Below are 124,248 nucleotides of genomic sequence, written 5' to 3'. Positions count from 1 at the left end.
GTCAACATACAAGCTTCATACATGACCCAATTCTATACACACTTTCTATTTCTTTAAATTGAAGTGTAGTTGATTTACAACATTGTGTTAGTTTCTGGTGTACAACATACTGATTCAGTTATACGTACATACGTATATACTCTTCTCATACTTTTTATCATTATAGGTTTTACAAGATATTGAATACAGTTCCCTGTGCTACACAGTAGGACCTTGTTGTTTATCTATTTTATAGGTAGTTGTTAGTGTCTATAAATCTCAAACTCCCAGTTTATCCCTCTCCCCTCGATAATTATAAACTTGCTTTCTGTGTCCATGAGTCTGTCTCTGCTTTGCAAATAAGTTCATTTGTGCCATTTTTTTTCATTCAACATGTAAGTGATATCATATGAAATTTGTCTTTGCCATATGGTCCCATAATTTCACATCTGGGTATATACTCAAAGCAGGGTCTGGAAAAGATACTGTACACCTGTGTTCATAACAGCATTATTCACAGTAGCCAAAAAAGTGAAAGCAACCCAAGGGTCTATCCACTGATGGATGGATGGCGAAACAAAACATGGTATGTACATACAATGGAATAGTATTCAGCCTTAAGGAAGAAGAAAATCATGCAATATACTACGAGATGGATGAATCTTTTTTGGGGGTGGTGGGGGGAGAGATATTCATTTATTTATTTTAATTTCTTTTTTTTTTTTGTAAATGGAGGTACTGGAGATTGAACCCAGGACCTTGTGCACGCTGAGCCTGTGCTCTACCCCGGAGCTATATCCACCCTCCCTGAGATGGGTGAATCTTGAGCTCAGTATGTTAAGTGAAATAAGCCAGTAACAACAAGAAAATACTGTATGATTCCATTTATATAAGGTACTTAGAGTAGTCAAATTCACAGAGACAGAGAGTAGAATGGTGGCTTCCAGAGACTGTGGGAGGGGAGAATGGGAAATCCATGTTTAATGGTACAGAATTTCAGTTTTACAAGATGATAAGGGTTAAGAGTATAGATGGTGGTGATGGTTGCACAAAAATGTGAATGTATTTAATACCACTGAACCGTACACTTAAAAATGGATGAGACAGTAAATTTTATGTTACGTGTATTTAATGAACACAAAATACGTATGCACAAAGAGCCATGGTTTTTAGCAGTATGAGTTTGGTGAGAGGGAAGAATGAACAGGTGGAGCACAGGGTATTTTTAGGCAGGGAAATTATTCTGCATAATATTATGATGGTGGAGACATGTCATTACCTATTTGTCAAATCCCGTAGAAGGTACAACACCCAGAGTGAACTCCAATGTGAACTATGGACTTTTGGGAATAATTACATGTCAATATTGGCTCATCGATTGCAATAAATGAGCCAGACTGAAACAAGATGCTGATAATAGATGACACTGTTGGGAGGATAAAGGGTTCTGTGGGAACTCTATAGCTTCTCAGTTTTTCTGTAAACATAAGACTGCTCAAAATTTTGTGTTTCTTTTTTTTTTGAAGAAGACTTCACATTGGCCAGAACAGGATCACAGGGCCACTGCTAGCTGCAAAGGAGGCTGGGAGAGCAGGGAGCAACGTCTCTCGCCTGGACTGTGGACACATCGCTTCACCAAATAGAATTAGGTTCTGATGGCAAGGAAAATGAAAGGTGCCTCTAGGTGACGAAACCCTAAGTCTCAATCTGGAGGCTGGTCACCCCAGTGAACTGGAATTACCGTAGACTGTTCGCATCCCTGCTGGTCAGAGCATTGCACACACACGCCTAGCCAAGTGCCACAGCCTGGGCCAGTGACGACTGGAGCATCACTGCCTTACCCTGACCTCAGCCCAGACTGCAAACTCTGTAGGCTCCCGGGGAGCCGAGCAGCAAGCCAGTGAGGGGTCCTCAGTCTGCCACGCACCCACCCGATCTGACCCCAGGAGGCTTCTAAGCTGGCAGCTGGCCTCTCCTCACCGCCTCCTGAGCTCAGTGACAGCATTCAGCTCCAGTTCCCTCTCGGGGACTGCTCAGGCAGATTCAGTCTCAGTAGTAATAAAGGAAAATCGAAAACAAAGCATCCTTTTCCAGTTACTAAATTTGTAAAGTCTGACAACGGACATAACACACAGTGATGGCCAGGCTGGTGACTTGGCACTTTTGGTTATTGCTGGTATCGTGAAAAGAGTCACAAGCCTTGGGGAATCCATGCTTGTCCACTATTTGCACACTTCGCCAGACACGGATCAGCAAGAATCTGATAATTACTCAGTACAGCCTAGATTAGATTAGCCCAAAGGAAGAGCTGATGAACTGTGCACTTAGGGTCATAAACGTGATACTCTTTACCACTCCGGTCGCATCTCTAGAATCCTGGATTAAGGAAGATAAACACAGAATAGAGGAAATGTAGTTAGGCACAAAGACATTAACCAGAAATTTACAATAATGAAATATTGGAACCAGCCCCACCTTTGTCACTAGGACAGTAATGATCAATCTCTCTGTGGGACACAGCCCAGTGACAGGCATGCTAGTCAGAGAGTGAAGGAAGTATTGAGTCTGTGTTAAAAGTCAGGAGATAAAGTGCGATACCTGAGTGGACGTAGCAGCCCCTCCCGGGGAGCTCCCCAGTATTTTACAGCTGCTGATCATTGTTTGGAAGGCATTTCTATAAAAGCTGGTGATTTTTTAAAAAGTTACTAAACATGAAAACAGCAGCTCTTATAAGTGTTTTCCACTGTCATGCCGGAATATTAATTCTAAGTTAAGTTCGATTGATCATCCTCGGTCTCGTGATCGGAGAACAACACTAGATGAACCGTAACATAAACATTTCCTTGGAGGAGCACTTGTGCCTTTCTGCCCCTGCTCAGCGCCTTCACGGGGTGGCTCCACGGTGGGTGGTCTAAGCACGGAACCCCCGCGTTCCTCCCACAGGGATCGAGGTCAGCGTGGGCATTCCACGGTGGGAAGCCATCTAAGGGCATCTCTCCATGGGTCTTCAGTTTTGGAAAACTGCTTTTGGCTGAAGGGTTTTGATACACGTTTCAAGTGGCACCTTGTACGTGCGATGAGGTGTAGAATTCAGGAACTCAGAGCGCGGGCAGAGCCCTCCTAGGTCAGCACCAAGTCTCCCAGGGTGTCTTTCCAACCCCTTCCTTCCTGCGGGAGGGGAGGCAGAACGTGCATTAGACGACTTTTTTGGCTGTTTTCCTGTAGAAGTTATTTTTAAAAATAAACTTCCTTTTCCCCTCCTCTTCAAATCAACAGCTTTCTTATTTGACAAATTCGAAAATTAAAAAAAAAAGAGTGTATGTATATTGCACTTACAGCTGAAGTCTGTGCCTGGGGCGTGGCCTTGGAGACCCCAAAAGCAAAGGGAGCCAGATAATGAGACCGTGGCTGAGAGTTTTCCTCTTTCACCCCGAGTTGGATGTTGCTGCTCTCATCCGGTGCGTGTTTCATGGAAGACCCCAGAAACCCCACATCTTGGCTCCATCTCTGTGCGCCTCCCCTGGGGACAGACTAGGTCAGAGTGGTGTCCCTGGGGGCCCTGCAGCAGGGCCCCGGCTCCACACGTCCCAGGGGGCTTGGGGCTGAAGCTGCAGGCAGTGTCCTCAACCAGCGACCGAAAGAGATGATGGGTAAGCACGCTGCACCCCAGTTCCCTGTAAGGGACCCTCTGGGACTCATTCCCCCTTCTCCTGGAGGTTCCCTGTGAGCCTGCAGGTGCCCCAGCCGGAGCCCACTCTTCAGTGTGCTCTGGTTGCTTCCATCCCCTGGCTCATCCCTGCTGCCTTCCAGTGCCATCTGGGGTCACTTTCCAAATGAACGATTTGCACTGGAATTCCTGCTTAGGGTCTGCTTCTAGGGGAAGACATCCGGAGATGGGGCAGAGACCCTAAGTGTGGGCTGGAGTCTTAGCGTGTGCCGGCCAGGGCGTACGGGGGCGGGGCTGGAAGGTGCCCAGTGGGGGTCACTGCACACAGGCAGGCCCTGGGCGGCTGACTCTCCTCTTGAACACGGCTGACTCAGGGCCCAGGGGTCCGCCTGAGCCTGCCCTGGCATCCCCCACTGGCGTCTGGCTCCCCTCCTCTCGGATTCTCTCTTCCCCCACATGTGTTAGGTGACTCCTTCTGAGTCAGGCCAGGGTCCATGAAACAAACACCACACCAGGGAGATAGCAGTTGCCTTCCTGTAGCTGCCTCTGGCAGGTGGCCACATGAGAGATATTCCCTGTGGGCTGCCCTTATCAGCTCAGCCTTGGCATGGGGGCCAAGGTCTGGCCCATTCTGGTGGTAGGGAGAGCCCAAGGGAGGCCTCGGAGATTCCTATCTGGACGGAGCAGAAGGTGAGTGCAGTGCACCTGGGCCATGGGGAGGCGGGGCTGCTCGCCTGGGACTCCCAGACATGCAGCCCTTAACTGGTTGGTGGGGACAGACCCTGGCAGGGACATAAGGGATTGGTGAAGAGTGAGGCTGAGGTTCTCACATCCGGAGTCTCTGCACTGTCAGACCCCAGGGAGCTGGTTCCCCCCTCCACCCAGAGGAGGAGACTGCTGTCCCTGCTGCGTCACTCCACCTCTAACTGTCCCCTCTGTTATCAGGTTGTTAATATTAATTAACAACTGTTGCTAAGGATGACAGAGCAAAGGTGTGTCCCAGCCAGAGCTGGCCTGGACCCAAGAGGGGGGTGGGGAGAGCAGAGGTCTGAGGCTGGGGGTCATGGGGAGGGGGCAAGTTGAGGTCCGGAGGGCCAGCGCCCAGGCCCACCCATGTCTGCCTGTCTCCCAAGTCTCCCCGGGCTGGTACTTCCTGCCGCAGAGGCCATGTGGGGAGCTCACTGTCGATCTCTGGCTCACTCAGCTCTCTGGGGTTAGTCACATTGGGAAGTGGATAAAGGGGAGACCCCTGGAGGCTCATCTGAGAAGGTGGGGCCAAAGGTGGGAGGGACAAGGGAAGTGGATCATTAACCAGCTTGGAGCCCCGGGAGGTGCAGGGCTCAGCCCCATTGGTCCTCGAAACAATCAGGTGATGCTGTACCTGGTAGGGAGGCTGCCTGGCAGTGTGTCCCCAGTTTTAGTATATGTACTGCCTAGGTGAGCTCTGTGTGTTGCCAGGAGCCAGCCCTTGGTTGTCCCCAAGACCTGGCCTCACTTACCCTCTGACCCCGTCCCAGTGCCAGGATGGTAGTGGCCGGCCTGAAGGACTGGCTGCTCTGGGCCCTGCTCCTGCACTCGGTGAGTCCCAGTGCCTCTGTCAACTCCCCTGCTGTCCCTCATCGAGGGTGCCGGGCAGCGAGCTGTTTGGCAGCAGTGAGGGAGGGCCTGGGGTCTGGGGGATTGTCTTCGGACAGATGAGGGACCCCGGGCTCCCTAGAGGGGGGTGGGGGTCGAGGGTCCTGGGCTGCCCAAGTCTCCAGGTCACGGGGTTAGAGGGACATGGGGTTGGGGAGGGGCAGCTGGACCGGGTGTGACCAAGGCCTCCCATCCCTGGTCTGCTGGGGACGTCCTGGCCTGAGATGGCTGGCTGGTGGGAGGTTGAAGGGGGATCCAGCCCTGAGTGCGGTGGGGTGGATTCCAGGGGAGAATCACCTAATGAGGATTTAGCATCTAGGGTTGGGAGGAGGTTGGGGCTCTTGCCCCTTGCGTTTCTTGATCATTTGCACATCTGGGGAGGTGGATGAAGGCTTTGGCCCCCAGAAGGTGAGGGCAGGGGAAGCTTTGCCCAGGGAAGAGGGGCCCTGGGTCCCTAGGTGTGACCTGCAGCTTGGGCACGGTGGCAGCCGACTGCCACGGTGTGCAGCAGAGCCTGGCATCCACACGGCCCCGCGGTTGGCCCTTGACCCATCCGGGGGCCGTTGTTTCTCAGCAGGACCACACAGTGGCCTCTGGGGTCTCCTAGGCGGCCCTGTTCTCACCAATTGTTCCCTTACCCTCCGGTGTGACCCTGCTAAATATGGATCTGTTGGGTCCCCTCTTGTCAGTGACCCTGTCACCCAGGGTGAAGGCTTGGCTGCAACCATCCATCCATCACTCGCAGACTCCTCCAGGAGCCCCATGTGCTCCTCCGGCACCCCATCTCCCCCGGTGCTCTCCCCGGGCCCCCTGGCATCATGGAGCTGCCTGGCCTGTCCACCTCCCCCGCCCCTCCTCCATGTCCTTCCTGACCCTGCACCTTCCCTGGCTGCCTGCTGCCTCGTCAGTTACTGGGAGGTGCCGGCGCGCACTGGGGCGCGTGGTGACGCTGTCCTGCTCCGCAGGCCCAGAGCGAGCTGTACACGCCCATACACCAGGCCCACTACTGCGCCTTCTATGACGAGTGCGGGAAGAACCCGGAGCTGTCCGGGAGCCTGGCTTCACTGTCCAATGTGTCCTGCCTGTCCAACACGCCTGCTCGCCATGTCACGGGGGACCACCTGGTCCTCCTACAGAGCATCTGTCCCCGCCTGTACACCGGCCCCAACACCACCTACGCCTGCTGCTCCCCCAAGCAGCTGATGTCCCTGGACTCGAGCCTGAGCATCACCAAGGCCCTCCTCACCCGCTGCCCCGCCTGCTCTGACAACTTCGTGAGCCTGCATTGCCACAACACCTGCAGCCCCAACCAGAGCCTCTTCATCAACGTGACCCGCGTGGTGGAGCAGGGGGACAGCCAGCTCCGGGCGGTGGTGGCCTACGAGGCCTTCTACCAGCGCAGCTTCGCCGAGCAGACCTACGACTCCTGCAGCCGGGTGCGCATCCCCGCAGCCGCCGCGCTGGCCGTGGGCTCCATGTGCGGCGTCTACGGCTCTGCCCTCTGCAATGCCCAGCGCTGGCTCAATTTCCAGGGGGACACGGGGAACGGCCTGGCACCCCTGGACATCGCCTTCCGCCTGTGGGAGCCTAGCCAGGCCGTAGGGAGTGTGATACAGCCTCTGAATGGGGAGGTTGTGCCCTGCAACCAGTCCCAGGCGGATGGCACATCGGCCTGTTCCTGCCAGGACTGCGCCGCCTCCTGTCCCGTCATCGCCCAGCCCAAGGCCCTGGACTCCACCTTCTACCTGGGCCGGATGGCAGGTAGCCTGGTCCTCATCATCATCCTCTGCTCCGCCCTCGCCTTGCTCACTGTCTTCCTCGTGCGGCCTCACTTGGCCTCCTACAGGGGCAAGGGCCAGGGCAAGGACAAGGGCAAGGGCAAGACGCCAGACCACAAGGCAGACATCAGCTTCGCCAACAGGCTCAGCCTCTCCACCCACACCTTCCTTAGCCAGTGCTTCCAGCGCTGGGGCACATGGGTGGCCTCGTGGCCACTGACCATCCTGGTGGTGTCCATCGTCGTGGTAGTGTGTCTGGCAGGGGGACTGGCTTTTATAGAACTGACCACGGACCCTGTGGAGCTGTGGTCGGCCCCCAACAGCCAAGCCCGGAAGGAGAAGGCATTCCACGACAAGTATTTCGGGCCCTTCTTTCGAACCAACCAGGTGTTTCTGACGGCACCTAACCGGCCCGGCTACAGGTACAACTCCCTGCTGCTGGGGCCCAAGAACTTCAGTGGGATCCTGTCCACCGACCTGCTGCTGGAGCTGCTGGATCTCCAGGAGAAGCTGCGGCACCTCCAGGTGTGGGCGCCGGAGGAGCAGCGCAACATCTCCCTGCAGGACATCTGCTACGCCCCCCTCAACCCGCACAACACCAGTCTCTCCGACTGCTGCATCAACAGTCTCGTGCAGTATTTCCAGAGCAACCACACGCGCCTGCTGCTCACGGCCAACCAGACGCTGTCGGGGCAGACCGCGCAGGTGGACTGGAGGGACCACTTTCTCTACTGCGCCAAGTGAGTGCTCGAGGGTGCAGGGCTGGGGGGGCGGCGTGGGCCTCCTGGAGCCCAGGCCTGGTACACAGCCCAGCCTGAGGGCCCCTGTGTGGCACCGCGTCTCGATCACAGGGGCTGTGATGTGTCATTTCTCCCCACGTTCCTTCTCGGGCCCCCACTCCCTCAATGGGGTGCATGCTCGCTCACTGTAGCCGATTTGCACAGGACCGTGACAGTCTCCACGTGCTCTTCTAGCAGCGCTCCTGACATAGCTGGGCTCATCCTTGTGTGTTCTTGGTTTAAGTGTTACAGAGCAATCTGATGGCCCTGCTCACGGGTCTGCTGCGTTGTTTTGCTTTTTGCTTCTGTTCTGGCCTGGGTGCACGTCAGCAGGGCCATAGGTAGTCCATGAGGTGCCCTGGGCCAAGGCAGGGGCTGAGCCTGGTCTCAGATCCTGCTCGCCTGGGCCAGGTGCCCTGTGCAGGCCTCAGCCACACACCCTCATGCTCTTTGGGGTTCGGTCCCTGGCTGCATCCACTTTGCTGTGGTGCAAACAGGATGCCAATGAAGCTGCTGTGCTTTGGGGCCGAGAGGGAAGGTCCAAGAGCTTCTGAGTTTGGAGCGGGGCAGGTTCACAGGCGTCAAGGCTCTCTGAGGTCCTCCAATGCCTGGTTTCAGGGCCTCTTCACACTCTGAGAAAAGACCAAGGAACCCAGAGAGCTCTTGTTTGGATAGAGGTTATATCTACCGACATTGACGTGAGAAAGAAAACCTGAGAAATGCCAAAATATTTATTAATTCTTAAAAAAAAAAAGCCCATTATATGTTGACACAAATAGCATATTTTTGGGGAAAATAACTGTATTTCCAAACAAAAAATAAGTGATAAGAGTAGCATTGTTTTGCATCTTTGCAAATCTCTTTAGCATCTTGCTTAGAAGAGATGCTGGATTCGGGCATCTGGTTCTGCATTTGGCCTGTTAGTTGAACCGCAGTGAAAATGCTTGGCCGCACACAAGTAGCCAGAAGAGGGAGGAGCTTTGTAATAGCGTTTCCAAATAATTGTGGGTTTTCTTTGATACTTCACCAAAACACAGCAAGATTAAGATCTTTTCTTAAATGTTAGCTGCAATATGGAATTTGAAGCCATGGCAGTGAACTTTCTGTACTCAGCCTGGAAGGAGGGTGAAAACGGCAAACAGCATCTTAGTGTTATTATGGAAATAGTTTTGACCTTGCAGGCCCTTGAGAGGATCTCCAGGGTTCCCGAGGCCCCCAGGCCACAGTGAGAACCCCTGGATTAGATGAGAGAGCCAGGGCTCCCACCCTTCCGATGAGCCAAGTCTGGGCTGCCTCCTTGTCTGTGCCTTGGCTCCAGAGCTGGCCTTCAGAACTAGTAGGTCAGGGCAGAAGCTCTGACCCCAGGTTTCCAGGCCTCAAGTTGGCTTTATTTTGATTTTGGATGCTCACAACAACTCTTGGGTGGCCCGATTATCGCCATTTCAGAGACAGGAAAACTGAGGCTCAGCAGGGTATGGTGAGCTGCTCAAGGTCACACGCCAATCAGCACTCCCAGACAGCTGGTGACTGACGGATGCGCTCACTCAGGATGATGCGTTTGCAGGAAGGGCTCAGTTGAGGGCCTGGAGACTTGTCCAAGGTTGCAGGGCTGGTAAGCTGTCCACAGCAAAGAAAGACTTCCAAGTTCAAGGCCTGGAGGATTCTGGGCTGGAGGGAGGAGGAGGAGGCGGAGGGCAGCACGAGGCCTGCGAGGCTCTGTTGGCGGTTGGTGGTTAGGACTTGGGGGCTTGTGCCAGACTCTGGCCCCCACCCCGGGGAAGCACGTGCGATGCTCACCCACCTGCCCTCTCTGGGACGAGATGATGGTGGAGCTGGGAGGGTCAGTCTGGAGTGAGCAGAAAGACAGAGCTCCTTGGCTCTGGTCAGGAAGCTCCAGTTCACGCTGGATTGGGCCGAGTGAGATTTGGTCAGGAGAAATGATCTGACTACGTACGTGGTCAGGCAATGGGGCTGGGGCCCTGGGGTGGGCGCTGGGACCGTGGTGATGGGAGTGGGCTCAGGAAAGTTCCTTTCCTCTTCCTCCAGCGCCCCACTCACCTTCAAAGATGGCACAGCCCTGGCCCTGAGCTGCATGGCTGACTACGGTGCACCCATCTTCCCTTTCCTTGCCGTGGGGGGCTACAAAGGTAAGCCAGGTGGCCCCTGGGAAGCCAAAGAGGGGAAATATGAGGCAGGAGTAATGGGCAGGAGGGGAGGAGTGGTGATTGGCTTTCCCACTGCCTGGGGGTAGCTAGGCTGGTGGGGGACTCCTGGGAGTCCACGGACCTGCCCATCCTAGCTTCTTTCTCTGCCACCTCCTTCACCTTCTCCCAGCCCAGCTCAGATTCTCTGTTTTTGTGCCTGGGCCCACCGGCTTTGCCTTTGGCTGAGAGAGGGAAGTGGGATGTAGCATGAGACAAGGACTTGGAGGAGGAGGGTGGGGGAGGACAGGCAGGGGTCTGGCTGGAGGCAGGAGGGGAAACAGGGGTGAGGCTGGAGTCTGCGGAGGGAAGCAGAGGTGCTGTTGGAGGGTAGCTGAGCCATTCTCCTTCCAGGAAAGGACTATTCTGAGGCAGAGGCCCTGATCATGACCTTCTCCATCAACAATTACCCTTCTGGGGACCCTCGACTGGCCCAGGCTAAGCTCTGGGAGAAGGGCTTCTTGGAGGAGATGCGAGCCTTCCAGCGTCGGACGGCTGGTGTGTTCCAGGTCACGTTCATGGCCGAGGTAGGTGCTGCAGGATCTTGGGCTCTGGGGAGACAGTTCAGGTGGCTTTGGGTGGGGTCCTGTGTCCCCATCCTGCCCTCGCCCCTTCTGAGTGACCCTGGGCCAGCGGCCGCCTGCCCAGGAGAAGGGGGTGAGGTGACAGCCATTCTTGCAGCCTTGCCGGGGTCCACAGTAAGTCGCTCTTGGGTCAGTGGGGCTGGTCTGTGTGTGTCCACAGCGCTCCCTGGAGGATGAGATCAACAGCACCACAGCCGAGGACCTGCCCATCTTCGCGGTCAGCTACCTTGTCATCTTTCTGTACATCTCTCTTGCCCTGGGCAGCTACTCCAGCTGGCGCCGAGTACCGGTGAGATGCAGGAGGGGCACAGCGAGGGTGCACTGACCCATCACGGCTTCTAGAACCTTCCCAACCTGCCTTCCATGGACCCCGCTCAGAGTGGCTTCCCCAAAGGGTGATGCTGCCTGAAGTGTTCTCATTCAAAAGATTACGCGAGTTTTCCTTACGGTCCCTGACCACGCCCCTACTTATGCAAATGCAAGGCTAATATTTAAATTGTCTTACAATGTGCTCTCGAGGAAGAAGGGGCAGGCTCATGGGGGCCTCTTGGGAGGACTACTCTGCAGAGCTACCAAAATGCAGAGGCAGGGAGCAAGCCTGCCTGCCCCCTCCTCTGACTCGGGCTGGGGGCGCGTCGGGCAGCCCTGCAGCCCGGGGTGGGGGGCGCTGAGCCTGGTCCCATCGCAGGTGGACTCCAAGGCCACGCTGGGCCTGGGCGGCGTGGCCGTGGTGCTGGGAGCAGTCGTGGCCTCCATGGGCTTCTTCTCCTACCTGGGAATCCCCTCCTCACTGGTGATCCTGCAAGTGGTGCCTTTCCTGGTGCTGGCCGTGGGGGCCGACAACATCTTCATCTTTGTTCTCGAGTACCAGGTGAGACGGCAGGAGCTTTGCGGGCCCCCAACCCCCCCTCCACGCCCGGGCGCAGCCCTGCGTGGGTCTGCTGGGCTTCCCGCAGCCTCTTCCTCCGCACTAACGTCCGTGTGTGCAATTCCTGTAGCAAACAGTGCTTCGGCTTTATTTATCTGCACACATACTGCGTTTATCACCTGAACTTGCTCCCAACCTGCCCCACATGCTATCTCGTAAGACCGTCACACACACAGAACATAGAGCCACCTCTGTCTTTGTTCTACTAAGTAACATTCCACGGAAGCACAAGTCAGAATCTATTTAGCCTCTCCTGTTCCAGCGATGTGTCAGAGTAAGGATGGTATAAACATTCCAAAACATGCTGAGCATTTCTCTGGGCCGTATCTTCAGAAGTGGAAGATGTGGCAGAGCAGACTGTTAGCAGGATCTGCTCCCAAGTGGGGAAGGTGGGGCCAGTTTTTCAGCCCTGGCTAGGTGTCCAGGTGATGGCTGTGCCTAGGGGAGCAAGAGGAGCTCCCTGCTGGCCTGCGAGGGACAGAGCCCTTGGCCAGATCTCGACCTTGTCCCTGGCGTCCGCACACAGAGGCTGCCTCGGAGGCCCGGAGAGGAGCGGGAGGCCCACATCGGCAGAGCCCTGGGCAGAGTGGCCCCCAGCATGCTGCTCTGCAGCCTCTCTGAGGCCGTCTGCTTCTTCCTAGGTGAGCCTGGGCAGCCCGTCCCCACCCGGCACTGGGAGTCCTTGGGGGCAGTGGGTGCAGGCAGCCCCCTTCCCTCTGCACCCATCTGAGCAGACACCAGGCCCTGAGGTTCACCCCTGCCACCCCCCACGCCTCCAGGAGCCCTGACCCCCATGCCAGCTGTGCGGACCTTCGCCCTGACCTCCGGCTTTGCGGTGCTTCTGGACTTCCTGCTGCAGATGTCGGCCTTCGTGGCCCTGCTCTCCCTCGACAGCAGGAGGCAGGAGGTAGGGGCAGTGGAGCATCTGTGGACCTGCCCTTGGCTCCCACCTTGGCCAGGGATAGTGTGACCTTGACGCAGGAAAAACGGATGTGGGGCATGAAGAGGGCCGTGTCTTAGGTCTTGGTTGAGCCCCTGGGACGTGTCCCGCCAAGAGTGGGTCCTTGGCTTCGCGCAGGAAAGAATTCAAGAGCAAGCCACAGCTGAGTGAAGGTAGATTTATTTAGAGGGATACATCAAAAGGCAACAGAAAGGCCATGAGGTGTGGGGGTTGGGTGCACAGATTAGAGTAAAAGAAGGTACACACTCCACAGACAGAGTGCGGGCCGTCTCCGAAGAGGGAGACAGAAAGGGTGGTGAGGGGCAGTGTTGCCAGTTGTTATGGGCTTCGTAGCTTCATATGCTAATACGTGGAAGGACCAGTCTAACTACCCTGGGGAAGGCGCTGGGATTCCCAGGAAGTTGACCATTTCCCACTCTTTGGCCTTTTGTGGCTAGCCTTGGGACTGCCATGGCGCCTGTGGGCGTGTTATTCACCACATTAATATCTTACAATGGGCGTATAATGAAGCTCAAGGAAGTCAAATCTCCCACTGTCTTGAGCCTCAAGGCCTCCTGGGGGTTGAATTCTCAGCCATCCTGATGTTAATTGCTGTGTTGTTCCTTGAATGGCTGTGGCCTGCCCCTTCCCTGTCTCGACCTCACTTTGCAGAGAAGGCTTAGAGCATGGGGATGAGCGCAGGAATCGTGTGCTGGAATGTCCCCGATGTCCCGTAGAAAAGTAATCTCATTTTGGTAACTGGGGAGAATATGATCAAACCTCCTAAAGTACATGAAGTCACGAAATAAAATACAGATGAGAGACTGACAGGGAGGGAGCTATTGTTTCTACGATGGTGCAAAATTCAAAGGTATTTTAATCAAGGTAGCAACAAAGACAAAGAAAACAGCACATTGGCCTGTCTCCACTGCGCGGTGGTGGCACAGGCCACCTGCAGAAGGTGGCACTCCCACAGGAGGGAGGTAGTCCCCGGGATCGGTTTTGGGTCTACCTCGTATTGTTGGTCTTTTGAGGGGCAGGTAATTAGGTTTCTTCATTTATTTCAGCTTGGAGGAGGTACCGAGGATTGAACCTGGGGCCTCTTGTGTGTTGAGCACGCACTCTACCACTTGAGCTATATACCCTTTCCCCTGTTTTGGGGCCACTTTGAGTGCCTGTCTCCTTCCAGGCCTCCCGAATGGACATCTGCTGCTGCAAACGTGCCCGGGAGCTGCCCCCGCCCAGCCAGAACGAGGGGCTTCTGCTCCGATTCTTCCGCAAGGTCTACGCCCCGCTCCTGTTGCACCGGGTCACCCGTGTGGTCGTGGTGAGTGGGGCGAGAGGGGCAGCTGGGGGACCTCGCACCACCTGGGGTCAGGGGGCAGGAGGATCTGGTCAGCTTTGACCCTCACCTTGCCCGTCGTTGGAGGGGTCTCGAGCTTGCCCAGGTCCAGCTGCCGAAGCACAGCGGGCGGCTGAGATTGCAGTCTGTCCAACTCCAGAATGTGTCCCATGGACCGCAGCCAGATCCAGACTGGGAGATGGCGGGGAGCTGTTGCGCAGGGAGACTCACACGGTGGTGTCCTCCCCAGGTGCTGCTCTTCCTGGCCCTGTTTGGAGCAAGTCTCTATTTAATGTGCAACATCAGCGTGGGATTGGACCAGGAGCTGGCCCTGCCCAAGGTGAGCTGGGGGGGTCCAGTGTGTGCCCTCCTTTCCCTGCCCTCTGTCCCCTGGGGTGTGGGGAAGGCCAGCAGCATACAGCAGGTGGGGCGGCATGGACCAGGGGCTTGGTGGGGGACCGCTCACTGCCTGGAGCTGGGAGGAGAAGCCGCATCACGGAAGGGTCAGGAGCTCTGTGCAGCACCCCCTCCCCACCGCCCCAGGCTGCATGAGGGAGGCCACCGGGCATCCAAGAGGCTGGCCATGGGAGATGATCATCTGGGCAGGATCGCTGAGGGCCTGCCTTCTGCTGGGCACTGCGCATCCTCAGTCCCAGGCTCCGCAGCTGCCCACGTCACTGCACTGTCCTCTGAAAGGCAGTGAGGGTCGGGGGCTCTGGGGAAGGAGAGACCTCTGTGGCTCAAGGGGTCTGAGAGAGCCCTGGGAAGAGGAGAGGTTCAGGGGCATCTGAGCACGAGTAGGATTGTGGAGGAAAGCAGCGAGGGTGACAGCTCTGTCCCGTGGGAGGCTGGGGCGCGCCAACGTGCATTTCCTGGGTGTGGGAGTGACTGCAGGTGTTAGGAGGAGTGGGGGTTGAGCCCAAGAGCTGGAAGCCAGGAGTTGGGGGGGTGGGGATTGCCAGGTCGGGGCCAGCAAGCTTGTCGGGTTGACAGGTTGTGTTCCCTGGCCTCACAACCACGCGAGGCCAGGAACCCATGGCTCTGGATGGGCCTCCTGGGAAAAGAGAGCATCATGGGAGTTTGGACATCCAGGACCACTCTGGGGGTGGTGACAGGAGTCCGGGGGCTGGCAGGAGCCCTGGAATGAGTAGTCTGCGTAGCGATCTGCAGGTGGGGCTGATCTTGGAAGCAAGATGAGGAGGGAGGAGAGCAGACAGCCAGGACAGCACCTTTGAGCTACCAAAGGGAGCAAGATGAGGTGGCAAAATCAGCGAGGGTCCAGAATGACCCTGCCACCCATAGCGGCCCTGGGGGCTGCTCACAGAGCTGTGGAGAAGGGGGTCCCTAGTGCCCCCAGAATGGGTATCAGGGGTCTGGTGGGCCAAGCCAGTGAGCAAGAAAGAAGGTGGTAATGGGCTACAAGACCAGGCTGAGACCCAGTTTAGGCTCTCTCTTTATTTTTTTCTAGAGATTTATTTGTTTCTTCCAACTTTATAAAATTTGTTTTTTTTTCAGGTAAAATACACATAATATAAAATTTGCCATTTTAACCATTTTTAAGTGGCATTAAATATATTTACCTTGTGGTGCAACCGTCACCATCTCCATAGCTCTATCCTCCTGCGAAATTGAGGCTCTGTCCCTGTGAAACGCTAACTCCTCATTCCTCCTCCCCCAGCCCCTGCACCCACCATTCTACTTTGTCTCTGAATTTGACTCTTCTAGGCACCTCATGTAAGTGAAAATGGCTGTTATTTGTCCTTTTGTGATGAGCTTATTTCACTTACCATTATGTCCGCGAGTTTCAGCCAGATTGTAACGCTAAATCATATGGCAATTCTATTTTTAATTTCTTTTGCTTTTGCTTTTATTTTATTTTTTATTGAAGTATAGTTGATTTACATACTTTAAATTTTTTGAGGAGCCTCCATACTGTTTTCCATAGTAGCTGTACCATTTTACATTTCTATCCAACAATGAATAAGGGTTCCGGTTTCTCCACATCTTCACCAACACTTGTTGTTTTCTGTTTGTTTGTTTGTTTCTTTCTTGGTAATAGCCATCCTAAGGAGTGTGAGGTGGTATCTCATTGTGGTTTTGATTTGCATTTCCCTAATGATTAGTGATGCTAAGAATCTTTTCATGTATTTATTGGCCACTTGTATATCTCCTTTGGAGAAATGTCTTGATTCAGGTCTTTTGCCCATTTCTGAATCAGGTTGAATTTTGTGGTTATGAGTTTTAAGAGTTCTCTAGCTATTCTGGATATTAATTCCTTATCAGATATGTGACGTGAATATTTTCTTCATTTGTTGGTTGCTTTTTCACTCTATTGGCAGTGTCCTTTGATGCACAAAGTTTTTAATTTTCATGAAGTCTAATTTGTCTATTTTTCTTTATGTTGACCGTGCCTTGGTGTCATATTCAAGACTAAATTATTGTCAAATCCAATGTCTTGAAGGTTTTTTCCCCATATTTTCTTTCAAGAATTTTATAGTTTTAACTCTTAAGTTTAGGTTTTGGATCCATTTTTGGGTTAATTTTTATATATAATTATGTATATTTTGAGGATCCAACTCCATCCTTTTTAATGTAGGCATTCAGTTTTCCTAGCACCATCTGTTGGTGGGCATGGTCTTGCCTTCCTTGTCAAAAATTATTTGACCATATGTGTGAGGGTCTATTTCTGGGCTGTCTATTCTATTCCATTGGTCTATGTGTCTGTATTTATGCCAGTACCACACTGCTTTGATTACTGTATCTTCGTGGTAAATTTTGAAATTAGGAAGTGTGAGCCCTTCACCTTTGCTCTTCTTTGCCAAGATTGTTGAGTTCTTTAGGGTCCCTTTGAGACTTCAATATGAATTTTGGGATGGATTTTTTTTTAATTTTTCTTTTTCTTTTTTGCTTTTCTGAACCATTTTATTTATTTATTTATTGTCAATATTATTATTTTTCCAGGGGGAAGTAATTTAAGTTTATTTATTTATTTGTTTATTTTTGATGGAGGTACTGGGGATTGAACCCAGGACCTCATGCATACAAGGAATGCACTCTTCCACTTGAGCTACACCCTCCCCCCCAAGATTTTTCTATTTATGCAAAAAACATCACTGGGATTTCGCAAGGGATTTTACTGAATCTACAGATTGCTTTGGGCATCACTGACATCTTAACAATATTGTCTTCCGACTCATGAACACTGGATCTTTCCATTTATTTATGTTTTCTTTCATTTGTTTCAGCAATGTTTTATAGTTTTCAGTGTATAAGTCTTTCATCTCCTTGGTGAAGTTAACGCCTAAGTATTATATGATGCTATAGTAAATGAAATTATTTTCTTAATTCCCTTTTTGGATTACTCATTGCTCATGTATTGAAATACAACTGATTTCTGTGTGTTGATTTTGTAACCTGCAACTTTGCTGAATTTTTAAAATTAATTCTAACAGGTTTTTTTGTGGAGTTTTAAAGCCATATACATATATATATATACACACACATACACACACGTATATATACACACATACATATATATACACACATACGCATACATAGTCATGTATTTTATGAACCAATATCATTTGACTTCTCCTTTCCAGTTTAGATGCCTTTAATGTCTTTTTGCTGTCTAACTGCTGTGGCAACAACTTCCAGCCTATGCTGAATAGAAGTGTTGAAAGCAGGCATCCTCATATTGCTCTCAATCTCAGAGGAAATGCTTTCAGTCTTGCATCATTGAATATGATATTAGTTGTAGAATTTTCACATATGGCTTTTATCATGTCGAGGAACTTTCCTGTATTCCTGCTTTTCTGAGTTTTTTTTTTTAATTATAAAAGGATGTGAGATTTTGTCAAATGTTTTCTCTATATCAGTTGAGAAGATCATGTGATTTTCTCCCCATTCTATTAATGTGGTGTATTACATTGACTGATTTTCATGTGTTAAAACATTCTCGCATTCTGGAAATAAATCCCACTTGGTCATATTGTATAATCCGTTTAATATATTGTTGAATTCAATTTGCTAGTATTTCGTTGAGGATTTGTTGCATCAGTATTTATAAGGGATATTTGTCTGTGGTTTTTCTTTTCCTGTAGTGTCTTTCTCTGGCTGTGGTACGAGGGCAATGTTGGCCTTATAGAATGAGCTAAAAGTGTTTCCTCTTCTTCAGTTACTTGGAAGAGTTTGAAGAATATTGTTGTTTGTTCTTCTCAAAGTGTTTGGTGGAATTCACAGTGAAGCCATCAGGCTCAAGGCTTTTCTCTGACGAATTGCTTTTTGAAAACAGATTCAGTCTCCTTACTTGTTTTGTTTCTGTTCAGATTTTCTGTTTCTTCTTGATTTGGTCTTGGTGGGCTTTGTGTTTCTCAGAATTTGTCCATTTCATCCAGGTTATCCAATTTGTTGGCATATGATTGTTCATAGTCCCCTCGTATAATTCCTTTTATTTTTGTAGAATCAGTAGTTACATTACTACTTTCAATTTGTATTTAGTAATTTGAGTCTTTTCTTTTTTTCTTAGTCAACATAAGTCAAGGTTTATCAATTTTGTTGATCTTTTTGAAGAACCCACCCTTGGTTTTATTGGTTTTTCTATATTGTTTTCCTATCCTCTATTTTATTTATCTCTGCTCCAATCTTTATTGTTTCTTTCCTCCTGCTAGCTTTGTGTTTAGTTTGTTCTTTTTTTTTTCCTGGTTCCTTAAGTTGTATAGTTAGGATGATGATTTAAGATCTTTCTTCTTTTTAATGTAAACATTTATAGCTAAAATGTTCTCCTTAGCGCTGCTTTCATGGCATTCCATAAGCTGTGGTATGTGCTTTTCCATTTTTAGTCATCTCTAAATATTTTATAGTTTCCTCTGTGATTTGTTCTTTGATCCGCTGGTTGTGGAAGAGTGTGATAGATAATTTCTACAAGTTTGTGAATTTTTCAGTTTTACTTCTGTTATTGATATCTAATCTCATCCAGCCGTGGTCAGAGAATATACAGCATACGATGTTCATCTTTTCAAATTTTGAGACTTAAGATATGACCAAACACTTGCTTTATCCTGGAGAATATTCCATGCGTATTTGAGAAGAATGTGTATTTCGCTGTTGTTGGGCGGTGTTCTGCATATGTCTGTTAGATCTAGTTGGTTTATTATGCTGTTCAAGTCCTCTATTTCCTTACTTACGTTCTGTCTGGGTGTCCTACTCATTACTGAGAATGGAGATTAATCTCTTCTACTATTATTGTATAACTGTCTTCAATTCTGTCAAGTTTTGCTTCATAGATTTTGATGGTCATTCATTAGGTTAGTACCTTTACATACACTTTTGCTGTATTGAGTCTTTTATGAATACATAATGTCCTTCTTTGTCTTTTGTAATCTCTTCTTATTTAAAGTCTATTTTACCTGATAGTAGCATAGCCGCCTCTCTTTTGGTTACTATTTGCATGGAATATCTTTTTTCATACTTTCACTTTCAACCTGTGGGTGTCTCTGGATCTCTAGTGAGTCTCTTATGGACATCGTATAATCAGATCGTGTTTTTAAAATCTATTCTGTCAATTTCTGACTTCTTACTGAAGAGAGTAATCTATTTACACTCAAAGTGATGACTGATAAGGAGAGACTCACTTTTGTCATTGTGCTATTTGTTTTCTATACGCCTTATAGCTGTTCTGCCTCTCATTTCCTCTATTTGACTTCTGTTATCTTTAGTTGACTTTTATTAGGGAAACATGAAAATTCCCTTATCATTTCCTTTTGTGTATAGTCTATTTCATTTGTGGTTACCAGGGAGAGTACATTAAATATCCTAAAATTATAATACTCTAATTTGAATTTATACTAGCTTAACAGGAATCGCATCCAGAAACTCTGCTCCTGTACAGCTCTGTTCCGTCTCCATTCAGTTACTGCTGTCACAAAATTACGTCTTTGTGCCTTGCATATCCAAAAACATAGACTAAAAACTTTTTTATGTAGTAATATCTTAAGTTATGTAGAAATAGAAAATGGAGTTACAAACCAAAGTTATAACAGAACTAGCTTTTATAATTTTCCATATATTTACCTTTACCAGTGATCATTATTTCTCCATATGGCCTTGAGTTATATCCTATTATTGTATCATTTCAACTTGAAGGACTTCCTTTAGCATTTCTTGCAGGACCGGTCTTGTGGCCACAAACTCCTTCTGCACTTGTTTATCTGGGAGTGCCTTAGTTTCTTCCTCATTTTGGAAGGACATTTTTGTCAGAAATAGGATTCTTGGCTGACAGCTTTTTCCTCTTCAGCACTTTGAATAGACAAACCCATTGCCTTCTGGCCTCCAAGATTTCTCATAAGAATTATGCTTATAATTGTACTGGGGATCCTTTGTATGTGATGTCTCTTCTCTCTTATTGCTCTCAAAATTCTCTCTTTGTCTTTGACTTTCAACAGTTGAATTGTAACATGCCTTGGTGTGGGTCTTTTTGAGTTTATCCTACTCGGAGTTTGTTAAGCTTCTGGATGTTTATATTCACACCTGTCATCAAATTTATAAAATTTTGGCCATTATTTCTTCAAATAATCTCTCTTCCTCTTTCTTTCTCTCTCTTCCCTTTCTGGGATTCCCATGATATGTATGTTGGTTTGTTTGATGATGTCCCACAGGTCCCTTAGGCATTTTTCTTTATTCTTTTTTCTTTCTGTTCTTCACTTAATAATTTCAACTGTCCTGCCTTCATGTTTGGAAGTTCTTCTTCTGACCATGCTAATAGCCGTTTGAATCCCTATAGTGAATTATTTATTTAGTTATTGTACTTTTCAGCCCCAGAATTTCGTATATAATCATCTTTATCATAATTCATGAATACATTAGAGACTGACATAGATTTTCTTTACTAAGACAACTGGGTTCTCTTGGGCATCTGTTTTCCACTCATTGTTAGAAAATCCAGTTTACTTCAGAATGGTAAAAAAAAAAAAAGGCCAAGTAATATCTTAGTGTTATTATGACAAGTTTCCAGTTTATAGGAAACCTGGAGGGTTTCTGGACCTCCCAGGTCAAGAAACCATATAGACCTGCCCTCATTCAAGTGTCTTCTGGAATTCCTTAAAAATTTCAGCTGTCCCCTGGGCAGCAGGCTATTCTATTACTCTGCTGGTTTTTAAGGTGCAGTTCTAGGGTTAAACTCCGTGCCTATTTTCAAACTGTCCAGGCTTATCTTCCAAGACTAGTGTATTATTCACTTTACCAACTCTCCCTGCCAAACAAATACTTAATGGGTTGGAGGTCCTTTCTTTGGTAAACTGCATATGTGTTAACTGAAAAGTTAGGTGAGGCTTCTCTTCTCTCCCCAAATCAAGTTATTTGGAATCTCGAATGAACACTCATTCTAAATAGTATGAGTCCCAGGGAAAAGGCTGGTTGGTGGACACAGAGTACCAGACTTAGAGCTGACGAAGCAGGTGGTTAGGAACATTCACCAAGAACTGCAAACCTAGGGCAGTGGTCTTTTCCGGAAAACCAGAATTTCTTTTTGGTTCTGTTTTATTTTTTCACTTTACTGATCATTCCATCATGTTCATACATTGTGTTCTCGACTTTGTCCACATCTTATTTTAGTTATTTGAGCATCTCTAAGTCAGTTGTTTTAAAGCGTTTGTCTAATACATCCATTGTCTGGTCTTCCTCAGGGACAGGGTCTGTTGATTAATTTTTGTTGCCAGGTGTGGGCTGTATCCTTCTGATTCATTGTATGTTTTGTGATTTTCATTGTTGTTGTTGTTGAAAAATGGACATTTGAGTCCACAGTAACTCCAGAGATCAGATTCTCTCCCTTCCCCAGGGTTTCCCTATTTATTTATTTTTTGTTAGAGAATTTGATTGTTGATGGTGTCTCTGTTCTGGGGATCAGCCTGAGGTGTAAAGTTAAAGCCTTACAGATCTTTTCTGAGCCTGCATCTTTCTCTGGGCGTGTGTGATAACTGACTAAATTCCCCTGTATTTGTGGTTGTATTTGAATGTCCCATTTCTTAAATATCTGGCTCTCAAAAGGAGAAACAGGGAAATATGAAGGGGAAAAACCATTAATCAGGCATTTGCCCTTTAGATATCTTGGAAATCGCTTAAGCTTAAGGTGGTGAAGTTTACAAGGACGTCTGACGCTGTGTCTGCACTACAGATATGAGACGCAGCAATGACTAATCAGAACACAAATACCTGAATTTAAGGGTTGGGGTCCTTATAGCCTACCCTGGGCCCTGCAAGCTGTGTGTAAGCTGTTCCTGGGAGTCATACGTGGCTGCCTGCCACAGGGCTGGGAGGATAAGCTATGGATAGCCCTTGCCAGGCTAAGAGCTGAAATTGATCTGAATTAACCACAGTTTCCCATCCAAGTCTTTCTCCGGAAGCTTCAACCCTCTATAGAACCCAAAGTTCCAAAGTAATTACATCAGACAGATTCTGCCAGTGTGGTTGTTTTCTAGGTGGGGAGATGGAATCCTGGTGCTTCCTACCTCACCATCTTCCCTGATGTCACTTGCAGGTTTTCTGTTAGAGGAGAAGGGCTCAGGCCATGGAGATGCCCTGCACGTGGCTTCGAGGGTGTGCATTTAGAGATTCACATGTGCACGTCCATGTGGGCTGCGGTCACACTCCCGCTTGTTAGACTGTGGCTGTGCCAAACTGGGGATGATAGGAAGGGGTAAAATTATGTGTGCGTACATGTCTCTGTGTTTGTGTGTGTGAGTGTGTGTGAGTGTATTCAGGTAGGTGGCATGTGATGCTCTGTGCTTGTCCCTCCATGGGTGTGTTCTGTGCACGTACCTGTGATTACACCCTGATGCGTGTACCTTGGAGAGTGTACCTCTGGAGGGTACGCCTCCAGCCATAGGTGTGTGTAATGGAACTGTACGTGTAACTCTGTGAGCCTGTCCCCCTGTACCTCCGTGTGTGTATCTCTCGAGCATGAGCTGGAGCGAGGCCCTTGGGGTGCGTCTGGCTCTGGCCTCACTGACTGTCCTCCATTCCAGGACTCGTACCTGCTGGACTATTTCCTGTTTCTGAACCGCTACTTTGAGGTGGGGGCCCCGGTCTACTTTATCACCACTGGGGGCTACAACTTCTCCAGTGTGGAAGGTATGAACGCCATCTGCTCCAGCGCAGGCTGCAACAACTTCTCCTTAACCCAGAAGATCCAGTACGCCACTGAGTTCCCTGACGAGTGAGTGCCCCGGCCCACCCATCTGCTCCCCACTCCCCTCCAGTTCCCGCTTCCTGCCTCCCTGCCCCTGCCCTGCTGCCCACCTGCTGCCTTGTGCCTGGGGGGACCCAGAGTAGGGGCTGGACCATAAGAAGGCTCTCTGCCACTGCCTGCCTGTCTGGTCCTGTTCCCTGACCTCCTCTCCCCGGCCCCCTAGGTCTTACCTAGCCATCCCTGCCTCCTCCTGGCTGGATGACTTCATTGACTGGCTGTCTTCATCCACCTGCTGCCGCCTTTATCTCTACGGTCCCAATAAGGATGAGTTCTGCCCCTCGACCGTCAGTGAGTGTGTGGCCTCTATGGGCTCAGGGGAAACTGAGGCGAGAGAAAGGAGAGGACTGGCAGAGGATCTCTTAGCCCCTCTCGCCCTCCTGCAGGGTCAGTCAGGGTGGGGACCAGTCTTGGAGCACACGTGTAGGGGACTGCACATATGTGTGGACGCCCAGCTGGCCTGCTGGGCAATCACACACTCACGCCCCTCCTGACTTGTGCCCATGCTCACGGGGCATGCTGGGGTTGGCACACGGCCCCGCCCTTGAGCAGCTGTGTTTGTAGGTGGAGAGTGGAAGCCTCGCGGGGGCTGTTTCTCTGCCCCAAACTTCCCTTTCTTGCCTGCCTGTAGGTGCAGAGGTTTCCATAACTGCGAGGGGAACTCCTCCCATAGTTAGACACAAATGCAAATCCCTCTAGAGCACACACACCTGTTACAGCAGTGAGCGTGCCGGGACATCGGGATGGGAAAGGAGCAGAAGAGGGTGGAGCAGCGGCTGCCTGGCCCTGGGGGTGCCGCTGGCTGGAGCCCCCGCTCTGTTTGCAGGCTCCCTGGCCTGCCTGAAGTCCTGCGTGAGCCTCACATCAGGGCCTGTCCGGCCATCAGTGGAGCAGTTCCACAAATATCTTCCCTTGTTCCTGGACGACCCGCCCAACATCAAATGTCCCAAAGGGTAGGCCAGGATGGGGGGGGGTCCGCTGGGGAGGATGGTCGTGTAGAGGGGCAGGAGGCAGTGTGGGGGCCCCTGGAGGCGGCTATGGGCCAGGCAGACGGAGGGGTCCCGATCCTTGGCTAAGCCTGCTCTGGGTTCCTCCCTGCAGAGGCCTGGCAGCATACAGCACCTCCGTGAATCTGAGTTCAGATGGTGAGGTTTTAGGTAAGCATGGCCTTGACTGGAGGGGAAGACCAGAGTCAGCTGCCCTGGAGGCCCCATGGGTCCCAGGGAGCAGCTTCTCAATCTCAAATCTTCTCTCCTTCCTCCTTCATGGGGTGGGGGTGGGGGGTTCCTAACCGCCCTGGCCCTGTCCTCTTAGTTCACGTTACCCAGCTCCACATCCTCAGACTTCACACCGTGCCCGCCCTGCTTCCTTCTCCCCACCCCCAAATCCATGGTCAGCACCACATTCATGGAATCTGGGAGCCATCCATGCCCTTTCCTCTCCAGCACAAGTGACACCCAGACGTGAGCAGTGGACAGTTGGTTAAATGAATGACTATTAAACTTAGTTATGCAGTGGTTGCCCCAAAGCACAGCTCTGTTAAGGCAACTGTTTCTGTTTTTCTGTCTCCCTTTCTGGTCCTTTCCTCCAGGAATATGTACATTAGGAAAGCAAATTACTTTTAAGAAATCAATGCCTATTTTGAGACCATACAGAGCAGCATTTGGGTTCATCCGGGAGGTGTCTTTAATTTCCATCCATCGGGAGGGCAGGGCCGGGACACAGCGTTGGGACCAGCTGCAGAGTATGCAGGGCTGGGGCAAAAGCAAAATGCACGGCTGCTGGCTCAAAATATATTAAAATTCCCCAATGGTGGCGGCAGAGCCCCAAACCCAGCCAGGCGCCATCCGTCGGGGGTTCTGAGGGTGCCTGGCACGGGCTCTGACCTTGGCAGCCTCGCGGTTCATGGCCTACCAGAAGCCGCTGAAGAACTCGCAGGACTTCACGGAGGCGCTGCGGGCAGCTCGGGCGCTGGCGGCCAGCATCACTGCTGATTTGCGGAAGGTGCCAGGCACGGATCCGGACTTCGAGGTCTTCCCCTACACGTGAGGCTCTGGGCGCCGGGCAGCGGGGACGTGGGCCCGGATGAGGGCGCTGGGCTGGTGGTAGGCTGGGGATGGACTCCAGCCGGGAGGCACCTGCTGCCCCTGGGCCAGGGTGCCCCCATGCCCTCCCCGAGCTGAGGTCTCACCCCGAAGTGGGCGTTGGGGGTCTCGGAGCAGTGACTGTGCTCTGCTCCCCCCGGCAGGATCACCAACGTGTTCTACGAGCAGTACCTGACTGTGATCCCCGAGGGGCTCTTCATGCTCAGCCTCTGCCTGGTGCCCACCTTCGTTGTCTGCTGCCTTCTGCTGGGCATGGACATCCGCTCTGGCTTCATCAACCTGTTCTCCATCATCATGATCCTGGTGGACACCGTGGGCTTCATGGCCCTGTGGGACATCAGCTACAATGCCGTGTCCCTCATCAACCTGGTCACGGTAACCCGCTGCCACAGGGCGGGGACTCCAGGGCAGGAGGGGTGCCGGCCTCAGGACCCCTCTCAGTTCTCTCTAGAGTCTAGGTGCTGCCCTCTGGCCTGGGCGGAGACCCCTGCCCTGGCCCCTTTATGGCTGAATTGCCCTCTCTCCCCACAGGCGGTGGGCATCTCTGTGGAGTTTGTGTCCCACATCACCCGCACCTTTGCCATCAGCACCAAGCCCACCCGGCTGGAGAGGGCCAAGGAGGCCACCATCTCCATGGGCAGCGCGGTGAGTGGATGGGCTGCCTCATGTAGCCCTCGGCAGGCTGCCCTGTGCTCGGCCTGACACCCACCTGTGACCCCTAGGTGTTCGCAGGAGTGGCCATGACCAACCTGCCCGGCATCCTCATCCTGGGCTTGGCCAAGGCGCAGCTCATCCAGATCTTCTTCTTCCGTCTCAACCTCCTCATCACTTTGCTGGGCATGCTGCACGGACTGGTCTTCCTGCCGGTCATCCTCAGCTTCCTGGGTGAGTGCCCAGGCCCCTCTGACACCGCCAGGCCCCTCTGACACCGCCAGGCCCCTCCTGCAGGACTCCAAGCTGCAGGCAGAATGCAAGAAACCCTCACAGCCCCGCTCACCTGGGGCGGCCACTGCCCACATTGTGAGCACACGGTTCTTCCTGATTGGAAGCTGCAGTTTTTTCACTTAGCATGTGAAACATCTTTCTTTGTCAGATGTGTGTTTCAGACACTTCCAGTGGCCATATGGCTCTCCATTGCATGCTCTTGAACTTTTAATCATGACCTTCAGCCAGAAATACATTCCACACTGAGAGGTGACGTGTACAGGCACAGACATGGACATGCAGAACAGAACAAGCCTTTCACAAAACAACACTGCCTGAGAAGCCTCTGATGCTTTCAGTTCTATCATTGATTTTTTTTTTAAATGCCAGTGTTATCTACGAAACTGATTTCATGACTCATTAATGGGTAACAAGTTGTAGTTGGAAAATATATCCTTTCCTATGGGTCAGCCACGATCCCTTTAAACAGCTCCCAGGTTCTGGACATTAGATTATTTCTGACTTTCCACTGTTACTGCCGGCGCCGGTGTGACGACCTTCCTTGTGGCTGAGTCTTTGACCTCATCCCCCAATATTTCCCAGAGCAAGTCCAGTCCATGAATGTTGATTGTTCATGCCAAGTGTTTACCCCCTCCGGAAAGTTTCACTATTTAAACCTCTACCAGCAACATGTACATTTCTGCTTCCTCATTATTGAGCACAGTCATTTACACACCTCCTACCCTCACAGAAATTTAGACTGGGCGCCCAGGGTTAAGTGTCCTCTGGCCCTCAGGGTGGGCAAGCTGAGAGCAGTTTTTGCATTTCTCCCCGACACCCAGAACAAGCATAATGGTAGTCTTAGAGAAAACATTTGTAGAAGGGTGTGTTTGTGCTCAATATATGTGCAGTAATCTTCCTATCAGCCCTGGAGGTAGGTGATGCTTTCATTCTCATTTTACAGATGAGGAAACTGAGACTCTTGCCAGGGGTTAGATGTAGATGGTGGCTGAAATGGCTACTGGCTTTTGGGGGTAGGATGGATCCAGGGCTGGGGTGAGGAGGTGAGGGGCTTAAGATTTAGCTCCCTCTCCTGAACTGCCTTTTTCAGTTGCAACAAACGCCTGCGCCCCGCACCCAGCATGCCGCCTCCCTGACCGTGGTCCTCTGTATCTGTCCCTCTGCAGGGCCTGATGTCAACCCAGCTCTGGTGCTGGAGCAGAAGCGGGAGGAGGAGGTGGTCACGGTCAAGGAGGCCCCCTGCTCAAAGCACCCTGACACGATGAGCACTGGCGGCGGCGTCTATGTCAACCATGGCTTTGAACATCCTGACAGGAGTGCGGAAGGCCTCGAGAGCTCTTGGCCACACAACAGGCAGAAGCTCTGATGGAGCCTGAGCTCCTGTCCAAGCTCACTGGTCCTGACCTGAGAAGCCATGAGGGTTCTCCCATGGGGGCTCCCTTGCCACATCCGCCCCCTCAGGGCCTGAGACAGGCTGTCCTCACAGGAGTGCCCATGATAGGATACCCTCTGGCCACCAGTTCTCACCCATAAGACACATGACTGTGATGGAGGTGGCACATGATGGCATGGGTGTGATCTGTTCCTGGTCTGTCTCTTGAATTTGACATGTGTCCTCCTTAAGCAAGTTTTGAAACTTTAGTTCTGTATATGTAAACAATATATAATATTATTTCACATCGAAAATTTTTTCTTAATTGATATCATACTTGACTAATCCTTTTGCAATGAGGGTTTTTTTTTTCATGCAACATACATTTTTTTAGATTTATTCATGTTGATACGTGGAGATCTAGTCCAATCATTTGAACTGCCACACAGCATTCCATTGTGTTAATGAACATGGGGTTTTTATCCCTTCCCCTGCTAGTGGGCAATCAGATTGTCCTCAACTATTTTTCTTCTATAGGACCACAGTCACTTGTGTGGAATTCAGAATCCCCAAAGCTCTAAAAACCTAGTGTGTTTGTCTTATTTTTTCATTTGTAAGTTTGGGACAAACACATTTGGTGGCAAAAACTAATCAGACAAGACGTGCCTATTTATACTCTTTATAAATAGAATATTTATACTCGGTGTGAATGGTCATTATATTTTAGTGCATTGAATGAGTCTGATGCTGTGATACTGCCCCAGATCCTGAGGAGGGGTCTAATATTGTGTAAGCATTAAATTGCCTTTCTTAACAATGTTCTAAATTCTGAAAGTCAGCCCACCTATGGGATTTCAGGTATGGAACCATGAGCGTGTGTTTGCCCGCCTCCTGTCTATGTGTGGGAGAGTTACCAGCTCTGGACCGACACAGACACATGCCTCCCACAGCGGCTGCCCTATTCACGCTCTCACCAGCAGCGGACGAGGGCTGCCTCTCTCCCTTTACCAGTACCAACTCCATGCTTCCGCTTCCTTTTGGTGGGAGTGGGTACGAGGATGAATGATTATCCCTTTTTAAAAATATATTTAAAAAAAGAAAACGTTTTTATTTTAGACTAGTTTTAAAGAAAAATTACAAAGATAGTACAGAGAGATTCTATATGCCCCACAGCCAGTTCACCCTACTAACATACTACATTCGTATGATACGTTCGTCAAGGTATAATTAATGAACCAGTAGTGATAATTAGGACTAATTTGAGTCCATACTTCGTTTAGATTTCCTTAGTTTTTATCTAGTGTCTATCCTTTATTCCTTTATCTGTGTGGGGGTCCCATCCAGGACACAGCATTCAATCGTTATGTCTACTTAGGCTCCTCTGGGCTGTGACAGTCTGTCAGACTTTTCTTTGCCTTGTTTTTGATGACCTGGCTAGTTTTGAGGACTGGTCAGGCATTTTGCAGACTGTCCTTCCAATGGGGTTTGTCTGGCACTTTTCTTCTGGTTAGACTAGGGCGATGGGTTTTGGGCAGGGCCACCAGAGGTGGAGCACCGTTCTCAGCACATCACGTCAGGGGCGTGTGCTATCGCCGTGACTCATCGCTGTGAGGTTGACCCTGATCACCTGGCTGAGGTTGTGTCTGTCCGGCGTCTCCTCTGTACAGTTACCTCGCACCTGTTTCCATGCTGCGCTCTTTGGAGGGAAGTTGTTAGGCACGGCTCACACTTAGGCAGTGCGGAGTTATGCTCTACTTCCTGGAGGGTGGAGTGTATACTTATGTTACTTGGAATTCTGAACAGGAAAATTGTCTATTCCCCTCCATTTATTTATTTATTTGGTATTATGTGTATGTATATATGTATCAGTATCAACTCATGAATATTCATTTTGTAATTTGGGTTCTAATATAACACTACTTTATTTTGTGGATTAAATTGTTCCATTTTGGCCACTGGGAGCTCTTTCAATTGGCTCCTATGTCTTTTTGTCGTACTCCCATCATTGTGGGGTTTTTCCGTTTTTGAGCACTTCCTTCTTGCTGGCACCCCAAGATGTCCCAGGCTCAACTTGTATATTTCTGCCCTGGTCCTAGAGTCAGCCATTTCTTCAAGAACTTCTAGCCCTTTTATTCTAGGTAGGATGAGAAAGCAGGATCTGGGTGCTCAATGTGTGTGTTGCTGCTGGAGCATTGTTGCTTCTAGGTCCTCTCAGCTGAGAGAGTAAGCAAATATATGCATGTATATATGTGTGTATACCGACCCATGTATATACACATTTGTATAAATATTTCTATATGTAGCCATCTGTATCTATATTAAACTAAACAAGAGTTTATGCTGATACCTCCAGCTCTAACCCATAACCACACAAGTCACTCTAGACTCCTCTCTTGCTTATTGGTAACCTCCCAGGCCAACAATGAGAAGCCTGGCTCTACCACCCTCACTGTTTACTTAATTATTCCTTTCCACTATACATATGTAGTATTCTCAGAAATAATAACCCATACCACTGTGAAAAACAACTTTAGATTTAATGTCTATGTGCAGTTCCTTTTGCCTTTCGTCTTTCCAATGCCATTCATTTCCAAATTACTTAGGTCAGCATTTTTTTCTACCATCCCTTTCAGAGTCTGTTTTGTACATTTGTAATACTGTTAGATTCTTGTGCCACATTCTTCATTCTATTCTGGTGTTACAATATCATGCATGTTAAAGATTTTTGGGGGAGGCAAGAGAACACGACCCTGGGTCATGAGCTGGACTCAGGCAATGGGAGACTTGTCACCACTTCCCCTGTCCATGGAATGTAAGCTCTGCCTAAATTCCTACAGTGGGAACTGTTTTTAGGGATACAGCCTTGAGAGAATAAGGTGTTGTTGAGATCATCTGCTGGTGCACATGACTGAACCCAGTTTGGGGTTCTATATAAACTTCTAAGATTCTGGCAGGTGAGCAAGGAGATCTACTGGTCTGTGGCTGCCCGGGACAACCTCTTATGTAACTTCCCTTGCTTACTTACATAGCAGCAACCCTGCTACCTACCAATATGAAGTGGTCTGTCTCTTTCTTCGGACTTTCCTTGCCCTGTGTGCGTGGGCGCTAGTTTGTGAACCAACAAAGATCTATTCAAAGTATAGGACAGACCAATGGCTATTAATGTGACAAAGTAGGAAATGTTCATTGGTATGGTTCCAGATTCCATATTGCAACTAACCTTTGAGAAACTACAACCTGCCAAATTTTGGTATAGCTTCAAATAATACTCACATTTATTTGAAAAGACAATTGAACTACTATTTGTGTGAGACTGAGTTTCTTCATATACTTCAATCAAAAGAATATATTGTGGGGGAGGATATAGCTCAAGTGGTAGAGTGCATGCTTAGCATGCACAGGTCCTGGATTCAATCCCCAGTACCTTCTCTAGAAATAAACCTAATTACCTCCCCCACCCCCACCAAAATAAAATAATGAATAAATAAAATATTTTCTAAAAAGAACATACTGCAATGCACTGAATGCAGCAGATGTGAGAATCTTGCTGTCTTCAATTAAACTACACAGTAGAGATTTGCAAAAATTTAAAAGGATGCTATGCTTCTCATAAACTTTTATTGCTTTGAAGAACACTATTCATAAAAATATGTTAACATGTAATATGTTTTTATGGTTATTAAAATGCATAAGTAAAGATTTTAAAAATTGTTTTAATTTCTAATATGGTAACTATTGATAAATCAAATCCACATAAAATATTGAAGACTCTGAAATCTTCAACAAATTTTAAGGATGTAAATAGGTCTTAAGCTCAAAAAGTTTCAAAACCACTGCTCTAGGGAAATTTATCTGAGTTTACAATTCATTACAGCCCACATACTATGAAGTTATATGTTAACTTGTAGCTATTAGGCCAGTAGAGATGCAAATATTTCTAACCACTAGAAAAGATAATCTATATCATTTTGTAGGACACCAGCCAGCTTTATATAAAGCCTAGCAATCTTATTCTGTTTTCTCATAATGTTTATAAATACCCACTTCCTCCAAAAGCTTCTCTGAAGTAGCTTCATCACCGGTTACTTTGTTAATTAAATTATATAAATCTTTGACTTGTGTTCATTATATATTTGTATGAGTGTTATGTTTTTAGCTTCTGTAAGATTATACTTTCACAGATACTTGGGACACTTATACATGCTGTGTGTATGTATGTATATATATATATATATTGCATACACATGTATATACTACACACACATACGTGTATTTCACGGGCTGGGATACCACGTTCTCTATTCTGCACTTAGCTCTTTCCATTTAATATTCGCGCATGCACTCACTTGACATTGTTTTCTTCTTTTATTTATGCACGTGCCCTTGCCTTTCACCCACAGCTCCTTTATTAACAGGACACAAACGACTCGCATGCTCGCATTATCCTCTGCTGACGCACTAGCAAAAGGCTCTCGCTGTCCCGCCGGTAACCTGAGGCTCGGGACACCCATTCGGGAACGCCGCCTACCGATCACGTGACCGCACCGGGGATCACGTGACGCTGCCCGCGCTGCACCTCTTCCGCCCGTCTCCAACAGGGCCACTAGGCGCTCTCAGCCCTGTAGCCCCGGGTCCTCTTGCACCTAGTAGCCCATTTTGGGGCCCACGTTGGCTACTTAGTGAGACTGCTCCGGGAAGCCAGAGGGGCGGTGGGGACCGGGCCGGGGCCGGGGCCGGGGCAAGTCCGCTCAAGCGCAGTGGGACCCAGCCCCACCGCGGGGCCGAACGACCGCGGACCGGAAGTTCACGGGCGCGCTAGAGGCCGGAGCCGTTAGTACAGCGCGCCGGAAGTGGCCGTAGGCCGGCGTCCGGGCCGCGCCCGCAGTGATTGAGCTTCTCTCCGGCCGGCGACGCCATGGAGCCCGGGGCAGCGGAGCTGTACGACCAGGCCCTGCTGGGCATCCTGCAGCACGTGGGCAACGTCCAGGACTTTCTGCGCGTGCTGTTTGGCTTCCTCTACCGCAAGACGGACTTCTACCGCCTGCTGCGCCACCCGTCGGACCGCATGGGCTTCCCGCCGGGGGCTGCGCAGGCGCTGGTGCTGCAGGTAACGCGCGGCGGGCGGGGGGTGGTCTCAGAGTGGGATGTGGGGAGGCTGTGGGAGCCCCGGCCCCCGTAAGCCTACCCCGCTAGCCCCCGACTCCCGCGAGCCCCTCACTCCCTCCGCTCCCGGCCACCAGTTCATCCTCTGCAGCTTCCCCGGACCCGCCTCCTGGGGCCGCAGCTTCAGCCAAGACGCTGGTCGCATATCAGGTTACCCTCCTGCGGGAGAGGGACCAATTCTCAAGCAGCCGGATTCGGCAAAGGGTGCATTTGGGTATCAGAAGTAGTACATCGACACTCAGGGCCCCGGTCAGCGCTCGGCAGTGCAGGTGTCAGGACCTGCCGGTCAGGGAATGACAGCAGTGCAGGCTGGACGGGAGAAGGCGGCGGCAGCAATGAAGGCCTGCACACCCCAGAACTAGGAAGACTGGACGGTGATTGATGGGTGTGGCCCCCTTGTTTGAAATGTGACTTCTCAGGTCAAAGACAGTCATAGTAGTACTTACTAAGTTTACATTTGAGCATATATCTGCACATCCTAGCTTAAGTTTATTGTACGTTTGAGATGCTGTTAACACTTATTCACTGAAGTCGGTTGGGTGCTTGGAATGTAATAAGCAAAAAATACTGAATGTATTTACACTCTCAACTGCCACAGGCGTTGGAGATGCACTGGTAATGTGAATGGTTAAATAATCGTCTCACTCCTTGGGACGCTTATGTTCTAGTTAAAGGGATAAAACAGAGTAACAGAGAATTGTGCAAGGTCAATTATGTGACAGCCCATTGGAAGGAGAGGAGTACAAATGATGGTTTGGAAATCAAGAAAAGTTTTGTAGGCGAGGTGGGACTTTGATGGAGTGAAGGTAGGTACTCAGTCAAGCTTTGGGGAATCTGAGAAATTAAAAATGCCTGTAATACCTCCCACGGTTCTGTAGCACTTTACAGTATGTAAAGTGATTTCAGGTGTTAATCTTAGGAAGTCTTGCTACAAGCTTCAGGTTGGTCAGATATTTTCCTCAGTGCCTGTGTGAAAAAACAAAAGCTTAGGGTGTTTGAGTAACTCCTGAAGATAATATGGTAAAATGAGGGGTGGACTTGGTATTTAATTTAAAAACTTAAGGCTCTTTCTCATCCTTTCAGTGGTGAACTGCCATTTGAGTGATCAGAGAACTGCATGTCAGAGATGGGCTTTAGCTGGCCTTTGTGGCAGTGTAATGTTTTCATGGAAGACTCCGTGAAATAGATAAGGTTGAATTTTTATGTGGCAGATGAAAGTGACAGTTCAGCAAGGTTAGATGATTTGATGAAACGTAGTCATAGAGCTTGAACTCAAAACTTCACTTTTCTGAGATTCCAGGTCTTTCTGTTCTGTTATTTAACCAGTCCAGTGTAGGGTGGGAACTCTTTTGTCCAGGGTGATCTTTTGCAGAAAAGATGAGGAGAAAGGAACATTTACTAGTTGTGTTAGGTATTTTACATTCTAGGCTGTTATACTCCTAATACAACCTGAAAGTTAGATCTCTTCTCTTGTTCTACAGATGAGCTGACAGAGGTAATTCATTTATCTGATAATAGTGTATAAGACACCTACTATGTTCCAGACTCTTAAAGGTTAAGACTTGGTGGAGGGTTTAGTAAAGTGGAAATGGGAGAGCAGGGCAGAGGGAGGGTTGAGACAAGCCACAGGTGATCCAACCTGGGGTGACTAGAAAAATGATACTGCATTCACTAAACTGTCACCTGAGTTTAGGGGAGGAAACTTAATTTTAGACAAGTTGAATTTGATATTGCAGGTAGAAGTCCCTGCCCACGAGCTGTTGAATTGTGGAACTGGATCTTGTGGGAGGTAGAGGAATCTGAGTAGTTTGAAGGAGAGAGGGGAGCCGAAGGTGGAGTATAGCCCTTTGGGGAAGGATCCCAGTGAAAGGATGGGAGAAACAAGTGACTGTGAGTGGAATGGATGGAGGGCAGTGAGTAGGGCAGTATGTTTCACAGAAGCCAAGGGGGACAGTTTCTAGCAGATGGTTAAAAAGGTGGGGTTTTCTGGAAGTGGTTTGCAATCGCTAGCATTGCCTGAGGAACTTTAGAAGAGCACGTATTTTGGTTGGTTTGGTCAGGGTAAATCCTGGGGAGCTGTTCGTTTATTTACAGAGGCATTTGGCAGGAGGCTTGTAAAGGTGAGTTTAGAATTGGGCAGGAGGTTTGTTGGTGAGACGTTAAGATAGTGAGTCAGATTGAGTGACTTGGGGCAGCACAGTGTTACTTCTCAGTGGTGGTGTGTGGTCTCCTGACATCCACCCCTGCTTGTCTGCCTTTTAGGGGTTTTCTTCTCCACCCTGACTTGCTGACATAAGACCTCAAGTCGAGTGCTTGAGGTCTCTTCAGAACTCAGGGAAAGGGGGTTTGGATGGGAGTGTTGGGGTGCTCCATATGAAATTTCTCCCCTGATACTTTGGGGTGTGGGCTGTTGGTGAGGTTTAAGCCTCACACTTTTTCCTCCTTATTCTAAGGGCTTGCATGGCCTGCATGTACAGCTTTCAGGGTCCTCAGCAGGAAAGATGCATGTGAAGATTGCATTTCACTCCATGATATATTAGTATGTCTTAAGAAAACAGTAAATCTAGAGTGACGTTTTGTTTATTTCAGTTACTCTGTGTTTATCCTGGAGTCCAGTTTAAGAAGCCGGCTTAGTAGAAGTCCTGCCACGAGAATCAGGAAAGCTGGCTCTGTTCCTCACTGAGCTGGCTGTGAAACCTTGGGAGAATGACTCTCCTCTCTGTCAGTTGAGAAGGTTGATTGAAGGTCATGGGCATCTCTTCCAGCTCCACAATCCAGGATTCTAGATTGAGTGCTGAGGTCAGTGGTGATATGAGAGGTAAAACAGGTGACAGGTTAATTGCGACGGGAGCACTGAGTAAGCCAAGGCCGAGGGTGCCACACAGCGGTGAGGAATATGAGACCCAGGGGCCAAGGGAGGTCCAGGTGTTTGGAGACAGCCCTTGCTGTTGCTTTTTTTCTGGAGTTAAGATGAAGATCTGGGACATCAGGGGGATGAACGGTTTTGAGGCAGGGAGGGCGTGGTGTCCAGGCTGCTAGACACGGAGTCAGGGGCTCAGGTTCTCTGAACAGGTAGACTTGGGGATGGTTCCAGTTTTCAGCCTTAGAGTTTTACTTACCTTCCACTGCCTCCCTCTCCTTTCAGTGTTCAGTGCTTCCTGTATACGTTTTTATTTTCTTCTTTCCCTGGCAGGACCTTGGGCAAGCTGTCCTCTCTGAGCTTAGTTTTCCCTTAGCTCTGAAATTGGGTGCTTTCTTCCTCACAGCATTTTCATGGGGGGTTTGAGAGAATGTAGAAACATTTGGCATAATAGCTCAGTAAGTCAGCGTTCTCCTTTTGTTCTGTCTTCCGGCTCAGTGCACACTGTATTTTATTTAGCCCTTTGGAAACTGACTCCTACACACTTCAAAACATTTTTATTTTTTATTTTATTAAGAGTATTTTTTAGAGCAGTTTTAGGTTCAGGGCAAAATTGACAGGAAGATACAGAGATTTCCCATATCCCCCCTGCCCTTCCACCCCCACCGCCTCCCCATTAAAACATCCCCCACCGGAGTGGCACATTTGTTACAGTTGGTGAAGTTACATTGACACATCATAGTCAGCTAAACCCATAGTTTACTTTAGGGTTTGTTTATTTGTTTTTAGTGGAGGTAGTGAGGATTGAACCCAGGACCTCCTGCATGCTAAACACACACTACCATTGAGCTACACCCTCCCTGCTAGGGTTCACTTAGAGTTGTTCATTTCATGGGGTTTGGACAAATATATAATGACATGTATCCATCATTATGGTATCACAAGAATATTTTCACTGCCCTTAGAAGTGCTGTGTGCTCCACCTGTTCATTCTTCCCATCCCACAACCCTCAAGCAAGTCTTTTTATTGTCTAAAATTCTGCCTTTTCCAGAATGTCATGTCGTATCGTTAGAATCATACACTATGTAGCCTTTTCACGTTGGCTAATTTTACTTAGTAATCTGCGTTTGAAGTTCTTCCATGTCTTTTCATGGCTTGATAGCTCATTTCTTTTTATTGCTGAATAATACTCTGTTGTCTGGATGTACCACAGTTTGTTTATCCATTCACTTACTGAGGGATGTCTCGGTTGCCTCCATGGTTTGGCAGTTATGAACAAAGTTGCTGTAAACATCTATGTACAGGTTTTTTGTGTGGACATATGTTTTTCAACTCCTTTGGGTAAATACCAAGGAGTATGGTTGCTGGATTCAGTGTAAGGGTCTGTCTACTCCCAGCTTCCCTGTCTCCAGCAACTTTTGGAGGTGTTCTTGGTGACCCTGCCTCTTGGAGCCATGACATTTCGTCCTGTAGTTCCCTCTGGAAGATGTGCCTTTCATTCAAGGTCTGATTCAGAGCCCCTGCTTCTAAGAAACTTCCTTAGCTTTCTTGCACCAAAAATGCTCATTTGCACCGTCATGCTGACGGCATCACACGTATTTATCATAGCCTCTCCTGTCAGTTGTCACGTGGGGGTCTGCCCTGACAGCTTCAGGGTTATGTGTACCCTTGAATGATGCGTATGAAATGCCATTTTCTTGTGCACTCTTCAGATAGAGCGTCTCAGCGATTTAATGGGTGCAGCTGTGTCCCAAGAAAGATGAGTGGCTGATCCACGCACCAGAATTTTGAGTTCTTCAAGGGTGGGAGCTGTCACTTGGGTTTTTTGTGTTCTGTGCACATTGTAGGCACATCGTGGATGTTTGTTCAATTCCCAAGCTTTCTAAGACCCACACCTTCCCTCAGCCCACGCAGTGTGGGAAGGTAGCAGTAGTCCAGTAAGCTGGCTTGTATTTTGTGGGTTGAAATTCAGCTAATTCACATCTTCCCTCTTGCATCTGAGTTGCTGGTGTCTTCACAGCTCTCAGTACCAGGACAGTATGTTCTTTGTGTTTCGGACAAGACTGTCTGAGGCTGTAAAAGTAATGACAGGTGAGACCGTTTCGTGATGCATCCTTTAGACTTGAACGTTGGGCTCCTAGGCGTGTAAATACCATGAGCCTTGGCTTGTAAAGGTTTCACTTTTGTAGATTTTGGAACTCCCCTGTTAAAGATTGTTTTCATAGCAGCTCTTGGTGAAGTTGAAGTACATTTCCGTTTTGCTAATGGGAACCTTTTTTTTAAACTACTGCCTTTCCATTCTCTACTTACCAGATTGTGCTGTGTTTCAACAGAACATGTGGTCCTGTACTGGGCAGACGAACTCATCGCTGGGTTGCTGTTTGATTTTAGGTATTCAAAACCTTTGACCACATGGCCCGTCAGGATGATGAGAAGAGGAGAAAAGAGCTGGAGGAGAAAATCAGGAGAAGGGAAGAAGAGGCCGCGGCTGTGGCAGCTGCCACGGCTGAGCAGGAGCCGGTCCCGGCCCCGGTTCAGGAGGTGGAGATCAACTCCGCTGCAGACACGGGCGGGCCGCAGGAGCCTCCAGGCCCACGGGGCTCTGCGCGGGAGGAAGCCCGCGGCGCAGAGGAGGCCGAGCCGCCGGGAGCAGACGCTGGTGCTGCTGAAGCCCCGAGGGAAGTGCCAGCTCTTCCCAAGTAAGAATTTCTACTTTGCAGCTTCCTTCTTGCCTGACATCTGGTGGTTGGGTTTGTCCATGAGTGGTCCTCTCTTGGGAGCGCCCTGACTCTGTCCCAGCGCTCCTGCAGCGCTTCCTGTCTGCAGATGCCCTTGCAGTACTTTGGGAGGTCGGTTGGCTTCAGCCTTCCTTTTTCTCTCTGCGAGGTCAGCTGATACTCCGCCTACGGTCAGTCAGCCAGTAAAGCGCTGAAGCCAGAGTTAGGGGCCTGGGCTCATGGGGCTCTGCTTGCTCCTGAGACCACCTGTCTGTGTGCAGGCTTCACCTCGGGGTCCTGACTCTGTTGTTTCCCTGCTGGGACAGCGGCCCTCGGTCCCTTGGCCTAATGTGCGCCTGAAGAGGTTGTCTGGATAGGGGACTGTGGACCCGGAGTCTCCTGAGAGCCTGCCACTTAGTCAGTGTGTTACCTTGGGCAAGCAGTGTCACCCTTCCGGGGCTCAGTTTTCTTGTAATGCGAAGGTGGTAACAGCAGCGCCGTCCTCGGAGGCTATTGATTGATTATCGAATGAGCCAGGGGTCACGCAGCTCATGAGTGGCAGGGCTTGAGTCGAGCCCTGTGTCATCCTTGTCCTCGTTCCTCAGGAGTTAAGCTTCCTGGTGCTGCCCTGCCTGCTCCCAGATGAGGAGAGCTGCTGCCTTCCTGTGTATGAGCCGTGGCACCATCTGAGGGGCAGCACTGTGCACCTGGCCGGTGCTGGCTTCAGGCAGATCTGCCGTCTCCCCTCTCTGATGGGCCCGTTCCCTGCCCTCTTCTGCGTCACCTCTCCCCCCTTGTCCCTTGTCTGCCTGAGCCTCCCTTCTGTTCTTCCCTTGCCTCATGCTCTCCCTCTGACCTGTTTTGGAAGCTCTTTGAATGTAATTCCTAGTTAATTGAAGGAAAGTGAACTCGGAGTGACATAAAATGTGGAGTAGGGGAAAGTAAATTTTATGAAGATGGGTTGGGGCAAGACTGCGGAGTCTTAAAGTCCAAGCTCGACTGTGTGGAGGGCGGGTGCCCCAACCGCACCACGTTGTTCAAGGGAGGGGGATAACCGCATGTGGAGAGGAAGAGCCTGGAAGGAATTGCGCTATTAACAGTGGTTATCCCAGAGTGGCGAAATTGTGCTTTTCATTGTCATCATTGCCTCTTACTATATTTCCTGATTTTTCTACAAGGAGCAAATATTTTGTTTTACTAATTTTTTTGTATTTTTTCTCTTTTTTTAATTGAAGTATAGTTGATTTACAGTGTTCTGTTAGTATAGCATGGTGATTCAGTAATACATATATATGTTCTTTTTCATATTCTTTTTCATTATAGATTATTACAAGCTATTGAATATAGTTTCCTAATTTTTTGTGTGTTCATTCTGTAATTTCTAAAAACTTTATTAAAATAGGGGATTTGTTTTTGATCCCTGAGTCATAGATTAGAATAGCTGCCTTGTTGTCTGTGTAAGAGACTCCGTTTTCTATTCTTGGACCGGTGAGTTGTGTTCTGGGTTAGCATCAACATTAGTTTCGCTAACCTGGTGTAAGTATAGACTGAAGATGGGTTCCAGGAAACCTTAGGCTGCTGCTGCAGGATCAACACTTCGAAGAACTGAACCTTCTCGGCCGTCAGATACTTAACTGGTTTTCCATGAACAAAACAGGAAGTTGTGACCCAGATCTGTTTAGTTCCATCTGAAATGCAGTGCCTTCATGGTACCCCAGGTCCCTCCAGTCAGTGCTCAGAATCGTTCATCCTGTAAACTGTAGCTCTGTGGTTCTGTTAATTAAATAACTTAAGATAATTATCCTTTAGGTGACCACACAGAAGCATTTTTTGCACGTGCAAAAACCAGTTTCCTAGAATCCAGTCTGAGATGGTTAATTTCTGATACTCCTGCTTGTTACCCGTTTGCTGGTGGTTCTGCCCAGTATTAGGTAGTGGTGATGGCTACCTTCTCTCATTCTACAGGCAAGTTACATGCCTGTTTAATTTAAATGCATTCAACATAGGCACTGGGAAAAAAATGAAACAAGATACTACACACTTATGCATATATTTTACATATGTATTCTTGTTGTAAGTTATTCCTTGTATACAGTTCAGTTTTTTTTTTATCTGATGTGTAGTTTGTGTAACAATACAATTCACTCTTTTAGGAATAGTCTATGACTTTGACAAGTGCAGTCTTGTAAGCGCTATCACAGTCAAGACAGCAAGCTCCTTCAGCCCAGTTTCCACATGCTTCTTTTTTTTTTTATATTATTTTTTATTGAAGTATAGTTAGTTACAATATGTCAGTTTCTGGTGTACAGTACAAAGTTTCAGTCATCCATATACATATGTATATTTCTTTTCATATTCTTTTTCATTATAGATTACTATAAGATATTGAATATAGTTCTCTGTACTATATAGTAGAAACTTGATGTTTATCTATTCTATATATAGTGGGTAGAATCTGCAGATCTCAAATTCCGAATTTATCCCTTCCCACCCCCCTTTCCTCTGTGGTAACTATACGTTTGTTTTCTGTGTCTGTGAGTCTATTTCTATTTTGTAAATAAGTTCATTTGGTGTCTTTTTTTTTAGATTCCAGATATAAGTGATATCATATGGTATTTTTCTTTCTCTTTCTGGCTTACTTCACTTAGGATATCAAAGCATATGTTTTGGTTTTTTTTTTTATGAGGGGTGTTAATTAGATTTATTCATTTATTTCTATTTGGACAAGGTACTGGGGATTGAACCTGGGACCTCGTGCAGGTCAAGCATGTGCTCCACCACTTGAGCTATACCCTCCCCTCCACAACTTCTTTATCCAGTCATCTGTCCACGGACATTTAGGTTGTTTCCATGTCTTGACTATTGTAAACCCCACTTGCCTTTTTGGAGTCAACTCCCTGTCTCCAACCTAGGCCCTGCCAACCACAAGTTGAAGTTTTTGCAGTGTACATTTTCATCTATACATAAAAAGACAATTTTTTTACACAGAAAGCCACATGCCCCCACCCCAGTGCTTAAAGTGCCGAGGTTTAGTCCTTAGAGGAGAGAGAGAATTTGGGCACACAAAAATTTCCCTGTTCATACAAGATAGCTTTGAGAATATGCCTACCTTCTGTGAAGACACCTGACAGTTTATGAGTTGTCCGTAGTAAAGATACTGTAAAACATGCTGCCTGGAGTCCCAGTGTTTATATTGTACTTGACCTGTTGACCTGTGCCCAGAGGACTTCTGGGGTGCTGGGCATCTTTCGGAAATGCTGACATTACTAGTGCCTTGGAAGAAGAAAGGGATGCAAAACCAACAGCGGCAAGGATCTGGTCCCTAAGTCAGTCACCTCAGAACTGCCAGGGGGCTTTGCCTCTTGGCTTCCATCTCTGGGTCTGGTCCCGTGTGAGTGGCCATAAATCCTGCAGTTCCCCTCTGGATCGGCAGGTGTCGCTGTAGGCAACACAGCGATACCGCATTTGCTGGTACTGGGATGCTGGCAAAAATCTACAAATGGTTGTGCCACCTCTGGCTTTTGCGTTTATTAATCACAAACAGAATTCTTTAAAAAGGAAGAAAAAGGAAAGAAAATAGCACTGAAAGTAAATTACAGTTGATCCTTGAACAACACAGCCGCGGCCTTCGCAGATCCATGTATACATGGGTTTTTTCAGTAGTAAATGCTGCAGTACTGCACTGTCTGGTTGGTTGCATCTGTGGCTGTGGAACCGTGGATGTGGAGGAAGCGCGTACAGGGAAGGTGACTGTAAGCTGTAGGTGGGTTGTGGGCTATGTGGAGAGTCGGGGCCCCTGGCCCCTGAGGTTCAAGGGTCAGCTGTTTTCCCTGGACACTGTGTCTCTGCCTGGGAGCTCGGCCTGGATGAGGGACAGGGCACTCCTGCGCTGTCAGTGTTGCATGGTGTCACACGCCCTGAGTCTACCCCTGAGCCATCCCTCCCTCCTGCACAGCGAAGCAGCCAGCAGAGCCTTGTGAGAAGGGGGTGTCATGGAGCTACTTGACGTGCTGACCTGTCTGGGGAAAGCCTGGTAGGACAAGGGTGTGTTAGACTGCTGCTTGGAGCTTTGTCTCGTTTCGGGTGGCATGGCCTTTGTGTCCAGCTGTTACAGGGATCCAGCAGCTTCTTGGGAAGGGATGGTATAGTTTGGAAGAGAAGTTTCAGTCTTCCTAATAGTATCCTCAGTAGGTGCTTTGTCTTCATCACACTGGTTCCTGATTCGTCCACCCCAAGTGCAGCACTGTTCACGTTCTCAGTGCTCTTGTCCACGCAGCAGGCCTTCCAGCTCTGCCGTCCCTCTGCTGTCCCCCACAGGTAGCTGTCTCCTCTGAGCATGTGTTTGATCTCACCATCCGTTTATGGCTGGTGGTTCCCACATCTTTCACTGTTGGGACGGAGACTTCCTCAGCCCCTCTCAGCTCCTAGCTCTGTGTAAGGTGAGCATCCGATGCATGTTGAGTTCGTTCTTCAGTGCCTCTCCTTGGGTTCTGCCTGCCCACCTCTCGTGACGTCGGTGCCCTGAATGTCCCTTAGATGGGCTGTCCTGAGAGCAGGAAGGTGCTGCTCTGCCAGGGCGTCCGCTCGGCGTGCAGTCCCACTGCCCGAGAGCTGGCGTCCTGGGTTTGTCTCTGAACGGGTCCCTCCTTTGTTGGTCCCAGCTTTTTCAGGTGCCCATTGCAGGAGGCCCTTTGGTAGAGTCACGTGGACATGCCAGAATGCCACCCCACATACCCACCCTGTCGGCTTATGGTGAAGATTGGCTGAGGTCAGTGTGTAAGACCTGCGAGCGGGATTCCTGGCACATAGTGAGCCCCCAAGTAGGTACAAGCTGCTGTTATCGGTATTGCATTTCTTTACTTAAACTGTTTTTCTTCCTAATTATGCTCAATGTAGAATATTTGGAAAATAAATATAAGGGTGTTTAAAGGGCGGGAAACATCCTACCACTCCCTGTTAATTTTCTAGAATATTTCTGCAGTTTTTTCCATGCATATAAATGTGTGTGCATCCGTGTGCTTAAATACACACACAAACACACACACACACACAGTATGTTTATAAAGTTGCCTTGCACCATGGCTTCTGTTTTCCTGAGCATTTCCTGCACCTCTTTGGCTGATTTTGATTTCATGTTGTACGCTGTTCAGTGTTGGGTGCCTGAAGAGGTTGTCGTGCTCACGTGAGGGTGTTGGCTGTAATCATGCACTCAGAGAAGAGTAAACAGAGGGCCAGAGGGCCAGGGATGTCTGCCATCTTTCCCCTTAGATGCAGTGCTCTCAGACCCCACCTGAGGCTGTGCCTGGGCCTCAGGGGCATCTGGTGGAGTAGCTGCTCTCACCCAAGATTTACCCTGAAACTGCCCTTTCTCCGAGGAACCTCAGTCAGGCACAAGAGGCCTTCAAAGGATTTGATTTACATCACAAGCCAGGAAAACCGGATATAGGTTGTTAGAAGTATTGTTTTTTCCCCTCTAGAAACACTGCATTTCTGTTTTCATTTTGCAGTTCACTTATAGCCTGTAGGCTTCGTTTGTAGACACGGTCGTCTTGAATAGCTTACAGCAATGACTTACATTGAGTTTGTTGGATACTGAAGCCGAATCAGAGGAATGGCCTGGCTGATGTCCTAGCCGGTGAGAGCGAGCATGTGTGTGAGGGGAGGAAGAGGCGAGTGAGACTCCCTCAGGGAGCTCTTCCCCCGGGAAATGTGTCCTTCAAGATGCGGGAGCACGATCTGCTTCCTTTTTACAGATGGAGGAGTGGAGATTACAGTGGTGGAGTGCTTTGCTTAAAATCGTACGGTTAGAAGGAGGGGCCAGAGTTACAGGGAATGGAAGCAGTACTCAGTGTGCCTAGAGGCCCAGACTTGAATATGTTCGCTTTACTGGGTTAAGAAAAAAAACAAACTGTTCCCAGAACTAACAGATTCTTTTCCAAACTAAAACAACCAGCTTCTGTTTGAATATTTTTCTGTGACACTAAAGAAGTATAACTTTTTATGCTAGCTTGTTTTTTCCTGTTGAAAGGAAGGTATATGCACCTTCTGAAAAATGTATGAGGTCAGATTTAAATATAAAGGAGAGCAGACAGAAGAATGCATTGCATCCGCATGTATGTATTCACTTTCTGCTCCAACACCACCCGACCTTTTCTCTTCCCCGTTATTTAGAAGCAAATTTTACTGCATCATTTCATCTGTGAATACTTTCAGCCAGTGTTTAAACCTACAGTTTTGTCAAAATGTCCTAATTTTAAAAACTCATGTTTGTTTAAATGTGTAAGTAAGGCTCCAGCCGCACATCACTTGTAGCTAAATCCCTATTTCTTTCACTTTTATTTTCTTGCAATTTGCTGAAAAAGATCAGACTGTTGGTATGTTGAGTTTCCTGCTCTCTGATTGTTACGTGGTGGAGTAAAAATTGGCAGTTGGATTTAGGGTAAACATTTTTGAAAGTTACAGGAGTGTGTCATGAAAAGGAGTTCTCCCTAAAAGCAACTGTTGTCCGTACTTTTGTAAAATTTTTGTTTTATAAAATTTTTATTTTTCATGTTCATTTATATATATTTCCCTGTTATATACCATACGCTGTGTTTGTGAACTTTTTGCTACATCCCTGAGCAGCTGATAAGGCCCCAGTCTTCTGTTGTCAGGTGTCCTTTTCCCAGTGTGCATAGTTTGTCCCTGACCCCACAGCTCTGTGGGTCCGGACTGTGTGTGTGTTTTCTGTGTTGCAGTTAAGGAACTGGCCCAGGCCTGTTTTGGAGATGCGTAGCAGAACCTGGATTTGCCTTTGGGAGATCCGCCTGGTGCCCCTGACCCCCCACCCCTCCATCCCCACCCCTCCATCCCCACCCTTGTGGCTGTTCTTGCAATCCTGGGGCTTTAAAATGCTGATTCCTGGGCTCAGCTGGGTGCAACCACGTGTCAGGATTTTCAGAAGCATTCCAGGTGACTCTGTTCCCAAGAGTCAGCCTCGGCCGTAGTCTTTCTCTTGACTACCTCAAAATATTCCATCCTGTCGATGTAGTGTCATTATTTAGTGAGTCTCCACAGGGAGTGTAATTAGGTTGTTTCCAATCTACTGCTGTCACAAATGATGCTGGAGTGAATGTGCTGTGCGTGTTTCTTGGAACACGTTTATGAGTATCTCTTGGATGAATTCCCAGAACAGGAATTACTGGGTCAAAGGGTATGAAGTGTGTAATTTTGATGGATGTTGCTAAAGTGGCCCCAGAGAGATTGTTCTCTCACCGCCAGGCTGTCTGACGGTGGGTACCTGACCCACCCCAGGTGCCAGCCTGCAGCCTGACCACATTTCTTGGCTACTCTTTGCTTCATTGGTTTTATTTGAAATGCCATTCACTGTGGCATATATTGGCTTCTGATTGGCTTTGCATATATTTCTGTGTTTTCTCCTTTTCTGTTACATTTATTCATAGATACTAAACCATTTGTTCAATTTGTTTGCTGGTAGCAAGCTATTTTATTTACCATAGTTTCATTATGATACCGTTCAATTTTTGATGGGACTAGGATATCATCCCCTGCCCCCAAATATTTCTGAAAAATTTTTCCGTGTGAAAATTCTGTTGAAATTTTCATTGAGAGTACATTAAATTCATGTTTTGAATTAGAAAAGACATCATTACCTTATTGAGTCTTTCTGTGAGAGAACAGGGTACATTTTAAGTCTTTCATGTTTTTCTGTAGAATTTTAATATTTTTATTCAATAGGTTCTGTACACCAATACTAGTTTGTAATAGTTGATTTCCTTGGATTTTCAAGGTTTATGGACTATTTAGTATTTATTGTAGAATATTAGTAACAACTATAGTTAATAATAAATTCTATACCTTTTTTAATATTTAGGATTTTAAATGTAGCTTCATTTTATTCCCCCTCAAAATTTGTTGCCCTGAGCAACTGGAAGGATGGAGCGGACATTAGCTGCGGAGGGAAGGTCGGTGGGTGGTGGCTGGTTCTGAGGGTGACAGGTTTGGCTTTGGCTTCAGTGGTCTGAGAAGCTGTGAGCTGTGTATGTGGAGTCCCCAGAAGGCAGCTGATATGAGGGTCTGGAACTCAGGCAGTGGGACAGGAGGTGGGAATTTGAAAAGCATTGGCATTAAATGTATTTAAAGCCACAGACTGGATGAGATCCCTGAGGCGGTGAGTGTAGATGGAAGAGAGGTCCAAGGATTGAGGACTGGGGTGTTGTTCATGAAATGAGAGGGCATCTGCCTAGGGGGCCAGGAGAAGGAAGTGTGTGAGCGAGGGGTGCAGACCAGAGTGAGGCAGCCAGGACCGTCCTGTCATCAGGGAGGGTGGGAGGCCAGTTGTGACACGCACTGCACCATCACATGTCACGTGTGCTGCTGCTACACCCTGCAGCTTGCTCCCTGCAGCTGTCTAGCCCTGAAACCCTCGGCATGCTCTCGTCGGTCTTTGTCACCCCTTTCCTTCAAGATGCACACCTGACCTCTCCCCTGCTCTGTTTCTGTGGTTGGCCCACGTTGTGGCAGGCGCTTCTCTGGCCTCTGGGTTGTGGCTTGTATGTGTGTCCCTGTGTAAATGGTCCCTTTTGTGTCTCTAGCCCTCCTTGCTAGTTCTCTTACCACAGAAATCAGGAGGAGGACACTTGACAGAAAGCCATGGAGGGACAGAGCCCAGCTTTTCTGTGACTGTGTGCACCTTGGCTCTGTTTATCTTGTCCACTGTGTGTCCAGGGCCTGGAATGTCCCTGGCGCATAGTTGGCAGTTAGTAACCAGCTGAATAATGAATGATTCAAATTAAAAGTCATGTTCAAAAATGATAAACCTTTGAATTTGAACGTATCTAATGAATTCCATTATCCAGTAACATTCAGTTTTTCTTGACTTTTCATGGAGTGAGGGCTTTCCCGTTGTGTGTGTTCTGTCCATCCGTCTTCTTTTATGGCAACTCAGCGTTCTGTAAACTCCCTAGTCGAGTCCTGCGTGGTGATAGAGCCTCTGCCATTTCCCTGTCTCTGTGCTGAGAGGCCAGTCACTCAGCTTCCCTGGTGGCAAAGGACCCCCCCTGAGGAACAGAGCCCAGGACTGTGAGTCAGGAGCCCCGGTCTGAGCAGGCCCTGGGCTCTGTGGGTTATACTGCATGGGAGCTGGAGCAGTCCTGAGTTTTTTGGTTCTTTTTCTTAAGCCAGGGAACATACCTTTCTGTGGGTCAGCAGAATCCTTCTGGGAAGGCCACTGTGTACGACAGGTGGAGGCCAAGCAATGGGGTGATGTGGGCCTGGGGTGCACTGGTGGCTTTATCTCCAAGTTTGCTTTGAGAACCCCTGGAATAGGTCACCTTGGACTGCTCAGCTCTGAATCCTGTGTGTCTGGTTGGTTGTAAGCTGAGGAATCAGTTACGGAGAGAAGCCTGGGTTCTGAGTATCTGTCGAGGGTCAGGTCTGTGGCTTCGATGAGGTGATGGAACAGGGCTAATCCTTTCTTAGCTGAGCAAGAGCCAGCATGTACTCTCTCATAGAACTATCAGTGTCTGTTTATTTTGTGGTCTTTAAAGAAAACTTTCATTTTTAGGTAATTAAGATCTGCCCAAAAAAAAGGTTGCAAAAATCATACGAAGGATCTCGTACATCCTCCTCCTAGCATGCCCAGATCGTTGTGCCCTCTGTAACCAGGGGCTGCTGTGAGCTCATCTGAAGACCTTGTTCCATTTTCACCCATTGTTCCAGCAGTGTCCTTTCTCCCCGACCACGGTTCCATCCATTGTCATCACTGCATTAGGGGCACGTCTCCTCAGTCTCCTCTGCCTGGCACAGTTTCTTAATCTTGTCTCTCATGACCTTGACACTTTTAAAAAGAATACTCCTGACTCCTTTTCTTTTCTTGGTAGGCTTTCTCTCCACGTGATTTTGTCTGATGTTTCCTTGTGACCAGTTAGGGCAATAGCTGTCTTGCTTCTCTGCAGTTACTGGTTTCCCCTTTGTAATTAATAAATGTCTTGCGGGGAGATACTTTGAGACTCTGTAAATATCTTGTTTCTCCTCATACTTGGCCCACTAATCTTAGCAACCATTGATTATTCTTTCCTGAAACAATTACTACTGTGGTGTCTGCCAGATTGCAATTTTCTGTTTGTATCCTTCTTTCTACATTTATTATTTGGGATTATAACTGTCAGGGATGGCTTTTCTATCTCCTCCAGTCCCTCATTCATTCGAGCTCTTGTTGTGTGTGTGTCAGTGTGTCCTTATGGATGTTTACTCCACAGTTATGACCTCACTGTCCTTGTTCTGTTGCTCAGGGTGCCCTATTCATGGGCTTGTCTATTTGACACGTTTGCATCATCTTCTGAGCGTTTCTCCATGTTCTTTAGACCGCAGGACATTTCAGGTCATCCCGCCGTAAAGTTGACTTTTTCTCCAAGCGGCTGTGGCTTTTGATTGGAAAATGGTCTGAAATCAAGGGTCTGCGCGCTTGGTGTGCTGTTGTTACTGGTGTCCTGGCTTCTAGGCCTGTTTTATGCCTGTTTCCTGGTTTCTTTACTCTCTGAAGCCATTGTGCCCAAATTTTCACTTCTAGTTTTTTCCCCCCTTTTAAAAAATTAATGGTAAGGATTAAGAGTATGAATCTTGGAGTCAAAAACCCTGCATTCAAATGCCAGCTCTGACATTGCTAAGCTGTCTGTCCTTCAGGCCTTAGTTTTCTCATCTGTAAAGTAGGGGTGAAGATTCTTAGCTTAAAGGGTAGTTGTGAGGGTTCAATGAGACAATAAAATGAGAGTGTCCGGTGCAGGCTGAGTGCCTAGTTTGTTCTTTCATTCAGCAGATATTTATGGAATGAATACATGTGTAGGTTTGTTTCAGGGTCTGGGGCAGGTGGGGTTCAAGAGTGTCAGCCCAGCGGGGTCTCTGGCCGGCTGGTTCAGGGGCAGCGCTTCCGATCCTCCTGGTTCGCGAGCTGCTCTGCAGCTGGAGGGAGGGGGGGGGAGAAGGGAGTGGGCGCTCTGCTGTCCCCAATTAAATGAGCAGCCCTGGTTCTGTCAGTACATTATGCTTCCGACAGCGAGCCCCACGCTGATCTGTGGGTGGCATTGTCATGTGTGGAGTTGGAAGGAACTTCTCCTCCTTCTGGCGTAACCTTTCTGCCTTTACTGGCCGATTCTGCCGTGGGGTGGGGTGTGGCTCACTGTAAGAGCAGCCTAGGGGCTGGTGGTAGGAGGGGGCAGTCAGAAGGAAACCAGCCAGCACCCCTCAGGTTTCCGCAGTGGTGGCCACGAGCCCTCGGATGCTTAGACAGAAGCTTCTCTGCAGGGGAATTGGCAGGAGGGGAAGAAGAACGGTCTGGGCTGATCCCCCCATGAAGCCCTGTGCCTCGGGCAGCCGTCCCGCCCCCGCCAGTGTCCCCGGGCAGGCAGGCAGGCAGGCAGGCAGGCTCCCCAAGAGCTTTCTGTTCTGCTGCTGCTGGAGCGTCGCAGTAAGTGGGTAGGTAGGACTAGCTGTGACCTAAAAACACTCGAGCATTTTCTGGGTGTCCCTGGGGAAAGCTGAATAAAGTAGGAGGAATGTCATTTCAGATGCTCATGTTCTCCCAGGAGAACAAACTTCCAGGTCTTTTCTTTCCGCTTGTTTCTAAAGGCTGTGCTGCTGACTCCATGACCCTGGTGCCCACAGGTTGACCCTCTGACCTTGGTACCTACGGGATAGTCCTGTGAGCCCAGTACCTATGGGCCGACCGCATGGTGCTGATGCGCCTGGCAGGAATGGGTGCTGTGCCGATGGGTGTAGTGATGACTGGTTTCCTAACTTGATTTGTGTGACCGCCCACCCCTGCCCACTCTGTTGGGTCCTAAATGAGAGAACAGAAAGAAGTGTGTTCTCCATCCCAAGAGAAACAATTCCCAAACTCTCCAAACAACAAAAGCATCAGAACCCACGTAAGTAACTCCCAGAGCTCAGAGTCAGGAAGGAGGGGGATGGTTGCCCACATAGCGAGGGTCACGGATGTGGGGTGTGGTCCCTGTCCTCCATCAGGTTGGCAGTGCCCTCTTTGTGACACGGAGCAGATCTCACTGTGAACAGCAGTTCTCAGGTTTGGGCTGAAATCTGTTTGATGAGAAGAATGCTGGGGAGAGCTCTGCCAAGGATGGCCCTGGGGACTGGAGTCTTAGTTGGTCTGGTTGGCAGTTGAGTTGGCTGAGGGCAGTGTCTGTGCTGCTGGGTCCAGTGGTCATTTTTGTAGACTCTGCCTCTTTGTGCCAGAGTTTCTTCCTAAGTTTGTGTTTGTGTGGCTGAGCGCCTTTGATTTTGCTGCTGCAGCCTTTACTTAGATCTGTTTCCCTTGTACCCCTCCAGCCCTAGAACTTCCTTTTTCCTTAAAACTATTTTTTTTACCGGTGTTTTGAAAAATGCCGCATGCAGGTATTTAAAGAGATCGCAATAGCAGAAAAGGGAGATCCTGGAACTTTGGTCTTCCTCTCCCCATGACCCCGGCCTCCTGGAGCGAGCCAGTCACCACAGGGACACCACAGGGGAAGTCTGTGAGATTACGAGGATGCTTATTTATGCCTCTCCCCTACTTTAAAAGAAATAGACTATTTTTTGGAGCAATTTTAGGTTCACAGCAAAAGTGAGCAGAGTACAGAGTTCCCACGCACCCCTCTGCTCCCACATGCACAGCCTCCCACATCACCAGCCTGCATTTCAGATGTAATTATTACAGGGCTGGTGCTGTGCTGTGTATGTTGCTCATCCCTTGCTTTTTTCACACCGTGAATCTTACAGATTCGTCTCCATCAGTGCTGTGTGTTCGTTAGAACAGCTGCCCAGCACGTTCTGTGAGAACTGTGCTTAGTCTGCTCTGCCGGCCTCATTTCTCATGGAGTTAGAGAACTAACAGAGGTGACTGTGAGATTTCTAAAAGTCCTAAAAATGTCTTCACAAGTAATGTGTATTCCTTGAGGAAAATGAGAAGACACATTAAAAAAAAAAAGGTTAAAAATGTCCCTCAATGATCTTAATGGGGCCCTGCTGAGGTGTCAGTGGGGCGTAGCTCTCCCAGGCCTCCGGTGCCCCCTGCCTGGCCAGGCCCACCTGCTCCAGGCCTGTGGCGGCTCTGTTTCTGTGAGTCTTTGCCATTCTGCAGATACTGGATTGAAATTGAATTTTCGAAATAAATGACATGAGTTAGTGAGCAAGAGCTGCTGCAGCACCGGGTGTCACACTGTAGGAAGGGTTCACACCCTGCGGCCAGAAAGCAGACAGCGGGAGACCAGCCGCCTGATGTCAGTGTGGGGTGGCCAAGGGTTGCCCTCTTTCCAAAAGGCTGCTGGTCCACAGAGTGAAAAAGAATGAAAGCCGATACACAGATTGGGGGGTCTCCAGTCAAGGTGCATGTTTCTGTGGCCAGTGTTCTCAGAGCGCCAGCGAGTCCTTGGTCTGCCGCATCGCTGTACCCGGCGATCCTGGAAGAGAGAAGCGTGTGATTTAACCCAGCATGTACCAAATTAACTAGACCCCAGGGCCTTTTCCTATCTGGTTGGCCTGCCGTCACCTCAAGGGACTGTTTTTTTGGAAGAGCCTGAAAAGTTGTAGGAGTACTAAATTCTCCTGATTTGTTTCATCCAGAAAACATGTTTCTTTGAAATTTTTCATTAATTTTTATTTACCGTAATAAAAGAGTACACTCACTTAGAAACAGAGGTAAACCTCAAGCCCCCTTTGACCTCCCCATCCACACTGTGATCCCAGGGGCAACTACTCATCTGGAGTTCATCTTTTATGCTTCGTGTTTTTACCTTCGTTGATCACAGGTTTTAGTTTTTCAGACGGCTGGTGGATGGGGAGAGGTGAGTGCAGTGTCCCTCCCGTCTCGCGGCAGAGGCGATGGGGTCTGTGTGGGTCCCAGCGCTCTGTTCCCTCCGTGTCTTGCAGCAGCACTTCTTTCCCTGTAGAATTTGGTGCCCTCCCTCCTGGGAGGCTGGCTTTTCTCAGGGTTTGGTGATTCCTGACTGCATGTTCATTTTTGTGCTTGAGATTCCTGTTAGCCTGTCTGTGAGTGCTGTCACCTTTCCCAGCTGGTCTTTAGATTTTTGGAGGGCGCCTGGGGTATATTGTGCGGGCCACTGACCTGCAGGGATGGAGCCCGGCTTCCCCAGTGTCATCAGTCATTTCCCTACACTGTCTGTGGTGAGTGCTACTTGGTTCAGTTGAATGGGATTTCTTATGTGTTAGGAAGAGGGCAGGAGGAGGACTCACGGCCCTTCTCTTGTCCTGCCCTAACCATGCTGGCCCTTGATATTGGGCAGAGACTGGAGCTGAGTCTGTCTCTGAACCCCTGACTCCTCCACTCAGGCGTGCCTCTTTCCACTCCCCATAGTCTCACGTACACACGCGCACGTGGTAGAATACTTCCCCGGAGACCCTTCCCTCACTCCCCAGCCTCCCAGTCTCTCAGCCCCGCCTCTGTGCTTTCTCTCTGGTCCCTCTCCTGTGAGCCTCACACTCTTCACCCGTTTACTTCAGACGTCTCCCCAGGGCGGTGCCTCCTGCTGCTCCCCCTCCATCCTCCATTCCTGGCTCCTTCCCTGATCTCTTGGTGGACCTTTCTTCTCCTGTGCGGGTGGATGCTCCTTCCCGTGCCCCTGGCTCCTTTTTTGTTTGGCCTCCCGCCCTGGCCTGTGCACGTTCATTCCTGTGCTGTCCGGGCCGGGCCTTCCTGCGGTCTCTCAGATGCCTTTTCCCAGCAGGCGTGACTTTCTGCATCTCAGACTTCATCTGTGTGCATGAATACGACTTAGGCTTGGGGTGTGTGCCCTGCAGCTCGTTATCCAGAAAGGTGTTGCAAACTAGAAGCTGAAAATGGCATCCTGCCTGAACTGCCGCCTCCTCGTGCAGCCCTGCCTGCTCTCCTGCTTCTGAGGAGGAAAGAGCTCTCGGACATAAGCGCGGCCTCTGTCCGCCTGCTCAGCGAGGTGCCGTCTCAGCACAGGGCTTGCCCCATCTCTGCCCTGCCCGCTGCTGAGGGCACTCTGACCCCACCATCTTCCAACTGTCCCTAGTCACCAGCTCACCTGGGCCCAGACCTGGAGGGCCTCTGGAATACTGGGTAGATTTAGCCACATACTGCTTATTAGGGGTTCCTGCAGGCCTGACAGTGGTCTGTTCAGCCACCAGCTGGGGGACTAGTTAGCTGTAAGTCATGGCGTTGAGCTGGAACCCACCAGGCACCCCGGGCCTGTCTCATAGTTGAGGCTGCTGCCCCCTTGAGCCTTTCACTTCCATCTGCGAGCAGCTCTGGCTGACTTTAATTCCCAGCCTCCTGGGGAAGAGGGTTCTGGACGGCAGGCCCCCTTAGCCAGGGTGACATACCACACACATCTGTTATGGGAGTAGTTTTCAAGTACAGTCTGATATATTTTTGTAAGTGAGTATTGCCATGAATCACCACCCAGAACAAGACATTCCCAAACAGGAAATAGCTGGCAGCATCCCCACGTGCTCTCCCGTTGTGCCACCCCCTCTCCCTTACAGTTGCCACATATGTGTGTCCATAGTTTTGCTAGATATGCCAGCCACAGTCCCCGGTGGAAGGCTGTGCCGTTTGCATTCCTGCTGCAGGTGTTTGAGAGCTTGTCCCCACAGCTGGGCCGATGAAGTGTGTGCTGAGCTCTTGAATTTTTACTCTTCCAGAAAGATGAGATACACTCACATTTTAATATTTATTCCTTTTGTCCTTGTAAAGTTGTGCATAGTGTCATGCATTTAAGGGCCAATTGTACATCTTTTTGCTGAGAATACTCTGTTTATGTCTTGTTCATTTTTTTTCTCTTAGGGTTTGGTATTTTTTACTTTGATTTTTAAGAGTTCGCTCTCTGTTGGAGAAATCAGACCTTTATTTGTTACATATTATAAATATTTTCTGCCACTTTGTCTTTTGACTTTGTTTATGGTAGTTTTTCTCCAAGCAAAAGTGTTTAAAATGTTTATGTTGTAAAATTTACCAGTGTATATATATTTTTGCATCTGGATTTTGAGTTAGAAGGGTTAGAAGGCTTTCCCTGTGCTGAGTTTAGGAAGGATTTCAGCCATTTTTCTGCAGTACTTGTATACTTTCACCCCCCTATAATTCTGTGTCAGAACCCTTTGTGTGGTGTCATTTTTTTATACTTATGCCTCTGATTCATTTGCTCTTTGTATGTGTGAGGTGTGAATGCTGTGACACCATTTCTGAAACGGCTCTCCTGGTGTCCTAGTGACATCTGTTATAAAATGCAGAACTGCATTTTGCAGGACGACTTTGACAGTTCTAAGCCCCAGGGGGTGCGAGTCTTTGGCTCAGATGGCCCTACTCGAGGCCAGGCGGGGCTCAGGTGTGCGCCTCCATGTGTGACACTTGGAGGGGGCAGTGGAGGGACAGCACATTGTCTGGAAGGAGCGCCCCCTGGCTGCAGAGTGCCTGTTGAGCGGTGCTCCTGCTGGGGGAAGAGCTCCCTCCCTTCCCTCTTGTAGGGTGTCTCTGAGGTACCGCTTCGGCACCTACTCCCCAAAAGGACCTGAGTGGGCTTGGCCGCTGAGCCTGTGTGCCGTGTGCTTGTGGACAAGTCACAGTTCTCTCCTACATAAATGAGAAGATTGTGCTGGGTGATCTCTGATGTCCTTTCAGCCCTTCGTTCTGTGATGCTGTGAAAATGGTATTTGCACTGTTTGTCCCGCATCGAGCTGCGGGGTTCTCTGAGCGGGGCCAGAGCCCCGTGGGTGCTGCTGCTTAGGGGCCGGCAGGTGGCTTTGTCTGCGGGAAAAAGCCATGTGGCTCGGAGCCGCACAGCCGGTTTCTTTTGTCTTGTTTTGCTTTTCAGACCCATAAATTTATATCAAGAGGTGATTGTCTGATGAGTTGCTAAGTGTTCATTTATTTAAAGAGTGAAAACCGAGTTTCCTCATAAACTTCTTAAGAAGATCTGCACTCCATTTTTCTAAGAAATACTTTGTGACACTGTGCTTTACTGTCCTAGGAGAAGTCTACCATGAGGTCACTTAAGTAGTGCTGTGCTGGTTATGAGTTTTCACTTTCACTAGAGCCCAGAATCAAACAGATTTACACAAGGTTGTATGCCTGGAAAATTCTCAGTGTAATGAGACTGGACAAAAGAAAAAGAAAAGCCAAAAAATTTTAGGATTTTTATCTAAATTGAGCTCTGTTTTAGGCTCGGATTAATTGTAAGCAGGTTTCCACCTGCCTGATTTCTAGAGGGATGGGTAGAGGGTTGTGGGGCAGAGGGCAGTTAGGGCTTGGAGCCACCTGCTCCCTCCAGGCCCCTAACAGTCCTTGCTGTCCCTCCCTTTGGGAGCTGCCCATCAGGTAGGACTTTCTGTTTTCATCCACATTTGAACAGGTGGAGTAATCTGCTGTAGGGTTTCTTTATTCCGTGAGAAGTTAAGCTTAGGTATTGATCAACTTTTCTTACTTAGAAATTTTCCTGGAGACATGATCATTGGAGGATTTTAGCATATGAATTACGCGTGTGTTAATTTGTTATAGGTAGTTATACGGTGGACATGTTAATGACACACAGGAGGATTCTGTCTGTTCAGTAACTGTGACTAGAACCCTGGAAATTAGTTTTTGTTGAAATTTCAGGGCACTTTGTGGTGAAAAGTTGTTTGTAAACAAAATGTGTCCAGCTCTTTGACTCAGTTGCTTTAAATATCCTCAAGCATGTAGAGGCAATACACATTTCTCTTCGTCTTTCCGTCTCTCCCAGGAAGTGCGTTTGGGGGGTTTATTTTTACAGTGCTACAGAAAGTCTCCTGGGGAGACCACCTGTTCATGGACATCTGCGTGCACAGCTGACTGGTCTGAGCACAGAGCTGTTTGCTGTAAAAGTTGTCCTGTCATCACCTGTCTGTGGCAAGTTTGGACAGCTCCCATGTGGTCATGGGTTTGGGCCCACCGCAGAGGAGGGGCGCAGTGTCTCTAGGGGCTGCCATGTCACACGTGTCTAGGCTTGGCTCCCAGGCTTCCCTTTTCCTCAGTTTCCTCTGTTACGGCCACTGGGGCTGAAGGCATGGCCACACCCCATTCGTAGTCCTTGATGGTGCCTCGCTCAGCCTGCAGTCACAGCTGTGGGTGCCGGGTCCTGACCCTCAGAGGTGGGGGCAGGCCATCCTGTGCCTTTCTGCACACCCCTAAATGTGGGAATCAGTCCCGTGACAGGAAGCTCCGATTATCTGAAAAGCCTCCTCATTTCGCAGACTGCTCTGAAATTAGAGAGGGCGTCTCTTCACACGGGCCTGCCCTCCCACTCTCCCATCCCACATACAGGTCTCGTCCCTTCTGTACTGTGCCCAGGCCCTGTTGCAGGCGCTGGAGGGATGGAGCAGGGGATGCTTGAGGGCTCCATGCTTGAGCATGGAGTGTGGACAGACAGCTGTAGTCCAGTGTGAGGAATGCAGTGTAGAGGTCAGACAAGCCCCTCGGACGCTTGAAATGCTTTCTGGAGAAGGTGTGTGGGGCAGGGCCCCAGGAGCCAAGGGCCTGGGCTTTCTGATCCTACAGCCTGTGTGAAGGCAGGCAGGCAGGCAGGCAAGGGCTCTGCTGAGTGCTTGGGGCCCTCCCTGGGACCGAGCGGTCTTGAAGGAGTTGTGAGATGGTCAGGGTTGGGGCCAGGCTGGTCCTTGGGTCTGCTATCTAGGGCCACCTAGAATTTGCAGTTGTGGAAAAGAATCCTGGTGCAGTTCAAACAGGCTTTAACAGAGACTGAAAGTCCCTTACTGCAAATTTTGTGAAAAGCACAGTGTGGAATATCGTGTCCTGTTTGTGAATTCAGTGTAAGCTGGAGCTTCGCCCTGCATCTGGGACTTAATAACTCTTCATCTCTCTTTTCTTCTTTTCCCCCCACCGTTAAAGCATCAGGTCTTTTCACCTTTACTGTAATGCTGCATTCATGTTTTCCTCTGCTTCTTCTAGGTAGCTGGTTCTCTAGTGTCCTTGGGGGACAGTGTATGGGTAGGTTTGGAGGTCCAGGTGCTGTCAGTGGTGAAAGGTTTTTTTTTTCTTCCTTGGTTTGTCTAGCTTTGGTGGTGGTGAATAGTACACACACTGGTAATGGTATGTGTTTTTAAAAAGAGCTTGTGATAGAGTCTGGTATGCTATCTAGAGGGTCTTGTGATGACGGGATAGAGAATGTTTCTAAATACCTCTACGTTTTGCCTCTCCTGGGACAGGCCTACTTGGTTGTCATGGATGACAAGTGAGCTTTAAATTTCAATTAAACATATGTGATGGTACCTTATACCTTAATTTGCATTTCTTTAGAAATGACTTGCCATTGGTGTTTCTTTCCGTTAACTAGTCCATTAACGGGAATCTGGGTATTTCCTTTCTGTAGAGTTTTACAGATAAAACTTATCATGTCTTCTTATTTATTGCTTTTCTTTTTCCGGTTGATTCATTGAATTTTGTGTGGGGATTTTGCCACATCTGTCTTGTCTTTACGTTGTTAGATTTTACAAATTTTTCTCTCCTTTCAAACTGTAGATTGGATGTACCATCCCGTTATACACAAAAGGGCTCGAGGCTGTTCTTTAATACTATTTGATTTCCTTAAAATGAATTTTTCTATGTCTTGATCAAGTTCTATGTTATACCCTTTGGTGTCTTTAATTTTTATTACGGTAAAACTGCATATTAACTTGAAGTATGTCATCAGTTATACTCCCATTAATTATCCTGTTAAAAGCAGGTGTATCATTGCATTATTATGGCTTTCTTTTCTTCTCCCACTGAATTCAGTTACAGAAAGTTGCCCTGGAGAATTATATGCAGATTTCACGTATCCTGAGTTCAGTTAGTATATTTAATATTTGTGTTGCATTTAGGAATGGTATTTTCTTTGCCATTATGTGTTATAGCTTGTGGCAGTTAGGAAAGCAGTTATGTAATTAATTATAAAAGTGATAAAAGCAGGTTTTAGAAAATTTGAAAAATAGAGAAATGTAGTCAAGTTCCATCACTATTAGTATCTTGTTGAATTTTCTTCCAATTAAAAAGAATTATATTTGCTATATCTGTATTATATCCTTTTAAGAAAGCACTTGGCCACTATAATAGGTGAATTTCAAATATATGTAAAAGTAAAAAAACTCTTCCCCCTGTTTCTGTAGGTGATGGTAATATATACCATGAAGTATGTATTCTTGCATGCCTCTCTCCATGCTCAGACAACACACACACACACGCACACACACACACACACACACAGAGTTTTTAAAAATTGAGATAAAATTCACATGTTATAAAACACCCATTACCATGTACCCTTCAGTGTTTTTAGTATATTTGCAAGGTTGTGCATCCATCACTACTATCTAATTCTAGAACATTTTTACTACCCCCGAAAGAACTTTATACCCATTAGCAGTCACTCCTCATTTCCTCCCAAACATCCCAGCCCGAGGCAACCAGCAACCTACTCCATACCTTTATAGATTTTCTAGTTTGGACATTTCATTTAAATGGAATTGTACAATAGATGGCCTTTTGTGACTGGTTTCTTTCGCTTAGCATAATCTTTTCAGGATTCATTGGTGGTATAGCGTGTCAGAGCTTCATTCCTTTTATTGGCTCAATAATACTTCATTGTATGGATGGACCACATTTTGTTTAAGTCATCAGTTGATTGGTATTTGGGTTGTCTGTTGTGAATAATGCTGCTTTGAACATTCATGTACAAGTTTCTGTCTGGAAACATGTTTTCATTTCTCTTGTGCATATACCTAGGAGTAGAATTGCTGGGTCACATGGTAGCTCTATGTTTAACCTTTTAAAGAACTTCCAGACTGTTTTCCACAGCAGCTACACCACTGTACACTAGCACTTTATGGAGGCTCCAGTCTCTCCACATCCTTGCCAGCACTTGTTATTATCTGTCTTTTTGATTATAGCCACCCTAATGATTTTGCTTTCCATTTCCCAGTGATGGTAAGTGTTGAGTATTTTTTCCTATGATTAATGGCCATTTGTATATCATCTTTGGAGAAACGTCTATTCAGATTCCTTTATCCATTTTTGAATTGGGTTGTTTGTGTTCTTATTCCTAGATAGAGGAGTTCTTTATATGTTTGGAGTGCTAGACCTTTGTTAGACACATGATTTGCAAGTATTTTCTCCCATTTTGTGGGTTATCTTTCCTCTTTCTTGATAGTCCTTTGAAGCTCAGAAGTTTTAATTTTGATGAGGTCTGTTTAGTTTTCTTTGGTTGCATATACTTGTGTCATACTTAAGAAATCATTGCCTAACCCAAGATCACAAAGATTTACATTTTCTTCTAAGAGGTTTGTCATTTTAGCTCTTGTGTTTAGGTCTCTGATCCATGTTGAGTTAATTTTTGTGTATGATGTGAGGTGTTGGTTTAACTTTATTCTTTTTCATATGAAATTTCCTTAAATTCTTTCTGGGTATCTCCTCCCCTTTATTTTCTTTATTCTTCATCGAGTTCTTCTGTTATTCAGAAATTGGATTGCTGGTTCTAGTGTTCCAGTTTTTTTCTTGTACAGACACGCACACCTTGGAGATATTGCAGGTTTGGTTCGAGACCACTGCAGTGAAGCAAATGTCAAAACAAAGCAAGTCATACAAATTTTTTTTGTTTCCTAGTGCATATAAAAGTTATGTCTACACTCTTAAGTCTGTTAAGTACACAATAGCATTATATCTAAAAAAAATACCTTAATTAAAAAATATTGCTAAAAAATGCTAACCATCATCTGACAACACAAGCTTGTCATAAACCTACAATGTATAAAAATAAATGCAGTATCTGCAAAGTACACTAAAATGAGGTATGCTTATGTCTTCTGTCTCTGACTTTTTCTTTTTTGTGTGGGAGGGGAGGTGATTAGGTTTCTTTATTTATTTTAATGGAGGTACAGGGAATTGAACGCAGGGCCTTGTGCATGCTGAGCACGCGCTCTACCACTGAGCTATATGCCCCCCGACCCCGGACTTTTTCTTTTTTTCTGGGAAACTCATGCGTGATTTCCTTACCTGTATCGTCTAATCCTTGTATTGAGTTGGCTTTTACTTTGACATCATTATTCATTTCCACGAGCTTGCTCTTTGTTTTCTGACAGGGATTGTTGTCATTGTTCTTTACATAGTATTCTGTTTTTGTTTGAAGGCTGTAGTATCATCTCACTGTTGTGAGACGACGGACACATACAAGGGAGGAGGGTGTGTGTGTGTGTGTGTGTGTGTGTGTGTGTGTGTGTGTATCTCCATTTCCCCGTGGAGTAAACCTCTAGGTTTTTGGGTGGTAGGGAGGGTTAGTTGCCTGCTTCGTGGAGTAGAGGGGGTGGCTAACCTCTTCCTAGACAGATTCCTTGTCCTGTTCTCAGTATTTAGCCCCACTTCCCTACTTCCTTAGGTAACTTGTGTCCCTAATTCAAGAGCTGTTGGGGATCCTGTGGTATAAGAAATCTGTGTTTGGTTTCAGGTATGAGGTGAACGTGGCACATGTAAGGGAAGTGATCAGCTGACAGGCGGACATGTAAGTCTGAAGTCTGGGGAGAGAAACAAAAGTTGCTGCCAGGTTTGGGAATTGTCATCTCAGAAGTGGTGGTTGTAACCAAGGGAATGAAGTTTTGTCCCTGAAGGGAATGAGAAGGGTAGTGGTCACTGAAAGACTGGGGGAAGGCATTCTGAAGCTATGGGGAGCAGTTGAAGAGGAGGAATCAGTGAAGAGGGATGGAGGGGGAGTCTGCGAGCAAGAGGGTGTGGGAAGGACTAGTTGACCTGAGCTGGGACAGCTGGCAGAGCCATCTGGGGGCTGAGGTGGGCCTCAGTGGACAGAAAAGCGAGTTTAAGGAGTTGAATTCACCCATTCAATAATGGAGCCACTTTGGGGATGGCAGATCAGGAGATCATTCTTTTCATGTGCTCTTTGCATACTGTTTTGATATAGAAGAAGATTGATTGATTTATATTAAAGTGTCATTGATTTACAATTGTATTAGTTTCAGGTGTACAACATAGTGATTCAATATTTTTATAGATTATACTCCATTTAAAGTTATCATAAAATATTGGCCATATTCCCTGCTACCGTACAATATATCCTTGTATTTTATTTATTTTATACATAGTACTTTGTGCTTTTTTTTTTTTTCAAATGGAGGTACTGGGGATTGAACCCAGAACCTCATGTATGCTAAGCACACACTCTACCACTGATCTGTACCCTCCCCTCAGTAGTTTGTACCTCTTAATCCCCTACCCCTACCTTTACCTTTCCCCCTTCCTTCTCCCTGCTGGAAACCATTAGGTTGTTCTCTGTTCTGTATCTGTTTCTGTTTTGTTATATTCATTTGTTTGTTTTATTTTTTAGAGTCTACATATAAGTGAGAACATATAATATTTGTCTTTCTCTGTCTGACTTATTTCACTTAGCATAATACCCTCCAGGTCCATCCATGTTGTTGCAAAATGGTAAAATTTTATTCTTTTTTATGGCTTAGAAATAGCCTGTTACACACACACACACACACACACACACACCCCTTTATCCAGTCATCTGTTGATGGCTGATGGATACTGAGGGTGCTTATATATTTTGGCTATTGTAAATAATGCTGCTGTGAACATTGGGGTACAGGTATCTTTTTGAATCAGTGTTTTCATTTTCTGATATACCCAGGAGTGGATTGCTGGATCATATGGTTGTCTGTTGTCCTATTTTTAGTTTTTTGAGGAACTCTTCCATAGTGGCTACACCAGTTTACATTCCTACCAACAGTGTACTTAGGCCTCTCTTTTCTCGTCATCCTTGCCAACATTTGTTATTTGTGGTCTTTTTGATGATAGCCATCTGGCAGGTGTAAGGTGATATCTCATTGTGGTTTTGATTTGTATTTCTTGGCACGAAAGAAATTTTATTCTTTACGTTTAAAGACAGATTTCGGGGCCCAGCATCTTGATGTGGGATGTTAACCCTAATGTCACAGCATTACCATCATCCCTTTGGCAGCCTGGGTCATTTGGTGTTGGTAGGGAGGCCCTTTGGCCTGTTCCAGAATGCCTTGGCAGAGGTCCGAGTCCTTGTGACAGCCTCTGGCATTCTGCCGGGTTATATGAGGCCCCACGTGCTTGCTTCCACGTCCCTGACAGTTGGATGAAAACAAGTAGAGGATTGAGACATACAGGCCGGATGTGGGTCTGTTTGCAGGTTGATGCCAAGGACCTGCTGAGTGGATGTGCTGCTCCAAGCTGCAAGGCCTTGCCAAGTCTGTAACATCACTCCAGCCCTCCTGGTCAAACGCACATGTTACAGGAGCAGTAAATTAGGGTCTAGAAAGGAATTCTTCATGAAAACTCAGTGCTTTCTCCTTTGACTTGGAATCCTGTTTCCAGCAGCAGTGAGCTTTTATCTTTCGAAGGAACCACTGTGGAATTCTGCAGACCTTGTTTATTTTTAAAGGTCTTTCTTCCTGGCGTGGCTGCTGTGATTTGTAATTGGGTTCTGGGGCAGGGAACAGAATGTCTTGAAACCCAACAGTTGACTTCTCCTGAGTTGCTTAGAACAGGAAGGATGGGTGAAGTCTGCACATGGATTTTTAAAGCATAATTAAGAAGAATTATGGAGAAGTCAGTTAGTATTCATGGCCCAAGTGACACCAGCCATTTAGATGTGGGAGTTCTCCCTTCATCAAGTCACAGGGCCTCCAGAGTGGCTGGTCCTTGTCACCCGGCTTGCTGCATCAGGCCACCCACGCTCTGGATCCAGTGTCCTCCTGACTCCGTAGACTTGTTTGTGTTAAACCATCTGTAGCAAACCGATGATCTTAGGATCTTTCTTACCTGCCCCAGAATCATCTCTGGGGCCTGTAGGAGGAGATGCTGTGCTTGGCCATGTTCAGTCGGCTCCAACTTGGGACAGTCCTGTCCTAGCAGCCGGCCATCCTGTGTCCTGTCCGCACGCCCTGGCCTCCAGCCTGTCTGGCCCTGCCCGTCACCCTCTCGCTTCTCTGGGCCCCTTTGGGCTAGTGGGCTCTCTCCCACCTGGGCTGCCTCAACTCTGTTCTTATTTATTCTGGAACCCTGGCTGTTGCTGTCCAGGGTGAGGACATTTCACCCTCACTGGTGACACTTTCTCTCTTCTGAGCCTTTTTCCTCCACTATGACTTGACTTTGACTTTGTTAATGAGATCATGCCAGATCCACACTGAACACTTGCCGTTCTCTTTGCTGTGTCCACTCTGGCCTTCCACCTTCTTTTCAGCTGAGCCTGCTTTATTTTCTTATAAACAGCATTATTTGAGTTATGATTGACATGTATACTAAACTGCCCATATTTAAAGTCTGCAGTTTAATGAGCATTGACCCATGTGTAAACCCATGAGATGATCATCACAGGGTAGCGAATATCTCTGTCACCCCCAAACCTTCCCCTACTCCCTCCATCCTTCCTTGGGCAACCGCTGATCTGCTTCCGTCACAAGAGATCAGTTTATGTTTTCTAGAATTACATAAGTGGAATTATACAGCCTGTACTTAAAAAATAGTTCTAAAAAATTGCAGTAAAATACACGTACCATCTTAAGCATTTTTAAGCACACAGCTCAGTGGCATCACATTATAGTCACATTGTGGTGCAACCATCACCACCATCCATCCTCGGAACTTTTTTATCTTCCCAAACTGAAACCCTGTCCTCATTAAACAGTAACTCCCCTTCCCACATCCCCGAACCCCTGGCGTCCACTATGCTACTTTCTGTCCCTATGGATTTGATGACTCTTGGGACCTCGTATAAGTGCAGTCATCCCGTTGTGTCTGGCTTACTTCACTGAGCATAATGTCCTCAAGGTTCATCTTTGTTTTATCATGTGTCGGAATTTCCATCCTTTTTAAGGCTGAATAATACCCCCTTGTGTGGATGGACTACATTTTGTTAATCTGCTAGTTTGTTGGATGCTTGGATTGCTTCCACCTTTTGGCTGCTGTGAATAATGTAGCTATGACTGTGGATGGATGTACAGTGTCTCTTCAAAGTCTGTACTTTTTTTGGATCTGGTTTCTTTCAGCATAGTTATTTTGAGATTAAACCACGTTCTGTGTATTAGCAGTTCATTCTTTTTAATTGTTTTTTATTGTTTATCTGTTCATTTATGGATGGACATTTGGGTTGTTTCCATCTCGTCGCTATTGTGAATGAAGCTGCTGTGGACATTTGTGTACCGGCCTTAGAGCGGGCAGACTTTCATCTCTGTGGGTGGAGAGGCGGCACATGGCAGGTGCCAGATAGCTTTCCAAAGCACTGCCCATTTTATAGCCCCACTTATGTGTATCAGAGTTCCGGTTGCTCCTCATCCTAAGCATATTTGATGTTTTCAGTCTTTAATTTTAGACATTCTTATGAGTGCATAATGGTATTTCATTGTAGTTGTAGTTTGAATTTCCCTGATAAGCCATGATGTTGCTGTCCTCTATATTGTCTTTGGTGAAGTGCCTGTGTGAAACTTTTTTCCATTTAAAAAAAAATTGGGTTGTTTGTTTTCTTATTATTGAGTTTCTAGAGTTCTTTATATATTTGGAATATAAGTATTGTATCAGATATGTAATTTGCAAATATGTTCTTCTGGTTTTTGGATTCTCTTTTCATTCTCTTACTGTCTTTTGAAGAACAGAAATTCTTCATTTTGAAGTCTAGTAGATCAGTTTTTTCTTTAATGGATCATGGTTTTTGAAGTCTTACCTAAGAAATCTTTATCTTACCCATAGTCACGAAGGTTTTCTTCTATGTTTTCTACTGAAAGCTTTACAGTTTTATTTATGTATGTATGTATTATTTAATTATTTTATTTTGGTGGGGGGAGCAGGTAATTAAGTTTATTTATTTTTAGAGCAGGTACTGGGGATTGAACCCAGGACCTTGTGCATACTAAGCATGCGCTCTACCACTTGAGCTATACCCTCCCTTCCAGGTTTTCTATTTAAGCCCATGATCCATTTTGAGTTATGTTTAGTATCTGGTGCAAGGTATGGTTTGAAGGTCGTCTTTTTTTTTTGAGAATAGATATACAGTTGTTGCAGCATCATTTGTTGAAAAGACTGTCCTTTTACGCTTTCTTTCCTTTCCTCCTGCTTCTGCACAGGAAGGCTCCCAACCCAGCCCCTCTCCTGGCCCTGGTACCCCTCCAGCACATGGTTCTCTCTGACTGATGCTGGCCTCTCTGTCCTCATTTCTGCCCAGAGCTTGTCTTCTGCTCTCGGGGCAGCTGTCAGCAGTTGGGCTCTGCCTTTTCAAGTCAGCACATCAGCCCTCCTGCAAGCTCTGCAGTGAGGGCACTGGAGGGACTCTGTTGGCCTGCTCTGACCTGCTGCTGCCCGCTGCCTTCATCTCGTCTCTTGGCCTTGTCCTCTCTGCACTGCTACATGTGCGCCTCTGGAATCAGCCCCCTTTCCCCTGCTGTCAGCTCTTCTCCCTGCGAGCTCCTCCATTCCTGGGCCCGAGGCACCCATCTCTGTTTCCCTGCGCTCCTGCCTCGCTGCTCCCTGTGTCCAACTCATTCCCGTTGTCCTCGTTCCTGCAGATTGACAGTGACCACATGGGCTTCCTCCCCTGAGCTGCCCTCATTCTCCCTGTGCCCAGGCTCAGACCACCCCTATCATCTCCTCTCTGTCAGCGTCTGGTGGGTTCTCCCATCACAGCCTCACAGAGCGAGCACGTCCTTAGTGGGGAAGGCCTGCTGATTACTGCTTCCCTCTCTGCCTTCTTCTGGGGTGGCATGCAGCGTGTTAGGAGCTGTGCCGTGGGTCGGTGTGGCTGTGCCAGTGCAGATGTGTCACCAGCCTGGACGAGGTCGTACTGTGGAGCTCTCTTTTGCACTGATGTCTGTGTGTTTTGGGTTCACCTGTGGTTCTGGGAGAGGATCAAGGAAGCCAAAGTGGCCTCGGTGTTAACAGCACTTTCAAATCCAGGGCTACTGTGAATTAAGCATAAGGCAGACGTACCTCACGCTCAGTGGTGAGAGTCTACTATTTCTCCCGCATCTCGGGCAGGTTAGGTGAGGTACTTACTCACTGCCTACTTCTCTGGAGATAGGAGCAAGCCCCAGGACGCAGGGCCCCGTTGTCCTCAGGAGCTGCAGTCCACAAACTAACGGAGGCATCGTTCCTGCTGCCAGCACGCATCCTGCACAGAGAGCAGTCAGCTCCAGCTCCCGCCTGCTAGATCTGGATTGAGACAGGCAGGTACAGGGGGAAATGAGAGAGGCCAACACAAGCTGTGTGGAGGCTGCGATCCCCCTGGGGACGGCGTGTGGGAGCAGCTGCCTGGCGGACAACTTGTCCGAGAGCCAGAGGCCGCCCCTCCGGGTACTACCAAAGTCTTTGTTTCTCGGGCTGTGGAGGGAGTGGATAACCCCTGGGATGTGGTCCTGTGGTCCTGTGTGCAAGGGTGGTAGGCGGTGTCCGGCACACGGTGAGAACGAGCCCCAGCCTCTTCCCTCTTGGGCCCTTGGTGATGGCCTGTTCCAGTGGTCCTCCTGTGAGCACGGCCTTGAGAATGACATGTGCCCGGCACCCACTGGGAGCCTTGCTTCTGTGTTCGTGGCACTGAGGACAGGTTGCCTGGCGTCCGTGCCTTTAGGAGGTGAGGGAGTGGCTTCAGAGTTCGTGTGGGCTCCTTGTCAGGGCCTTGACCTCTGCACCCTCAGACCCCCACCCCAGGGCCTGTCCTTCAGGAGTGCGGAGTGCCTCCTCCATAAAGGCCCTTTTTTAAGGCAGAACTCGTTGCTTTTCATCAGCAGCCTGAGTAAACGTGCCGCTGTTTGAAAGTCTGTCTGTCAGAGATGCCTTTCTGATACTGGTTTCTTTTGTGACTGTTCTTGCTGTAAGAAAGACCTTTCTCTGTAAGTCCCTACAGAGAACTCTCAAGTCTGCATTGCCGGGAACCGGGCTGCATTCCTCAGGCATTGTTAGTACAGTCAGGTTTGAAAGAGTATCCAGTTATGTTAGCTTAGAGGGCGTAAGTGTAGGGGTTGCAAAGTTATGCATTTGTCCAACAGGCTCCTCTGAGGCACTTTTTTAGGGAGGCAGTTAAGACTAACTGCTCATGCTGTGTGGGGACAGGCAGCAGGAGCGAAACAGCAGAGCAGCTCGGTGAGTCTGGGTGGCATCGTGCTGCGGGAGGACCCGGCCAGCCCGTGCCCTGGGTCCTGTCCAGCCATCCGTTCAGCCCCCTCTCAGAAAAGCACTTGCTGGAGGGTCTCAGTTCATTTGTATGCAGAAGGGGCTGTTCGGGAGGATCGAGTCTCTGACACAGAACTTTATAAATAGTAGGAGTGTTTCTCCAGCCTGTCTTCATTCTGTTCACAGCTAAAACTCCCTGGCAGCCTGTAGCTAATGAGAACGGAAAGTGCTATTTGTAGAGACTGAAATCCAGCAGGCGTCAGTACTCCCGTGGCACATTGTCGCTTTGGCTGTTGTCTCGGGCCGCCATCTCTTCCAAGCTGAGCTATTGTCAGGCTATGAAAACAGCCACACTCTGACCACGACCTCAAACGTGTATGGAGAAGCGCGTTCTGTCAGTGAGGGTCTGACCACACACGCTCAGGGGTCAGGGCTGTGTGGGCAAGCAAGTGGCTGGCTCCCAGAGGTCACAGCTGGGCCTGGGTGTCTGTCTGGACCTGAATGGTACAGCCTCATGTGTGTAAATTGGGGAATAAGATGGGATCACCATGACCACTCGGTGGGTTCTGGGGGTGTCAGCCAGTCTGTTAGCTCACAAGCCCATGCTGTTCTACAGTGAGGGGTTATGTCCCCTGTTGAACTGATGAGCACACCAAGGCTTGGAGAGCTGGGCCAGCTTGTCCCAGGTTCCATCATTAGTCTGTGACCCAACAGGGGCTTTGACTCCAGAGTCTTTGTCCTTGAGCACTAAATTATTCTGCCTTATTTTTTTAATCTGCAGTCCTCCGAAGATGTTCCTTGCTTTAAGCAAATCTGACATGTGAAGCCCTTTGCCTACTCTTTCATCTTCTCCCTAGGGTAGGGTACTCACTGCATCTCAGTGTCACATCAGCTCAGAGCTGCCGTTTCCATCCCGACACCATGTGTGTGCCCTCTGTGCTGTGTTAAACTGCTGTTAAACTCTGAAACGCACCTTCTACTACACACGTACATGTACACACATGCACACAGCAACAACCCTGCTCCCTTCCAAAAACAAAATAGACAGGAACACCAGGAGCAGTCAGTGGGGAGAATCTGCTAGACTTCGGCGGAGGTGGCATGGGAGTCAGCAGGTTGAGAAGGCCCGCAGCCCTGCCAGGAGGAGTTCCTGTGTGGTCAGGGCTGCCATTCTTGTCCAGCTTTAGGTCGAGGGAGGAGGGGCTTGTCTGTGTAACCCGGGGGTGGGGGGCTGGGACCACACTGTGAAGTACCCTGATTATCATACTGAAGTGGATCTGTCTTGTAGAAAACAGGATAGCCAGTGGTTTCTAAGTCAGGAGTTTGGTACTCTGGCTTGTTTGAAAGTTAATGGAGAGCAGACACAGTGGACGAGGGCGGGGATGCAGATAGGATACCTCACTGTTGCAGTGCTTCCAGGGGTGTGGTGAGGGGCTGCAGGGTTAGTGCTCTGTCCCTTGGAGCTTATGGGGGGAACAGGGAAGGGGAGAAATCAGCCAGAGGAGACCAGGTGGTGGTGGGTGTGTGATGGTGGAGGACAGAGAAGGAGACCAGGTGTCCGGGGCAGTAGATTGATGTGAAATGTTGTAGGCGGAATGCAGGTCTGGAACTGTAAACGGCAGGCTTGGCTTTGACCCTTGGAAGTCACAGAGTTTCACAGTGGAGTGAGCTGGAAGGTGAGGTTGAGAGAAGGTGACTTCCTGAAGGGAAGGCTGGCTGTGGGCAGGGTTGTGAGTTCTTGTTTGTCTTTAAGGACAAGTGAGGCATAAGGACAGAAGCAGTGGGTAAGGAAAGCTGTAGGCTGTGAGAGATAGGGGATGTCGATGGGAGGGGTCAAGCGGCAGCCAGCCAGGGGCCTGTTGACCTTGGCGACAAGCCGGAGCACACCCCAGGCCTGTAGGACTCAGCATTGCTAGTTAGTGTCGAAATTCTGTTACGTAGCGTTCAGTTAAGGAGTAGGGCTTTGCTGTGTCAAAGTAATGCTTCTCTTTACCAAAAGCATTTACCTTAAGGTTCTGTTAAATAGCGAACTCCTTAGTTCATTGGAGATTTTCTCTTTACAAATTATATACGTGCCACACCTGCGTGAAGGTCTTCGGGGGCTTGTGCCTCTCCTCGGGGCCCTGGCCCTGGCCGGGGTGGAGAAGGTGTGGCGGGAGTGACGGTGGAATCACCTAGGTGCTTTCGTGGGGAGAAGAGGGCTGCTTTTTCCCTTCTTGACTTTTCTCTGCTTGGGTTCACAGTCCAGGGCATGGATGAGAGCCAGGCGGCAGGGCAGGGACCTGCGGTGAGACTGGAGGACCGCAGGCCAGTTCCATCTCAGGAGCTTGAGAGCAGAGAGAATAGAAATGCCTGGTCGGGGCCTTAGCTGCCCCTGCGCTGGCCACCCAGCCTTATGCTGGGGAGCGAGGGGGAGGTCTCGTCTCAGTACAGCAGGCCTTCAGTTTGTGATAGGTTATCACTTTTTTCAGAATTTAGTGGATTATGCGCTTGAATTCCAGGTGTGCATTTTTGCTTGCAGAAAAGGCATTCTAGGCTTTCCTGAGAGGACGCTGGCGTACCCAAGGCTGACCCGAGGGCTGACCCTCAGCAGGACAGCGTGAGGCTGGGCCTCAGGCGTCAGTAGAAACCTCTGCTCTTGAGAACGCCGGGCCTTCTCAGCTGGGGAGATGGACTGCACGATGTCTGTGCTTAGAGTTCGAGGGATGTTCTTGTGAGATTGAGAACAAAACGCAGACACTGGTAACTTGAAACTTGTTCAATGGATTTAAAGGAAACAAGGAGAAAGCCTTTTGTAAGGTTATCATATATGTATTTTGTAAGTTCTGTTGTGTACAAATTTGTTCAGAGCTTCTCCCAACTGTATGAGCTGTTAGATGCCATGTTAGGTAAGTCTTCTCTTCTGGAAGGTTGTAATCTCATAGGGGACCCCTGTGACAGCCACATAGGTGGCCGCATAAGTATGTGTGGGATGAGCAGATAACACCACACCTGCTCTGTGTGTGGTTGTCATGTCATCTGTGTCCTGGTGTTGAGGGTGAAGGGGCAGATTTACTCACTCCTCTTATCATCAGGGAGGAAGCTTAGTCCTGGGAAAGGCTTGGTGGTGAGAGGCAAGGAATGGACGAACGGGCTGAGGAGAGGGAGTAGGTGAGGGGAGGCACGCCCCCAGTCGGGGACTCTGCCGGGCCCTCCAGGCGCATGCCCTCCTGCCTCTCTCCCCACACCCTTTGGGCTCCTGTGCAGCCTGCAGGCTGGTGCCCCCGCACCCTCGCATCCCCTCTCCCCATCCCTGCCACAGCTCACCTCCCTGCTGTCACGCGGCAGCTGTCCAGCCTCCTTTCCCGTCTTGTGAGCTTTCTGCCATCTGATCACCCTCACACGGTGCCCTTGCAGGGACCTTTTAAAACAATTAAATAATGTTCCAACCCTGTTCCAACCCTGCAGTCACTGCCCGTCACTTTTTGATTAAACTCTGAACCCTGGTTTAAAAAGCCCTGTAACGATGTTGCTGGCATGACTGCTTCTTCTCTTTGACCAGTGACTGTTTATAGGATTGATGATCCACGAGCATAATGCTACTGATGGCGACACTTACCCTGGGCCAGGCTCTGTTCTGAGCACTTGATGTCTGTTGACTCAGTTAATCCTAACAGCATCTCTGAGGTAGGTACTTATGCAGCCCTATTTTGCAGGTGAGAAGCTTGAGGCACCAGCTCAGGATCACGTGGCAAGTCACTGGTAGAGCTGGGTTGAGGCTGGGCACCTCCCCTGCTTCCTGGGGTCATAGGCACCTCCTCGTGCCTGCCAAGTCTCCGAGTGGCTCTCTTGACTGGAAGTGCGGCTCTGACCTTTCAGACCAGGCTGTCCAGTCACTTAGCAGATCTCAGTGTGGAGGCTCTGCAGGGGCCACCAAGTCACGTTTGATGAACTCTTGGTACCCCATGAGCCCTCATGATGTGAGCCCCAGGCGAGTGGGCCTTGCCCTTCATGCCCTGTTTCATGCCCCAGTGCCCAGACCCCGTCAAGTGTTGATGCCACAGTCCGAGGGTTTTGGCATTGGTGTTACTGGTTGCCAGACCTGGCTGGAGCTGAGTGTGGGGGCCCAACGAGAGGGTGGCACAGAGAGGCAGGCCTGCACTGGACAGATACCAGGCAGTGGGGCCTGGGGTCATGCGGGGTGTGGTGAGTCCTTGGGTGATTTGATGTGGGCGATGCATTTGTTTGGGACAAGGGCAGGTTGGTGCTGAGGACGTGGGGTCTGTTTCCCCATGGGTTGGATAGCTCTTATGCTACAAGTCCTTCCAGGAGCTGGTGTCTGCAGGAAGTCAGAGGACCATCTTTCTGATTCCAGATTGGAGTAACTTCAGGCTAAGATCCCTTAGGTCTGTTGTTGTGAAGCAGTGGTTAGAGTTAGGAAGCCAGCACAACGGTACCCTCCACGTACGGACTGTTGTGCAAACACTCTTCGCTATTTGTGGAAAGCCCTCTCAATAGATCGCTAACATTTTCGCCCCCCAAAACAGCAGGAGCAGTAAATAACCACCCTCTAGATAAAGCAAATGGGAAAACATTGCCAGAATTTGCTATATCAAGTGCTGTGAACAATGGCAGCCAGCAGGGAAATTATGCAGAGGAAAAAAGCCCTTTTATTTGCTTTTCAAAATCGGTTGGGGCTGGGAAAGTATGGGAGATGGGGAGGAAAAGGAGAGAAAAAAAGAGTAAATACAGTAATCTTGAATTGAAGATGATGTCAGGCCTTTTTGCCTGGGCTTTGTTTAATTCAGCGTCAAGGGCAGGAAACTTCTGCGACTCTGTGTTATTAACAGCCCTGCACTGGTGAGAGCTGCTGCACAGGAAGTACTGAGTAGGGTCTTGTAAATATCGTTTGATGTAAGTCTTTCAGCAGCCCTGTGAGTGAGGAGAAGAGGGAACTGAGGCTTTAAAGAGTTTGAGAAACATGCTCGGATAACATAGCTACCACCAGTGGTAGTTGGGATTCAAACTCTGGGCTGGCTTGAACCTCAGGGCCTGACTTCATGGCTGCAGAAGTGAGCCTACGGGTGGGGTAGGCTCCTGGCCCTAAAGTGAGCAGGTGCCCTTGTCTTTGGAGACATCCCTCCCCTCTCCTCCCCTCCCTTCCCCCTTTATTAGCTGATGTCCCTCTTCTGTTCCAGAATCCACTCCAGGACACCTCCTTGCGTGTAGTTGTCATGTCTCTTTAGTTACATTCAGCCTGGGACAGTTTCTCTGTCTTTTTTGTTTTTGTGACTGTCACACTGTTGAAGACATCAGACATGTTGCAGAATATTCCTCAGTTTGGCTTGGCCTGGTATTTCCTCATGATCAGCCTGGGATATGGATTTTGGGACAAAGAGCACAGAGGTGACGTTCCCCTCCTGTCACATGATACTGAGTGTCCGTGATATGAATACGAGTTAATACTGTGCTCTTAGCTTGGTCACCTGGTTGAGGGTGAGTCTCCAGGTGTCCCCACTGAATGTTACTGCTCTTCCCTTTCTGTTCACTGGTCACTGAGCCCATCTCCACCTCCTCGGAGGATGGAGGAGTTTCTAAGAATTTGTTAAATTCTCAACATAGATTAAAATCATGACAATAATTGATAAATACTTGGGGGAGATGCTGCGAGGTTATACAGACATCCTGTTTCCCCATGAAGCCTCACCCACTGTTTCTCTCGTCATCAGTGAACCTTGCTTAGGCAGTCATTGCTGTGATGTTGCTGGTTTTATATTTCCCTCATTCCTGCTGTTTATTAATTAGAATTATTCTGTAAGGAGGACTTGTCTTTTTTTATTTATTCAATCATTCATTTGTATCAGAGGGACTCATGGGTGTTATTTTATTCTCTGCGTTGTCATCCAGTACTGTATTATATATTCAGCCGCTCACATCGGTTCCAGCTCTGCTCATGGGAGCCCCTGACATTCTGTATCGTGTGGTTTTTGAACACTTCCTTACTTTCTGGCATTACCAGGTGCTCCGGGCTCATCTTGTGTTTTCTGTTCCACGCATTCTCCAAGAAGCCTGGTCGCTCTGTTGGAGGATGGGATATAGACACCATATTTGGCAGTGGGTGAGCTCATTGCTGCTGGGCACCCCTTCCTGTGGGCCCTGTCATCGTGTGTGCTTGTTTCTTTCCTGGTGTATCTCTCTGGCTGTGGCTTTCAGGCCGTCTTGGCTGCGTCCTGCAGTGCCCCTCAGACGCACAGTACAGATATAGGGGCGGCCACATGAAGCTGTGCTGGCTCTTTCTCTGTAGTTCAGCTACCCGTTTTCCGTCCCATTTTGTGTTCTTGTTCCACACGTAGATTTTATGGCCCACCCTCTGAGGAGTGCTGTTCTCGGGTGTGCACCCTCCAGTGGTGTATGGAAAGTTAGGGTCCTCTTTGCTCTCTGATTATCTCTGTGGCTTGCTCTCCTGTTTGTCGGTTGCTGGATGAGTCTGTCATTTTGGTCATGATTGCAGTTACTCGGGAGGCCGTGCAGCCTCGTGTTCAGTGTGATTTGGGTTCCTCTCTCTGAATGTCCTCTTTATAGCTCTCACCAACTTATTTTTGTTACTGATTTGTAGAAACTGTTTATATATTCAAAGAACAGTCTTAGTCCTTTGTTGGTAATGTGTCACAGCTCTTTCTCCTGTGGCCCACCTTTAACTTTATGTACTTACAGTGCCTTCTCATACAGAAGTTTGACATTTAATATAGATTTAAATGATCGCTCTTTTCCTCTATGTTGTGTCTTGTTATTACTTTTCTACCTGAATATAATAAAGATACTTAACGATAAAATTTTTGGAAGTACAAGTGTGCTTTTCACGTTGAGGTGTGGTTTTGTGCATTGGCGCCATTAGTCAGGCAGCCATTCTTCCCCACCGTGTGCCCCGCCTCGGCCCACGCGGGAGGGTTCAAGACTGGGCACTCTCTCTGTTGGCCATTTGTTACCTGAGTGCCAGCATCACGCTTGACACCTGCAAGGGTGGTTCTCCTCCTTATTTTCCTCCTTCAGAATTATCTTGATGATTCTTGGCATCTCGTTCGGCCTGTTTTAATTCCCCCATCTCTGTCTTTCCTGGGCCTCATCGTCATCTCTCTGTGGTCCGGGCTGGAGAGATGCAGGCTCGAGGCCTGAGGACTTGCAGCTTCGCTCAGTGGGTGAGATCATCCAGTCGGGGACAGTCGGGAAAGTGCTGAGAACAGAGGACAGCGGGCGGCTGCCAGGATGAAAGGGCATTTGCATTCTTCAGCTGGAGGGGAGGATTTATGAGAGGGGAACACTGGATAAAATCACACAGAGCGTGTATGTTGCCAGAAAGCGCACGCACTTCCACGTGATGCTCACCTAAGAATCCCAGGAGGCGATAGGAAATGAAGAACCTCCAGCTCAAGAGAGGACGTGAGTGGTAATCGCTAGTCAGCTTTTCAGGTCCTGAGTCCCTTGGGCGCTTGCTGTTCCAGGCTGCCCCTTCCCGGGTTGGAGCCACCTGGAATGGAGAAGGCGCCTCCCGAGTGAGACCTGCCCTGTGCTTCCTCCCTAGCCACGTGTCCTAGTGATAAGATCTGCTTTCATTTGGATGTGTTATTGATTAAAATTGGTGTCTTTTAAAAGTTTTTTTTGTTAACTTAACATAGCTTTTCTAAAATACCCAAAACAAACCAAACAAAAACCACCCCCAAATTTCAAAGCTACATAAGCTAATTTGAAAGGCCAGCTGGTAAATATTTCAGACTTTGCGGACCAGTCTCAAGCCAAAAGCATCCGGAGATGCTTAGTAAATGGATTACGATGGTGTGTTCCAATAAAACTTTATTTACCAAACAGGTGCTGGGCTGTAATTTGCTAACCCCTGACCTATAGTATTTCAGACAATGTCTCACTAAAACTCTTTGAGAATAGAACAGAATAAAACTTGTATTAGCAGTCTCACCTTTGGGGAAAAAACAACCTAGTAGTCAGCACCAAGGTCATTTCTTTGTGGCTCAAGACCTGTCAGTAGGATTGCCTTTTCCCATCTCAGGCCCTGACCTGCCCAGGTTTTCCGGGCTCTCCTGATTCCCATATCCCCTTGCCACGCCTCCTCTTGCTCCCTGACTCCATGTGTGTGTCCACGTGCCTCCTGCCCATGTACCCTCCCCTCCCAAAGTCCCTCAGCGCTTGCCAGTACCCGGCAGCCTGGCTGCTGGCAGCTAACACTTTGCACCTTTCATCTTGGGCTGGGTACATGAATTTCCCCCACTGGGCTGTAAACTCTTTGATACTGAGTGGCAGTGTCATTAACTGATTCATTTTGTAACCAGGACAGCAGATTTTATGGCCTGAGGCTTGCCCCACACCCTGACACTTTTACTGCTCCCCTGCTTGGGCTCAGGGAAGGCCTACCAGCCCTCCCAAGTTTCCTTCTTTCCTGTGTTTTCCATTTTTACTGTTAAAGTAGTGCCAATCTCTCTCCTCTGATGTGGTACTTTTCATTCATCAGGCCTTGGACCACTTGAAGCAGGCCTTGATGAAATTCACTAATTATGGGATGTTGACGTCAGAAAGAGCAGATCCCATGGGTTCAGAGACACCCTGCTGTGTCCCTATGTGCATGTCGCTTGTTTGCATTCCGCAGCCCAGAGACCACCACATCATCTGTTGATAAGACAGCTGAGAATTGTTCACCTCTTAAGAGACAGCCTCCCCTCCAAAGGTCTGGCAGCCTCTCAGAGGGGGCTGGTAAGGCCAGAACTAGAGTATTGGAAGTTTGATATAAGGTGGGCCTTTCAAAATGAGACTTTGGGACGTGGGTCTTTTTTTTTTTTAACTTTTTTTTTATTGAGTAATAGTCATTTTACAATGTTGTGTCAAATTCTAGTGTAGAGCACAATTTTTCAGTTATACGTGAACATATGTATATTCGTTGTCACATTTTTTTTTTGCTGTGAGCTACAAGATTTTGTATATATTTCCCTGTGCTATACAGTATAATCTTGTTTATCTGTTCTACATTTTGAAATCCCAGTCTATCCCTTCCCACCTCCTACCCCCTTGGCAACCACAAGTTTATATTCTATGTCTATGAGTCTGTTTCTGTTTTGTATTTATGTTTTTTTATTTTAGATTCCATATATGAGTGATCTCATATGGTATTTTTCTTTCTCTTTCTGGCTTACTTCACTTAGAATGACATTCTCAAGGAACATCCATGTTGCTGCAAATGGCATTATTTTTATGGCTGAGTAGTATTCCATTGTATAAATATACCACCTCTTCTTTATCCAGTCATCTGTTGATGGACATTTAGGCTGTTTCCATGTCTTGGCTATTGTAAGTAGGGCTGCTATGAACATTGGGGTGCAGGTGTCATTTTAAAGTAGGGTTCCTTCTGGATAGGGATGTGGGTCTTGATTATCGACTGGGCGAGGTGAGTCAGAATTGGTGGAAACTACAAGACTACATTTTGAGGGTGGATTCAGAGGCTAGGTGTCAATGGAGGGGTGAATGTACAACCGTGGAAAAGTTGGGGATTCTTTGGCAAAATTGCAGTCATGAAAAGTTGGTGCTAATGCAGGCAGGGGGCAAGAGCTGAGGCCTGTGGATGGCACAGCGAGGTGTGGCTTCCAGTCTGCATCTGTGGTGAGTGTGTGGCAGTGCTCGGTTCTCACACACGCATCTGTTTTGGTTTCTGTTTGATCCCCTAACTGCCAACTGGACCTCTTCTCATGTTACCCTGCCTCCACAGGTTCTCTGCGTCTGACAGATGGCTGTGTTGCTGGGTGTGTCCCCTTTGATGTGTAGCTCCTAGAAGTTTGAGTGTTGTTTTCTCGGATCTAATTACAAGCAATACGTTATATTATTGTGCCTTCCTTTATTGTGTTTGACAGGTACTGAGTTTGTTTGTTTTTTTTAACAAATTGAAGGTCTGTGACAACCCTGCATCAAGCAGGTGGCAATTCTCCAGCAGCATTTGTTCACTTCATGTCTCTCTGTCACATTTCGGTAATTCTCTCAGTATTTCAAACTTTTTCATTATTATTGTATTTGTTAGAGTTGTAAGGCTTTTAATGGATGAGGAGTTGCTTGTTACGGATGAGTAAAGAAAGTGATTTCTTGAGATGGAAGCAGATGCTGTGAAGATGGTTGAAATGACAACAGAGTACATAAGCTTAGTTGATGAAGCAGCAGCAGGGGTTGAGAGGATTGACTCCAGTTTGGAAGGAAGTTCTGCTGTAGGTAAAATGCAATCAAATAGCTTCACTTGCTAGAGGAATTGTTCATGAAAAGAAGAGTAGTCAATGGATGCAGCAGACTTCATTGTTTTATTTGAAGAAATTGCCACAGCCACCCCTTCCTTCAGCATCCGCCACCCTGATCAGTCAGCAGCCATCAGTGTCGAGGTAAGACCCTCCACCAGCAAAAAGATATGACTCTGAAGGCTCACATGATGGTTAGCATTTTTTAGCAGTAAAGTATTTTTTAAAAATTTTTTGGGGGGAAGGTAATTAGGTTCTTATTTATTTGTCTGTTTGTTTGTTTGTTTATTTTAATGGAGGTATTGGGGATTAAACCCAGGACCTCATGCATGCTAAGCAAGAACTCTGCCACTGAGCTATACCCTCCCTGCCAGCAATAAAGTATTTTTAAATTAAGGTATGTACATGTGCTTTTAGACATAGTGCTGTCACACACTTGATAGAGTACAGTGTAGTGTAGACTACGTACAACTTCTATATGCACTGGGAAACCAAAAAAATTCATGTGACTCGCTTTGTTGTGGCGGTCTGGGACCGGGCCTGCACTACCTCTGAGGTATGCTTGTATTTCTCAATTGAGAAGACTCTTGGGAATTGAAGTAGTAGAGCTGGTCATAACTTCTGAAAAATCATAACTAGGAGGACTAGGAATAGAAAATTGAGTTAAAGACTACGAATTCAGCATATTTGTGGAGTAGATTATCTTAAGTTTTGTTTTAAAATGTATATTTCACATTTATATGCTTGCAGAAAATTGGAATGCCTCTTTCCCTTGTTAAAATAATTAACAAGATTTAAGAAAAAGTCTTGCTATAACCAACTTATGTGATTAGTTAATTAGGAGAATTTATAGTACATACTGATCGTGTTTGTTGATTGACCATCTGATACAGGTTGTCAAAGACGTTCCCAAATTTACGTAAATGTTTCGTGGCCATATTATGAGACTCCAAGCACCTTGCCTCATTTATTTTATGTAAATATAGAATTTATCTTGTATTTTCAACTGTGCTACGGAATTAATTTTAAAACATTAAAAGCACATGTTCAAAGTACACTTCTTGTAGGACTTTTTAAAATTAAACTGAGCCTTCCTTAAACTTTATGTAATTAGCATAACTTATACATTTATGATTCCCTCTACTCATCTAATGCCCAGTCTGTGTGTACTTGTTCCTGATTGTCTCAAAATGTCTTCTTACAGTTGGTTTTTTCAAATTAGCATTCCGGTGGGTCCAAACATAACATTTAGTTGCTAGACATCTTCTAAGTCTCTTAATTTAGATTAATTCCCCTTCTGTTTTTTTTATCTTATGCCATTTATTTGTAAAGAAACGTGAAACTTTGTCTGTTATAATTTTCCAAATTCTGGACTTGCCTGGGTTTGTGTTCATATGTCAATGAACATACTCTCTCCTCTCGTACTCCCTGTAATCTGGGGGTTAGACCTGTGGATTGGAATGGATTTCAGGCTCAGCGCTGGGACAGAACTTCACAAAGGTGAGGCACTCTCAGAAAGTGCCTGGTATCTGGCCGTTGTGGATGTTGGTGGTGTTCCAGCTCCTCCCCTGGGTGAGCTCCCATCAGCCTTTACCTGGCACTCAGCATGCGTGAAGGAATGCTGCCGAGAAGCGTGTTTCCACTGTAAGTTACAAAATGGTGATGTTCTCATCCTGTTACACCTTCCTGTATTATGTGGAAGCCTTATAGAGGGACTTGGCTTTTCTGAAATTCCACTTCCTATAGAAGCATTTTATTTATTACTTTTCAGACTGTGCTGTACTCTGGTCACCAAAGGTGACCACTGGGGTTTTGTTTTATGAGCTGATAGACCTTTAAACATTTAAACATCAGGCCATTGTGGACATTATTCTTTTTGATGCTCAGATTGTCCCATCTTTGGCCAGCCGGAGTCCTTTGGGGACTCATGTGTCCCTTCCATGGGACCTTCCTCGCTTTGAGTGGATCTTCACACTGGAGGGGTAGTAAAGCTCAGGCCAGCTGGGGCCTGGCTACCTCTCTGGAGCCTCTGGTCCTGTTGGTGAGGCAGGCCTGCTGCTGAATGGGGAGACCAGTCGGTGGCAGAGGCTACACTGGTGATACCAGTGTAGATAAAATTATTGATGCTAGATTAAAAAAACAAAGACTTCTTTTAGAGGAGTTTCAGGTTCACAGCAGAATTGAGAAAATACAGAGAGTTTGCACGTAGCCCTCCCCACCCACACATATGTACTCCCCTACCCTCAACATCCCTCATCAGTGTGGCGTATCTGGTACAATCAATGAACCATCATGGACATGTTATTGTCAACCAAAGTCCATACTTTACATTAGGGTTCACTTTTGATGTACATTCTGTGGGTTTTGACAAATGCATAATGACATGTAGCCACCACTGTAGTGTCATACAGAATAATTTCATTGCCCAAAATCCCTTGTGCTCCATCTATTCATTCCTCCCTCCCTCCCTTTCCCCTGGCAACCACAATCTTTTTATTGTTTCTGTAGCTGTGCCTTTTCCAGAATGTCATTTGGTTGGAATCGTACAGTTTGTAGCCTTTTCAGCCTGGCTTCTTTCATTTAGTAATATGTCTTTTAAGTTTCATCCATGTCTTTCATGGCTTGTTACATCTTTTTTTTTTTACTGCACATATTTTTTTAATTTACATATATGTACTGTTCATTGTTTCTAAGAACTTTTAGAGAGCTTTAGCTTTTTAAACTTACATAGTTATCAAAGGAATGAAACCAACCACAAAATAAGAATTAATTCAAAAAGATACATACACCCTGCTATTAACAGCAACATTGTTTATAATTGCCAAGATACGGAGGCATCCTAAGTGCACATCATACATATGTATGCAGTGGAATACAACACAAAATGGAATATTTTGCCATTTGTGGCCCTTCATTCACTATTTTTTCACTTCAAAAACCGGAATTTTATAACTGGCAGAGATATTTCCATTACATATTGATGCTAGATTTTTAAAAAAGAACTCAAGGGTAAAAGTGTACATTTATTAGGCAAAATGCATAACCTGTCTCCCTAAGTGTCCCAGTGGTTCAAGAATCACCTGTTACTGATAAAAGCTGTCTGATGAGACTTGCTTACTGGGTGGGAAAGCATTGAAGAGGGCATTGACCGCGCGTGAGGAGGGTGTTGACCCTGAGAAGGTCCCCATTTTTGTCATTTTACGTGATTGTCTTGCTTACTCCTCTTGGCCATTCTTTGGGACAGGGATGTCAGTGTTCCCGTTTTTGTGGTCGAGGACCAGGGGCCAGAATGCCATGCCTGCTCCAGGTCTCATGGTCATGCCCAGTGACATGGGATTGGCCTTGGTCCTTGAATACTATGAACACAGTGATGTTTTCAGTGACCGCTGGGGCCCTGTGTGGAGGACTCTGAGCCCCATGTGTGGGGCCTGGTGGTGTTGGCTCCTATTGCTGGAGGAGCTGGGAAGAGATGGGTACTGGAAAGGCACCTCTGCAGGTGGGGAGCCCCAGAGGAGACTCGGCAGGATGAGGAGGAGCTGCTGGGAAGGGAGGTCCCCTCTCCTGGTAGCAGGAAGCTGGTGAGGGTGGTGGGCTCACCTGGTGCAGACCCCCATCTGGGCAGGCCACGTGGCTACATACTGCTGTCTGACCCTTTCCTTTCTAAGCTGCAGAGGTGAGGTGTGACTTGGTATGATGTGACCTTCCCAGATAGTCACAGCAGCTGGGGATCCAGGCACCGCCAGTCACATCGCAGTGCTGAGAACACTGCCCACGGCCCTGCTTCCAGGAGGGCGCAATCGGTGCCAGGCTTCTGAAGCCGGGATTTGGATCTCCAAGGTGGGCAAGTGTTATGATAACAATGCTCACCTTTATGTAGCTTGGGAAATGCAGAAATCCAGAAGAAGTATCACTGTATTTCCAAACAGCTGTGGCTCCCATCCAGGTGTGGGATATGGTGGAATCAGAGAGAAGGGAAGGAAGTCCGTAAGAAAAACGGAGCTGGTCTGTGAAGGGAGAGAATGAGCCACTGCCTATTAACTGCCTTATACACTCCACACACAGGCTCACATCACACATGCACATGTACAGACGTGCACGTGGAAGTGCGCCCACATCATGCACACGCATGCTACACATAGACACCATGCACGCTTGCAGCACACACACACACACAGCACACACATTCACACGGCATACTCATGCACACCACGTGCTTGCTTGTGCATGCACAAGCCCTGGTCTCTCCCACTGGGTGCAGCGGCAGTGGGGTCTATAGGTGGGTGGGGAGGTGTGGCCAGAGCTGGGCACGGCCGAGGACCGTGGAGAGGTGGCCTTTGCGTTAGATCTTGAGGGGCAGGTGTGAGTGTTTGGAGTCAGGATGTTCTCAGGGTGGAAGCAGGTCTTTCCTGGCTCCGGGAACCTGGTGAGCACTGGGCTAGCACCTGTCTACACTTTGAGGGGAAACCACCTCTTACTCTGGAAGCCTGGCAAGGGAATTATCACCCATTCCCTGGGTGGGCTCTAGCCTCCTGCACAAAAGCCTTTATTTGGGGGCTGTGACCCCTTTATCCACTACTTCTCATACTTACTTGCCACTGGCTGTTCTGAACCCGGCCCTCTGGTTCCCACGCCGCCGCAGTGTGGGGACCTGAGCTCATCTCCCACCTGTGCCGGTGATACTGACTGTGGGCGCCTGCTCAGCAGAGCCTGTCCCTGGGAGACACAGGGCCTGGCTTTTCTTCTAACATGGTTACAACCTGTTACCTGGGCTGATCCTGCTCCTCAGACGTGGGCGCTGCAGTGAGGCCTGCTCCCCAGTCTGCACCCTGGCTGCTGACTCACGCTCCTCCTCTCTCCCTTCCCACTCCCCCGCCCTCCTGCCCCCCTTTTCACCCTGGGTGCTGGCCAGCAGCCGCTGAGATGTGGCTGCAGGCTGGTCAGGAATGACACAGTGAGGGCGGGGGCCCAGAGCACCTGTACATGACAGGGGGCTTATTTTTTCACAATGTTGGCTGGAAATAATCAACTTTATTTAAAGAGGATGTGGATTTTGAGTGTTAAAACACCCAAGAGCTTGCTGGTCTGTGCTGGGAGTGACTCTCCTGGCTCGGCTGGGAAGAGGCTGCAGGTCCCTGCAGGGTGAGTTGGGGTGAGTGCCTACAGAGCTGCCCACCTGCGGTGCTGAGTGACCAGGGCCCCTCGGAGAATGCCAGCTCTTGGGGAGTTCCTTCAGCACAGCCACCTGTGGAGTGGAGGGTGTCCCCTTGAGGACGTGTGACCTTGTGGCATCTCCCATCACCTGCTAGTCTGCTGTCTGGCCTGGTGCAAGGGGCCATGTGGAAACCAGCTGATAAGGGCTTAGCCAAGTAGCTGTCCCCCCACTTTGAGGGGTCTTTAGGTTTATTTCTTAATCTTTGCCAGGTGCCAGGCCGTGGTGGCTTTTATTTTGTCTGTAGGTATTTTACTTACAGTTTTATAAGTTTAATTTCAAACAGGTGACATACACACACAGTTCAAAAGGCCATACGGAGAAGGCTGTGAGGGGAGGGTCAGGGCTCCTCCCGGCTCCTTCCTGTTACTTGGTGCTCGTTGGAGGGATTCTCAGCACATTCAAGCATCCGTCAGATGTGAGCTTTTCTGCTGCAGGAGGTACTGAAGTGGGGAGGAAGCCTGTGGGTCAGGGACTTGGAGGTCTTGGCCACCCCATCCTCTAGCACCTGTTTCAGGGGCTCAGGACGCAAGCAGGCTGGCATGGCCACTGGAGCACCCCCAGGGGTGGGGGCCACAGGGCGGATCACCATCTCCTCTCCATGTGTTCTTAAAGAGCTTTTTTTTCTCTTGATGATAAAATGTCTACATGTTGTAGGGAATTTGGATAATACCTAAAGATACAAAAAATCAAGTCAAACTGCTTATTGTCCTGCTACCCAGAGACAGAGAGACTTAATGGGCATCCTTTTACACACACACACACACACAGGGTTTTCTTAGAAAAGTGAACCTATACCATACACAAAAACTGCATACTCTGTCAGTTTTGTAGTATGTTGAAACCTTTCCTCTTTTTGCTGAACAGTCTTTGTAAACACTTGCATTGTTGGCATCCACATCAAGCTTACCCTGACTACCCTGTGTCTAGGCTCTGACCGTTCCTGTCCCCTTTGCCCCACCCTGTTCTCTCTGTGGCTCTCGGTCTCACAGGGGCCTGCCATCCCTCCCTGGTCGGCCCGAGTGGGTAGTTGGAGCTGGCGTCTGTTCTGATTGGTTAGTGCCTAGCCCTACTCCTGGCCTAAACTGCTACAAATTGGGTGGCTTAGATCAACAGAAATTCAACTTCCTGTGGCGGTGGAGGCAGAAGTCCAGGGTCAGGTTGTCCCAGGGCTGCTCTCCCTTAGAGATGCTGAATCTTTCCTTGCCTCTTCCAGCTTTGGGGATGGCTGACAGTCCTTGGCGTTCCTTGGCTTCCAGCTGCATTGCCGTCACCAGGGGACCATCTTTCCTCCGTGTCTCTTCACAATTTCCCTCTGTGATGTCTGCCTTTGTGTCTAGATCTTGTTCCCTTTAAGGACACAGTCACATTGGATCAGGGTTCACCCTGATGACCTCATTCTAACTGGATTACATCTCTGTAGACCCTGTCTCCAAATAAGGCATGTTCTGAAGTGCACAGGGTTATGATTTCCAACATATTAATTTTTGAGGACACAGTTCAGCCCATAACAGTCACCATTTTACCAGCCCAGAGAGCCTGGGCTCTGTTGGAGGCCCAGCCTCACGGTATATACAATATAAAGTGTGTATGTCGTACCCACGGGAAGTAAACATGTTTTTGGCTTAAAACTTTAGCCGGAAAATATGTGTCCTCATTAACCACTACTCCTGACCCCTCCTGACCAGAGATGAGGGGCTGATAGGGTGCATGTGTTCTCGACCCTTCCCCAGGTGTTTTCATCTGCACAGATGCAGACACACAGTGAATGGAGTCCTGTCCGTCGGCCTCTCCCTCCAGGTGCATCTGCTGGGCTCCTCGAGGGCAGAAGGTGGCCGAGCTGCACCTGCTGTGAGATGTCCTTGCTCATAGGTGTTGTTGTCTCCTCTGCGACTAGGTTTCTGTCTTTAATTTAGATCTCAAACGCTCTGTAATGGACTCTAAACTTATTTTTGTATGGTGTTTATACTGTTATTAACACTTAAGTTTTATGGCGGTATTTTATTGTTTTTTCTCTGTTTTTTAACATCAGCTTCTTGGTTATGGCTCTCTGCATCTGAGCTGAGTTGGTAACGCATGTAGAGGAGGATTTGGCTGACTGGGTTTTCTAGGCTGTCTCATAAGCACACTGCTCACATCTTAAGAAAGCCTGCAGTCAAGTGCATTGCCTTGGCTTTGATTTATTTACCAGGAGAAAATGGAGGCTGGGGGGTTGGATTAGGATTGAAGTTGAGCAGCTGCAGGCTGAAGTTGCTTTGCCTTTTTTAAAAGATAAGCCCTGCCAAGTAGTTTATGGCACCCCCCAAGCCCCAGGATTTTATTAGTGAGGCTCTTTGGTGAGTGGACTGGCCTGGTCTGAGCTTCCTGAAACCCGGAGGCTGCACTGTGGACTGTGCTGGGCAGGTGCTTCTCCTCACCTTGAGGGTGCTGTGCTCAGGATCTTCTCTGTGGCTCCTCCCTTTGATTTCCCAGGAGGCCCCAGTAGGAGGGTCAGAAAGGAAATCTCCCAGAGAGCGAGTCTAAAAGGCAAAAACAAGTGTGTTTCAGTAAAACTTCTTTGGGCCCTAAGACAGTGTGTTACTGGGTATCCTGTGGCCTTCCTGTCCTGCGTGTGGGCCTGGGCTGTCATCTGTCTCTTCTTCTTTCTCAGGAGACAGGAGCAGTTCCAGAGAAACCCCGACAGCTACAACGGTGCTGTGCGTGAGAACTACACCTGGTCTCAGGACTACACCGACCTGGAGCTCAAGGTGCCCGTGCCCAAGCACGTGGTGAAGGGCAAGCAGGTAACCCCGGGGGTTCAGCTTCTCTGCTCAGCTTCCTTCCTCGGGGCATAGGCTTCAGGCTGTGGGCTGCACTGGAGCTGACTCGGCCCGTCCTTTCCACCCCTCGTCTCCTTGCTGAGCCACCAACAGAAAACTGCTTCTTTTCTTTAGTCACAAACGTGCGCCCCTCCCTATCCCCCAGCCTACCCTTTTAACTGCATGAAATGAGAGACCCAACTCAGCCCCCTAGGTGGATAGCATCTGAGCTTTGTTTAGTTTTTTAAGTTGCAAGATTCTCATATCATTTATTGCATTTAGTCTCTGCAGAAGCACTGCAAAGGAGGCAAGACATTGTTAGAACCATTTCACAGATGGAGAAAGTGGAGTCCCAAGAGGCAGAGCAAAGACCCACAGGTTCTGTAGTGACAGGTGGACTTCCAGTCCTGTGCTGTGCAGAGCTGTACCATTCACAGCTTGAGCTGATTTCTCCATCTTAATGAGCTTGAGTAGAAATTTAATCTTTTAGTGCGAGAGAGATATTTACATGGGGACCTTGCTGAGAATAACGTTATTGTAGCTCATTGTAAATAGGTAGGTCTTACTTTAAAGAAAAAAAAAAACCTCTCGTGATATGTGAATGGGACATCGTTATTATAATCCCCAATATAAAAAATTCTAGTATGTGCCAGAAACCATTTCCTTATTTCAATTGTCACGAGAAACTACAACCTGCAAAGTAATATCTTTCATGTTTTATAGATGAGAAATTGAGGCTGAGAGAAGTTACTTAATTATCTAAATTGACATGGAAAATTCACCATTGCGTCTCCCTCATTCTTGTTATGCCTGGAACAGTGAGCACTGTTCAACTGCTTTTGAAGGAATGATTGGCTGAATGAGTGCACTGGTAAAGCCATGCTTTGATTCAGGTGTGTCTGCTTCTAAAGCTCATACTGTTTCCCCTGTGTCCCACTCCTCACTTTATAAAGAGAAATAACTCCTGGCTTCTTTAAAAGAGAAGGTCCCAGAGCATGTATAATGGAAGTTGGGTTTCATGTGCATTTTTGAGAAATGACCGCCACCATGTAAAGTGGTGCCAGCTCCTGCTGGTCTGGATTCATGTGCACATCCAGCCTCTGGGCAGTGAGTGAGCACCTCCAGGCCACCCCCATCCCACCACCCTTTCCTGAGGGCCCTGCTGGTCCCTCCCTGGCTCCCCAGGCTCTGCCCCAAACAAGCCTGCCCTGCGCAGGCATCTGGGTGGGGCCTGGGAAGCCTCTGAAGACTGGGACTTCCTGCAGGTGTCAGGTGAATGCAGCTCGTTGTGCAGCATGGAAGACGGGAGCAGAGGCACGAGCCCCTGAGCCTTCACATCTCCGTGTGATGTGGGTCAGGGAGCCATGGGGACGGCGTCAGATGGAGCAGCGCTGTCTGCTCATTGCTCCCTTTCTCCCTCTTCCCACCCTGTCCCAGGAAGTCCACCAGGGCTCCGTGACCCCTGGCCAGATGGACTTTAGGCTCCGAGTCAGACCAGGTAACTGGGGAGCATCCCCACGGAATCCTGCCTCTGATGACCACGTCCCCTCTGACTCTGGCAGGTCATAGTGGGTACAGGCTGACCTTCCTTGTCAGAGTAGTTTGCTCAGCACCTTCTAGGGTTTTAGTGGGTTCAGCGTTGATTTTCATTTTGCTTTTTGGTAGAATTACATTGTATGTAGATGAATAAATTATGGGAAGTGTTCGTTACCACACTTCATTACTTGGCTAAAAAGGTGACAGCTTCCTGATCTAGTGTCTGGCTTCTAACTTGTCCATGAACTTTTGGAGCTTCCTCTGAAAGGACCTGTGTTAGGCCCAACCTAAAGCTAGTTCTTTTTCTTTGGCATAGAAACTCGGGCTGCCTGACATCCCCTGCTGTACTTTCCACAGCCACCGGGAAGATCTTCCCATTGAAAACGGCATCTCATATGTGCCCGTTGCTGACTGGGGCGGCTGTCTCATGATCCTGCTCTGCCGCAGACAGTGTGCTTGAGGGTCCTGGTCTTCCTTTCATCATGCTAAGGGACACATCCACGGCGCTCTCACGTGCGCTTGCCATGACCTCTAGGATCATATGGCCTTGCTTTCTCCAAGAATAGCTCTGGGTTTTGTTCATTTCTGCATCAGACATTTACTGAGCATGTGGCAGTCCCCAAGACTCAGAGAAGATTGCTGCCGTGGAGCCGACATGTGTGGGGCTCAGATAGTGACAAGCAACAGGTGCACCGACAGGCAGTTCCAGGGAGTAGCAAGGGCCGTGTGGAGCATGAACAGGCAATCTGTTAGCTCAGCCAGCACTGCGCAGCGCCTTCTCAGGGCTACGCGCTGTTCATGCCCTTCTTCCCAACGGCCCTTCGGGGCACTTGCCGGACACAGAGGAGGAGATGGTGGAGAGTGATTAGTTCAGAGTCTCTCCGGGCTGGCTTGCTCTGGAGTCAGCACTTCCACCACTCAAAGTTGTGTTGGATGAGCTTGAACGTTCGTGACACCAGGATTGAAAGAACGCATTCCACTTAAGCCATTTATTTATCTGGTGTTGGCATTTCTGTGACACCTGCTGACTTAAATTTATACTAGTTTTCCACATGGTTGAATTTTTTTATTCTCCAGTAGGATTTTTCCCCATGCCATTCTTTGTTTTTTTAATAGATGTATAATTGACGTACAGTGTTATATTAGTTTCAGATGTACAATATCATGATTCGATATTTGTGTATACTGTGAAATGATCACCACCGTAAGTCTGGTTAACGTCCTCACCATATTACGGAGTTTGTTTGTGTGATGAGAACTTTTAAGATTTAACCTCAGTAACTTTCAGATTCCATGTCATTTTTAAAAAAAATTTGTGTTCTTTTTCATTGACGTATAGTCAGTTTACAATGCTGTGTCAATCTCTGGTGCACAGTATAATGTTTCAGTCATACATATACATACCTATATTCATTTTCATATTCTTTTTCATTTTAGGTTACTACAAGATAATGAATATAGTTCCTTGTGCTATACAGTAGAAACTTGTTGTTTATCTGTTTTATATATAGCAGTTAGTATCTACAACTCTTGACTCCCAATTTATCCCTTCCCACTCCATTTACCTCCTGGTAACCATAAGTTTGTTCTCTATGTCTGTGAGTCTGTTTCTATTTTGTACATAAGTTCATTTGTGTCTTTTTTTTAGATTCCACATATAAACGGTATCATATGGTATTTTTCTTTCTCTTTCTGGCTTACTTCACTTAGAGTGATGATCTCCAGGTCCATCCATGTAGCTGCAAATGGAGTTATTTAATTTTTTTATGGCCGAGTAGTATTCCATTGTATATGTGTACCATATTTTCTTTATCCAGTCATCTGTCAATGGGCATTTAAATTGTTTGCATGTCTTGGCTATTGTAAATAGTGCTGCTGTGAATATTGAGGTGCATGTGTCTTTTCAATTATAGTTTTCTCTGAACATATGCCTAGGAGTGGAATTAGTGGATCATAAAGTAAGTCTGTTTTTAGTTTTTTGAGGAATCTCCATATGTTTTCCATAATGGCTGCATCAAACTATATTCTCACCAACAGTATAGGAGGATTCCTTTTTTCCCACACCCTCTCCAGCATTTATTATTTGTAGACTTTTTAATGATGACCATTCTGACTGGTGTGAGTTGATGCCTCATATTGTTTGATTTGCATTTCTCTGATAATTAGTGATGTTGAACATCTTTTCATGTGCCTGTTGGCCATCTGGATGTCTTCCTTGGAGAGATGTCTGTTTAGGTCTTCTGCCCATTTTTTGATTGGGTTAATTTTTCTTTTAATTAAGGTGTATGAACTGTTTGTATATTTTGGAAATTAGTCCTTTGTCGATTGCATCATTTGCAAATATTTTCTCCCATTCTGTAGGTTGTCTCTTTGTTTTGTTGATGGTATCCTAAGTTCTGCAAAAGCTTTTAAGTTTTATTAGGTTCCATTTATTTATTTCTGCTTTTATTACTCCAGGAGCTGGTTCAAAAAAAATATTGCTGTGATTTATGTGAGAGTTCTGCCTACGTTTTTCTCTGGGAGTTTTATAGTATCTGGTCTTACATTTAGGTCTTTAATACATTTTGAGTTTATTTTTGTATACGGTGTTAGAGAATGTTCTAATTTCATTCTTTTACGAGTAGCTTTTCCCAGCACCATTTGTTGAAGAGACTGTCTTTTCTCCCTTGTGCATTCTTGCCTTCTTCATCGTAGATTAATTGACCATATGTGTGTGGGTTTATTTCTGGACTTTCTCTCTTGTTCCATTGATCTATGTGTCTGTTTTGGTGCCAGTACCATACTGTTTTGATTACTCTAGCTTTGTAGTGTAGTCTGAAGTCAGGGAGTTTGATTCCCTCAGCTCTGTTCTTCTTTCTCAAGATTGTTTTGGCTGTTCAGGGTCTTTTGTGTTTCCATACAAATTTTAACTTTTTTTTGTTTCAGTTCTGTGAAAATGTTATTGGTAATTTGATAGGGATTGCATTGAGTCTGTATGTTGCCTTGGGTAGTATGACCGTTTTAATAATACTGATTCTTCCAATTCAAGAACATAGTATATCTTTCCGTCTGTTTGTGTCTTCAGTTTCTTTCATCAATGTCTTATAATTATTGTAGTACAGGTCCTTTGCTTACTTAGGTCGGTTTATTCCTAAATATTTTATTATTTTTGATGTGATAGTAAATGGGATTATTTCCTTAGTTTCTTTTCTGATATTTCATTGTTAGTGTATAGAAATGCAACTGATTTCTGTATATTAATTTTGTATCCTGCAACTTTGCCAAATTCATTGATGAGCTCTAGTAGTTTTCTGGTAGCATCTTTAGGATTCTATGCATAGAATCCTGACATCTGCAAACAGTGACAGTTTTACTTCTTTTCCAATTTGGATACTTTTTATTTCTTTTTCTTCTCTGATTGCTGTGGCTAGGACTTCCAAAACTATGTTGAATGAAAGTGGTGAGAATGAGCATCCTTGTCTTGTTTGTGATCTTTGAGGAAATGCTTTTAGCTTTTCACCATTAAGTATGATGTTAGCTGTGGGTTTGTCATATATGGCCTTTGTTATATTGAAGTATATTCCCTCTATACTCACTTTCTGGAGAGTTTTTTTTTTTTATCATAAATGGACATTGAATTTTATCAAAAGCTTTTTCTGCATCTATTGAGATGATTATATGGTTTTTATTTTTCAGTTTGTTAATGTGGTGTATCACATTGACTGATTTGAGGATATTGAAAAATCCTTGCATCTCTGGGGTAAATCCCGCTTGATCATGGTGTATGATCATTTTAATGCATTGTTGGAGTTGATTTGCTAGTATTCCATTGAGGATTTTTGCATCTATATTCATAAGTGGTATTGGCCTGTAATTTTCTTTTTTTGTGATATCTTTGTATTTTGATATCACTGATGGTGGGCTCATGGAATGAGTTTGGCAGTATTCCTTCCTCTGCAGTTTTTTGGAATAGTTTTGGAAGGATGTTAACTCTTCTCTAAATGTTTGGTAGAGTCTGCCTGTGAAGCCATCTGGTCCTGGACTTTTGTTGGGAGTTTTTAAATTACTGATTCAATTTCAATACTGGTAATTGGTCTATTCATATTGTCTATTTCTTCCTGGTTCAGTCTTGCCAAATTGTACCTTTCTAAGAAATTGTCCATTTCTTCTACGTTGTCATTTTTGTTGGCATATAGTTGCTCATAGTATCCTCTAATGATTCCTTGTATTTCTGTGGTGTCGGTTGTAAGTTCTTTTTCATTTCTGATTTTATTAATTTGGGCCCTCTCCCTTTTTTTCTTGATGAATCTGACTAAAGGTTTATTAATTTTATCTATCTTTTCAGAGAACCAGCTTTTAGTTTCATTGATCATTGTTTTGTTGTTTTAGTCTCTATTTCATTTATTTCTGCTCTGTGTGGTAACTTTCCTTCTACTGACTTTGGGTTTTGTTTGTTCTTTCTCTACTTGCTTTAGTTTTAAATTTAGGTTGTTTATTTGAGATTGTGCTTGTTTCCTGAGGTAAGCTTGTATCACTATAAACTTCTCTCTTAGAACTACTTTTGCTGTGTCCTAGAGGTTTTGAATCACCGTGTTTTCATTTTCACTTGTCTCTAAGTATTTCTTGATTTCTTCTTTGATTTCTTCAGTGATCCATTGGTTGCTTAGTAGCATGTGGTTTGGCCTCCATGCGTTTGCGGTTTTTGCAGTTACTTTCTTGGAGTTGATTTCTAATCTCAAAGCGTTGTGGTCAGAAAAGATGCTTGATATGATTTCAGTTTTCTTAAATTTACTGAGGTTTGCTTTGTGGGCCAGCATGTGATCTATCCTCAAGAATGTTCCATGTGCACTTGAGAAGAATGTGTATTTTGTTGCTTTCGGATGGAATGCTCTGTAAATATCAGTTAAGTCCATCTGGTCTGATGCGTCATTTAAGGCCTGTATTTCCTTTTTGATTTTCTGTCTGGATGATCTGTCCATTGGGGTAAGTGGGGTGTCAGTGTCCCCCACTATTACTGTGTTACTGTTGATTTCTCTTTGTCTATTAACAGTTGCCTTATATTGAGACTCCTAGGTTGGGTGCACCTGTATTTACAATTGTTACATCTTCTTGGATTGATCCTTTGAGCATTATGTAGTGTCCTCCTTTGTCTCTTGTAACAGTCTTAATTTTAAAGTCTGTTTTGTATGATGTAAGTATTGCTACTCCATCTTTCTTTTGTTTTCCATTTGCATGGAATATCTTTTTCTGTCCCCTCACTGTCAGCCTGTGTCTCTAGCTCTGAAGTGGGTCTCTTGTAGACAGCATCTCTCTCTCTCTCTCTCTCTCTCTCTCTCTCTCTCTCTCTCTCCATCCTGTTTTTATATCCATTCAACCAGTCTGTGTCTTTTCGTTGGAGTGTTTAATCCATTTACATTTAAGGTAATTATTGATATGTATGTTCTTACTGCCATTTTGATAATTGTTTTGGAGGTCTTTTTTCTTTCTTCTTTTTGTTCTTTTATCTAGTGGTTTGCTGACTACAGCATTACATTTGAATTCCTCTTTCTTTTCCGTGTATATCTCTTACAGATTTTTAGTTTGTGATTACCATGAGGTTTTGGCATAGAAGTCTGTAACATATACATGATTGTTTTAAGTTGCTGATGTCTTAATTTCAAATGCATTTTAGCTATTCTGCATTTGTACTTTCTTCCCCTCACAATTACTGGTTTTGATACCATATTTTACATCTAATTGTTTTGTGTATCCTTTAACCACTTATTGTGGATACAGATGATCTTACTGCTTTTGTCTTTCAACTTCTCTATTAGTCTGTGTGTGAATGATTTCCTACCTTTACTGTATGTTTGCCTTTACTGGTGAGCTTTCCCATTTTGTGGTTTTCTTGTTTCTAGTTGTGGCCTCTTCTTTTGTACATCTAGAAGTTCCTTTAATATTTGTTGTAAGCTGGTTTGGTGGTGCTGAATTCTTTTAGCTTTTGCTTATTTTTGAAGCTTTTGATTTCTCCCATCAAATCTGAACAAGAGCCTTGCTGGGTAAGTGCCACTCCCTTCTGGCCTGTAGAGTTTCTGCTGAAAAGTCTGCTGATAACCTTATGGGAGTTCCCTTGTGTGCTATTTGTTGCTTTTCTCTTGCTGGTTATAATATTTTTCTCTTTATCTTTAATTTTTGTCAATTTGATTACTGTGTGCCTCAGTGTGTTCCTCTTTGGGTTAATCCTGTATGGGACTCTGTGCTTCCTGGACTTGGGTGACTGTTTCCTTTCCCATGTTAGGGAAGTTTTCAGCTGTTATCTCTTCAGATATTTTCTCAGGTCCTTTCTCTCTCTCTTCTCTTTCTGGAACCCCTGTAATGTGAATATTAATGTGCTGCATGTTGTCCCAGAGTTCTCTTAAACTATCCTCATTTCTTTTCATTATTTTTTTCTTTGTTCTGCGGTGGTGGTTGCCACTACTCTGTCTTATAGCTCACTGTTCCATTCTTCTGCCTCATTTAGTCTATTCTTGGTTCCTTCTAGTGTGTTACTCATTTCAGTAATTGTATTCTTCAGCTCTGTTTGGGTATTCTTTATATTTTTTAACTCTTTGCTGAAAACTTCACTCTGCATCCATTCTCCTCTGATCATCTTCTCTCTGATCATCTTCACAGTCATTACTCTGAACTCTTTCTTGGGTAGATTGCCTATCTCCTCATCACTTATTTCTTCTTCTGGGATTTTATCTTGTGCCTTTGCCTGGAGCATATTCCTCTGCCACCTCATTTTGTCTAAATTTCTATTTGAGTTTTTATGTAGGTTAGTTACATTTCTCAACCTTGGGAAAGCGGCCCTCTGTATGAAATGTCCTGTGTGTCCCAGCATTGCACTCCCCTCTTGTCACCTAAGGGCCAGGGTCCAGCTGGTCCCAGTGTAGAGTCTGGCCTGCTTTTGGAGACACCTTCCATAGGCTGTGGGATTGTTGTTCTTCTGGTATCTGCCCCCTGATGGGTCTCCTGGCAGGAGGCGTCAGTGCCTGACAACTGCTGGGTGGAGCTAGGTCCTGGCCCTCCAGTGGGCAGGGCCGTATCTAGGGGCATGTCTAGAGGTGGTTTTGGGCTCAGGAAGTCTGCTGATGGGCAGGGCTGCATCCCCACCCAGTATGTTGTTTGGCCTGAGACATCCCAGCACTTAAGCCTACAGGCTATTGGGTGGGGCCAGGTCTTGGTGCCAGTGGCCCAAGCAAGATGTCAGCCTCCAGGAAAGCTCATGTAGATGAACACTCTCCAGTTGTCTGCCACCAACTTTTATGTCCCCAGGGTGAGCCACAGCCACCCTCCTACCTCCGCCCCCAACCTCCCTAGGAGACCTTCCCAAACTAGCAGGCAGGTCTGGCCCAAGTTCCTGTGAAATCACTGCCTCTGCCCTTGGTCCTGGCACATGAGAGATTCTGTGTGCGCTTCCCAAGAGAGTGAAGTCTATTTCCTCCAGTCCCTTGGAACTCCTGCAGTTAAACCTTGCTAGCCTTCAAAATCAGGTGCTTTGGGGGGGCTTCTGTTCCCAAGGCTGGGACCCCGGTCTGGGGAGCCTGATGTGGGGTTCAGCACTCATTCCTGTAGGAGGGTCTCTGCAGTATAATTTCTCTCCAGCTTTTGGGTCGCCCACCTGGGGCAGTTATATTGTGAGCGTGCGCCTCCTGCCGCCCTGCTTTATGTTTCCAGTTGAAGAAGATCTTGTTTTGCTAGGTTCCAGTCTTTTTTTATTGATGTTTGTTTAGCAGTCAGTTGTGATATTGTTGTGACCGTGAGAGGAGGCGCGCTTGTGGTTCCACTCCTCTGCCATCTTGATCGGATCAGATTCCTTGCCACTCTTCTACTGCAGCCTTCTATAAACATTTGTGGTCTCTCAGTTTCTTTAGTCATGCCTCACTTAAAACTTGGGAATAAGTTTATTTTGTATCTCTTGGCTTTTGCTGGCCTAAGGGTTTATTTGTCAGAGTTGCCACTTTTCTTTGTGGACTGGCTCCTTTCCAGCTGTTCCCTAAGGTACCTGTCACCACTACCTGTCAGCGGTGTTTATTTTTGGTTTTTGTCTGTGGCACCCATCAGCTGTCATCATGATGGTAGCTGTGATTGTAGCAGCTCAGCTGTTCTGGGTTTGTAGGGAGCTCTGTGTGTGAGGGGGTGGGCGTACGGGGGGAATGGTTAGATGTGGGAGGCATTGCGCGTTCACAGAGCGGGGTTCTGGGCCCCCTTCAGCTTGGGGCTTGAGGCCTCAGAACGTTGCCTCTCTTTTACTCCTTGCTGATTTTTTTGCTGTAGAAGTGGATTTGCCTCTCAGATGTAGCGGGGGACAGATACGTACATGCGGACAGTGCTGCATGTTCAAGTGTTCTTATTTTACATTCAGCCGTTTTTTGTTTTTATAATTTTCCTGGTGAATCTAAAGAAAAACTTCTCAAAATGAAGCTTTGAAGGAGGAGGGTATAGCTCAGTGGTAGAGTACGTGCTTAGTATGCCTGGGGTCCTGGGTTCAATCCCCAGTGCTTCCATTAAAATAAACAAATAAATAAACCTAATTCCACTCCTCCCCCAATATGAAGCTTTGGTCTCATGCATTCGTGAAATGTAGTTAGGTCTTTGCTTCAACATGCTCTTTGCTTTGTCTACACCGCTTAGGAGAAGCAGCCAAGTTCCCCATTCTTTCCTCAGTGTAGCCATGGAGTGGGGAGAAGACCAGGACATAGATGTTTGTGTGATTGCTAATGTCAGCTGGGGATGGTTGTAAACCTGGCATTTCATTGAATCATAAGATGTTAACGCTCGAAATTTGAACTCCAGATGTTTTTAGTCTAACCTCTCATTTTGCAGATGGAAAAACTCTCCCAGAGATGTAAACTGCTGAGGCCCGACTATCTGGTGAGGTAGTGGCACAGAGAGCAGGACCCGGCACCCAACCCCACGCTATTTGATCAGTCGTCTTTTGAGTGGAACATGTCATGATATTGTTGCGCACAGGGGCATGGCTGGGTGACATTGAATGACAAGTGAATTAATTTCCTTCTCAGTATTCTCTTTCCTCTTGGAGACTGTGGGTGGTCTGTACTGACTGGTGAGGTCCTGCTGACTGGTGGGCTCACGGCCCTCCTGCCATCCCTAGCCTCACCATGGGAACCTTCCAGAACAGCACCGAGGCCCCTGGGCACATCTTGTACGGTGATGCTTTGCCCTAGAGCTTGATTCAGCTTCCGGAATTTGTGCTAAAAGCTCTGTAACATGCTGTTCCCTTCTTAGAAGGTGTTCAGAAAAAATGTAGGAAGACTCTTTATTACAGGAAACTTCCATAGCAGGAAAGGCTAATAGAGTGCATTTATCTGTTTAAAAGTTTTTCTGTTTGAATGCATAGGACATTTACCTGTTCAAAAGTATAAAAATGTGCAATGAAAAGTCTTTCCTTCTGTCCTTCTGTCCCATTCCAGCCCCCACCCTGCCCTCAGTCATCATGTGACTCACTTCTGGGATATTCTGGCAGATATTTTCTGTACATGTACAATCAAATATGAATGGATACTATCACGTCCCCACCTTTGGTGCAGATGATATGTTCCCATTCCCACTGTTGGCCCCGCCAGGGCGACTCTGCTCTCTTGTGTTTGCTGCCATGCTCCCAGTGCCTCAGGAGTGCCTGCCAACCAGCGGTGACTGCCCAGTGAAGTCTCGGTAGACCTAGGATTTCCCATTCCATTTGGCTCAGGCTGTCAGGACCCTGAGAGCCAAGTGCCTTGAACCATTCCCCCGCCGACCCCCTCAAAGTCTCCAGTCTCTGCTTGTATTCCCTTCAAGCAGCAAACTGATTACTCAACTGGTCCCCTGCTAATTGGCATTTTGGTTGTTTCCAATCTTTTTTGTTGTTGTTGTCATTATAAACAATAAAGCAATGACTGCCCTTTAATAAATTTCATTTTATATATATGCATTCCATAGAGAACAGATTCCATGAAGTGCAGAGATAGACGGTATTAAAATGTGTTTCTAAAAAATCCCAAAACCAAATAAAAATGTGTTTCTGATTTCAATAGGCATTGTTAAATTGCCCTCCATAGGGGTTGTACTAATTTAGTTTTCCCCCCAATGATGTACAATATTCCTTGGTTTTCACAAATTTGCTGATAGTAGTATGTCATCAAACCCTTGGGTTTTATAATTTATAAGTTACGTAAGTGAAAAACGTCATCTGGCTATAGTATGAATCTTTCTCTTGTGAGTGAGGTTGGGCATCTTTTTACATGTGCCTTTCCTTGGAACTGGTTATGTCTTTTGCTTGTGTTCTGTTAGGTTGTTCTTTTTCTTCCTGATTTCTAGGAGCTCTTCATATATTAGAAAAATCAGCCCTTTATCAGTGATGTGTCCCAGATCTGTTGTTCTATTTTGTTATTGATCCTTTGAGTTGGTTTGTGGTATTTTTCCTTGCAGAACTTACTAATTTTTATGTAATGAAATTAATGTCTTTTTTTTTCTCATGGCTTCTGCCATACAATCAGGATTACAAGGGCGTGGGTTGCATTTTGATGGAGCTTCTTCGAGGGTCAGTTAATTTGAACCTTTACTACCTTATAATCCACATTAATCTTCTTATCACATTAGAGGAGTTTTGTCTGAATTCTACTAATGGTTTCCAGTTTAATTGTTACAGAAATGAAATGATTTGTTCCCTTCATGTAAGGCCCTTCTCTGTGGTGATTTGGGCCCTCTCTCATTTGCTAATAGCCAGCAGCCATACGCAGTAGGAATTTTATCACTTGCAATTCATCCTTCCATTGTATTTGATTACATAAACGCACTCCAAAATGCAGCTGTTCAGAAGATACAGGTAGAACTCGAAATTGAACAAAATTAGCTAAAACTGAAGCTGAAAATGGACACTAGTGTTAAATTTTTTAAAATTGTAATTTTAAGAAAATGATTTAGATTGTACTCATCATCTGCTGTAAATCGTCCTATGTGGATGAGGGTGGTTTTGGGTATTGGTGGGAACGGCTGTGGGTTTTAAGCCATTTCCCATATTGAATATAACTTTAATTATGCTTGGTAAAAATGGATGTGTTCTTTGGATATACCCACACACAGTGCATTTGTGCATCTTTATCTTTTTTACTGTCTAGTAAGAGAAACATTCCTTAGCTTGCTGGGTATTGTTCTTGGGCTCAGGGGGCTGCTGTAGTAGGGTCCTCATCAGCATCTCAGGGTGGTGGCCTCTGGCCTGTGACGGGACGTTTCCCTGAATGCGAGGTCTTTTCTGAGGTGGTCTCAACCTCTCTTCCTACATTTCAGCCACCTCACTGGTTCTTTGCTGGCATCTCAGAACTTGTCGTGGGGATGAGGCTGGAGAAGAGGGGGCATCTCTGCACTCCTCACCGTGCACCCCCTCGCACCCCAGTCTTTCTGTGTACCCCTGTATGTGGACGTCTGCTTTCAGTTCTCTTGGGTATGTACCTAGGGGGGAATTGCTGGGTCATATGGTAGCTGCATAATTAACTTCTTGAAAAACTGCCAAACTGTGTCCCAAAGTGCTTGCACCATTTTACATTTTACACATCTGCCAAAAATGTGGGCAGGTTCATATTCCTCCACATCCTCGACACTTGTTATTGTCCTGATTTTATTTTGTGCTTGTTGCCGTCCTGATGACTGTGAGGTGGCATCGCAGTGTGGTTTTGATTTGCATTTCCCTGATGACTAATAATGTTGAGTGTCGTTTCATGTGCTTATTGGCCATTTGTATGTCTTCTATGGAAGTTCTTTGCCCGCTTTTAAATTGGATTTTTGTTACTGTTTAACTGTAAGAGTTCTTTTTAATTCTAGATACTGTGCTCTTGTCAGATAACTTGCAAATATTTTGTCCTGTTCTGTGAGTTGTCTTTTCACCTTATAAGGTAGTGACCTTTGAAGCAAAAAGTCTTTAACTTTGATAGCCTTATTTATCTGTTTTTTGGTTGCTTGTGCTTTAGTCATATCTGAGAAACCATTGCCTGATTCAGGATCATGAATATCTGTACTTCTTTAAAAAGAATTTTATAGTTTTAGTTCTTCCATGCAGGTTTTTTATCCATGTTGAGTTAATTTTTGTATAAGATGTGAAGGAGTGGCTGAGCTTTATTCTTTTTGCATGTGGATACCCAGTTGTCAGTCTCATCTGTTGAGAAGATTGTTCTTTCCCCTCATTGAACTGCCTTGGCACCTTTGTCTACAATGAACTGACTGGAAATGTATGGGTTAATTACTGAATGTTTAATTTTATTCCATTGATCTATATGTCTGACATTATTGTATCTTTATTTTTTGTTCTTCTTTATTGTTCCTTTATTCTTCTGTTACTGCTTTCTTTTGTGGTAAATAGATTTTCCTTAGTTTAGTATTTTAATTCCCTTGTCTTGTTTTAAAAAATAACTTTTTTTGGAATTATTTTCTTAGTGTTTCCCCTGGGGACTGTTGTCTATTTCAGATTAATACCATTTTAATGTCAGTGTGCACTAAAATTTGGCTTCTATATAATAGCTCCTTTTCTCTGCTCCACTATGATGTAGTTTATATAGTTGTCTTTTGAGTTAAATATGAGGGAAGAGGAGTTAACAAACAAAAGATACACTGATGCTGTCTTTTCTAGTTACCTTTACCAGCACTCTGTATTTTTATATATGGATTTAAGTTAGCATCTAATATCCATTCATTTCAGCCTGAAGAACTTCCTTTAGTGTTTCTTACAAGACTTGTGCAAGAAAAGATAGGCTTGTGAGGGATGGCTTCTCTCAGGTTTTGTTTATCTGAGAATGTCTTAATTTCTCCTTCATTTGTGAAGGATGACGTTGCTGGATGTAGAATTCTTGGTTGGCTTTTTGCCCCCTTTTGTTTAGCCCTTTGAATACTTCATCCTGTTGCCTTCTAGCCTTCATGGTTTCTGATGACAGATTGGTTGTTACTCTCATTGAGGGCCCCTTGTATATGATGGGTTGCTTTTCTTTTCTTGCTTTCAAGATTCTCTCTGTCTTTGGCTTTTCTGACAGTTGGATTTTGATGCACCTAGGTCGTGAGCTCTTTGAGTTTATTTTACTTGATGTTCATTGAGCTGCTTGAATGTGTACATTAATTTTTTGGTCAAATTTGACAAGTTTTCAGCCATTATTGTTGTAAACATTCTTTCTGCCCTTTTCTCTTTCTGTGTCTCCCACTATGCATGTCGTGATGTGCTTCGTGGTGTCCCTCAGGTCTCTGAGGCCCTGTTCATTTTTTCATTGTTTCCTACTGAGTAATCTCAGTCGACCTGTCTTCAAAGTTCCTGATTCCTTCTTCTAACTGGTGAAATTTTCTTTTGAGATGCTCTAGTAGATTTTTCACTTCATCCTCCCCCCGCCTCCCCACAATTACTTTTGAATTCCAGAATTTGTATTTGGTTCTTTTTTAAAATATCATTTCTGTATTAATATTCTCTGCTTATGAGACATTCTCATACTTTAGTTCTTTACACATGGTTTTCTTTAGCTCTTTGAGCATATTTGCAGTAGGTGGTAGATACACTTTTTACTAAGTCCGTATCTGGGCTTCCTCAGGGACAGATTTTATTGATTGCTTTTTTCCCCTTGTGTATTAGATATCTTATTTCTTTGTGACTTTTGTGATTTTTTGTTGAAAGCAGCAATTTAAATAACAATGCAGCAACTCTGGAGCTCAGATTTTTCCATTTCTCTATTACTGTTGTTGATTGTTGATGTAGTTCTTTCTTAATGACTTTTCTGAACTAACTCTCTAAAGTCTATATTCTTTATTGTATGTGGCTAGTGAAGTCTACAGTGAGCTTAGTGGTCAGCTGATTAGACAGAGATTTCCTTAAACACTTGGAACCAGTACATCTCTCTTTACCGAGGGGCTCCATGTACCTTTTCGGGCGTGCCTTTAACACTTTGCCTAGCAGTTGAAACTTCTGCTTTAGCCTTCACTCCTGCTTATGCAGTCTCAAAGCCAGCCAGCAGGGAGTGAGGTTTTTCCTGAGCATGCACGCAGCCCCGCACATTCATGTATCCTTCTAGATTCCCAGGAGTATTTCCAAGTGTTTCAAAGCCTCCGTGAACATTATATTTTTAACCACCTTAGTCAACTGCAAAGTTAAAACACTTGCTTGTAATTGTTTTCAATAAACCTCCCTAGAGAAAGGCTTTTCTGAGTCTGGTCAGGAAAAGACAACCTTGCAAGTGGGATGTTTCAGGGAACCATCACACAGATCTAATAATGACAGTTCTTTGGGAATGAAGCTTCGAGAGAGCTCTAGCTCCGTTCTACTCCCTCTGATGGCTGCCAGGCTACACTGGGAGTGTGGGCTACCAAGGGGCTGGAGAATGAGACTAGGTCTAAGGCAAGTTAAAATGTCACAAAGCTCACCGTTCTTACTAAGATGAAGTTATTTTTATTGCATAAATGCTCAAATGCTCGCTTGGTTCCTGCGAACCTTCGGTTAGTTTCCAAAGTTCAGAAAAAGATATTGACAATTTTTGCCAGTGTTCCTGTTGCTTTTTTTGGAAGGGAGCTATTTTGGAGGTCCTTACTCCACCATTTTCACTATATCTTTTTGAATCAGGAGTTTCTTACGTACTTTTTTGTTTTTCTAGAGTTTCTTGCTAATTTTTTTTCTTGTCAAAAATAGTACACTTTTATCATAACCTCAGAATTTAACCCAGACTCTCACAAATACTGTGTATTGCCTGTCGTTCACTGTGCTTCTAGATTAAGTTTACTGTGATTTACATGTTGTTGGGTCTTCTTTTTTGTCCTCTGGTTTTAGTGAGATTTAATTGACATGTAATATTGTAGTGGTTTCACATGTACAACATAATAATTTGGGATGTGTACATGTAGCGAAATGATTACTACAATAGACTTAGTTAACATTAATCACGTCACATAGTTACAGTTTTTTTTCTTATGATGAGAAGAAACTTTGAAGTTCCACTCTCTTAGCAACTTTCTAATGCACAGTTCGGTATTGTTCACTGTAGTCACCGTGCTGTACATTAGATCCCCAGAGCTTACTCATCTTGTAGGTGGAAGTTTGTACCTTTTGAGCCCTCTCACCCAGGGTCTTCCTCTGTTTTAGTTTTCATCCTCATTTCGTTGTAGTGTAGCCTCAGGTAACTTTCTCAAAATGATATATTGTAAATACAGTGTTCTTGAATGTCTTAAAATGTAGTCATTTTAACCTTTATCTCATTTTGTGGTTTGATTGACTTTAAAAACTCCTCTTCCCTAAGAAGATTGAAGGCATTGTTCTCTTGTTTTCTTACATCCACTGTTACTTATTCTGGGAATCTCTTCCATGGTTCTTTGTAAGTAAACTTTTTTCTCCTATTTGAAACTTCCAGGACCTTATTTTAACTGAGGGGTCGACTGGTTGGCTTTGCCTTATAGCATGTGGGGTCGAGTGTCCACGTCACTCTCCTGCGACTGCTGGTCAGGTTTTCTGGAATAGAGCCCCCTGTTGCTCTGAGGCACACAGTGGGCTCCTCTCCATTCTGATGGGGCTTCCACTGGCACAGCTGTCCCATGGACTGACTCAGCTGCTCCGTGCCCACCTTCCATGCCTGCTGACTGCCAGCCCTCTGCGGCCATGCTTGTCCCTGCTCTGTGCCGTCTGTCCCCACACCTCGCTCCTTCATCTTCGCAGAGTTGTTGAAAGCATATCCAGGCCTCTCACTTCTTCCCTTGTGTTGATTGGGATTTTTCTCTCTGTGCTTTCTTCCTGTCATCTCTGTGGGTTGTGGAGGTCAGGGGATGACCGCCTGTTCCCAGGTTGACCTCCTGGAAGCGTCTCCTGTCTGGTTTTCCCCTTGGTGCTTTGGCTCATCCCCTTTGTGCAAGAGGCAAGCACTGTGAGAAGCTTGCCCAGATTTGGAAATTATCCTGTTATGTAAAGCTGGCTGGGAGGATTTTATTTGTTAAAGTGAGCTTGCTCCTGGGAGGCCAGGACTGATGGAGCCTCAGCTTGCTCTGTCAGGTGTTCACCACACACCTGGCTTCATGGTCAGGGAGACCCAGTTTGGCCAGCGATTATCTAGATCCTTTTAGCAGCTTGCTGGGCTGTTGTTGGAAAGGAGTAAAGTGAGTTGTGTCTATGCCTTAGCAGAAACAGCTGAGTAAACGGTAAATTCTCCCAGAAGTTGGGTGGAAATGGAGTGCGGCACATGGGCCGCCCCCCCCCCCAGGAGCCTGCATGTGGATGTGGTGTGTGCAGGCATCTCTCTCCTTCCCCTCTCTTATTTATGGTTATTTAAAATACAGGTAGGTTATAGTATCAGATTCCATTGACAAATGTAAACTCCAGTTTGAAAATTTTGTGACTTCGAGGGCTTCTTTTTAAGTGCTTTATCAACATTAAATAAGGACTTACCAGGTGACATGGGAGGACCATCTCCAAACTGTTTTGACCTCTTGGCGGACCCCACACACCTGTAAAGTTCTCTCTAGCGGAGGTTCAGGTAATACATCTGTTGTGCAAATACTATTACAAGAAGACTTTTACATTATACAGCACGCAGTATTTAGAATTTGAAAAGAAGTGAAAAAAAAATAAACTGGAGTTCTGTTTTCTTTCCTCTGCCAATTACTGATCTGATGAACTTCTTGGAGTACACGTGCTTTGGGTCCTGCTGACTGCGATACATACGTGAAGTAAAACCCCCCAGTTCAGCAGCTCCCAGTGTAGTTGTGGAGACAGCATGTGAGAGCAGGGAAGGGGCATTTCCACCGTATGAGGAGATAGACGCCCAGGAGAAGTGTCACAGAGGACAGAATAGCACGCTGAGGCTTGTGGAGGCTGGGTTTCTCAGAGAACTAAGACAAAACCTAAAACCAGAGACCTGGCCTCCCCCTCCTGGGTGAAGGCTGAGCTGTGACCGCAGTCGGTGCAGCGGCTCCTGGAGGGAAGCAGCGTGGGCGTGTGGCTGTTCGGGCCTCCTGGGTGTGTCATCCAGCTTGGGACTACAGCCGATGCCCAACGGCAAGATGGGAGTCTGGGGTGGAGCGCAACCCCCACTGCTGCACTGGCCCTGCTTGCCTTCCGCCAGGGAGCTGGTCCCCTAAGCGGAGTAGAGATTTCGGTGGAAATCGAGCAGTTTCCACAAAGCACCCCACATTACTGTTCCGCATAGCGAAACATCTTCTGGTGCTTTTACTTGAAGGAGATGATAATGGGTGGGCTGCCTCAAGAATGAATCACTTGGCATGATTTTCTTAGTTAAGAAGGCCTGGTGACCCTCAGGACGGTTTTGCATCTAGTTCTCCTGCAGTGTGTGGTCAGGTACCTTGGAAACCACTGTTGCCATCCCTGTTCTGGAACGTGCATAGGTCACCACCTTCCCAGCATGAAATGATTCTCTTCTGCCCTGTTCCAGGTCTCGGTGGTCCTCAGCAGCAGCTCCATCCGGGTGGCCGTGCTGGAGGAAAATGGGGAGCGTGTCCTCGTGGAAGGAAAGTTTACCCACAAGATCAACACCGAGAGCTCCCTCTGGAGCCTCGAGCCTGGGAAATGTGTTTTGGTGAGTGGAGGCCGGGATGGAGCAAGAGTGTTGATTCCTGACATCGGATGAGTTTCCTTGGTGTTTTCTGCACAGCTCAGAGGGCGCCTTTGTGGGTCTCGGCAGACTCCCCTACAGCCTTGGCCCCTCCAGGTCCCGCTGTTGACTCCTTGAGGTGGGGCCAATGTCAGTAAGAAACTTAGGCGGGCACTCAAGTGCAGTGTTTCTTTCCACTTCCTGTCCTCGTGCCCGTGCATAGACCATACATGGTGACGACAGAAGAGGCCCTGGGGAATGTCACCCCAGAGTGTGCCTGTGCTCACAGCGGATGTGCCCCCTCAGTCCCTGAGGCTTCCAGTCTCCAGTGACTCAGTTACATCTAAGCAGAACCAAGTAAGTTAAAAATCAAAAGATAGTTCGCTTTTATGAATGCCAGTCTGGAGGATGCGGAGTTGATACATTCAAACAGACAAGGTGAAAGACTTATACACAGAGAACTATAAAATACTGATTAAGGAAATTAGAGATGACTTAAAGAAGTGGAAAGATATCCCATACTCTTTGATTGAAAGAATTAATATTGTTAAAATGGCCATGCTACCCATACTGGACAGCTGTGTATAAATCAATGAAGCTAGAACACTCCCTCACACCACACACAAAGATAAACTCAAAATGGCTTAAAGACCCATATAAGACAAGACACTGTAAACCTCCTAGAAGAAAACATAGGCAGAACATTTTCTGATGTAAATCTTAGCAGTGTTCTCCTAGGGCAGTCTACCCAGGCAATAGAAATAAAAGCAAAAATAAACAAATGGGACCTAATTGAATTTATAAGCTTTTGCACAGTAAAGGAAACTATAAAAAAACAAAAAGACAGCCTACAGAAGGGGAGACAAAATTTGCAAATGATGCAGCTAACAAAAGCTTAATTTCCAGAATATATAAACAGCACATACAACTTAATAACAACAACAACAACAAAAACCCAATCCAAAAATGGGCAGAAGACCTAAACAAGCAGTTCTCCAGTGAAGACATTTAAATGGCCAGTAGGCACGTGAAAAGATGTTCAATATCGCTAATTATCAGAGAAATGCAAATCAGAACTACAAAGAGGTGTCACCTTATACCAGTCAGAACGGCCATCATTAAAAAGTCCACAAGTGATAAATGCTGGAAAGGATGTGGAGAAAAGGGAACCCTCCTACACTGCTGGTGGGAATGTAGTTTGGTACAGCCATTCTGGAAAACAGTATGGAGATTCCTAAAAAAACTAAAAATAGACTTAACATTAAGCCGGCAATTCCACTCCTGGGCATATATCCAGAGGGAACTTTAATTTGAAAAGATATATGCACCCCCCCACCCCCCCGCCAATGTTCATAGCAGCACTATTTGCAACAGCCAAGACATGGAAGCAACCTAAATGTCCGTCAACAGATGACTGGATAAAGAAGCTATGGTATACTTATACAATGGAATACCACTCAGCCATAAAAAAGAATAAAATAATGCCATTTGCAGCAACATGGATGGACCTGGAGATCATCATTCTAAGTGGAGTAAGCCAGAAAGAGAAAGAAAAACACCACATGATACCACTCATATGTAAAATCTAAAAAAAGAAGACACTAATGAACTCATCTACAAAACAGAAACAGACTCACATAATAAACTTACAGTTATGGGGTGGGGGGAAGGGATAAATTGGGAGTTTGAGATTTGCAAATATTAACTACTGTATATAAGATAAGTAGACAAGAAGTTTCTTCTGTATAGCACAGGGAACTATATTCAGTATCTTGTAGTAACCCATAATGAAAAGGAATATGAAAACAAATATATGTATGTGTATGTATAGCTGAAACATGCTGTACACCAGACATTGACACATTGTAAACTGACTGTACTGCAATTTAAAAAAATAATAATTAAAAGGAAGGATAGGCTTATTTGACAGAGTGCGTCTCAACTGGCTGAGCTAGCCAGGAGTGCAGAATCCAAATGAATAGCTTCCAGTTGTCAGTCACTGTCGGTGGCGCCGTCGTCTTCTCTCTGCCAGAGCCTTGCACCTCATCAATGGCAGCACCCAGGGAGGGTTCATACCACAAAGGGAGACTCAGTGTATTTGGGTTCACTATTTTCCTCTTCCCTTCTGCTGGCGTGCTTAACCAAGGCGTGGTGAAAAGAGTAAAGAGGAAAAGAAAAATACTAAGTCTTTGGACAATAAAACCTCAGAATTTTACATAGGCATGTCTTTCGTATGTGCAAAGTGTACAAGAAAGAAAGGAGGAAGGGAGGGAGGAGGCAGGGAGGGACGGAACGTTGTTTCCAGTTTCATTTTCATCAGGATCTGCTTGTCTCTGGGAATAGGCACTAATGGGCCGGCCTGCCTGGTGTGAGTGACAAGGCCTGTGGGGCTGTGTTCTGGCCTCCCTCAGCTTGCAGACACGGCCTGATGGAGCGGAGAGGGTTCCGTCAGTGCTGGCGTAGCTGGAGGTCTTGGCATGCCTGGACCCCCAGGCATACAAGGCCCCTCTTTGTGACAGGAACACCAGGTGACAGAGCTTGGGCCAAATCTGCCTGGTTCTTGTTTAAACCTTGCCATGCCGCGCTTCCCTTGCTCTTCCAAGGTTTCTCCTTCTCTATGCAAGCTCGTGACAGTCATGATGACACCCCCCTATCATCTTGGGGTCCAGCCCGTCTCATCACCCGCCCCGTGCCTCCCCACTCTGCTATGCTGTTTCCCAAACTATGGCCATGTGTTTGTATCACCAGTTCCTCGCGTTTCCAAGATGCCTGTCACGGTCATGGTCTCCCTTGACCTTCCTGTGGTTATGCGAGGTAGAAAGCCAGGGTCTCACTATCCCCCAGCCTCCCAGGGTTACACAGGCGGCCAGCGAGAGCCAGCGGCTGGCAACCCACCCTCTCCGGGTGCAGCCGTGATGGCTCAGGCCGTCACGTGGAGCGTGGACCACGATCCCAGGTGCCTGTTGTCCATGGATGCTGGGCCTCACTCCCGCTGCGTGGGGTTGACTGACTCTCGGTGCGGTGCCCCACAGAGCTCATCCGGGCAGGCCGCTCATCCTGCTGCCTCTCTGGGACCCTTGTGTTTTTGTCAGCCCTGTAAACCGGAGTCCCTGCCGGGGGCGGAAGAGCTGGCCTCGCCGCTGGACTCCGAGGGCTCGCAGCCACTGTGCTCAGGTCTGTCGGGGTTGTAACCAGGGTGCTGAGGATTCCTTTGACTTCACATTCTTCTGTAGCAATGCGGCTATTGCCAGCTAACTCACTTCTTAGTGATTCTTGTTGTTGGAAGTGACGCTGCCCTCTTCATGGATGTTCCAGAGCCATTACGTTTTTGTGTGCGTTTTGTACGTTTCTGTCTGACTGCGGACATGGCTCACAGCCAGACCATTAACTCCTTGTAATTACGGCCTCCATCTTATTGAGTACTCTTTGGGCCTGGCTCTGTGAGGTGCCTGGTAGGGCTGTTTCATCTCTGCAAGCTTGTTTCACAATCAGGATGCTGACACTCAGAGAGGGGTGGGGCCAGACCCCAAATCCAGAGGCTTCTGGGTCCCTCCCTCTAAATTTCAGCTGCAAGGCCCCCTGGAGAGGGCAGGGAGGAGGAGAGCTGGCAGCGAACACGGTGTAGTTTGTGAGGGGCAGCCCCAGGTGAGCATCGCCTTCTCTGCCCACCTTGCTCGGGTGGCCTGGGCGGGTGGCCTGAGCCTGAGAGGCTGGCTGGCTGGCCTTGTGCCAGGCAGGCCCTGTGGTCACTGCAGGTCCTCCTCTGGTCCAGGCCTGTCTTGTGCCCTGGCTGCCTTTTAGTTTTCTAGTTTGCTCTTGACAAACACCTGCTGCTCGAGGAGTTAGAAAGAAGCAGAAGCAGCTGTAGGCCGAGGTGCACCTGTCACTGCCTGTGAATGTGGCTTCTGGATATTCTACCTCCACTAACACTGCAGGGTCCGCAGAGAAACCTCTCTCAGAATTGCAGGTGCTACGAAGGTTCTTTCCTGCGGTTCCTTAGAGTAGCTTTCATCATCCATGGATGGCATCACGTTTCTAATGCAACTTCATGACTTGTAGGAAAAAAAGAGGATTTACTTGGAGTATTATATCCTCTTCCGGGCTTTCCCAACAGCCCAGCCCCCTGCACACCTGGCGTGCAGCTTCTGATAAGATGTGGGGCGTCTCCCTGTTTCCACCTTCCTCCTGACCCTGGGCCTCTGGTACAGGGAATGCCACGTGTTATGTGGAGACATTGCTGCTGATGGAGTTGGTGTGTTCTCAGTGTGATTATTTATTTGTTGGTGAGGTTGAGGGCCACGTGTCTGAGATGATGCTGTGGCTCATGAGCATGTTGCTTTGATGTGTGAAGACCCTGATGCAGGTGCTGCCAAGAGCAGGTGCTGCCCCCTTGAGCCTCTGCAGGTGGGGAGCGTGGTTGCTAAGTGCTGGGCCTGCTTTGTGCCTCAGCCCCTGCTCACTGGCTGTCTTAGCCTCTCTGCACCCCCATTCCTTGTTCTTAAAATGAAGCTGAGACTATTAGTTGATTGATCCCCAGATGTTTGTTGGTCGCTTTATCGCTGAGTGCCAGGCCCTGTGCTGGGCACTGGGGCAATTAAGGAAAGTAGTCAAGGGGCCATCTCTCAAGGGCTGTGTGGGCCAAAAAGGGCCCCCAGATGTCCTCGCCAGACCCCGGAACCTGAAGACAGGACCTTGTTTGGAGAAAGGGTCTTCGTGGATTAGTTAAGGTAGGATCCTGCAATGAAGAAGTCATCTTGGATCACCCAGGTGGACCACAAATCCAGTGACAGGTGTGCTTGTAAGAGAGAAAGAGACAGAAAAGAAGACACAGACACAGGGGGAGTTAAGTGAAGACGGGGCAAAGATCGGGGGGGAGACACAGCCACAGCTGGTCTCCTCCAAGCTCCTGAGGGAGCGCTGTCCTGCAGCACCTTGATGTCTGACCTCTGGTCTCCAGACTGAGAGAATAGCTGTCTTGATTGAAGCCTTGTTTGTAGCACTGTGTTATGATTTCCCCAGGACACTAGCACAGGCCTCAGGTGGCAGGATCTCTGTAGGGGCCACTTGGGACAAGAGAGGTGACCCGAGGGGTTCCCGTCTCCTCGCCAGAGTCCTTGGTCCTGACCTCCTAAGCAGGCCGATGCAGACGTGTCACTTGATTCCCAGCCACCCTTCCCTCCTTGCCTGGGCTGTGGATCCACATCAGACACACCCGGGCAGGCTTTCAGAGCAGGCAGGGGTGGCAGCTAAAACCGGATGACAGTTCTTGCCTCCCTCCCTCCCTCCCTCCCACACTTGAGAATGTTAAACGGGGCTTCTTGATTCTCAGGCAAGCTCCTTTCTTGGTTACAGAGACGTGAAATCAGGGCCTCCCCCCATGTCTCTTTTGTCTCAGAACCCACATCGGCTCACTATCCTGGTCTCTCCCTCCACGTGGGCGGCTGCCCAGGACTCTCCGTGGTCTCAGTGCTCGCAGCCCTGCCTGAGGCGAAGCCAGTCCATGCGCTGACACGGTCCACAGTCAGGTCACTTAAAGTCGGTGCAGTGGCCGCCGAGTATTCGCACACCGTTATCTGTTTGCCTTAAAGCTCATGTTAGCGTGTGTGTCTGGTGCTTGAACTTCTGAGTGTTTGTACAAACTGTACCCCCCATGTTTAGGTTATTTATTTAGGTTATTTCCTTAAGTTACTGTCCTCAAAAGTGGGAGGACAGACTGATGTGACCCTTGGCCATTCCCAGGGGCTCTCCCCAGAAGGACACTGTATTTCTGTGGTGTCACCAGATCCCCAAGTACCCTAGCACTGGGCTTGTTTTAACTTACCCTTGCTGACTTACCTGCAGTCCTACCGTTGTTCCTTTCCGTTTGCTAGTGAAGATGTGTTTTTCCCCCCGAAGTGGTTCACCATCTTTGTTTGCTTGCTGCTGGCCACTGGCCCCCTCCCTGGTCCTGGGGTGGGCCATGGTTCAGCTTTCTTACCATCCTTTACAAATACAGGTTACATTATGTTACAATTTTGGCAAGAGCCCAAAGCCTGGAGATTAGTCCATGGAATAAAATGCAAGCCCTTGGCCTTCAGTGCTCATGTCTCCTGGGACCCTTCCTTTGTGTTTCTCAAGGTGGTCAGATTTTTGGCATTATCGCCAATCTCTGGGACACAGCCGGAAAGAGCTGAGGCTGGGTATTGAGAAGGAAAGAGCTGAGGCTGGGTATTGAGAAGGAAAGAGCTGAGGCTGGGTGTTGAGAAGGAAAGAGCTGAGGCTGGGTGTTGAGAAGTAAGTGGCCTGAGGCAGTGTGCTCGGCAGTGTTCTAGAGAAGTTGCCTGGTGAACAGAAAGGATGTGCCAAGCAGATCCTAAAGACCGTGCTCCCAGTGGACAGAGCGTGCCTTCCCTCCGTCCTGCGGAGGAGCAGAGTGGAGATGCATCTTGGCACTAGGCGGTCATCTCCTTCTTGCAGCGCGTGGGCTTTGTCCTGCCTCCCCTTGATACCCGTACCATGGCTGGGTTCTCTCTGGCCCTAAGTGCTCTAATGTCTAAGCTTAAGAAAGTAGTTGACAACATCAAAAACCAGCAGATTGCCCATAACAGTGCTGCCTCTGGCAAGCCCTGAGCAGTCAAGGGTCTGACTGGGGCCCAGAGCTGAGCAGGCCCCCTGCTGTCTTTCCCTGTCCTCTGTCCTTGTTGCAAGGTACCCGCTCAGAAGCACCATCCCACAACTCTCACGTACATCTCCTTGGCCCAAGCTGGATCCCACGGGCAGCTGTGAGGAGCTGTGTTCCTCACCGGGCACACTGCCTCCCTGAATAGAAACAAGGTTCTGTGGCGAGGAGGGGGGTGGGGATGGGTGCTGGTGGTGAGTCATCAGCGCAGATTGGGGTGCTGAGGTAAGCTGATTCACGTGGAGTTCCAAGTTTCTCTGAGGACAATTTGGGAAAACTGTTCAACCAGCAAGCACCTCTGGGGGTTCCCCCGAGAAACGGATCTGGGACCGGGGTGATAAAAGGAACTTGGAGAAAGAATGAAGATGTGTTATCAGGTCACAGCAACTACTCCTGACCAGCCAAGCTGGGACACTCATAATTAGGGACAGGATGAGTGAGAGCCATTGAGAAGCTAGGCATCCAGGAGCCAGTGCTGACGACCGAGGGTAGGTGGCTCCATCATGGAGGAGAAGGCCCCTGCCGGCCAGTGCTGCACCTGCTGGGGCCGAAAGGGTAGTTTCCCGCTACTGTTGGCGAGATGGCGTCAGGGAGGAACCCCTGGTGATGCGGCCACATGACATGTGTGTCTGCGGGTGGGACGTCCCAGGATGGGTGCAGCACCCCCTGTGCAGTGTTCTGCCGGGGCACTTCCCTGACTTGAATCAGAGGAAACAACAGACAAACTCCAAATAAAGAATGGTCTTTAACAACAAAAAACAAAGGCTGTGGAAAGTTCCAGATGAAAAGGGACAAGACCACTAAGATGCAGTCAGGACCCTCGACTGGATCCTCTGCCAGAGGGAAGGTGAGCTGAATTATTATATTAAAGAACTTTCATATGCTCAGGAAGGAGGCACTCATTGAAGTATTGGAGGTAAAGGACGTATTGGAGGTAAAGGGCCAAGATGATTCCGAAAAAGCATGCCGCTTGCCACACATTACACGTAACCTTACACACACACAGTGAGAGTGTGTGTGTATACAAACACAGTAAAGAGACGGAGTAGCACGTTAACAGTGGATGAGTCTGGGAAAAGGGGGTGTGGGAATTCTTCGTACCTGAGTAATTCTAGCAACTTGTAAGTCTGAAATGAGATGGCAGATAAAGCCATGAAAAGATGCTCCCCGTCATCAGTCATCAAGGAAGTACCAGTTAAAGCCACGGCGACACACACTTCACACTTACTAGACTGGCTGCTGGGAAGAGTCGATGGTAGCAGGTGCTGGCAACTCTGGGGCCCCCGGAACCCCCTGCGGTGCAGCTAGTTTGGAAAACGGTTTGATGGTTTTTATAAAGTTAATCGTGCACTTACCCTGAGACTCAGTCATCCCACTGCTGAGTATCTACGAAGGGGAAGGGAGACCGTGTGTTCACACCAAGCCTGGAAGTAACTGTCAAACCCTGGGAACGCCCCCACATCCACCCCTAGGCACCTGGACGGGTCGGCCCATTGTGCCAGGGGTGACCCCGGTACAGCGCAGTGTGGCTGACCATCAGACCCCCTGTGCTAAGAGAAGAGCCGACCAACAGACATAACCAACGAGACGGGCAAAGCAAGTGTCAGGGGCCAGGGGGCCTGCCTGCGAAGGGAGCCCGGGGCTCTGCGGTGTGGCTTGGTTGCAGTGGCGACCACATGGCTGCATTTGTCAAAACTCATAGACGGTACCCTCAAAAGAGTAAATTTTGCTGTGTGCAAACTTACGCCTCCACAAACCTGATTTAAAAAAAATAATAACAAAATGTAAAAAAATCAAAACCAAATGTTAAGCCATCAAATCACTGTATCAAAGATGTTATTTTTAGACCTCAGTCCTTGAGCTCCGTTCCAAGAACATTTCACCCATGTCCTCTGGGCACTGCGTTCCATGTTGTTCAGCCTGGAAAACGAAGTTCAGACCCGCTAGCAGAGGAATGGACCGTGAGGACTCCGTGCTGAGTGACGGAAGCCAGGCCCAGGACACACAGCGTGTGATTCCTTTTTTGTGGAGTATCTCAAACAGGCAAATACCTGATTTATTGCCAGGGCCAGGGGAGGGCAAGCATTAGGACACAGCGGGGAGTGACTGCTCACGGCCCTGGTTCTCCTTTTGTGGTGATGAGAATGTTCTGGAACTAGATAGGGGTGGTGGTGGCACAGCATTGTTAATGTGATGTATTGAATTGTTTACCTTAAAATGGTCAATTTTATATTCATATGAATTTCACGTCAAATTTTTTTAAGGAGGTGCTACGCTCATCCTGATTTTTGTTGGGCTTGCAAAGTTCCCCTGTGGACTTGGACCGTGGACACAAGAGGCCTTCCAGGCTCCTTGTTTTCAGGGTCAGTCCCGTTGTGCCCCTGATCTGTGTCGGGCCCGGACATATACATGGAACTCGCCAGGACTCCCTGTGTGTGGTGTGTGGTTTGTGGCTCGTGTGAAAAGGACCAGCAGCAGAGCCCCTGGGCGGTGTGTGGGGTAGCCGCCTTCCAGTCCTGCCAAAAGCACCGTCGGTGAGCTGTTGGCCCAAACATGGCTGTGCTCTGCCTGTGGGTGAGGCGCTGACTTCTGGGTAGAGGTAACAGTGTGTGTTTTACAGGGCTTGTAGGAACTAATAACACACATTAGAGATGCCTTAGCAGTGATAACAGCTAAGGGAGATACAAGTGAAATAAACCGAAAAGGCCTGTTCTTCCCAGAGACTTACAGTTCTGTAAGAACAGTCACCTCTCTGTGTCCTCTGGGGGTTGGTTCCAGGACCCCTGCGGATGCCAGCATCCTCAGATGCTCAGGGTCCTTATATAAGGTGATGTGGTATTTGCATATAATCTACACGCATCCTCCCCTATACTTCACATCATATCTCGATTAAATACACTGCCTAATACAATGTAAATGCTTTGTAAACAGTTGCTGATGTGCGGCAAATTCAAAGCTTGCTTTTTTGAAACTTCCTGGAATTTTTTTTCCCCAAATATTTTTGGTACGAAGTTGGTTGAGTCAGTGGATGCAGAACCTGTGGATACAGTGGGCTGAGTGTACCTCAAAAATCTCTCCTGGAATAGTAAAAACAATGTATTTTCCCCTTGGAAGATTTTCATTGCATCAGCACAAAGATCTGCAGCTTCGTAAAGACGGGGCTGAGTTCATAGCATTGGGGTCTCTAAGGGCCAGGTCAGGTCCTCGCATGCAAACAGCCCAGCAAGAATCCAGCTGGACAGAGCATCTGGAAATGGAAAATTAACCCTGAATATAAACAGTGGCGTTGGCAGGGTAGAAGTCGTCATCTGATCAGATGGGCAGGGGGTGCCCAGAACCTGCCGTCTCTCCCCTGGGCTCTTCACGCTCACGGCCCCTGAGACAGTCAGAAGTGGGAGAGACCTACTTTTGTCATGTGCTGAGACGCTGATGTTCATGCCATGCGTACAGTTTTCTGGAGAGTGTTTCCACTGTGTGACCTGCCCTTATCAGTGCCCACACCCTTGTCGGTCCTGGGACTGGGCTCTGCGGGGACTCTTGAAGGGCTCGGGCTGCAGGACTGGAGCTGGTAGCCCTGTTCCCTGCAGCCTGTGAGAACTGGGGCTGACTTCTCATGACCCCTGAGCACACGGTGTCTTCACAGATGTCACCTGTGTGGGGGCCAGCTCCGGGTCCACTTTGTCCTGATTGCCTACCGACCAGTAACCCTCTCCTCGTGGTGCTTGTCGGAGTAAGAGCTGCTCTTCCTGCTGGCTCATCATCTCTGCGTTACCTCTCTGCCCCTCTGGGCGTGACTTGGGGGTTTCAGCCCATCTGAGAGTGGACAGCATGAGGGAGGGTAGGCAACCCACCTGTCAACTCCTGGCCATTCGGTTAAGAATTTCCCAGTGAACCTAGCCATGGGGAAGGTGTGGCCTAGGTCCTCCTTGTGTGGCCCCTGGGACAGGTGTACTTGGCATCGACTTCAGGCAAAGCCCTGCTGTTCTATGGTCCCCGTCTGTTAGTCCCTGTGTCCCCCAAACTCCCCCCTTCCTGTCAGTGAGGCTGGGTGGTTGTCCTTCCCCTAATGGGGAGGTGAGTCACATGTGGTGGTGGCAGGACTGGAGGAGCCCCATCTTGCCTCCATCCTGGCCAGGAAAGAGCATGGGACAAGGCGCCTGGGCGTCTGGTTTGAGGGGGAGTCATCAGTTGCTTGTTTGGGCACAAGCTTCTCATGGCAGCTCAGGGAGGCTGTGATGGGGGACCAGGATACAGGCGGCTGCGGTGGCTCTGAGCTCTTGGCCAGAGTGGGCTGAGGCTCTGGTGGCTGAGTGGGTGTGGAGTGCTGATGCATATGGGGGTCACTGTCCACTGAGAGGACCTGGGGGAACAAGGACCATGGGCACCACCCGATCAGAGTCCTGGAGAGTCAGATCCGCAGCACCCAGTGTCCCGACACCCCCTCTGGGTCCCCAGTGCCACCTCCTCAACGCTGACCTTGTCTCTGCCCTGCGTCTTAGGTGAGCCTGAATAAGGTGGGCGAGTACTGGTGGAGCGCCGTCCTGGAGGGCGAGGAGCACATCGACATCGACAAGATCAACAAGGAGCGCTCCATGGCCACGGTGGACGAGGAGGAGCACGCCGTGCTGGACCGGCTCACCTTCGACTACCGCCAGAAGCTGCAGGGCAAGCCGCAGAGCCACGAGCTGGTACGGCTGCCCCCCCCCCCCCCCCCCGCCGCCCGGGGCGGGGCGGGGCTGGCGCTGGGCGTGGGCGGGGCGTGCTGCTGCTGGGGGTGTGGGGGCGGGTGGCTGCCCCCCGGGTCCCGGCGCAGGCAGCTCTGCCCTCCTCACTAGTCACCGTCTGGGACGGGGCGCTGGTTCCGCACCTTTACAGAGAGCCTGGGTGGCAGGGCTGAGACGTACCTGTCCCCACGCACTTTTCTAGCTCCCATGCTGGGACCATCCAGACAGATCCCTCCCCGAAGTCCCCCAAGACCCACAGCAGAGGCGGGCCAGCCAGGCCCAGCCCTCCTTCCGGGCTGGTACAGGTTTGACCACAGAGAGCCAACGGGAAGAAAGTCCTTCCAAGTCACTTTTGAACATCAGGGGCCCGGGAAGTGTGAGTGGCCGGCAGCCATCGGGGCGGGAGGAAGTGAGGGAGTGAGGGGGCTGCTCGTGCCGAGCGGCGCGGAGCCAGCAGCAGCAGAGAGAAGGGTTCATTAGATGTATGCGGTCTTCCTCCTGTTCTAGTAATCCCGAGTGTGGCTATTTGGAGAAGAGGGTTGCTTTTCTCAGGTTATTTTTAGCTCCCAGTGTCCCATAGGAACAGCATCTGGAGTTTGAACCACGTGTGGTGGGCACAGTTTAAGCACGTGCTTGCGAGGCGGCGGTGAGGGTGCTGTGTGTGGATGGCTGGACGCCGCGGCCCATCTCCTAGGTTTTGCAGCTCGTGTGTCAAACACCAGACCCTCCTTTCCCCATCCTGAAGCCCATTCAGATTGTCAGGTGTCTGTTTCTCTCCCGGGGGCCTCCCTTTGTGGTTCCTGTGAGTGTTCTGGGCCGTGACAGCCGAGCGCCCCTGCCCACTGCCTGCGGGCCTGCTGGTCCGTCCTTCCCGTCTTTGTTTCACTCAGCCCTCACACAGACGGCCGGCCTCGCTCCTGGGAGGGTTGAGGAGCCACGGAGAGGAGCACTTCGTGAGCACTGATGGGACATAGGTCGGGTCGGGTTGGCTGGGTCATGGCCTACATGCAATGCCCCTGAGAAGAGGGTTGGGGTTTAGAGGTCACAGCACGTGTTCAAGGTGGGGTGGGATTGGAGCCCTGAGTTGGTTCCAGGCTTCTCTGTCATCCCTCCCTGAGTCCCTGAATCTTCTCTCCATCTGGTTCCCTCACCCACCTGGTCTTCAGGCTGGGACTGCGCTTGGCCATTGGGTCACAGGCATCTTACTGGTCTTGTCTGTGAAAAGTGGCCTCTGGCTGTAATCTCCGAGCTTGGAAGTTGCAGGACTTGGAGTACAGTTCACCTTCGTGCACATTTAGGCAGCAGTTTTAATTCAGTTACGTGCATTTGCCTGTGGCCACTGGATGAAAGCAGTCTGAACACTGGCCCAATGGGAGGGGGCCTTGGGCAGCCTTTGAAGCTGTGGGTGTCCCTGCCCGGAAGTGGGCAGGCACTTAGCTGGGAGACCCGAATGGGAAGCAGGAAGCCCCTGTTGACCAACCCAGGGATGGGGCCAGCCGATCAATGAGGATCTGAAGAAGAACCTTGAAGATGCTGCAGTCTAATGGGAAGACTTCCGAGATTTGAGTCAAAAGAGATTCCTGAACAACATGCTGTGTGCCAGGCAGCGTGCTGACCGTGGGGTGTGTGAGTGCCTGGCTGACTGCGGTGCCCTGCAGAGACCTTCAGTGGACACAAAGGAGCCCATGGCTGGCAGTGCAGGTGGCAGGACTCAGGGCTGACCCCTCGCCCGGCTGAGCTGCATCTGAACAGCCAGGGCCTCCAGCTCTCCACCCCGCGCTGGAGGTAGTAAAGGACTGACAGCTCAGGGCCGTGGTGATAGAGGTGTGAACTTGTCCGAGGGCCTGGCCCAGCACCAGTACTGCTGTGTAGGGCTCATTTGAGCTTAGAGATTCGGGAAGGAGCTTCTGCAGATGGGGCCTGAGCTCCTAGGGTTCCATGTGAACGTTGCCCAGCACACAGTGCTTTCAGGGAAGCACAGCATGGGGAGCAGGCTGGGGAGAGAAGAGCCTGGAAGCGTAGAGGAGCTGGCGGAGCTGGGTGGCCTGGAAGCGAGGGAGCTGGACTTCACAGTGTTGAAGGCCTTACAGCTGCAGGCAGTTTAATCGATGGCCTCTGGTCCCTGGAGGAAAGCAGTCCCCGGGAGAAGAAAGAAATTGGGCTGGAGAGTCAGCAGGACCAGCTGCTGGCTTCAGATGAGGGCTGCGGGAAGGAGGGGCAGCTTAAGAAAGTAGGTGGTGGCGACGCGGGACCTGGGGCAGGACCAGTGGGAGCAGCAGCCTGAGGGCCCTCTGAGGGTTGGAGTGTGAAGGCCTGTCAGACCACACGTGGCGAGGCCAGTGCACAGGGCCATCACACGGGTCAGGGCGCAGAGGATATGTCCCAGTGCCGAGCTCACCTGAGAGAGGGTGCTCCGATGAGGGGCGCAGAGTGAGTAAGAGACTGAGAAGGAGGGGCTTCAAGGGGGGTGGTGGGCGGGGGCTGGTCCAGCAGGACTGCCAAGTAGCTAGTGGCTGAGGCGACGAACAGGTCACCCTGTGACTGCTGGCTCTGTGAGTTGGGTAGGCGGGTGGGGCCTGGGCCTCTGCTCCATTCTTCATGGGGGCGGCCTGTGGGCTGCAGGGCCTGCTCGTCCGAGTGCTCTGTCCAAGGTCCCTGGTGTGCACCGTCTGAGTTAGGAGTAATATCAGTTAATTCGTAACATGTACTGCGTGTCTTTGGCGTGTTTGTTGCTGCACCACTTAGGTTTAGCAACAGGGAAAGGAGGGCCCCTGTCCGGAAGAGAGTCCTGCAGCCTCATCAGATACCAGGAACTTCCCCTCAGCTCAGTCTGTCGGCCTAGGCACCAGAGATGGCCAGGGCTTTCTGGCCCTGTGGCGGTCAGTCTCTTTTTGATTCTCCTGGTCAGAAGGAAGAGATGGTTCCCAGCCCAGTGCGTTCTCCGGGAGGGCATGGAGAGCAGGCGTGGGGACCCAGGGAGGAAGGAGGGCCTGCAGTACGGGGAGGTGCCTCCTGCATGGGTGCAGCCCCCTACAGTCCCCTGGCCTAGGCCGCGGTGCTCGGCCTGCTGCTGGCCCTGAAGGCCGGACGGTCCAGGCTGGCCGCATGCTGGGATAACTGATCCAGCTGCTTCGACCCTTGTCTCCCAGGGGCTGTGGGGGCCAGTGACAGGTGGGTCCACTGCCGGACTTCCTGAGGGCTCTCCCTCTGCCTTACGGCCTGGGTCATCCCCAGATGTGTGAGGGTGCAGACCTTGATGCCACCAGCCTTCTCCTTGGAGATGGGGAACAGAGACCCCTTTTCTCCTCTCTGCACTTAATTCTGCCCCATGGGGTGGTGACGCCCCCCCCGTGCCTCAGTCAACTTTCTGGGCTGTAGCCCTCAGGCCATTTGGAGTATGGACAGAGATTCTTGGTGAAAACGGACAGTGGCTGAACAGGAAGACGTCCAGTGCTTCGCCGGTGACACGATTTGGGTGGAATCGGCCTGTGGGGAGCACAGTCTTGCGGAGGGTCTGCCGTCACCCCGGGCAGGTCTTCCTCCGGAGGAAGCAGAACAGAGCCCTGCTCTGGGGTGTGTGAGCCTGGTGACCACAGTTAACCTCTTTGTCTATTTTCTGTTTGTAGAAAGTCCATGAGATGCTGAAGAAGGGGTGGGATGCTGAAGGCTCTCCCTTCCGAGGCCAGCGATTCGACCCGGCCATGTTCAACATCTCCCCAGGGGCTGTGCAGTTTTAATGACCGAAGGAGAGGAAGCCCTCGCGGCGGGGGAGGCGGGGTCTCGGCCTTGCTGCCCGCGGCTCCCTCCTGCCGGGGGCTCGCGGTCTGGTTCACCCTTGTCATCCTTTCTTTCAAGCGTGAACCCGGCCTCCACCCTGGCCCTGTGTCTCCAGACTGCTCCAGAGCAGGGCGAGGCTGTGCGGCTGGTGCCAGGCAGGAGTTGGAGAGCAGGGGGTGTCCCAGCAGACGCAGCCCCGGCCCCTGCGGGCGCCCCCGCGCCGCGCTCTGCTTGCTGCTGTTCGTGCTCTCTGCTTGCTGTTCCCGCGCTCGGGGCTGGGCGTGGGCGCGGCGCGGCTGTCCCAGTGCGGGCGGGTGTGCAGACTGCGAGCCGTGCTCCCGGCCAGTTTGGGGGACGCCTCAGCCTGGCCCCTCTGTTGGGTGCGCTCACGTGTAGCCTTGCCTGTGTGCTTGTACATGTCCACTGCCTGTCTCGTCCTCGTCGGGGAGCCACAGAAACAGGGGTCCTGGTCGCCGGTTCTGGATATTGGAAGAAGGTCTCCAGTGGCCTCGGGTGCAGGCGGATCCGCCTGTCCCCTGGCTGGTCTGCCCCGACCTGACTAGCACTTTAGTCACGGGGATCCGGTTCTTGTCAAAATGAGCCAGGCCGGGCACCCTCAGGAGAGCATGGTGTGTCAGCTGTGCGCTGCAGCCCCTGGTCCCTCCTTGACCGAGGCCAGACTGCTGCATGGAGCTCACAGCTCTGCTCCCACTGCTCTCCTAGGACCATGGGGCTGCCCTTTTGGACGGTAACCTTGCAGGTCTCTGTGCCCTGGAACCTGCCCTTGTGAGCTCTGCCTGCTGGGCTAGGGGAGGAGGCGCCCTGTCTGCGGGGCAGTCCTTCTAGAGACTTCCACCTTCAACTGTGTAGGTGGGAGCCGGCTTATGCAGGCTGGAGGAGCAGGTTTCTGGCTCAGCCCTATGGACATGTGCCTGGGCCCCTGGGAAGCATTTGCTTGCTCTGATGGCATCATGGGAGGTGTGGACACTAGGTGGCTGGTGAGAGTGCCACCGAGGGTGCGCAGAGCCCTAACGTTTGCAGTCGTCAGTCAGGCTGGTCATGGAGCTGCTGACCCTCTTCAGGGTCCTGTCCCACATAATGAAAGGTCTCACGGGCACGCGTCTGTGTGAGAACCATTATCCGCACGTCTCCGTCTCACCCCGCCCCGCCACCCCTGCAGGGGTCTGCTGCCGTGACTAGGGCGGGTGTAGTGCCTGCACCTCAGCTGTTTGGGGGGACTTTGGGAGCCATGGACTCTGTGGTCAGTTGACTTCCTTTTGCCTGATTTTATTTTCAGTGTTGCGTTTCTCCCCACCCCACCTGCTGTGACAGCAGCCCAGCGGCTCGCTGGCGTCGGGGCAGGGGCGCTGGCCGCCTGGCGCCCTTGCCGTCCTGTGGGCGTCCCCTGCCCCTCGCTGCCGGCCTGGGCCCTGCGCCCTGCGCACTCTGCCTGTTTTCTCTCTTCAGACACGACAGCAGCAGATTGGCCACTGAACTCCATCCGCTGAGGTCCAAGGAAAGCGGGGTGCCTGTCTGTGAAATCGCCCTGTCTCCGGTGTTGGTTTGCAATAAATCTGTATTTAAGCACTTCTGGGTCTGTGTGGCGATATTTCCCGTCGAGACAGTTCTGTGTGTGTGGTCATTACCCGAATTCTAGCCGTCAGGCCCCCGGCCCATGTGCACAGCAAACGCTGTAACGGTGAATCCCTGAATGTCGCCCAGAGGTGTTTCTCCTCCAGCCTGCGTACTGGTGAGACTTCACGCAGCTTTCAGAAATCAAATAAGCTTCTGGTCAGGAAAGAAAGTTGTGCTGTAGCGCTTACATCCGCTTCCAGGCCGGATTCAGAAGGCTTCGTCCAGAGGGTCCACGCTGCCCCATTTACCTGCACTGGCCCCAGAACGTGGGGCTCACGAGTCTACCTGCGCCTCCTCTGGGTGCAGCAGGTGGCTGACGCGTCCCCTTCCTCGTCTACAGCCACCCCACCCCCTCCCCATTCCAGGGGCCATGTTCAGTGGGCAGGACATGGTAGCTGTTTCTTGAATGAATGAAGAATGTGCTGGAGGGTGGAATTACCAGGCAAACTCCCAGGGCAGAAGTCACCTGCCAGGAGGGAGAGGCACCAGCTTTCAACTGTCTGCCTCCGAAGCGTGCGGAAGGCAGGACAGTCAGGAGTGTTCTGTGTGCAAGTCTGTCCAGGAGGTGGCAGCTGCTTTCCAAAGACCTGCCCACCTAGAACACAGCCCGGGGAACAGACCTGGACCCACCTCCAGTCTGCTCCCCAGGCACCAGCTGGCAGCAGGCTCAGCCCGAGGTGGGCTACTTGCTTCCCTGAACAGAGAGAGTGGCATTGTGAGCAGAGGGCAGGAGCCCGAGCACAGCTCCTGCCCCAGGCAATGGCACACACGTGGGACCAGCCCCCCAGGTCTGGGAGTCAGGTTGGCTACTGGCCCCCTTGGACTTGGTTACTTCAGTCCGTGCCGCCACGTCAGGGGTGAGGAAAAATTGTTATTCTGTCATTTCAGACTCGGCTCACCCCTCAGCCGGTCCACACAAGCATGGTTTTATCTGTTTTACTGTCTTATTCCCTTGGTTTTATTCTGTACAACTGAAGGTTGGGTGCACTGGGCTGCCTTCAGAGGGATGAAGGACTGTTGGGTGCCGGATGGGGCCTTAGGGCTGCGCTCCCCTCGCAGCCCAGAGCCCTGAGCTGGATGCCGCCCGCCTGCTCTCCTAGCCCTGCCCTGCAGGATTTGGTGTCTGCTGCTGCTTGCGTGGGGAGGATGGGGCTGGGGGCGCGCACTCCAGCCCACCCTGGGAGGGTCCAACCACCCCGTGACTTTCTGGTGCTGAGGGGGATCAGTATAGTGGAACAGAGTCTTGCCAGCCATGCACAGAGAGCCAGTGGGCCTGACTCGGCCATGCTCCTGCAGAGCGGGCCCGAGACTGTTCCCTGGGGACGGTTAGGAGGCCCTTGCAGGAGAGATGCCTGGACCCAAGAATGAGCAGGGTTTCTCCAGGGAACTCGGGCCAGGCCTTCCACTACCACTGTCCTGGTAACTCCTGGGAGGGATCCTAGACTTTTGGCCGGCGTTGGATGGGGCATTAGGAACGTTTGGATCCAAGCCCCCGTTGTACCACGGCCACAGAGGAAGTGTCACCCCGAAACGCGAGCTGGCCCACTCCTGCTCCCAGTCTCGGCAAGACCCCCCTATCTCTGCTGTCCACATGTCATTTCAGCATAGGCCTGGCCTGGCAGATGCTCTGCAGGTGGATGATGGGAGGAGGGAGGGAGGTCCCCCCTAGCACCATTGGCCTACAAAACCCTAACAGCCCAGACATTAAAAGAGGAGGACCCTGAGGGGCGACTAACTCTGGACAGGGCTGCCAGAGGTCACAGTGGGGTGATGGCATGGTGGGGGGTTGTGTGAGGTCCCTCTTGCAGGGGTGGGAGGATTGCTCCTTGAGGGGCACAGTCATTGGAAACCTGCCAGGTTATAACCTTGCAGGGCCTGGGATCAGGACCATCATGTGACCCAGCAGTGTCCCCTGGTGGGTCTGGACTTGGGAAGACCCTGAGCTGCAGCTTAGGAAGTCAGCAGCCCCCAGAGATTGTGTGCCTGGCCCACAGCACACCACACAGGTTGGGGTTAACAGACTGGGGAGGGGCTGCAGAATTAGGGGGCCCAGTGGGTGCAGAGGGGCACAGGGGTAGGGGACCACAGGCCAAAGCACAAGATGCTGGCAGTCAGCAGCAAAAGGAAGTGGGGGCAGGGGTGGGAAGGAAGGAGAGAGAACGTCTGTATTCTTGGACAGCCCGTTCAGTGTCTGGGAGGAAAAGGAGCGTTAACACAGGTCACCCGGAGTCTCCAGTGTGCAGGATTTGTGCTGACTTCCATGGTGGTGCCAGCGCAGGCACTGGTGGTTCTCAGTAGCATTGACACCCAGGAGAACCTACCCAAGATGTAACCTATGGGGCCAGAAACTCCGGTGGGAACCCTAATGCTCCCCAAAGTCTGAGAAGCACTGGTCTGAACAGTGCCATGAGGTAGGTTCCCCCCCCCAACCCCCTGGGGGAGCACTCTGGAGCCAACCATTTGGCTAGCAGTGGATTTGGGGCCCAAGTGACATGTTGGTCCCCACGTGCAGGGAGGGGCCTGGGCAGAAAGGGAGGATGCTTTTTTGTGTTCCAAATTCCTCTCACCTCATTTAAATAGACTCAGGGCCCAAAAGGGGAGTAAGGATGGAAAAAAAGAGAGGAAGCCACCTGGCAGTGTCTCTAGACCACTCCTGCCAAGAGATTAGACACGGGGTTCCTTGGGGACATGCTGGG

At 48.3% G+C, this 124,248-nt stretch overlaps 2 protein-coding genes across 3 annotated transcripts; both read left to right on the top strand.

Moving 5' to 3' along the window:
• Positions 1-5,170: 5,170 nt before the first annotated feature.
• NPC1L1 (NPC1 like intracellular cholesterol transporter 1) lies at positions 5,171-27,490 on the top strand. Its single transcript, XM_006217146.3, has 19 exons — positions 5,171-5,224; positions 6,247-7,799; positions 9,885-9,985; positions 10,394-10,566; positions 10,784-10,912; positions 11,312-11,494; positions 12,078-12,192; positions 12,331-12,458; positions 13,681-13,818; positions 14,084-14,173; positions 22,854-23,044; positions 23,241-23,365; positions 23,901-24,027; positions 24,176-24,231; positions 24,969-25,119; positions 25,323-25,554; positions 25,711-25,824; positions 25,902-26,064; positions 27,291-27,490. Exons 1-19 carry the CDS (start codon positions 5,171-5,173, stop codon positions 27,488-27,490), a joined length of 4,023 nt encoding a protein of 1,340 aa, XP_006217208.1.
• A 4,642-nt stretch (positions 27,491-32,132) lies between these two features.
• Positions 32,133-121,504, top strand: NUDCD3 (NudC domain containing 3). 2 transcript variants are annotated; one of them, XM_072965275.1, is made up of 6 exons: positions 32,133-32,603; positions 37,912-38,219; positions 85,526-85,658; positions 104,600-104,743; positions 115,916-116,104; positions 121,385-121,504. In XM_072965275.1, exons 1-6 carry the CDS (start codon positions 32,412-32,414, stop codon positions 121,409-121,411), a joined length of 993 nt encoding a protein of 330 aa, XP_072821376.1. In that variant the 5' UTR covers positions 32,133-32,411; the 3' UTR covers positions 121,412-121,504. The 2 variants fall into 2 exon arrangements, with proteins under 2 accessions (XP_072821376.1, XP_031535679.1); XM_031679819.2 differs by having other exon boundaries at positions 32,142-32,603; positions 119,767-121,504.
• The last annotated feature ends 2,744 nt before the right edge of the window (positions 121,505-124,248 follow it).

This window comes from Vicugna pacos, chromosome 7 (assembly GCF_048564905.1).
Source record: "Vicugna pacos chromosome 7, VicPac4, whole genome shotgun sequence".
NCBI lineage: Eukaryota > Metazoa > Chordata > Mammalia > Artiodactyla > Camelidae > Vicugna > Vicugna pacos.
The sequence above is the reverse complement of the archived record's forward strand: the minus strand, read 5'-3'. Positions and strand labels throughout refer to the sequence as shown.

Excerpts from the sequence above, each read along its gene's own strand:
- NUDCD3 (XM_031679819.2), top strand. The coding sequence starts at position 32,412 with ATGGAGCCCGGGGCAGCGGAGCTGTACGACCAGGCCCTGCTGGGCATC. Across the intron at positions 38,220-85,525 it reads GAAGTGCCAGCTCTTCCCAA|GAGACAGGAGCAGTTCCAGA; the intron begins GTAAGAATTTCT and ends CTTCTTTCTCAG. Across the intron at positions 104,744-115,915 it reads AGCCTGGGAAATGTGTTTTG|GTGAGCCTGAATAAGGTGGG; the intron begins GTGAGTGGAGGC and ends CCTGCGTCTTAG.
- NPC1L1 (XM_006217146.3), top strand. The coding sequence starts at position 5,171 with ATGGTAGTGGCCGGCCTGAAGGACTGGCTGCTCTGGGCCCTGCTCCTG. Across the intron at positions 10,567-10,783 it reads AGGTCACGTTCATGGCCGAG|CGCTCCCTGGAGGATGAGAT; the intron begins GTAGGTGCTGCA and ends GTGTGTCCACAG. Across the intron at positions 24,028-24,175 it reads AACATCAAATGTCCCAAAGG|AGGCCTGGCAGCATACAGCA; the intron begins GTAGGCCAGGAT and ends TCCTCCCTGCAG.